The sequence below is a fragment of the Lepus europaeus genome, chromosome 16 (assembly GCF_033115175.1).
Source record: "Lepus europaeus isolate LE1 chromosome 16, mLepTim1.pri, whole genome shotgun sequence".
Lineage (NCBI taxonomy): Eukaryota > Metazoa > Chordata > Mammalia > Lagomorpha > Leporidae > Lepus > Lepus europaeus.
In genome coordinates, this window is record NC_084842.1 from 54,146,083 (window position 1) to 54,290,261 (window position 144,179).

Sequence of the window (144,179 nt, forward strand, 5' to 3'; positions counted from 1 at the left end):
CAGACAGAAAATCAATAAAGACATATCAGAGTTGAAACATACTATCCAGCAAATGGACCTAACAAGCATCTCACTCAGCAGCTATATAACATACATTATTGTCATCAGCACATGAAACATTTTGTAGGATAGACCATACATTAGGCCAAAAATCAAGTTTCAGAAAGTTTTAAAAACATTGAAATCACACCACGTATCTTCTCAGACTATAAAGGAATAAAACTAAAATCAATAAGAAGAACAATAGAACATTCAGAAATACTGGAAATTAAATAACATGCTAATGAATGATCACTGGGTCGTTGAATGGGTCAATGAATGGGTCATTAAAGAAACTAAAAAGGAAATCAAAAACTTTCCAGAAATAAATGAAAATGAAAACACAACATATCAGAACCTGTGGGATAGAGAAAAAGCAGCATCAAGAGGGAAGTTAATAATACTAAGTACTTAGATTTTAAAAAAGAGAAATGTTTCAAACTAAAGATCTAATGATACAATCATGAAGACTTACAAAGACAAGAACAAACAAATCCAAAATCAGCAGGAGGCAAGAAATAATAAAGATTAGAGCCTAAATAAATGAAACTGAAATTTAAAAAAATACAAAAGGTCAACAAAACAAAAACTGGTGTCTTGAGAAGATAAACAAAATAGATAAACTTCTAGCCAGACTAACAAAGAACAAAAGAGAAAAAAACTCAAAGAAAATTTGAGATGTAAAAGGAGACCTTACAACTGATATCACTGAAATATAAATGAGTGTAAGATACTATTAGGAGAAACTATATGATAATAAACTGGAAAACCTCAAAGAAATGGATAAATTACTGGATTCACACAACCTATCAAGATTATATCAAGAAAATACAGACAATCTAAACAGACCCATATCAAGCAATGATATTGAAGTAGTAATCAAAAGTCTTCCATCAAGGAAAAGTCTGACAACTGATGGCTTTACTGCTGAATTCTACAAAACATTCAAAAAGGAAGTAACTCCAATACTCTTCAAATTATTCCAAAATATTGAACAGGATAGAATACTGACATTCTTTTTATAAGCCCAGCATTACTTTGATATGAAAACCAAAGACATAACATGAAAAGAAAACCACAGACCTATATCCTTAATGAATACAGATGCAAAGATTCTCAACAGCAAATATTTTTTATGTGGTTTTGGGTTCAGTTTCCCCTCAGATCTGGAACAAGACAAGGCTATCCACTTTCACCACTCTTATTCACTACAGTACTAGAAGTTTTAGCAAGAGAAACTAGGAAGGAGAAAAAATATAAGGGTATCAAAACTGGAAAAGAGGAAGTAAAATTATCCATGTTTGCTGATGACATGATGTTATACATGGAAAAACCTAAACACATAAATAAAAAGCTGTTATAATTGATAAACCAACTTCGTAAACTTTCAGGCTACAAAATAAACATACAAAAAAAGAGTAGTTTTATGTATGCTAACAATGAACACACAGAAAATGAAATCCCATTCACAGTAGCCAAAAAGAAGGAAGTATTTAGTAATAAATTTAACCAAAGAAGTAAAATATCACCACAATGAAAAGTTATCAAACATACATTTAAGAAATCATTAAGGAGGGCCAGCGCCGTGGCTCACTTGGTTAATCCTCTGCCTGTGGCGTTGGCATCCCATATGGGCACTGGTTCTAGTCCTGGCTTCTCCTCTTTCAGTCCAGCTCTCTGCTGTGGCCCGGGAAGGCAGTGGAGGATGGCCCAAGTGCTTGGGCCCCTGTATCGGCATGGGAGACCGGGAGGAAGCACCTGGCTCCTGGCTTCTGACCAGCTCAGTTCCAGCCGTAGCGGCCATTTGGGGAGTGAATCAATGGAAGGAAGACCTTTCTCTCTGTCTCTCTCTCACTGTCCGTAATTCTACCTGTCAAATAAATTATAAAAAAAAAAAAAGAAAAGAAAAGAAAGAAAGCCTAAACCAATACACATGGTGTTAGAACATTGAAGGAGATATCTGGACCTTAAAAAAAAAAAAGAAAGAAATCATTAAGGACACACAATAAAATGGAAAGCTATTCCTTGCTCAAAGATCAGAAGGACCAAAACCATCAAAATATCTATACTACCTAAAGCAATTTACAGATTCACCGTAATCCCTATCAAAATGCCAATGGCATTCTTTACAGAGTTAGAAAAAGCAATCCTAAAATTCATATGGAATTACAAAAGACTCTAAATAGCCAAAGTGATGCTGAGCAAGAAAAAGGAAGCTGAGGGTATCACAATACCTGAGTTCAAAGCATACTAAAATGCTGTAGTAATTAAAACAGTTCGGTATTACCATAAAAATAGATACATAAATCAATGGAACAGAATAGACAGCCCAGAAATTAATCCATGTACATATAGCCAATTAATTTTTCACAAAATGTTCAGACCATACAATGGAGTAAGTATAAATACTTTAACCAATGGTACTGATAAAACTGGTTGTATATATGTAGAAGAAAGAAATTAGATCTATACATCTTATCATATACAAAATTCAGGGGCTGGCACTATGGCATAACGGGTAAAGCCGTTGCTTGCAGTGCCGGCATCCCATATGGGTGCAGGTTCGAGTACAAGCTGCTCAACTTCTAATCCAGCTCTCTTATGGCCTGGGAAAGCAGTGGAAGATGGCCCAAGTCCTTGGGATCCTGCACCCATGTGGGAGACACAGAAGAAGCTCCTGGTTTCAGATATGCGCACTTGGGCTGTTTCGGCCATCTAGGGAGTGAACCCGCAGATAAAAGAAAAAGACTGGAAAACTGTATCAAATTCAACTTTTTAAGAAAAGTAGCTAGATACCAATAGGAACCGTGATTGTGTGTGTGTTTTAGCTTCTTCTACCTATCCCAAACACACATACACACAAAACCGAAAAGCCCACATTCCCATAACCTTTTAAAGCACATAATGGGGTTAGAGCTTTTTCAAAGCCTCATTCCCAAAAGACAGAAGATTCCTGGAAGAACCTACTGGAAGATCTGTCCTATTTTGTCCAACTTAGAACTTAACCTAGTGCAAAGCAACTAAGTAAGAAAATGTTTGTAAAATACAATTGCATGTATACACTGCTGCTGGCTGGGCTGATAAGTAAAAGTTGGGGAAATAACAGGCTAACTAAAAGCTTGGAAAGGCTGAGGAATGGGATGTGACTGGGGATTTGGACAACTCCAACATTTATCCATAAGCTAGAATGTCACATACACATATAACTATGCACATTTTCAGAAAAACATAAGAATGCCTTAAGATCTCACTTATGGGTGACCTTGAGGCTCTAGGCAAGCAGAATGTGAGGGCTTAAGTAGAACTGTAAACCCCTCCCAGGGGATTCCAATACAATCCCATCAAGGTGGCATGTACCAATGCCATCTAACTAGTCCAAGTGATCAACTTCAGTTCACAACTGATCACTCTGATAGGCCTAAGAGTCAAAGGGATCACACAAACAAGACTAGTGTCTGCTAATACTAACTGATATAATCAAAAAGGGAGAGAACGATCCAACATGGGAAGTGGGAGACACAGCAGACTCATAGAAGGGCAGATGTCCTAAATAAACTCTGGCCTCAGAACCAGCCCTTAAGGCATTCGAATCTGGCTCAAGAGCCCATGAGAGTATTTTAGACATGGAAAGCCAAGACACTCTGGAAAAAAAAAAAAAGAAGAAGAAGAAGACCTAAATGAAAGATCTCAGTGAGTGAGATCCCAGTGGAAAGAACGGGGCCATCAAAGAAGGAGGTACCTATCTCTGAAGGGAGGAAAGAACTTTCACTTTGACTATGACCCTGTCGGAATAAGATCAAAGTTGGCAAACACAAAAGGCTTCCATAGCCTTAGCAACTCATGACTAGAGCCTAGGGAGATTACTGACGCCACAAACAAGAGTGTCAAATTGTTAAGTCAACAACAGGAGTCACTGTGTACTTACTTCTCATGTGGGATCTGTCCTTAATGTGTTGTCCAATGTGAAGTAATGCTATAACTAGTACTCAAACAGTATTTTTACACCTTGTGTTTCTGTGTGGGGGCAAACTGATGAAATCTTTACTTAATATATACTGAATCAATCTTCTACATATAAAGATAATTGAAAATGAAAAAAAACTTGGTTTTAAATTGGAAATTGCATAGAAAATTAATCAATTTTTTAAAAATATCATGTAGGATCTCTGTCTTTAATGTGCTGTACATTGTGATTTAATGCTATAACTAGTACTCCATCAGTATTTTTCACTTTGTGTTGCTATGTGGGGGCAAACTGTTGAAATCTTTACTTAATATATACTAAACTGATCTTCTGTACATAAAGAGAATTAAAAATGAATCTTGATGTGAATGGAAGGGGAGAGGGAGCGGGAAAGGGGAGGGTTGTGGGTGGGAGGGAAGTTATGGGGGGGGGGAAGCCATTGTAATCCATAAGCTGTACTTTGGAATTTTATAGTCATTAAATAAAAGTTTAAAAAAAAAGAATTGCGAACTCCATGGCTCAGGGTTGTAAGTGTGTCCCAACACACACACACATACACACCCCATAGAATTCCTCAGAAAAGAATGAGGGATTTTAAAAAAAATCAAGTATTTAAGAATATCTCTCTCCAATAATTAGCCAACCATTAAGCCAACAGATAAAAGCTTCCATGACCACCAAGCCAAAATAATTTCCAAACAATTGTTAACAAAAAGTAACAGTGGCTCACAAATGCCTATAATATGAGTCTAATTTCCATGCATAACATATCAGCTACTTCTTATTCACTTCCAGACTAAACTTCTATTACTTTTCAAACTACATTCTACTCTTAGCACAAAGGAACAATTCAGAATTCCATGTATATGTCTTTACTTTCCTACCTGCACACCTCTGTGCAATCTATTTGCTGGATTTTGAGGGCCCTTCTTTGTATTCTCTTTCTGGCAACACACAGTTTAATTTTGACTCAACTTACTCTATTCCATACAACCTTATAGGGTAGTTTTGTTTTATATACAAATCTAATCATGATATACCAAGTTAAAACATTTTGTAGCATATGAAAATTTAATGGGTCATACATGCTATTGTGCCATTTCTTACTTTTCTCTAATAAATCTATCAAATATATACATATATATATATATAAACTTGATATAATTTCACTTAAATCTTTCCTTCATGTGCCCACAAAAGGAAGAAAAAAAACAAGTTATTTTCAGAATAATTTGTTTTTGGTGTTTTGTTAGTCATTTGAAGTTACATTACATCAATTCCAAGTGCTCAAGAGGGCACGTAAGGTGGAAAGGCTACCATAATGTCTAAACAGTCCACAGCTTCTGTTCTGAAGTGATTCTCTCTGTGACATCCACTGTAATGGACAGGTATCTTATCCTGTGTGTTTTTGGTTTTCAGTGTATAACCCCACAAGTATCTGATGAAGCATCTTTTGTCCAGTGGCCTCCATTAGCAGGTGCAGACTGACTAAACAACCATTTCAGACTCTACCTCAGATAACTGTAGACTCCTCGTTAGCTTCTCAGAGTAACAGAACATGACTGTTCACTGATGTTTCTCTCTTGTCATACAAATAGACACCTTTATTCTTATTATTTCTATGCCACTGCAGTTCTGTTACTTCCCTGGATCAACTGTTACTTCCCTGTTAAAACTTTTTTCTTTTTCTTTTTTTAAAACAAACTTCAGCCAAAAGGTCAGGGGTCATTTATGCTATGATTTCTATTTTTTGAGGCTTTATCGGGAGGATAAGACACAGGTGTTTTTTTTTTTTTCCTATGCTCACTTCATCTCCAAACATAAAGATATATATCTTTATACACAGAGATATGAATACACAGAGATATGAATACACAGAGATATGAACATTTATAAACAACCTTCTCGTTGATAATATTGAATGCAGGAATGAATGACTCATCTTATATGTTCCCATCCTGTCAAAAATAATTTTTCTAACTAGTATTAAAGATTTTGCTTTTGGCTGCAGTAACTTCTTAGTTTAACGCTGCTACAAAGAACATGGCAGTTGGGCTGCAAGAGGTTAGAAGCACTACCTCGAGAAAAGGATAGACAGGACATGATATAATGCAGTCCAGGCAGAAGTAACCATGTGCAGCACTCACACCCTGGGCAGAACTTGCTTTTCTAGTAACATATGAAGAAGTAAAACCACTGAGAAAGAATACATTTTGCAAATGTCCTGTTTTGCTCAGTAATATTCCTTGCCAAGCTTTTAAAAAAATATATTATTACTTGCAAAGCTTTTTGTCCAGGGTAGATATACATTTGTTAGATGACAAATGTTATCCCTTAAAAGGTGGCAAAAATTGCTTTTGTAAAGTAAAGGCTATCATGCGAAGACAAACAAAACCAAGCCAAAAACCCGCCTTGTTTTCTATCAGTGTATGAAAAACGTTTCCCTATCAGGAAGAAAGGAGCATCCCATTCTTGTCTAAAGGGGTCATTCGACCCAGAGAAGCTTCCTGGATTTACAACCCAGGTGCAGGTATCTGAGGACATCCCATTCGTGTTGATCTTAAGCTTGTCGTTTCCAGGGGAACAGGATCTGGGGTGTGCCCTCACCTCAGGCTGGCAGTCAACGTGCTTTGTTTCTAACGGAATGCTAAACGGTGCTTCTAAGGAGACGCGGTGAGGACAACCTCTGCATCTTAACAACTCACCCTCACCCCAAAGACCTGTGAAACCCGGTCCAAAGCTGACTCCTGTTCCCTCACCCCTTCCTCGAGCCAGTGCCCGGCTAGCGCCTCCTCGGTTCTGACACCCTCCCGCGTCCCCGCGGTGCAGAGGTCGCTTTTTCGTGAACTTAACTGTGAGGAACGCTGCTGACACAAAGCGCTTAGCGGTCACTGTGATGTGCGAAGCAGACATTGCATACCTCCAGGGGGAAAGAAACGAACTTACAGCTGCACTATGAGCGATAACTAAAGTGACACTTATTTGTGAGTACCGGGGTCCTAAAAACATTTCATAAACCTAAAGAACCTTTTGCAATTCACCTCTGAGAGACATGGGGCAGGGAGCAGCAGCAGCAAGCGGACAACCCAGGAACTGGAGACTCGGAGGCACAACTGCGCGCCGAGCCTGGGAACTCAGGCGGATCTCTCAGCAGCCCCCGGCCTCTCAGACGCAGTGCGCACGCGCAGCGCCAATCAACCGCGCCGCCGACCCTTGCTGCGCCTGGGTCTGCATCCGGGTCCTTGTGTTTCCCGCTCCAGGCGCCGGGCGGGGTCGTTTTCGGGTTCCTGAAGGTTGGTTGTTCTCGCTGTTCCAGCGTCGGAAGAGCCTTGTGGGTACGCTGGTGAGCTCCGGGGGGAGGCCCAAGAAGGAGACTTGGCGCCTGCTCCATCTAGGGACTTTGTGCCGAGTGGGGGACGCAAGGCCAGGGGAGGAGTGGGGTCCCCGGCCTTGCGTGTCTTACACCTGCCCGATCGTGTCCCCGGAATTGGAGGCTTCCCTGCCCCTCGTCCCTCGCGGCTTTCTGCTGACATCTCTCCCCGCACTTGCTAAAAACTCCTAACAGTCATCCTCGTTTGCCTTCGCTATAGTTTGCCAAGTGCCGGGGTTCCAGCGCCCGCCTTCCGGGTGGGAACCACATCTCTTTCAGCTGCTTCTCTCCCCTCTCGGCATCGGTCACCCTCACGCGTCGCCGGGTCATCCTCTATTGGGTCCGAGCTTCAGAGACCTTTCCAGGTCAGGTGTCCCGGCATGCAGGGAACACCTGGGGGCGAGGATTCTGGCAGTCTGCATTTTGGTCCTTGCCCTCTAGATACCTATAGGTGACCTCAAAGTGATGTGGAAGTTCATCCCGGTGGGAAGTTTTGAGATTTGTACCCGGGAGCCCTTTCCCCAAGTCCGAAATGAATCAGCACCGAAGGAAGATGAAGGGCGGGCAGGTGCTGTGTCGTTGTTTTTGAATGCTGTGTGGTCATGATGCCAGACAGTTGCATTGGGCCACAGCAGGTTGTATCTCCGAGGACTGGCAAAAACTGGAAAAGGCAAATCACAAAAAATCTATGGTGAAGACTTTTTTTTTTTTTTTTTTTTTTTTTTTTTACTTTTTTTGCTTTGGATGGAGAGACTCATCTGGGGCTCTTGGAGGTGAACTGTGTGCCCTACAAAGTTTAAAACGAGAGCAAACAAAAATTTGCCTGGGCCTTAAGAATCTCTTTGCAATGGTGTTATTTTCTGAATTTGACCTAATTATAAGAATCTCTCTGGTATTTATTAGATTACAGTTTCTCCAGACGCCATTTCATATTTTGAAACATCATGTCCAGGAGAGGGCCCTGAGAATCTGTATTTTTAAGAAGCATCCTAAGTGATTGTCAACTGATAAGGATGTATTTGGACCATAAGTCTTTTTGAGTCAGGTACACTTAGTTTTAAACCCAGCTTCCTCCATCACTTCATAGCTTTATAACTTCAGCAGTAAACTTCTCAGAAATTAAATTTTTTGCATCTGAGAAACAAGGAGGAAAATTACAGTTTCAGAGAATACTAAGTGATTCTAAGTCCATTCGTAATGGATCCTTAATCATTTTTGTCTCTGGGGAACCTGGCTTAGGACTTAGCATATATATAGCAGTATGTAGAACTAAGGAAAAAATATGCCCAAGACACAGAAGACACTTGGAAAGACCTAATGCCCTTTCTCCTCAGTTTTTATTAGTTTTCTGAATAGTCTTCTTATAAGTAATGTGTATTTCGATGGTCATAACAGCCAAGAATCGTTGTTCATTCTTTGGTGTAACTCTGAAATTGTTTTTGACATTAGGTTATTGATATATTTAAATGGAAAATGAGTCTGTTCATTGTATTGAATTTATGACTGTGTAATTTATTATCTGTTAAATGATCTTTATCTCTTTTTAGTTCGCTATTATGTCAGAATTGAAATCATTACATTCTTAAGGACATCATTTTGATTCCATGTATTCATTGCAATAAGACCTTCTACTCCCATTCAAAAATTTAACTTATGACTCCATGTAAAATGTGTGGGTACAGAACTTAGATTCTGAAGCCATGTCATAAAAATATCGGGGTGGTGACTGCTCCATTTAAATATAAAGCTAAGAATGAAAATCTGAGAATTATGGTTGTGTAATTCAGTTAAAGTATTATAAATCTTGACGGAATGAAAAAGTAACACCTTACAGATATTATATTAGGAGGTGCATGTTAGTGTCATGAACACTAATGTTGGGGTGGTTTGGCCTGATGTTTAAGACACTGGTTAGGATGCCATAGTCTTACGTTGGAGTGCCTCTGTTTGCTGGCCTGGGCTCCTGATTCCATCTTCCTGATAATGCATCTTTTCTTGACACAGTGCTGATGATTGAGATGTTGGGTTTCTGCCACCCAGATGGGAGATCGGGAATGAGTTCTCAGCTTTTGGGCTTCAGTCCCCTGACCACTGGGGCATTTGGGATGTGAACCAAAACATAGGAGCTCTAATTTTCTGACTCTCAAATAAATAAAAATTTTAAACAAAGAATGTGAATGTCTGTATCTTTCATAGTAGATCAGTCTACAACTCTGAATTCCTACTGTTTGTATAATTTTTCTTAACCTTAATGTTTTAGGAGCTACACCGATCCAAAGCCCGGAGCCAGGTGCTTCCTCCTGGTCTCCCGTGTGGGTGTAGGGCCCAAGCAATTGGGCCATCCTCCACTGCCTTCCCAGGCCACAGCAGAGAGCTGGACTGAAAGAGGGGCAACCAGGACAGAATCTGGCACCCCGACTGGGGCTAGAACCTGGGATGCTGGTGCCGCAGGCAGAGGATTAGCCTAGTGAGCCACAGCGCCATCCTAAAGCTACTTTTTATGAAGAAGTTTCCCCCAGTGATTAGCAGTTTTTCTTTTTCTTTTCTTTCTTTTTTTTTTTTGTTAAATTCACTTTTTATTCAAAATAGTATGTATAGTATGGTCCCAGTATTAAAAATTGCTTCTGTGCATGCCAACTATATGCATAGATATCTGGAATGATGTATATTTAGTAATGATTAGAATTAGTTTTGAGTAGTGGCGTTCTAGTTTAATAGAAGAAAGATTTGGTTATTACCATTGACTTGGTAATCAACAAATGAGTATTACTTCATTTCCCTTTAGGGTTCTTTTATTAATACTTTAGTAAGAGTAGATATTATACTGTAGTGTGCAATATTGTCTTTGTAGTAACAGTCCCTTAATTTTATTTTCTCACTATTTGTGAAACCTAATTTAAATTGTGCATTCATCTCTTCCTTTAAAATTAGGTGTTTGGTTTATTTCACAAGATTGTTGTTAAGAATTAATATATGTATTTAAATGACATAACCCATTGCCTAAAATCCAGCCAATGTCTGCTCAAAAGAGAACAGCCATGATTACTGTTTTAAAACTTCATTTTTATTTTTATAAGTGTGTATCCTTTTAAAGTAATGTTCTTTTTTAAAATCATCATTCTATTACACTTCTGTTGGAATGTCTGTAAAGTATCTAAAATGTTTTCCAACGTGATTTTCTCAGGTTTGAATTTCTTGTCCTGGAAGCTGTGCGTCACTACCATGAGGCTTGTAATTCTTGAAAATTATGACTTGGCTAGTGAATGGGCAGCCAAATACATCTGTAATCGGATCATTCAGTTCAAACCTGGGCAGGACAGATACTTTACACTGGGTTTACCAACAGGTAATCAACCACTTTTTCTATTTTAGAAATTCATCTTATCTAAGGTTATAGAATTATTAAGTTTCTCTTAGTAAAATATTTTCTGTATTCATTTCTGGCCTTAGCATTGATCAAACATATCAGTATTTGAAACCAGATTTGAATATATATGTGTGTACACAGGTATAGAAAAATCTACATTTTATTACAATTTATTTTGTTAAAATTCTATTTTATCTACTAATTCCAAACAGGAAATATCCTAACTTAAGTGATGGTTACAGAATTTTGTACCTTTTTCTAATGGTCTTTGTTTTAAGGGGCATTGCTTTCACTATTATATAATTTCTTAGATTTTTTTCTAATTAATCATTAAATGGTATCTATAGTTTTTACTGTTGTCTCTTAATTTCTCCTTACCTGTTATATATTCTCTTATTTGCCCTTCACTCTTTGTTTATTTTCTTCCTGTTACAGAAATATAACAAGTGAAAAATTTGAAGATTGGTATAAACCTAAGCATTAATTACATATATATTTAAGTAACATATATGTAATATATATTATATAAATATATATATATATTTGGATTTAATTTTATTTTGAGAGTTCTCTTAGAAAAGTATCACATAGTGTCATTTGGTCTTTTTTTATTAAATATATTTTATTTATTTATTTGAGAGGTAGAGTTACAGACAGTGAGAGGGAGAGACACAGAGAAAGGTCTCCTTCCTCTGGTTCACTCTCCAAATGGCCGCAACGGCTGGAGCAGTGCCGATCTGAAGCCAGGAGCCAGGTGCTTCTTCCCAGTCTCCCACGTGGGTGCTGGGGCCTAAGGATCTGGGCCATCTTCTACTGCTTTCCCAGCCCATAGCAGAGAGCTGGATTGGAAGAGGAGCAGCTGGGACTAGAAATGGCGCCCATATGGGATAACAGCGCCACAGGCGGAGGATTAACCTACTGCACCACAGTGCAGGCTCTGTCATTTGGTCTTACAGCACTTTATTTGATATTGTTAATCATGACATCCATGAGTCTTAGACCTAGAATCAGAGCTGCTACTTGGTGGGTGATTGCAAAGCATTGATTCTACATATGTGACCCTACGTTTGTGAACCCGTGCCTGTAAGGGTTATAATAGCTTAAGATGCTTTTTTGAGGCTCAGTTAAGATAGTGTGTATATAAGTCCCTTGTACACTATAAATGCTGTATAAATTTAATTTTCCTGTGTTTATATGAACAGACTTTTTTCTCCTGCTCCTCTCCCCATTCATTCCAAAATTCCAAAATAGCTGTGTGAAAGCTAGTCATATTTTCTTTTCTGCTTGGATGATTCCATGAATGATGTAATTCCATGTGAATTGATGCTTTTTTTTGGCCCAGGGCCGTAGATCTTGGTAAGAATGGCAAAAGAGGATTTTGAGGGCTTTTTTGTTTGTTTTACTTAGATACTCTGTCATCACTCTCAGTCCTGCTATGTGAACCCTGGTGGTTGAACATTGCTTCTATATCAGTTTGCACAGGCTTTACCTGGGAAACATTCAGCCTCCCTGCCTTAGTCACTTTGTCTTAATTATGACATAGAAATAAGCAGTAAGTTGAATATAGGGACAGAAAGGCTTAAGAGTCCTAAATGCCAGCTGTGCTAAGCCTGTTTTTTATTTATAGCTACAACTTTATTTTGAGTAGTATAACTGCCTAGCAATGTATCTACCAAGAGTGTATCTGGAAAACCTTGTTGGCATTTCCTACTACTATCATTCATTGACTATTGACAAGTTAATTATGTCCTCTTCTCTCAAATGCTTTTGAAACTTGAACATCCATAACATTGCAGGTAACATGCTATGTTGCAATTACTCTACCATCAAGCACAATTTCTAGGAAACATCTGTTCAACAGGAACATATTTACTGAAGTGACCTTAATGAGCTTCACATTTAAGGGCTTGCATACTATCACCATGACCTGCCTCCCAATCCTATACCTTCCATTCGCCTGCACTGAATTGAGTGAGGCAAATCAGACTGCTGGAAGTTCAAAAACTGAGTTTAGAAGCCACTTTGCTTTTGCTCATGTTGCCAGCATGTTATAGAATGAAATCCTAGTGAGTTTTGTAGCCAGATACCTAGATTTCAATGCCTGGCTTCACTGATAATTTGGCAAATTCTTTGTTCCAACTCAGTTCTTCCATCTTCAAAATGAGAAATAGAGGTTTCCCAGGGTTTTGAGATTCATATGAGGTGATTATAAAAACAGCAGCATAGCACTTAGCTACATGGTAGGCATACGCATGTCATTTTTGAATTCTGTCCTACCACCCGGTCTTTTTTTGTTCTCAGTTGCAACTTGTCTTAGAATTGCAGTACTTCAAGACTCAGTTAAAGTGCTATCTTCTCTGATCCTCTAATAAGCAAGAATATAGTCTTTTTTTTAATTGATTCACTATATATATAGTATTCCAGATTTCTTTTAAGTGATTTATAATGCTTTTTGTTGTGTCATAGTTATTTTATCCCTTTACTGTGAGTTTCTGTTGATGAGAAATATTATCAATAACGTTTATTTTATTTGTATCATAGTGGGCACTTGCTAAATGTTGTGTTAGTAAATGACTTATTTTTGTTTTTAAGATTTATTTGTTTGTTTGGAAGTCAGAGTTACGGAGAGAGAGAAAGAAAGAGATTTTCCATCTCTTTCTGGTTCACTCCCCAAATGACTGCAACGGCCAACTCTTGGGGAAGCTGAACCAGCAGCTTCACCTGCATCTCCCATGTGGGTAGCAGGGGCCCAAACATGTGGGCCATCCTCCACTGCTTTCTCCAGGCCATCGGCAGGGAGCTGGATTGGAAGTATGGCAGCAGGGGCATGAACTGGTATCCATATGGGATGCTGATCTTGCAGGCTCCAGTGAATGATTTATTAAATAGCACATATTAAAATGAAATATTTTTAACCTGTTGATTGTGAACCACCATTCTTTCTTTTTCTTTTCTTTAGCCTTATTAATTTAAAAATAGAAGATGACTCCAGATTGTAGCAGCTTCTCAGTTTTATTCATATGTACTTAAGTGAGGGAAATCCCAAAATTCTCCTCTTGGCACTGAAAGAAATAAGATCTGTTTCTGCTTCTACAAAGGAAGGAAAGCGTATTTATCCATTTTTAAAACAATTTTCTTGTTAGATGACTATAGTTCTTTGAGAAAGAATTATAAAATTTGATCACATTAATTTTTAAATGGTTAGTCATGATTTTAAAACAACTTATATATGCCTCACTTTAAGAAAATCTATTACAATGCTGTTCTCTGAACTTATATATGATGATTGTTATTTATAGCTACTTTTAGTCCATCCTCTCAAATGAGAGGCAGTCTTTTAAAGTTTTCCTTCATATAAATTTGTGCTTTGTGTGTGTGTGTGAGAGAGAGAGTGCTTTTACCAGTGACTATTTCTGTCAGATTTATATGAGTGATATTCTTAAATTTCATATGTTCTGTGAAAAATGGTATATGGATTTCAAAAGTTTTTGCACCAAAATAAATTCATTTACTTCCATTTTCCATGACCTTTTTGAAGCAACTGCTTTTATTCTACATGAGTAAATATTTTGTGTGCAGGTTTTTCCTTTTCCTTCCTTTCTTTTGAGATTATTTATTTATGTGAAAGACATTGGGAAAGACCTTCCATCTTCTGGTTCACTACCCAAATGGCTACAATACCCAATACTGGGCCAAGCTTGAAGCCAGGAGCCAGGAGTTCCATCCAGTTCTCCCAAGTGGATGGCAGGAACTCAAGTAGTTAGACTGCCTTTTACTGCCTCCCAGGTGCATTAGCAGGAAGCTAGATTGGAAGTAGAAGCTGGATTTGATCCCAGGCACTACAATATCGTGTGGGGGCATCCCAAGTGGTGGCTTAACCAACTGTACCGTAACACCTGCCCCTGTGTGCAGTTTTTTATTCTGTATTCGTTCTGTATTCGTTTGTGATATGACTGGCTATCAGTACTCCAACCAGGATTATTAGGGCCATGTCACTTGTAAGAATACAGAGAATGTAGCCTTTCAGTTTGGAATTAAAATTGAAAACAACTACAGCAAATTTAGAAAATGGACAGGCCATCCTCAAGTGACTAAATTCATTTGTTTCTGTTGTATCACTTAATGAAGCACCATCGAATCTCTTTCAAATATCAACCTTTTAAAAGAATCACATTCTAGGAGCCGGCACTGTGGTCTAGTGGGTAAAGTTGCCGCCTGCAAGTGCTACCATCACTTATGGCTACCTGTTCAGGACCCAGCTGCTTCATTTCCAATTGAGTTAGCTGCTAATGTGCCTTGGAAAGCAGCAGGAAATGGCCCAAGGCCTTGGGCTCCTGCTCTCAAGTGGGAGATCTGGAAGAAGCTCCAGTCTCCTGGCTTCAGATTGGCTCAATTTGGCTGTTGTCGACATCTGGGGAGTGAACCAGCAGGTAGAAGATCTCTCTCTCTCTCTCTCTCTCTCTCTCTGCCTCTGCCTCTTTGAAACTCTGCCTTTCAAGTAAATAAATAAATCTTAAAGCAAAAATAAAAAAGCATATTCTAAAACAATAAACTCAAGGACTCAGATGAAGAATTTCCTAAAAGTCCTCCATTTTCTTTAAATTTTTAAATTTAAATTTTTAATAGTTTTTAACAGATTCAGTGTGATTTGTAGATACAGTTCTAAGAACATGATACTCCTTTCTTCTGTCCCTCCCCCTCTCTTTCCCATCCTCTTTCTTTTACCCTATTTTAGTTTTTGAGATAACATTTTAAATTTAAATTACAGTAAAAAGGCCAAATACTTCATCAAGTAAGAAGTTTGACAAGTGAAAAAGCAAAAAGGCCCTTGGTTAGTGGGAATATAGACTGCCTATAATCAGGATTTGAATGGAAAAATGACCATTTCACCCATATGCAGTATATTTTAAAGTGATCATAGATCATTTAAATGATAGTAGTATAGCATTCATGACTATTGACTTGACAAAGGTATAAAATAACATTTTACAATACTCTATTTGCAGCAAAACTTACTAACACAGACATTTTTTTTTTTTTCTTAAATTTTAGCTTCCACATATAAGGGAAAATATGCAGTATTTGTCTTTCTAGGGCCAGCTCATTTTGCTCAATATGATGTCCTCCAGTTGCATCCATTTTGCTGCAAGTGGTAGAATTTCATCTTTTTTTATAGCTGAATAATACTCCATTGGTATATATACCACATTTAAAAAAAATTTATTCATGTTATACAAGTTTCCTGTATTTCACATATACAGCTTCAGGAACATAGTGACATAGTGTTACTTCCCACCCTACCCTCCCTCCCGCCCACACTTCAACTCTTCCTCCTCCCTCTCTTATTTCCACCTTTAATTTTTACAAAGATTTATTTTCAGTTTACTTAATACATCTCCACTCTGTGCTTCCACAGTGGTTGCACTAATTTACATTACCACCAACAGTGTATAAGTGTTTCCCTTTGGCCACATTCTCACCAGCATTAGGTACTCTGTTTTGGATTTTAATTGTTCTAAAAAGAGTGAGGTGATATTTTCATTTCCTTGATAGCTAGTGATGTTGAGCATTTTTTTCATATATTTGATGGCCATTTGTATTTTGAAAACTGTCTGTTGAAGTCCTTTGTCCATCTGGACTATTGTGTTTTTTTGTTTTGTTTTGTTTTTTGCTGTCGAGTTGTTTTGTTTTTGTTTTTAAGATTTATTTATTTGAAAGGCAGAGTTACAGAGAAGCAGAGGCAGAGAGAGAGGAGTCAGGAGACTTTCGGGTCTCCCACGTGGGTACAGGGGCCCAAGGGCTTGAGCCATCCTGCACTGCCTTCCCAGGCCACAGCAGAGAGCTGGATCAGAAGTGTAACAGCTGGGACTTGAACCAGCGCCCATATGGGATGCTGGCACTGCAGGCAGGGTGGCTCCACCCGCTACGCCACAGTGCTGGACCCTGTTATTGAGTTTTTTTAAGTTGCTGATAAAATTGGGATATTAATCCTTTGTCAGACAGATGATGTGCAAATATTATTTTTTCCATTTTGTTGGATGTCTCTTTACTCCTTTGCTGTGCTAAAGCTTCTTAGTTTGATATAGTCCCATTTATTTAGTTCTGCTTTTGTTATCTGTTCTATGGGGGTTTTATCCAAGAAATCATCCCCTACACCAATTTCTTGAAGTGTTTCCCCTGTGTTTTCTTCCAGCAATTTCATAGTGTCAGGAGACCTCCCTATATTAAACAAATCTTTTTTCACAGTGCATTTTATTTTTGCTGATAACCTACTAAGGCAACACCAAATGGCAAACTGAAAATTAAGACCAAAATTCTTCACACAATCCTTGTCAGTTTCAGTCTGCAGAATTTATATTAGCTCTAGCTTCTCTTTTGATCTCAGAAATGAGTAATATGACCTATTTATGTGTCATTTGTGCTAGAACATTTCTTTCAGAAAGTGGGATGTTTATTTTTATTTTAATTCAAATGTCTTCCCTAGAAGTTTTTTCTTAAAATGCAATAGCAGTTCCAAAAACTCAACAATACAGGAATAATTTTCCAAACTTTTAATTTTTATTGACAGACTTCCAGCTTAATTAGGCAACTTCTGGTTGACTAAGGTTTCAAACTATTGTAAAGACATCAATTCAATGTTTATTTGTAATTTCAAATGTATTTAAATTAACATTTACCTAGTAAGTTAAAGATTAATAAATGAAGTAAGTATAAATGTTTTTAAAATGGTTTTTATTTGATGTTAGAAAATGGAATCTTTATCTGTTTTAGGGAGTACACCTTTAGGATGCTATAAAAAACTAATAGAATATCACAAGAATGGAGATCTTTCTTTTAAATATGTGAAGACCTTTAACATGGATGAATATGTAGGTAAGCTATATTTGAATCTATTGTATATGCAGTATATTTGATTTTGAGTAAAATGAATATATTTTCAGAATATTTTTAATTTATATCTTGGATATTAGAGTATATCTGTAGAATAAAATGTCCTACTGTGTGATAAGATTGGGAGTTTATGTAAAAATCTGTATTTTTGTGATGACTGCTCAGTGTAATGGGAAGAATCCGGGACTAGAAATCATTCATCTTGGACTCTCGTCAGTTATCCATCGTGTAACTTTGTTCTTGATCTTAGCCAAAAGGCCGAGAAGCGATCGTCCTGTAACTTTGAGCCAGTCTTTTTCATTTCTTAATCCCTTTTTTTTTAATTCTTAAAACAGAGTTAAAAATCATTGTTGTGGGAAAAATTTAAGTAATTTTATATAAAAATATTAGTAAAATAAAGACTTTTTAAATGAAAGACTGTATTTTAACTGTGTAGTTTTTATAACATATTTAACATTTATTTTACTTACCTGGGAAGTTCTGCATTATGTAGAAACTGTATTAAAAGATAAATATAGGAATGTTTTTAATGGTAATGTAATAGTCAAAAAAACTGTGATTCAATATATTTTGCATATGCGTAAGAAAAATAGGGGATGAACATGGCTAACATTTCAATTGAATTAGCTAATTAATTTATTTTGAGCTTAAAGTCTGTTCCATTAATTAAAATTTCGTGTTTTTGAGATGTGGAGTATGGTGGTTACTCGTACATGAACTAGACTTCTTGTGTTTGAATCCTGGCCCCTCTGTAGGACTCTGTGACTTGAGAAAAGTTCTTTCATTTATCTATAATGTGAGAATGATAATAATGTTTCCATAGATGTTTTATAAGTTAATTGCATTATACATATATGTAAAGTGATAAGATGCTGGGCCTTTAATAAGCACATATTGCACAGAAAGTGCTTTTAAATAGAATATGGCATAGAAAGGTTCTATTTCAAGTGGCATTTGTTACAGACAAAAAGTTTAGATTTATTTCTGGAATGAGTTAAATTTTATTTATTAATTTCATATTTAGGACTTCCAAGAAACCATCCTGAAAGCTACCATTCATACATGTGGAATAACTTTTTTAAGCATATTGATATCGATCCTAATAATGCTCATATCCTTGATGGGAATGCTACGGATTTACAAGCAGAATGTGATGCATTTGAAATGAAAATTAAAGAAGCTGGAGGAATAGATCTTTTTGTTGGAGGTATATGAAAATATCCTGTCTATAAGCATTTACCTACTAATGTTTTAATTCAGTGTCTTCCAATTTTAATTTAAATAAAAATTATCCTACTCATCGTGCAATATGAACACCAGTGACTGTCTATAATACCCACCTATTCAGCTGGTTGTTTCTAATTTATTTTCATCAGAATTATCTGAAGATTCTAAGAGTTAACAATCAGAATTACTTAAATTGTTCCTTGAGAGGTTGGTACCAATTGCTATTAAAATCTTGTAATTACCTCTTTAAGGTTAACAGTTTATCATATTTTAAGAGAGGAGTGATCTGTTCCTTTTCTTAAATGATAAGTTTCTCTCTTTAGCACTTCTTTAGAAGTCCAGTCAAGCCTACTATTATATTACAGAATTGAATATAAAAGTTTTCATGAGGAACAAGTGGGCAGATCATTTAAATGGCTTCATATCTTGAGAAAGTCATTTAAGAATGATGTAAGACTTTATCATCAGCCTTTAATTAATATGAGTTAAGCTGCATAATTGGCTTAATTAATTCCAAAGTGAAAATGTTTAATTAACCAAATACCAAATATAGGTAATATACATATATAACCAAATACTGTTTGAAATATTATATATGTATACACACATGCACGTGTGCACACACACGTGGGCATAATCTACAATAGGAGGAACAGTTTCTTTAACAACATGGTTTTCTGTTATCAGTATGAAACATCTGAAACAGATTAGCTAATTGCCATCAGAATATTACAATAGCAACTAAGAAATTTTTTTGTCAGATTCTTTAATGTTCAACTAAAAATACTAATGTTCAAAATTAACAAAATTATATATGTATGTTTGTAATTTGTTGGAAAACTGCTCAAAATTACATAAACTAAAGCTGTATTTAGTATAATTTATGGCTGAAGTGGCCAAGTATGGTTGAGGTAGTTGGTTGTCAGTATAATTAAATCACTTATAAAACAGGATTAACTATTATAAAATATGTGAGAGTTAATCACACTTTTACATGTCTAAAACCACACATATATATTGATGTATATTTGGCACTCTGTATTACTACAGTCTTCTCTTTTCTCCGAAATGAAGATGCTGATATAGTTGTCTCTCAGTTTATAGAATTTGAGGTTTTTAACCAAATTACTTCTGTGGACATCCAGGTTTCTATATAAATAACAGAGCCAATGCCAATGCCATATTTTTTTGTGTAAATAGACTGGTTCTGTTTTTTTTTTTTTTCTTTTATCTTAGTAAGTGTCCAAGGTTTGCTTTTTAAAATAGAAAATTAGCTATGTTTTGAATAAAATTTACTAATATTACATTAGTAATATTATATATTCCAAATTTTTTCATGTGGTTCAATTTTGAGGTAATGACCATTTGTACCTGCTAATATCAAGGCTAACACAAAATCTAGTAAGAATGTTTGAGAGTGTACTGAATACCCACTCTTTAGATTTGGTAAATTCCATACTAAAATGAAATAGAATTAATGTAATATAATATAACTGAACTCTTTATCTTAGTTGTACCAAGAATGTTTTCATTCTTTTGCTTTATGCCTTAAAAGTATATTAGTTGTTAGAGGTTCATTGAAAATGACTGAAGGATGTCTTAATTAGTAGCCTTTTTTTCCCTATTAATTTATTAACTCTCACATGCATCCATGTCACAAATCCCTTGCAGACTCAGTACAAGGAAATTTATTGGGGATAAAAATCTGATAAGAACTGTTTTAACTCTGTTTTGTACTTTTGGCCTGCTTTCCAGAAAGCATTCTTAGCTTAATGTGTTGTTTAAGGCAGCAACTCTTATCCAATATTTGTGGTAGAAATCACTCCTTTACACATAGCTTTAAGTCATTTCTTGTTTGCTAATTTTCTTGGTATGTTTTCTCACTGTAAACCATCTCCTTTCTCTCTTTAAACTAGATGGGGCCTAAATTATAATTATTTATGTCTATCACTCTTACTAAAAATAACTTTATTTTTAACCATTTTAACCAGTTAGGCTTCCAGTAGTAGTCTACTTCCCTCCTTAACTCAGCCTCCCCCTCACTCCCTTCAACTGTAGTCATGTGAAGGCCCCAGGGTCTGACATTGTGTGTGTACCATTTGAAGGATGCAATTACTCTGTCCATAAGGAGAGAAGGGTTAGCTTACTGCATTTTCTTTGAATTTTTTCCTCTTTGGGATACTTTCTTACTCATTGAATGTGTACTCCTAAAAGAATCTCATTTGATTCTTTGCATTTATAGAGCTGGGTTAATTATCATTGGATTTTCAAGATGAGGCTTGGTATCTGGGTCTTACCACTTGCCCTTCTTTTGTTCCAGGGTTTGGTTAATAAAAACTCTAAGAACTGTGCCAAATGGGATCAAAATATCAGCTTTATTAAAGGTAAAGTTGGAATAGAGATTGCAGGTTGGGCTTGAAGCCACATGGGGTTTTCTACTCCTCTGCATTGGAAACAGAATGAAAAGAGCTCAAGAATGTTAATCTACTATTATTCACTCCAGGGCATTAATGCAGGAATTCTAACACCTTGGTAGAGAAGTTTAAAGAGAAAATATATATTCTAAAAGTTCTTAGATTTTTTTCTGATGGCAAAAGTGTTAAGAGACGGAGTAATCTTGAATTCCTGCCTGCCCCAACAATAAGATAAAACTTGGACTTTTATAAACAAGACCTAAATATATTAACTTTTAAAATACCATTTTTTTCTTTGTTTTTTAAAAAAGAAAAAAAAATGGAGATCTTTAACCTTCTGTTTTTGTTACTTGATTGGAAAATTTGGTTTGCCAATAACTGCAGCTGACTAATTTAATTAAAAGTAAATGAACTGGAATGATATTGGGGTAGCACAAAATTGAAGGAAGAGTTAAAACAACCAATTCTTTGGAACCTGAGATCTTAGAATTAGGCTCTGATCACCCTTGTCCCTGCAGTGCTACCGTCCAGTGCTTCAGTTCTAGATGCCTTCTTTCTAGATCCATAGTCAAAATTCTAATTGGGAAAGAGATTCTGATTGGTTCAACTTGGGACAAGTGCTTATTTAGAACACAAACACTCTGTGTAAGAACTGTAATTGTTTAGCTTCTGTAGTGAGAAGAAGAGCAGAAGAGAAATTGAGAGATTATACTACAAGACCAAAGAATAGCAACCGTCATTCATTTACTCAACTATTATTTATTGAGTGCCACCCATGCATATGTTATTTTAAATGATAAAGATACAGTAATGAAGAAGAAGTCCTGACTTTCATGAAATTTATATTCTGCCTGCAGGAGTTGGGAATATTGGGGAGACATATAATTTATACGCTGAGCTTTTGAGCTGTTTCATAGTGGTACTAATGTCTTAATGTAGACCTAAAGGTCAAATACAAATTGGCCACATTTGAGACAGGCGCTTGGCCTAGCCTTTAAGACACTGCTTGGGATGCCCACATCCGTACTTGAGTGCCTGGGTTCAAGTCCTGATTCCGCTTTCAATTCTAGCTCATACACACACTGGTATGCAGTAGGTGATGACTTAAGTGGCTAAGTCCCTGCCACCCATTTGGGAGACACAGATTGAGACCCTGGCTCCTGGTTTTGGTCTGCCTGGGCTCTGGCCATTGTAGACATTTTGGGAATAAACCAGAAGATGAAAACTGTCTCACTCAGTGCCTTTCAAATTAATGAATATATAATTTTTTAAAGAATTCACTGCATTAAAAATAATTTTTACCAGGAAACTCACTTTTTTAATTAACCATGGCAATAAGTGAATGTATACCTTCTCCCTTATCAATCTTTGCTTATAATTTCAGCTTACCTGTATACGTATGTGTGCCCAAAGTCATCTGAGAGTATTAATCTTAGTAAACTTCTTATTTTTTTCTGAAGCTTTTATTTTCCTGATTTCTTCCTTTCTTTTCACATATATAGAGAAATATAAATATTTGTACATATGTATACCTAAGAGGAGAAACAGAACACTTACAAATGTAGAGAGAAATATGCATCAATAATTATAATTTATAAACAGATGTAATAGTGGAAGTAATCTACTGTTGTAACCACATCTAGGACCTCACATTCAAAATGTATGTTCCCACATTAACAGTTCTTAGATTGTTGTGCTTTTAGAAACTATATCTGTTTTATAGAATATTTTATTCCTTCATTCTTCAAAACCAGGTTACTCTGTCATATACCTGGTTGTGGCTTTGGGAAATTTTGCTGGAGTTACATGTTGTATGTTGTATGTCTGTAAAATATGCCTGTCTTTGCATCAAAGTAAATGTACAGAATATAAATGTAAAAGCTATTTTAATGACTCGAGAACTTGAAGGTTTAGTTTTTTATTGAATTTGCCAAAAATTTGACTAGTTACTATGGCATGTGCTCATAAAACTTGACTTATTTCATGGAAAGATTGTTGATTTCATGAAAAGAATTGTTTCCCATTTCTTCCAAATAAGGAGTACTACATTCTTATCTGTATTTTAGAGGCAATCTTAGAATATTAGAGCTGGCAGTAGGTCTCTGTAAAGCAGTGTTTTTGAAACTGATTGTCACCCATCATTATCAGTTTGTTTCATCAGTAGTCAGTTACATCTAGAATTTCCTTTTTGTTTGTTTTGTTAATGAAACAGAATGTAATAGAAAATAGCTTGAATGACTTCTAAGGGTAAGTATGAGTTCATGCAATTCTTATATATCTGTGTGTGTCTGCAGGTACAGTAAATAATAGATTAGAGTGTCAAGTGTTATTAAAATAGTCAAAATTTTGAAAAAATTGCTGCTATAGATATTATTTTGTCTACTCTATACATTTTTGAAAGTAAGGAAACTAGAAATAGGTTCACTGTTTAGTTGCCACTTCTGGAGTAGAAGCAATTAGAGTGAAATATGAATTTAAAGGCCACTGAGTTGGGAATCACAGACTTAGATTTGATTCTTGTCTTAGTATTTGCTAAATTGTAACCTAAATAAGTAACTTGTTTTCCTTAAGCTTCCAAGTTTCCTTTTGTCTTAAAAAAAAGTGAATATGCATATGAAAGTGCTTTATAAATTGTAAAGTGTACTAAAATAAGCTAATGCTTAATTTTACTGCTATCATTTGAATCATGGTAGCTCAATGCTAAGCATTATAGAAAACATGGAAATATCTATTGAATCAAATATAGAAAACAAATATTTTAATGCAGTATTAGGAATCCAGCTATAAAATGAAACAAGGTAAGTGTGTTTCCTTCCTCTTTCCTTCTCTTAAACCACATAAGACTTTGAGCAAATGCTTTTATATCTGTGAGAAACCCTGTTTACTTTATATGTACATTTGTGTGTTTGTGTATTTCTTTTGAAAGGAATTGGTCCAGATGGTCATATTGCTTTCAATGAGCCAGGATCCAGTTTAGTATCAAGGACAAGATTAAAGACTTTAGCAATGGATACTATTTTGGCAAATGCTAAATATTTTGATGGAGATTTATCAAAAGTGCCAACTATGGCTCTAACTGTTGGTGTGGGGACAGTGATGGATGCTAGAGAAGTAAGAATTAAATGTTCTTTGATCTTTTTACTTTGATGTTTATCTATTTTGGAGGGATTATGATGTGGAATAAGTGACATTTTAGTTGTGTTGTATTTGCAATATAAATTGTTTCCTAGTTTTTAGTTTAGTAACTTTTGTTAGTATCATTACCGTATTTAGGAACCAAATAAATTAAGTTTTTCAGAACTGTAATTTAAGACATAAGTACCACATCTTTTTAGTTACTGCTTCACTTGCGTATTCTTGCTTTACAGTTTGGGGTCTTAAAATCTCACTGATGAGATGTGTGTATGTGTGTGTGTTTTATTGCAATGGTCTTGTGAAAGGACTATTGGAACAAAGATTCAGTGGTAGTCATTCTACCCTACTTTTGGACCCTCAGGATGATTTACCATAAAGTGCTTCTTGACTAAATATAGGAAATATAACCCAATTGGTTTCTAGCAAAAAGAAACCTTATTGAGAGTTAGATCAAATTTGGTGTATTTATAAATGCAAGAGCTCTGAGCAGTAGAATCTGCCTAATTTTAAGTTTTTAATTGGGCTGCTATTTCCTTCCTTGAAAACAACAGATTCTATCAGGTCTTGATTATAAGTGATTAAATTATATGAAAACCCAAAACTGTTCTGGCAGCAGGACTTGACAGGTTCAGAGGAAAAACTGAGATTTTGGATCATGATATCAAATAGTTAACACTGCCTGACCCATGGTAGATATTTAGTACTTGTTGGGAATAGTTTCTATATAGTTATATTGTAGAACTATAGTAACTTTAACATTTATTTTTAACAACTATAAGGAAAAAATCACATTTGAGAATTTATATCATATAATTTGTATTGTTTGAATTTTAAAATTCAGATTCACTGCTAAAGATGATGATTCACTTTGACACATGTACCCACATTTTCATGTATTCTTTGAATTATTTCATAAGCAGTTACGGATTTACGATAAAGAGTTTGGATTTTCTGTAGTTTGTGTACATATGGGTTAGACTGTAGCTCCTTTGAGTAAAACCCTAATCCTTTAAATCTAGTTTTTGTTCCAAAGACAACTTTAGATAGCACATGTTCAATAAAACAATCTTCAGATTTCTCTAGATTACTCTTTCAATCTTTTGTTTTTCTGAAATGATTTCTTACTTTTAATGGATGTGACCAGGTTATATAATTCTTTAAAGGCTTGTCATTCTGCGTTTTCAAATGAGCCCTTTTGTTTCTTTTTCATAAGTTTGCCCAGGTCTCTTATGTATCAGTATGTACTAAACTAATAATCATATATACTATAGTATATTTATTTACAACCCTAGGCAAGATACTATTTTGCTTGTTAAATGAGAAGCACTTTGTGTTTACCTGTTACCTTAACAAGAAGAAATAAGGAGTTTGAACTATGAAGAAATCGGGGAGCTGTTATTTTTGTATCAGAGGAATATCGTTAAAAATCTGCTTCTAAACAAATAGTTTTTAGTCATTTGTCATATTTTTAACTACTAATTAAAAGTGATGTTCATGATTTTCCAGGTAATGATCCTCATAACAGGCGCACACAAGGCATTTGCCCTGTACAAAGCAATAGAAGAAGGAGTCAATCATATGTGGACTGTTTCAGCTTTTCAGCAACATCCTCGAACTATTTTTGTATGTGATGAAGATGCCACATTAGAATTAAGAGTTAAAACTGTGAAATACTTTAAAGGTGAGCACTGAATTTCAAAAGTAGACTGTGAGATTTTTCTGTTGTAGATGACAGTTAAAACTTAGTATGACTGTTGAGTTAAATTCTACACTGTTGCCTGTTAAAAACCATTGTGCTGACCATAGATAGCTCTTCCAAAAATAGAAACTTTTCACCTCAGATAATTGTAGCTGCTAGGATAGTTTCCTACTTTTGTTTCAAGAAAAGAGTATCTTCAATCTGTATTTTCAGTAAAGGTATTTTTTCTTGAGACTCAGAATTTATTTAAATAGTTTACTTTCATATTGTATGTAGAAATCACCCAAAAAGGAAATGCGTCTATATCCTTTCTGATTTTCCTTTCGTATTTACCAGAAGTACCTCAACTCCACTTCCTCGCAATGTTTAGAACCTAATCACAGTTTTTATTTTCATAATTTCAAACAAATGTATTCCCAAATATTAAAATTATGATGGGGGCAAGTATTAGGGTATAGAAGGTTATGATGCCACATGGGAAGCCCACATCCCGTATCATATTCCCTGATCCCGATCTCAGGTGCTCCATATTTCCAATCCAACTTCCTGCTAATACACAAATGAAGGACCAAGTGCTTGGATTCTTGACATCTACATAAGAGACGCAGATGGAACTCCTGGCTCCTGGCTTCAGCCTGTACTTAGCCCAACTGTTGCAGGCATTTTTGGAGAATGAACCAGCAGATAAAACATTTCTGTCTCTCTGTCACTCTCCCTTTCAAATAAATAAATAAAGTGATAGTGGCTAAATGTTGAAATAGGATAGAATAAACTCTACAGGGAAACAGGAGTTTGCACAGACGTTTACATGTTGATTTTCCTTTAACCTTTTCCTGTTCAGTAATTCTCAGCCTTACTGTGCCAGGTTGAGAATAAAAAAAATTACATATGCTTGATGTAATTGGTGCTTTACAGGAATCACCTCATTACCTCAATGATGAGTTATGAATAGGGCAGAGCTCCTGGATAGTTTTTTTTTGTTTGTTCTTTTGTTTTGTTTTGTTTGACAGGCAGAGTGGACAGTGAGAGACAGAGAGAGACAGAAAGGTCTTTTGCCGTTGGTTCACCCTCCAATGGCCGCCACACTGCGCTGATCCAAAGGCGGGAGCCAGGTGCTTATCCTGGTCTCCCATGGGGTGCAGGGCCCAAGCACCTGGGCCATCCTCCACTGCACTCCTGGGCCATAGCAGAGAGCTGGCCTGGAAGAGGGGCAACTGGGACAGAATCCGGCACCCCAACCGGGACTAGAACCTGTTGTGCCGGCACTGCTAGGCGGAGGATTAGCCTGTTGAGCCTCGGCGCTGGCCTTTTTTTTTTTTTTTTTTTTTGACAGGCAGAGTGGATAGTGAGAGAGACAGAGAGAGAAAGGTCTTCCTTCTGCCGTTGGTTCACCTTCTAATGGCCGCCGCGGCAGGTGCGCTGCGGCCAGCTCACTGAATAGTTTTACTCATGTATTTCCAGGTAGTCCTTCAGATTTATTACAAATATTAGATTCCTTTTTAGTTAATAAAAAAAGAATCCTCTTCCACAAATGAAATTAAAGTGCCAGTTTTAAGAAGATTGATCTAACATGGTCTTTTTCTAGTATTAATATGTTAAATCTCTGTATTAGTCTGATTTTGTGCAATTTTTTTTTTTAAGATTTATTTATTTATTTGAAAGGCAGAGTTAGAGAGATCCAGAGGGGTCTTCCATCCGCTGGCTGACTCCCCAAATGGCTGCAATGGTCAGAGCTAGGCTGATACAAAGCCAGGAGCTTCTTCTAAGTCTCCCATGTAGGTGCAGGGGCCCAAGGACTTGGACCATCTTCTGCTGCTTTCCCAGGTGCATTAGCAGGGAGCTGGATCAATAGTGGAGCAGCTGGGACACAGCATGCATATGGGATTCCAGCACTGCAGGCAGCGGCTTTACCTGCTAAGTCACAGCACTGACCCCCACAATTTGTTTTTTATCAGAAAATTTTTACATTATAATGAGTATTTAATAACAGCCATACTTCTATGACCAGGCACTGTTCTAATGCATACTTATTTACTTTATTCTCACAACAGTAATTTAATGAGAGCACTATTTTACTTCCATTTTTAAGTGAACTAACACTATTTATTTTAAGATTTATTTATTTGAAAGAGTGATGGAGAGGGAAGAAGAGACAGAGAGAGAACATGATCTTCCATCACTGGTTCACTCCTCACATGACTGAAATGGCCAGAGGCTGGGTCAGGCTGAAGCCAGGAGCCAGGAACTTCATCCTGGTCTCCCACATAATATATTAAGTATGAAAATTATCCTTACAGGGTGATTCCCTAGAAAATTAGATATCTTCAAAATAACATGGCTGAAATTACGTTTAATCTTTGTTATCCTTTGTGATTAGACCCTACAGTATGCTATGGAGAAGGTAGCCTTCTCTCACTTCCCTTTGCCAGAGGAATGGAGTGCTTCTCTCCCTTCCCTCCTCTGAAGAGGCTTCTCATTGTTTGCCTTCTGGGGAACACATCAGTGCTCTTTGCATATCCCCTAAAGTTGGTCTCCCTCACAGACTTGATTTTTGAGTGCTTTTTTGCATCCTTCCTAACAAGAAACATTTACTTTTCTAACAAGTTTCCTATATTCTCAGTCTAATAATACCATTTTCTGACAAAACTGATAATTAACCTCCAAGATACAAGCTCTTTGTTAATTAGGTCACAGTATTTTCCAAAATTTTTCAAAAGAAATATAGTACTCATTCATTAGGATATGAGTAACTAGAAAATAAGTTAATTCTCAGGAAGCTTTAATAAGTCAAAAACATACATAGTAATTATAAAATGAAATTTTAAATCTACTTAAATTTAAAATTAAATTTCTACTCTAAATTATTATGTAATACAGATTATTTTTTGTATATTAGTAAACCTCAGTGTGGAATGGGTTAATCTGATCAACCTTTGTCATCAGTACACATGCGCCAAACTAGTGGAAGAACAATTTGCCAGGTGAACAGATAGGATTACGTTGGAGAACTAAAGCTACCCTAGTATGACAGCCATTTTGAGCCCCTCCCTGGAGTGTAGTAGAGGAACTCCCAGAAGATCAAATCAATGTAAACTCTTAGATGTAATTAAAATGCATTTACCAAGTCAGTAATCACATTTATCTTGTCACACTGAAGCTCTCTGAATAACTGTTACTAATTTTGTACCTGCACAATTCTGTATCTACACTGTTTTGTAAATAATTGTAAATTAGTATTTACTAGGTAGTTTAAACATTCTGAAATGTTTCTCTTGGCATTTTTTCAATAAACTTAACGATTTCTTTAAGATGGAAACCAGATATATTTACTATAACTTATAAATCTTGTACTTTAAAGTAAATGAAATAGTTCAAAATTAACAAAACCACAACTAGGACTGTGCTTTTTTTCTTTAAGGTCTAATGCATGTGCACAATAAACTTGTGGATCCACTATACAGTATGAAAGAAGGAAATTGAAGGAGATTGAAGCAAAAGTCTGCTTGAATGAACAGAACACTTTAAGTAGTAGATGAATTTTCAGCTATGCAATATGATAAAGCATGGGGAATTCAGAAAATTGCCTTTTTAAATAAGTCCAACACAACACGTATGTTAAACATTCCATATTTAGAATTAGTGTCTGTTTTACACTAGGGTTTAGGAGTAGTTGGCTTACAGAATTGATTGATAATTATGAAGTACTACTGAAGCCACATAACCACCTATAAAACAGCATAAAAATGAAATGTCTGCCTGTTTAAAATCATTTTAAAGGTAAAGATGTGCACATAAGATACCAATTGTGACAGGACTCCAGTGGCAATCACAGATTTTTAATTACAAGATTACACTCCAAGCCTTTCAAGTATCAACCATCACCACAAATCTTTCCTTTTGGAATGCTATCCTTGTATTTCCTGTGCATTATATACAAGCTTTTCTGCACGTGGTTGCCTTACACATCTTCCTGCAGTAGCATTTGGACATCAACCGTCCTCCTGTTATTTGTAAAGGAAATAAGAAGAGATGACAGTGCCTAAAAGTACAGTTTACATCCTTTTTGAACATATGTGTAAGTGCATGTCTTTGTGCACCTTCTTCTATAGCACTTTTTTATAAATATGCTGTTATTTTTATTTAATGGCTTGGGTTCATGCCCTTTAAGAATCTTGGCAGTTAAGAGCTTTATACCTAGATAGCAACATATGTAAGAAAACTCTTTTAAAAAGACTATTTTCTGATTATTGTTATACTTCATAAATGATTAGCTTTATTTCTTATATATATATATGTATCAAATGTCTAAAAGGATAATATGAAAAAATTGTAAACTATTTTAGATTACCATAACTTGCATAATTAAATTGCAAATAAAATTATATTGTTTTCTATCTTTATCTCAAATAAAGCTTATAGTAAGCAAATAAGTTATCTAAATTTTATTTCCAGAAGTGAAATTAACACTTGCATTTGAAAGAATTCAAAAATTAGTACCTATGAGCCTGCATTTACTTGTGGTTTGCCATTAGGAACAGTATCTCTGCCTGTCATTTGTCAGTGTTAATTCTATGGCAAGTAAAAGCAATGCACTCTTGCCTTTGCATTTTTTTATTTTGTATTTATAAGCCTGCCTGGTAAAAGAACCATTATATATAATCTAAATATTTTATTGTGATTATAATGTACTTACAGTTAAGCTTAAAATATTAATAAAAAGTGAAATACAAATAAAACCAGGGTAAATATGCTTTAATTCTAGATGATAACATTTTAATAGCCTTATAAATAGTTTTTAAATTCCTTAGGAGTGTCAGGCCTTTAACCATTTGGACACTTGCATCCTAAATCCAAGTGCCTGGGTTCAGTTCCAGGCTTGACTTTGGATTCCAGCTTCCTATTAATGTGCACCATTACTGGTGCAGCAGGTATGGCTTAGTTGGGCCTCTGCTATCCATGTGGGAGACTCCAATTCAGTTCCCAACTCTTGGATTGGCCTGGTGCCATCTCAGCTGTTATGGGCATTTGAGAAATGGACCAGCAGATGGGATGATGATTGTCTGCCTTTCATATAAATAAGATAAAATACATGAGTAATGAATTGGTAGCAGCTTCTTCTCCCACTTCTGGTAATAGTAACAAATTGTTACATCATATTACCCTACCTTAGAAGATCTTATGTATGGCATAATAGTGAAAAAGTTAAAAATACATGTTTTAGTGCATAGTTCACCAATTGTTTTGTGATTTAAAGGCACCGGTTCAAGTCCTGGCTGTTCCACTTTGATCCCACCCCATACTAATGTATTTGGGGAAGCAGCGGAAGATGGCCCAAGTACCTGGGACCCTGCACCCACATGGAAGAACTGTAAAAAGCTCCTGAGCCAAGCTCCCACTGTTAGGGCCATTTGGGGAGTGAACCAGTGGATAGAAGATCTCTCTGTAAACTCTGCCTTTCAAATAAATACATATTTTCCAAAAAGAAGCTATTGTTTGAATCCCAGCTGTCAATAACTGTGAACTTATGCAGTAAGTCAGTGTTGTTATTAACAGTAAATAAGGGAAGCCAGTAGCTCTGGTGGCTACTTTATCATTGCTTAAACATGTTTTTAAAAAAAATGGGTACATTTTTAAATGCTTTTTAAAAATTATAGTTTAGGGGCCAGCGCTGTGACATAGCGGGTAAAGCCGCCACCTGCAGTACCGGCATCCCATATGGGCACTGGTTCAAGTCCCGGCTGCTCCACTTCTGATCCAGCACTCTGCTATGGCCTGGGAAAGCAGTAAAAGATGGCCCAAGTCCTTGGACCCTTGCACCCATGTGGGAAGACCCTAAGAAAGCTCCCGGCTTCAGATACACACAGCTCTGGCTGTTGAGGCCAATCGGAGAGTGAGTGGAACCAGTGGGTGGAAGACCTCTCTCTCTGTGTAACTTTGTGTGTCAAATCAATCAATCAATCCCAAAAAACAGTATTGTTTTTAAAATGAAATTCAAGAGCTCACATCCACTGGTTCACTCCCCAAATGCCTGAAATGGGTGGAGGGGAGGTGACTGAAGCTGGGAACTGGGAACTGAGTCCCTGTTTCCCATGTATGTGGCAGTAACTCAATCACTTGAGCCATTACCCAATGCCTCCCATGGTCTATAAGCGAAACGCTGGAGTCTGGAATGGAGCAGGGTTTCAGACCCAGATATTTCAACATGGGACACAGGCATCCTAAGACATGTACTACACCAAAAGGTTGCCCTTAAACATTTTCATGTTTGTTAAAATTTTACTAATGATTAGGTTTTCTGGGGGAAAACATTTAGAAGACACACAACTCTAAACTGAAATCATCTGATTGGGAAAGTGGCCCAGAGAGGAAAGTTAAGTTTATGCTAAGATCTGGAAAATGGTTTTTTGTACTATTGGTACATGTAATACTTTTTTTTCTAAAGAGTCATAGACTAAAGGATAAAATTTGTCTGAACTTAAAATACACAAAGACTAAGTAGCATATAGCTATTCCATATTATGTGACAGGTACCAAACTGAAACTTTCCCTGGTCAGAAATTTTGTCTAGGGATTTACACTGCCATTATTTAAAATACTATTGTCATAGAGTTCCATATTTGTGTTCTCCAAGCTACAAGGAAGAAGGTACATGAACTGATTTAACTTACACAATTAGACTAAATTAAAGAATAACCTCTACATATAATTTTAGGTAAATCTCCACTGTCTTAACATTTTAAAATCTTTTAACAATCTTAGTATTTCATCACTGCTATTCTTAATCCTAAAAGATTCAATGTAGAAGCCAAAAAAATTAATAGCTAAATTATTTTATCTTGTTACAATACAGTCTGTACTCTGGTTTGTGCACTGAGTAAACATGGGATTTAAGAGCTTAGAAGTTAATAGAGGCCAGCGCCGTGGCTTAACAGGCTAATCCTCCGCCTTGCGGCACCGGCACACTGGGTTCTAGTCCTGGTTGCCCCTCTTCCAGGCCAGCTCTCTGCTATGGCCCGGGAAGGCAGTGGAGGATGGCCCAAGTGCTTGGGCCCTGCACCCACATAGGAGACCAGGAGAAGCACCTGGCTCCTGGCTTCGGATCAGCGAGATGCGCCGGCCGCAGCGGCCATTGGAGGGTGAACCAACAGCAAAAAGGAAGACCTTTCTCTCTGTCATTAGTTACAGCTGTTGTTAGTACCAACCACTTTAACTAGATGGACTAATTAAGTATGAGACCTTTCAGTATCAATAATAAAAAAATACATGAAGACAAAAAGTTATAATTCACTGAGTGCTTAATATGCGCCATGTACCCTTCTGAATCATTTAAAATGTATTGTCTCACCAAACCTTCATTAACAACCTATGGAAGTAGCAGTGGTAGAATCCCAATTTTACTAAAGAAACAAAAGTAAGTTATGTGGCCAAGGTCACCTTATTAGTGAGTTAATGAACACAAATTTGAGACTACACAATACGGCTTCAGGAACCTAGCTCTTATCCACTCACCATTCCCTTTCAAAGAAATGCACTTAAGTTATTTAAACCTGGAAACTCTGAAAGTAACAAGAAAGTTTTACAGTTTTCATTATTACATTATCAAAATAAGTTGCAATAAAAAGGAAAGTTTTTAATTTATGAAAATTCTTTATTTTTTTCCACCAATTACTTATCAGGTTGTGTTTTCAGAACTTTTATAAAAGCATCTTTTGGAACTTCAATGTTGCCAATTTTCCTCAATTTCTTCTTTCCTTCTGCTTGTCTCCTCAAAAGTTTCATTTTTCTGGTAATATCACCACCATACTGAAAAATATTTTTAAAAATTAAAGTCTAAATCACTCCAGAAATACATAATTACACAATCCTAACCACCGACATGAGATAGCATCTACCAAGTTACTATCTAATTTTCCTTGTTAATCCTAATTACACTACTTTCTCAATGATAATGGCTGTAATTATTTTAGGGAGTGGAAATAAAAATCTGCAAAGAAATACAGTATTACAAAATGCATATCCAGTTAAGAACTGCCAATCTCATTGAGTCAAGGCTTGGAATTTTGGATATAAAGCTAAATTTTCATGGAGAAAACTCTTAATCACAGAGGGACAGAAATTACACACATATTAAGTATTTGGAAAAAATTTATCATTCAATTCTCATAATAACAGAGTCAAGAATAACTTTTCATAATTGAAGCAGCAAACTTTGGCAAAGCAACATAGGAGGTAGATTTCACATAATCTTCAAAACAGAAGACATAGCCTTTTATCTTCAAAATCTTTATGTATTACATCAACAAAACATGTTACCCAGATCATAGAAGTAACTAGTATAACAATATTTAAGACTGCGCTGACACTGTGGCATAGTGGGCTAAGCCTCCGCCTGCAGTGCTGGAATCCCATATGGGTACCGGTTCATATCCTAGCTGATACTCTTCTGATCCAAATCTCTGCTATGGCCTGGGAAAGCAGTGGAAGATGGCACAACTGTTTGGGTCCCTGCACCCACATGGGACACCAGAAGCTCCTGGTTCTTGACTTCAGGTCGGCTCAGCTCCAGCTGGGAATGAACCAGCAGATGGAAGACCTTTCTCTGTAACTCTACCTCTCAAATAAATAAGTAAATTCTTTAAAAAAAATATTTAAGACTATAGTAAAAATGAACAAGTAATCATGGTCAAGCTGAAATTTACCTTTGTATAAAGGGTGTATAAAAACCAATGAAAACCAATATACACATCTTTACACATAAAATAGACAACACTAAAAGGTAGAATATACAGAACTTGATACATACACATTTCGCCAAAACGTTTTTTCTGTAGGCTTTCACACTGTAACAGAAAAGATTCTGTTTAAGTACATAATTGCATTATGCTGCTTAAAAGTGCTTTATGTCCAAAAAGAATCCCTTTTACTAAAGGATTTTAATTACAGTATCTTCACTGATATAAAATTGCTGTAAGCAAATAATTAAGATAGCTCAAATGTTGTATTTTATTCCATGTACTTAGCATAAAAAAACAATTCAACATATTATCAGCATATATTTGTTAAGAAAAAAGTCAACGCTTGGAGTAATCAGGCTTGATTAGGCCAAAAATGAGTATGTTGTGACCTTGAGTATAAGAATTATATAAGCCTGTTTTAGGCTCAACCTAAAAATACTACTACTACTTCAAAAACATTAAAAATGATTATCTACTCAGTACCAAATTTGGGAAGAATGGCTGAAATATAGATAAAGAATATATTGTGAGACTTAGATTTTCATGAAATCCATCGCAGGGTAAATTAATTTTAATATATCCATCTCAACACTTAGAAACTAATCACTCTCTAAATCTGGATAAATTTCTAAATTTTTCTAATTCTGAAAATAGCTCCATTTTAATTTTTTTAAATATAAAAAAATGTTTCCCCTAAACGGATTCTCTACCTTATCACACTTAATTGTTTGGTAAGTTTTAAATTATACTTTCTAGAATATTCTCTGGTTATCAGCCACATTCTGCCTAACCTCTGGGTATTAATGAAACACAAAATAACCAAAGTGTTAAGAAATGAAATTGATTGCCACCAATGGTTCTAGATTTATCTCATTTATATAAAAAATGCTGGTCGTATCTTACCACTACTGAATAAGCTAGAATTTAATAGCAATTTCTAACTTTTCATAACTGAGTTCCCAGATGCCTTAATATCTTGAAGGAAATAAGCACTGCAATATACTTTTTGCATTTGCTGTTATTAACAGTAGAGCACCTTATTTAGTGTTGTGATTTATACATTTCACATAGTAACAGTAATTAGCCTATCTTCCTTCCAGTAATACTGGAATCTATATGAGGTCCCTAAGCTAGAATGCAAAGCCTAATGGTATAAGCATTCCTGTTTGATTGAAGGCCTCCTTCCCTGGGGAAGTGATATCAAATACTTCAGGTAAAAAAAAAATCTTAATTTTGTCTTTTGGGAGATAAAACCATTTAATTTCAGTTTCTGTTAGCTATTATCTAACTGAAGGGATAAAACCACACAGATACCTTACTTAGGAAATTCAATTCAGTCATTTAATAAAATGGGAAATAAATGCTTTGCTTCCAACTCAAATACATTATATTAACTATAATGAACATCACCCAGGGGTATTATATAATATTGTCATTACTTAAATCAATGGAATTGACAGCTCTATCATACTGTTTCTACAAGTTAACTTAAAAGCTTACACTGATATTAAGTTAAATCTTTTGGTACTCTAGTATTCTAGGTATATCATTTCTCAAACTTGCCCAAGAACAAAAATGAATTTCAACTCACGTTTCTCTTGCAATGATTTTACTTCCAATTGCAGCTTGAACTGCTATCTCAAACAGCTGCCTAGGAAGAGAATCCTTTAGACGTTCACATATGGCTTTGCCGACAGAGTACGCTTTGTCTCTGAGACAGAAGAAAAATTTTCATGTTCTAATGCACATACATAGTCAATGTATTAAGGAGGTTTAAATGGAACTTAAAAACATTTTATACTCTGAATCATGAATGCCTTTCTAAAAATTATACTCTATAACAGAAAGTTTAGAAAGATATACTAAGAAAATAAATAGCACTCTTCATGCCCTCACCCATTTAAAACCAGTTAATAAACATTTAAAAATTTTTAAAAGTATATCTTTTTAGTCATTTTTCTGCATTCACAATTTTCTTAGTTAAATCAATATGCAGATAGTTTATCTTCATATTTAAATATTCTTGTCACTAGTCCATAATCTAGTTTTAATGACTTAATAATTGGTGCCCCATAATTTTTCTTAACAACCTGCCAGTTCTTGAATATGTGGATGTTATTAGTTTTTATGAACATAAAAATTATTTTTGTTCTCAATCCTAAATCTTATTTTAAAGCTTAGAATACTTATTTTATCTGGTAAGAGCAATACTTTTTTTTACATGACACTGTTCTTTCTGAATACCATAATTCTATCCTCCCTGAAAAGAGAAGTGTGGGTGGGGTAAAAAATAGAAAGAAAAACTAGTAGAATGAAATATATTTTTAAAAATCTAACTACTCAAATAAAATTGGACAACCCATAATTACAGAGAGAGTATCAAATTGATTAGTTTCAAAGTCCATGATTAGCATGCATTCAGCTTACTTGTGTACAATCGTTACCAGCTCCTCCACAATATTTCCATTCAATAGAATATCCATTTTGACAAGTTCTGCAGCCTGGTAGCCGGCATCTTCATAATCGAAACTAACAATGGGGAAAAAGGAGTCCATGTAATAAACATTAGACTTCCCAGATGATTACATTTTTGCTTTGCAAAACGTTTTCTTTCTACTCCTTTCAAAACCACTCACCAAAAACGATCTAAGTGTTCATCAAAATACGACATAGTTTCATGTGAATGGATCTAAACATCCACATCAAGGAATTAACTTCCTTAACCTATTACATTATTAGATTAATCAAATAAAGGGCAAAAGCAATGGTAATACATCTAAAAGGGGAAGGGAAAGAAAGTGGTAAGACTAGGGAAAGGGATTACTGAAGACAAATGGCCCCTCTTTCACAATGTTGCCAGCACAGGTGGGCTACAGATGATGTCCTGTGTTAACTGGGGCATTCTCAGATTCATAAGTTGGGTTTCTATTTAGTTTCTGTGTTTAAATAAATGCTATATCACTGATAGACAGGCACTAGTGAGACCTGAATATCCTATATTGTTTTTCGGTTTGAACCTTCACAGTACTTCTATGACAAGTAAATAATATACGTAAAGCACTCTGAGCAATAGTTAGTAAACTAAATATTAAAACAGCCTAGCCTGGCACATAGAAGCACTTAGTTTCAACTCAATGTCTTGTCTGAAAGGAAACAAAGTTATTGGGTAACAAGTTCTGAGAAAGGAATTCTCAATTCAGACAGATAAACCAAGATTCTTTTGTATGAAGAGTTATTATGTGCTAACTTTCTTCACCAAAAAGTACATTTCATAAAATTAAACTTCTGGGTCACTATAGTATGCTCCTTAAGCACTAGAATTTTTCTTTGAATGTTATTTTTAATCTGTATGCCACTGTGTGTGTTTGACAGATGTGAATGTTCATGTCTCCCTCTAATTGCCCAGTGCATTTCACATTTCTTTGCCACTCCACTATACAACATCCTGGAATACAAGACTTTGGAATACTGAGGGCATCCGAGAAGGCCATGCACAGAGTTCCTTATTCACTGTTTAATATAAACTCTTCTTTCACTTTTATCTAGCTGTTCTCCACATACCCCTTTGATATAGATAATGGTTTTCATGATATGGCCACTTACTGCTAGGAAGACCCAAGTTATTAAAGAGTTCACAAATACAGGAACACACTTAGCACTTTTTATAGATTGAATATGTAATTCTGTTGTTCAAGTGTAAATAGATGCTCCTGAGATCATATAATACAAACATATTATAAAACTACCACTGAGGTCACAGTAGCTGTTATGTAAAATTATATGTAACTTTTCTTTAAAACTGTTTGAGAGGCATAAAAATAGAGCTATCCCCTGGTCTACTTGTCAAATACCTACACACAGAGGGCTGAGCCAAACTGAATCCAGATTTGGGTCTTCCACATGTGAGTGGCAGGGACCTAACTACTTGAGCACTACCTGCTACTTCCCAGATTATGCACTGTCAAAAACTAACCCAGAGCACAGCCAGGACTTGCACCCAGACTTGCACCTAGTTATAAAGTGTGGATCTCTTAACTGCTAGGTTAAACATCTAGCTCTATGTATAATTCTTGATCCTACAGACAGAAAGAAGGAATATAGCTCTTTTCATGAAAAGGGCACTACATGTTTTTCAATAAAGGCAAATAATAATTTGATAATGAACTGAAACAATGTTTTTCTCCTATAAGCAAACTACAAGTATAAGGTTGTTCCAGGCCTTTAGAGTGTTATTCTCAACTACTTTCAAAAGGGTTGAGATTACTAAATAAGAGAATAGTATCTTCTTGATACTTGATATAATTTCTTACCTAGCATATCCAGAAGACAGAGACTTCAAAGAGTCATAAAAATCAACCACAATTTCATTCAAAGGAAAGAGATATTTAAGCATAACTCTATTTTGATCAATAAATATCATATTCTTCTGAACAGCTCTTCGAGCCTAAGAACAGAAAGGGAAAATTTATTTAATGATAACCAACTCAAATACTGATTTACAAAGTAATTTATACAGATGTATATCACCAAGTAATAAATCCTAAAAGATTACACAAAGTAAACTTGAGCAATAGCTATACTACAGCAAGAACCATTTTGTATTTCAATTACATTATGCTTGCCATCAAAGCTTTAATCTGTATTTATCTGTTTTATCTTTTTTGATTTATAGTATTTTATCTAAAAGTAAGTCAAATATAACTACAGATAAAGTTCAAGTCCTAATTTCTAAAGAATTTTTTCAAACTTTTCTAAAGAAATTAGGTTCAGAGAAACTGACCAAAAAATTAATAAATTAACAAAATAAAGTTTGTAATAAAAGAAAGAAAACTGAAGTTCGCTAATCATCATTTGACATACTTCCCAGTATGTGTCAGAGTATTTCAAATAGGCATTTCTTGAGAAATATGGCAAGAAGCCATTGTAGATTAAATCATTTACTGAAATGTGTCAAGAACTAAAGAAAAGTAGCAACTACCTCACAACCTAAGATTCCCAAATATTATAACTATCTTTACAACTATATTCAAGCACTCAAAAGGGCTAAAAACAAACAAAAACCAAAACTAAACTAACAAAAAAACCAGTTCCTTTTCCTACTTCAGGTAAATAAGCATAAATTTTCCTTTAGGCTATATCAATTTATTAGATTAGCAGATGATCAAAACTACTGATTATATCTTTTTTTAAAATAAAAATAGTTTAGTGCCAGTGCTGTGACACTGTTGATTAAAATCATGCCTACTCTGTTTCCAATCCAGCTCTTTGATAATATGCTACCACCTGTGCGGGAGACATGGCTCTAATTCTTGTCTCTTGGTTTTGGCCTGGCCCAGCCCTGGCTGTTGCAGCCATCTGGGGAGTGATTCAGCAGATAGAAGATTCTCTCTCTCCCCCTGTCTCTGTCTCTCCCTGTCACTCTTTCAAAGAAATACATAAATCTTTAAATAAGACATAATTAACTTAAAAAGCACAGATATCTATGAAGGTAGTTCAAAAAGTTTATGGGAAATGGAATTGAAAGTTTATTTTTGGTGCAAAAAATTTTGAAATCTATGCAGACAAGGGGTCTTCAAAAACTTCATGAAAATGCATATTGTGAAAAAAAAACTGTGCAAAGATTTTGAAATTTTTGCATGAAAATAAACATCTTTTAATCCCACTTTTCACAAACTTTGTGAAGTACCCCTATAATTGACTTAGAAAGATTTATAGAAAAATCTCATAAAATTCACTGTGGTTAGCAGAGCAAAACCTTTCAAAACCTGAGATGGGAACCACTGTTTCAAAGGAATAAAACTACTATTATATTAAATTGCATTATATTTCTACCTGGCAAAGCATCATTATTTCTCTAGTGTATTCATCTGGTGTGATGATAGTACCCAAAACAACTGGCTCCAAATATTCTGTTACTTTTGATTTGTCAGGGAATTGTGCAGGGTTGATGATTGTTATCTCTTTTCCTCTATATTCCTGAAAAGTAGAGAAACACTAGTTAAAAAGAAACTTCATGGTTTTTTTGAAATTTGCTATTAATGTGCAGTATATTCTGGAATATATTGTTATTTAATTCATTGGAATAAAAACATAAAAGAATCTCCACAGTTTATATTTTTAAAAATCTCATTGTAAGTAAACATTACTGCATAATATATCCTGCTTATTAACATTTACTAAACACATTTCTTGGGCCATTTAGATAAGTATGACATAATTATAGAATTTAACCTGACCCTTTTAAAGCACTATGATTAGTTTAGTAGGTTAATCTTCCTGGAAAATATTTTAAAATAACAAAGTTAATAGTGTTTAAAGCGAACAGATTGCCAGTTAGATGGCATGCAACATGGTTTCTATCATTAACTTGAAATCTAAAATTCCCTACAGCCACAGGAATAAATATTTCACTTTTTATAAGAAATTACTGATGAGCAAAGTTAAACTTTTTATCTTTGTGCTGGATTTAGAAAATAATATTTTCTTTACTAATTCAACTTCTTACTACCAATAATATAGTACTGAAATGTGGCAATTACATCAGGTTAAGAAAAATTTTTCACAAATTTTTTTTTTTTTTTTTTTTGACAGGCAGAGTGGACAGTGAGAGAGAGACAGAGAGAAAGGTCTTCCTTTTGCCGTTGGTTCACCCTCCAATGGCCGCCGCGGTAGCGCGCTGCAGCCGGCGCACCGCGCTGATCCGATGGCAGGAGCCAGGGGCTTATCCTGGTCTCCCATGGGGTGCAGTGCCCAAGGACTTGGGCCATCCTCCACTGCACTCCCTGGCCACAGCAGAGAGCTGGCCTGGAAGAGGGGCAACCGGGACAGGATCGGTGCCCCGACTAGGACAAGAACCCGGTGTGCCGGCGCCACAAGGCAGAGGATTAGCCTAGTGAGCCGCAGCGCCGGCCTTTTTTTTTTTATTTTTGACAGGCAGAGTGGACAGTGAGAGAGAGACAGAGAGAAAGGTCTTCCTTTTGCCGTTGGTTCACCCTCCAATGGCCGCCGCGGTTGGCGTGCTGCGGCCAGTGCACCGCGCTGATCTGATGGCAGGAGCCAGGGGCTTATCCTGGTCTCCCATGGGGTGCAGAGCCCAAGCACTTGGGCCATCCTCCACTGCACTCCCTGGCCACAGCAGAGAGCTGGCCTGGAAGAGGGGCAACCGGGACAGGATCGGTGCCCCGACCGGGACTAGAACCCGGTGTGCCGGCGCCGCAAGGCGGAGGATTAGCCTAGTGAGCCACGGCGCCGGCCCACAAATGAGTTTTAAAATAGGTTCTCCATCATTAGCCATAAAGTAATTCAACATTTATTAGTATTAGTCAATAATCAGCTTCCATAGGTAGTCAGCTGCCATGATTCTAAGTTTCCCCTACATTCCATACATACACATTTATTTAGTTTTCCCTTTTATGCTGATGTAAAACAGTACTAAATATTATAGTACCTTTATCAATTTTATGCTGATGTAAAACAGTACTGAATATTATAATACCTTTATCAACTTTGCTGAAGAAAGAACGGCTTTATATGGTACAGTAGGGGTTGTCATAATAACGGAAGCATTATATTCTTGCTCTAGTCGCTGGTTGAAAACTTCCATATGTAAAAGTCCAAGAAAGCCCAACCTGGATGAGAAAATCAAACTCTAGAATGATTAGGTCCCAGGGGCTCTATTTCCTTTGGTAAACATTGTTACTTTGTGAGGGAGTGGTGAAACCAAGAGTCACTGAGGAAATTTTCCTAATTAAATGCTAGCATAATTTTATTAAATTGGATTCAAATCTTCCATGGAAAATCTATTTCCAAACACTAGAAAACAAAATGTGATTCCACAGTGCAAAAGGCAAATATAAAGTGCTTCAGTTCACTTTACAGTAATATGAATGTGTAACAGAAACATGCATGAGCAATTCACCATTTAAACTTTATTTTTCAATAAAAATGTTACTATACAGTATGAATGAATCTTACCTCCAGCCCGCACCCAGGGCAAGACTACTGTCTCGATGAACTGTTACACTAGAGTCATTCAAAGTCAATTTTTCTACTGCACTCTTCAGGTTATTATAGTCAGATTGGTCTACAGGATACATTCCTACAAACACAATGATTTCTAATTATCACATGTGATAAGCTGCCTCCAGAAAAAACCTAAAATGTAGTACTGCCAAGTTCAAAATTAATCATGTAGCTTTTGAATTACTTGCCTATATTTTGTTGACTAAAATACGGGCTTGCTAAAAAAATATATTAATATTATGTTAAATAGGTTTTCAATTGTCATGCAAACCACTAGCCTTAACAAATATACAACTGGGTTCATGCTCTAATTAAAGTTCCTATGCTTTTGCAAAAATATAGGGGAGGGATAAACAAGAACAACCAAGGGAACCAGGCCTATTAAGAAATTATATTGTATTTATTTCAAGAAACAAAAGCACAAGTACTTTATAATCAAAGATGAAACCATAGTAGATAAAAAAACAGGAAAAGAAATGAAAACTATACTTAACTCTTAATTCTCTAGGGTGGACTATATATTAAAACCAAAATAAATTTTACTTATTGCAATTCACTGACATAAAATTGAGTTACTTGGGGCCAGCACTGTTGCATAATGGATGCCTGCAAGGCCAGCATCTCATATAGGAGCAGGTTCAAGTCCCAGATGCTCAACTTCTGATCCACCTTTCTGCTGATGTGCCTGGGAAAGCAGAGGAAGATGGCCCAAGACCTTGGGCCCCTGCACCAATGTGGGAGACCTGGATGAATCTTCTGGCTTCAGCATGTCCCTTCCCTGGCTATTACAGCCATTTGGGAAGTGAATCAATGGATGGAAGATCTCTTCATCTGTAGCTCTTTCTCTCTGTAACTCTGCCTTTCAAATAAATTAAATAAATCTTCAAAGGTAAATGAATAAAATAAGTTACTACTGATCCATCAGATTCTCTTTCATCTGTTATCTCTGAACTTCTCATGTCCTTCTAAATTCAAATAACTGACTTTGGCAAATGGTGGTAAACAAAATTCTTAATTCCCATGAAACTGTCTTGTAGGGAGAAAACCAAGGGCTTGATATCCATCCAGCACAGAGTAACCTGGTAAACTTCAGTTAGATCTTCTTTTTGTAACTATCTATAATACAATATTAAAGTTCAGTTACAAGAAAGGTACTCAGTCCAAGTCTATGGATAATGAGTAAATAAAGACATTCTAATAAGAAAATGTTTCAAATATAATAATGGACTAATTCCCTAGAGAAAGAAGAAAATTCTTATTACTGTGCTCACCTATATTTTAGAGACTGTTTTTTTTAAAAGATTTATTTATTTATTTATTTGAAAGTCAGAGTTGCACAGAGAGAAGAGAGGCAGAGAGCAAGAGGGTTCTTCCATTCGCTGGTTCGCTCCCCAATTGGCCATAACAGCTGGAGCTGCACCAATCCGAAGCCAGGAGCCAGGAACTTCTTCCAGATCTCCCATGCAGGTGCAGGGGCCCAAGGACTTGGGCCATCTTCTATTGCTTTCCCAGGCCATAGCAGAGAGCTGGATTAGAAGTGGGGCAGCCGGGACTCAAACCAGCGCCAATATGGGATGCCAGCACTGCAAGTGGTGGCTTTACCCTCCGTGCCACAGCACCAGCCCCAGAGACTGTTTAAGAAACAATCTTAAGAGTTTATTTCTTGGGGCTAGTGTTGTGGCGCAGTGAGTTAAGCCACCCCCTATGACTCCAGCATCTCATACGGGCACTGTTTGAAATCCAGCTGCTCCACTTTTGATCCAGGTCCCTGCTAATGGGCCTGAGAAAGCAGAGGAGGATGACCCAAGTGCATGGCCCTCTCCACCCATATAGGAGATCTGGAAGAAGCTCCGGGCTTCAGACTTCAGCCTGGCACGGCCACTGTGGCCAACTGGGGAGTAAACCAGCAGATGGAAGATCTCTCTTGTGCTGTCTTCTCTCCCTCTTTCTAACTCTCCCTTTCAAGTGAATAAAACGTAAATCTTTTAAAAAAATAAAAGAGCTTATTTATTAAGGGCTGTTACATGATCTCTCATATGAAATCATAAACTGCTATATGATATACATAGCACATACAAAAAACAACTAAATGAAACAGTACAGTGGCATTAGCGGTTAAAGTAAAAAGACGAAGGTGTATTTATCAGCCAATAATTTTTGTTTCATTATTGGGACAGACTTTTAGTTTAAAAGTATTTTCACCCTCAACCTTTGAATTTGTGAGCTCCTCACCTGCAAATACCATTGGTTTCGCTGATTTAAACCCAGGCAAGGGCTCCACTGGTTGTCTATGTAAATATAATGTATCTCCTACTTGCGCTTCAGTGATATTTTTCATCCCAGCAATCAGATAGCCCACCTGTCCTGCATATCTAAATAAAATTATTATATGCAAATATTTACTGCTTTAATGTTTCATGTACAAAATCATAATTATTACTACCTTTCCATGAAACTATCACACACTTTAGAAGCAAAACCTCATCAGACTAAAAGTAAGTGCTACACATGGGTTCTCAAACTCTAAGGCTTATCCATAAAAGAACACGCATCTTATATTCCATTACCGAAAGACTTCTACACCATAAGCATAAGGCCTTCTTATTGATTCTGCTCACTTTTGCAAATTAAACATCTTCTAGTGTGTAACTGATAAGCACAGCACAGCACACCATTCATAAGTCTGTTTTATTCATCAATTATGCTACATATGCTAATGAAGAAAAAAAATAAGCATGTCATCAAGCAGAAAAATGTGAACTCTCAACAAACTTGGTACCTACTGATGTTCATCTTGTTGGGAAAGAGGAAATTCCAAGATTTCAGTTTTGGCTTTGTTTCAAAAAAATTTCCTTACACAGAACAAACTAATTTACTATTAGAATGAGGTACAAGAACCTTAAATATGTGGTAATATTCATAACACATGGCAGAATATAAACAAACTTTAGCAATAGTTCAGTAAAATTAAAAATAATTTGACTCAAATAAAATAGATTAACATAATGCTGTTTTTAAGACATATACTACACCCTCAAATGTAGTTAATATAGTCATCTAGTTCAATACCTTAATTTTTATAGATGAGGAACAGGACTTAGAAAGCTCAAACCATATGCCCAACATCATCTAATCAGTACCTAACAAGGAGTAGATACTCAAAAATAGCTGTTTTAAAAGTGTTGAGGAAACTCTTTCATTGTCTTATCAAATACATCAATATAGGACCCAATCTGTGCTGGTTCATAAAATTATAACTAGTCATGAAGGGTAAATACCTATTATATATTATAGCCACCAAAATTTCCATTCTTCACATAAGAGATTCCTTTTGAAAAAGGATTTTCAGTTTCATTAGATAATCAAGTATTTTTTGTTTTCAGTTACCAAATTAGGATCATGCTAAGCACACCAAGTTGAGAAAGCAGCAGAAATGGAAACACATACAAATGTACTTTAAATTACCATTGTAGATTACTCACAATTTATTTGTTGACTGCTCATTAGGATTCAAAACTCCTACTTCATTAACTTCATATGTCTTTTGATTGTGTGCAGACACAATTTTATCTCCTTTGGAAACCACTCCATCAAATAATGCTATATTGGCTATCACACCTCTGTACCGGTCAAAGGTGGAATCAAAGACCAAAGCTCTCAGAGGATTTTTGCGATGTACTTTAGGGCTATTAAATACAAGTAATATACTAAATTTAGTAGCATACTAAATTAAAATAATACAATGCCTATTTTCCAACTTAGATATTAAGCTCAGCTTATTCTACTTTTTAGAAAGGTTGATACCCAACAATCAAAATAAAAGGACCATTTAATAAATTCAGTATATTTTGGATTTAATTCAACCTCCACTTTTAGAAAAGTAAGCATTTTAAATTAATTATGAATATATTTGTTCAGTACAAAGCTAAAAACACTAACTGCTAATGTACTGAATTCTGTTTATTGACTTCAAGATGAGCTCACTATCATTCTTGCAGCTTTCTTTACTGTACTATATTTGCCTTTGACAAATAACTAAAAACAAGTAAAATATTTATTCTCACTGCTAGATTATTTGCCATATAGATTAGTAACAGATCAAACAGATGGCCTTTGAATGGTTAAATATATAAATGAATAATATAAAAACAGCAAGACACTTACGGAGGTATTCTTTCAATAACTGCCTGAAGAATACTTTCAACATTTGTTCCAAGTTTAGCAGAAATCTAAAAATACACACGTGAAAAAAACAAGCAATTAGAGACTATACTTTTCATCCTGATGACTTACGATTTATAATCTAAAAAAAGTAAATTCTAATAGTTATCAACTTGAAGAACACAGGAAAAGTATAAAGGCAACCATCTATTGATAAATACCTCTTTCTGTTTATGGTACTGAACATGCAATGAACTCAGAAGTCCAAAAAATCTGCATAAGAATCATATCTCTGCATGTATTGTGCAAGTCGACCAATACCTATCTCTGTGAGCTCCAATGTCCTCATCTGAGAAATGATTATTCATATTCTGCCTAAATCTCAAATGTTGTTTTATAGACAGAATATACAATATATGTGGATGGCATGCAATAAAAGGCTTATTACTACTTTATTGTTCTCACACTAAAAAAGCAAACTAAGACAAACTACATCTGTAATTATGACTGAACTGTCATCAGTAATAAATGAATGTCTGAATTCTTGATTTTAAAGACTATTTCCCCTGAATACTATCTCTAACCCTACAAACTCAAGTTTACACTAGGATTTTTCAACCTCAGCATTGTCAACATTTTGAGGCAGATAATTCCTTGGAAAGGCTAGCCTGTGCATTAAAGGATGTTTAACAGCAACCAGAACATCTCATTTACCCACAAAGTGCCAGCAACACTCTCCTCAATGTGACAACTACAACTGTCTCCAGGTGTCGTCTGTTTAATATCCTGGCATGAGGTGGGGGTGGTAAGAGCACCACTGAGAACTCAAACTCTAGACTCTAGTACTTTGATTGTACTACTTTCTTTCTGTTACCTAGTGTACCAACCCTGCCTCCCAATACCAACTCCTTTTCCATCCTTTCCCTTCTGTGACTCTAAGGTCCACTATTTACAATCACTCTGCACAATTACTTTCTACTCTCCCTATCATAGACAGCTGGCAAAACCTCAACCTTGACTGCATCCTGTTATATGCCTTTTCTATACATATATATGGAGCAGCTTAATATTATTAGAGAAAAATCATATAACTGGTCTAGTCCATATCTTATATATTCATCACAAGATACAATATACAGCTAACAATTCCTCACAATCCCAGGACCTGACAACTGGTAAATGCAACAATACCTCTCAGTAAGGAGGCTATTCACCACCTTCCTTTTCAACCCACATATTTTGCACTCTAGCCGGTTCACTCTCAGTTGATGACTTGCCTTCTTACACCTCTGTTCCGAAACCTTAACTCCAGATGATGTTCTTATAATGGGATCCCTCTTTGTAATAAAAAGTAAATTCTATGTATTTATCCAAGTAAAAAATATTATACATTTGCGTCCCTTGATCTTAGCCAAAAAGCTGAGAAGTGATTATATATTCACTTATTACTAGGTTGTATATAATCATCTTGTTTAAGTTAAAGAAACAAAAATATAACCACCTGAAAGTTCTTTTCAAAAGTAGATGAGAGGAAAACATGGTACTATTACACTACTATGTATTTCAGCAATTTGGCCATGGCCATTTAGTAAATAAACAATTTGAAAGACAAATAAAAATTCAGATTTAAAATGTTTCCAATTTTTTTAAAGAAATTTACTGTCTCCTACCATTACTATAGCTAGCAATTTTATGAAATACTTTCAAATTCCAAGAATAGTATATCCAAACAACTTGGAATTAGTTTGAAACTGCTCTTCAAAGACTGTATTTTCAATGAGATAAAATGGTTAGAAATAACACTTTAATGAGTTTCAGAAGGCCTGTTTTTAGTCCTGGAACACTGGCTAACTAAACCCATGCTTTTATTCAAGTGATGAAATCTATAGGTTTTGGGTAAGGATCAAAGAAATACTAGTAAAGATCTTTTAACTCTATAAAAACATTATACAATGATGGTCTATAATATAAAGAGTTCACATAAGCCAATTACCTAATACTTTTGGAAATATAATTAATAGTCTTCCAAAGATTTTATTTTACCTTAACACATTCATTTCTTGGAATATCAAACACTTTTTCAATTTGTTTTTCAACTCTTTCAGGATCAGCACTCTTCAGATCTATCTTTAAAAAAAAAAAAGAAAGAAAGAAAATCCATCATGTGTTAGTATAATCAAGATTAAACGTATTATATCTTAACAGTAATTGGAGATATCTAAAAGCTTACCTGCTTTAACTTGACCTCTCCATGCCTTTTTCAAAAAGTTTATATTTATATATTTAATAAATAGCTATAGATTTATTTGTAATATATACTTAATAAATAGCTAAAGATCCCTCATAATGAAAAACAGTACACATAACATTAATACTGGACATATTTGTATAAGGTGTAACAATAAACACATAATTTTGCCATTCTAATTACCTTATTTATAACCGGGATTATTGACAGCTGTGCTTCAAAAGCAAGAAAGAAGTTTGCCACAGTTTGGGCTTGAATACCCTGCAAATACAAAGATATAAAATACTCAGATTATCATTCTAAGTAATCCAAGACTATTCCATACTTCTTCATCAAAAGTGCTGTTTTGTGCCATTCTAATGATAAAATTAAATAAAGTGCCAAATCAAATAGCTGCTTTTCCTACTTTTCATTCCAGCTAGTGTCTTGGGAGTCAAAATGAAGATCATTGATGGTAAAGTAATAAACACACCAAGGGGAAAACCAACAGACACTCTACTAAGTCTGAGATGGGAGACTTGAAGGAAATAGAGGACAAACTAGAGTATCTATTCTTCTGCTTTATTCCCTGCGATAATTCTTTTCAGTGCCGGAAGTATTTTCAGAGGCCCTACTCTGCCAGAAACGGTATCATGTATCAGAGACACAAGATGAAACATGGACCTCCAAGGACGTTGAAGCCTACTGAAGTCAGGGTCATGCAACACAGATTATAAAGCCCACTACTATGAGAGAGACAGTAAGCTTCCCTAACAGGACCAGTAAAGGCTTGGCACAACACTATTTCTGGATTTTTAATGGTTTGTGAAAAACCAAGACATTTCAAAAGCTTACTTTAGCACATCATAGCTTTCTATGGTCATATGTTGCCTATGTTTTCATGGATTATGCTCATACCACAAAGTAACTTGGTGATATGATTTTTTTAAACTGCACACTTTTCAAATTAATGTCTAAAATCACCTAAAATGATCTGGAAACCAAAAAACTTATATTCCTGCATTGCTAAAATCTGAAACAAAGGGGTCAGAATTGTGGCATGGCAGATAAAGCCTCCACCTGCAGTGCCAGCATGCCATATGGGTGCCAGTTTGAGTCCCAGCTTCTCCACTTCAATCCAGTTCCCTGTTAATGGACCTGGGAAAGCAGCAAAAGATGGCCCAAGGGCTTGGGCCCCTGCCACCCACTTGGGAGACCCAGAAGAAGCTCGTGGCTCAGTCTCAGCCATTGCAGCCATCAGGGTAGTGAACCAGCAGATGGAAGATCTCTTGCTCTGTCTCTCCCTCTCTCTCTGCAACTCTTTCAAATGAGTAAATAAATCTTTAAAAAACCAAAAAGAAAAGAAAAGAAAAGAAAAAACTGACATGAAAACTTCAGATTAAGAAGACTAAGAACTGCTAAAATTGTTTTGCTTTTTTTTGGTAGGATATACTGGTAACATTCCATACTTCAACAACAACAAAAATCTTGCAAACAATTCCTTTGATTACTTTAAAAAAAATTAAAAGATGAGTTAGGTTTATTCCATAAAATGCTTTAATGTAATAATTATTAATATGGCAAAAACACAACATGACTTTGGATTATACATAAATACAATAAATTTATTGTAGATAAGTAACATTTTTATTCAAACACAAAAATTCTTCTCCAAAATATAACATTTTAAGAAAGCCTCTTGAGACAGACAAATAAGCATGTCACAGCACATGTCACATCATAAAAAAATGAAGAAATACTTACCTCATTTGCATCAACCACCAGTAAAACACCCTGGCAAGCAGAAAGAGACCTGGATACTTCATAATTAAAATCAACATGGCCCTGAGAAACAAAAATATTGATATTTGTAAATATTAGATGTGATTTTTTTTGTCATTGGAGGGCCATTATAAGTTTATTCACTCTACCAGATAAAACATTAAATACATGGTTTCCTTTTTAGCTTGCACTTGTGAAACAATTTACACTAACACAAGAATATTCAGAAAACAGCAAAATTTTATGTTTAATGGTCAGTTCAAAAATTAAACAAAGGTTTGTTTGCACTATTAACACCAGGTTCAATTTAGCAATACATGCAAAAGTAGTATTAAACTTACTGGTGTATCGATGAGATTTAAAAGGTACTGCTTTCCTTCAAAATCATAAAAAAGAGACGCCGTCTGTGCTTTAACAGTGATTCCTCTTTCTCGTTCCACTTGCAATTTATCAAGAACCTGCTTATTATTTTTTGTTTTATCAATTGTCCCTATAAACAGAAAGACAATGATACTTCTTAGTTTTATAAAATAACACAACATATAAAACTAAAGCCAGAATCCAAGAAAGCATGGTAAAGCAATCCCCAATTTTTCACTGCCATCAAGTATGTATATAATATAAAATGAAAATACCTGTTAGTTCCAGGAGCCTGTCAGCTAAAGTACTTTTTCCATGATCCACATGTGCAATGATACTGAAATTTCTAATATTTTCAACAGGAAATCTAGACATGTCAAACTTTTCCTATAAAGGGGATAGAACACATTTAGGAATGTAATGTAAAATAACATGAGACAAATATATGGACTCAAAGAATACTCTTTAAGTCTTGGAACCATTTCATTTGTTATTTGTATTATTTTTCTGACAGTAAGATGTATAGCACAGCTCATGTTAAAAGGAACACATTACAACAGCACTCATCACATTCATTAATTTCACAGCTGAGGGTGATCATATAGCTACATAAAAATCCCTCCTTTAGTCTTTCCATCACTTACAGGACCATCAGGAACTGACTTTATTTTCATTCATGGAAAACCTAGATCCCTACAAATTTTAGACAGATTGAAAATGTTTTGTCCAGCAAAATTTCTTGAGATAAAGGGGCTATAAAAATACTAAATGAATGAAAAGAATTCTCTACTCTCATCACATATTTAAGACTCCTAACAGAGATCCAAAGTTATTTTTTTTTAAGATTTTATTTATTTATTTGAGAGGCAGAGTTACAGACAGAGAGAAAGGTCTTCTGTCCATTGGTTCACTCTCCATCGGCTGGAGCTGCGCCGATATGAAGCCAGGAGCCAGGTGCTTCTTCCTGGTTTCCCATGTGGGTGCAGGGGTTCAAGGATTTGGGCCATCTTCTACTGTTTTCCCAGGCCATAGCAGAGAGCTGGATCAGAAGAGGGGCAGCCAGGACTAGAACCGGTGCTTTTATAGGATGGCAGCGCCACAGGCAAAGGATTAACCTACTGTACCTCGGCTGGCCCCCTCAAAGTTTTAATTTATATCTTTTGCTACTTTGTAACTTCTAAAGAGAGGGAAAAAGTGTATAACAGCACAAATTAAAGGTGCTCAGTTAGCACTTGAAATTTTTATGTATTTTTCAACAAAACTGCATTTTAGTGCATGTAATTTAGTATTTTACCAAGATGCATCACAAATTGCTGAAAATTGGTATTCAAGTAAAACAACAGTTTTTTGGACTTTAAACATCATTTTTTCAATCAAATCTATATTTTATAGAAAAAAAAATGAAATGACAATAGAACACAATTCAAATAAAAGTACAATCATGGCTCATATATGTGAATAAAATTTTGCAAAAAAAAAAAAAAAAAAGCCACTATCCCTAATGTTTGCCCTGTAGATCCTGCTACCATTCATATCAAAAGGTATACAGAACTTCACCATTTTAAAAACTGTGAACTGCAATGTAAACCAAGAGCATTTTAGAAAAAGCTGATGTTGATTAATTACACAAAGTCTTAGTTTTCCACTTATCCATAACTTGCAGTAAATCACATTTCTGCCCAAACCACTACAGTTATGTTTTTAGAACTGCTGAACTCCCACTCTTTCCAACAAGAACACAGTCAAAATTACACAATTTTTTTTCTGATATAAAAATAAATAAGACAGACGTTAAGACACTCGCCCAGCACTTCTTACGCACCAGGTATTGGACTAAAAAGTCACCTCTCCCTAAAAAGTCACTGAATATTTGATTAGTATCTTTTTCAACGAATGAGGAAGCAGAGTCACCGAAAGGTCCATTACGCTGCTCAGGTCACAAAGCAAATAAATTTCAGGGAAATGGGGATTACACCATCAGCTTCCTCAGTAAGCTTTTAGGGGAATTAAGCAATAATACGTGCAGAGCTTAGACCAGCGCCTGGCAGTTGATATGTCTGATCAGCACACCCAGGTTAAATGACTTGTCCAAGGTCGTACTGGCGAGGCCTGGGCGCACTTCAGACACCTAAACGGGGCCCGCGGCTCCCTGCTCCGCTTCCCTTTACGAAATCGCAAGCTGGCTCCACACCTACACCCAGGAAGCCCTGCACACTTGCAAGATCACAGGCAGAATCCCACAACGCTTTAATCGGAAGTTAGGGGACGGGCACCTCCACGTCTGCAGAACCGTACAGCCTGCTGGCAGCCCAGGACTCCGCATCGGCGCTGCGAGTCGGCGCGGGCCGGGGGCGACGCGCAGCCCCGCTGACCCACGGCACCAGCACGCGTCCGCGCCACCCTCTGCGACCCGCGAGGGTCCACATGCTCCGCGCGGCGGCGGCGTCAGGAGCCGATCTCCGGGCGCGACGAAGCCATGGCCCGAAAGGTCACTGTCTAGAGGACGCCTCCACCAGGAGCCCAGGACGAAAACGACGTTAGAAGCGGACGCCGCGGACGCCAACACCGCAGCACCCGACCCGCGGCGCAGCGTGGGTACCAGGGACGCGGCGCCGCTTATTGACGTCTGCAGGTCTTAAGACGACCTGACGTCACTGCGTCGTCAGCGAGGTACTGAGGCGGTCGCGTGAGCGGAAGTGTTACGACACTCCCTATATACGGAGTGTGAGCTTTGCACGGCCTTTGAGGTTGATGTTTATCGTGTGTCGAGTGTTTTTCGCGCTGGTTTGTACTGCTTCCCTTCACACTACTGCCCCTGGTGTGTGTACTGTCAGTTCCTCCGAGCCACCTCAGGAAATCCAGACGGAGCGCCTTGGCGGAGAGCTAGGCAGTGGTGCAGCCCAGTGTGCATCCCAAGGAGACCGATTTCTGTACCTGCAGTGCCCGTCCCTTCCCCACACCCTAAAGGGAGATTTGGAGAGGAGTCCAGGTTTAAGTCCTGGGACGTAAGGATGCCATAATTAGCACAACGTTAGGGTTTAGCCTCCTAATGAATTTCAAAATGACAATGGGACTTTAAATCTGAAAAGCAAAATGTATTCTTCATGTCAGTCATTAACACTAATATTGAAGTGTGTCTGAGAGGAAAGGGCCATAACCTGGATTGCATTAGCGAATCCAGGATAGTTTTGGCAAGAAGTGAAGTTGGAACAAGGTTCCATCCTAAATGCCTAATAACTCCATCACCTTCAAGTTACCGCTTAAGCAGATGTTTCCCTTGCAGAGCACAGAGCTCTGGGAAGTGAGAACTAAGGGTAAGAAAAAGACACTTTAATGGCATCCAGTGCCTGTCTCCTAATTCCGCTTGGGCTTTTATGGAATACCCCGAGTTTGGTGCAATGGAAGGGAGAGGACAGCTGTGTTTAGCTCTGTATCGTAGCTGAAAACAGAATCCTTAGCATTGTTTCCAAAGCCTTTGAAAAGTTTCTTCATTTTGGAAATTTTTAATATAAAAAGTTGTCACAAAATCAGTTCTTGTAACTAAAAATTATGAATTAAAAACAATACTCGATACAACAGTAAGTCACATTTGTTAGAGAATGGACTAGCTTGAAATGCAGTGAATAGAATAGTTTTTATGTCAGTGTTGCCTGATTTGCATATTTTTGGAGTTTCTCTCCATATCCTACCAAAGATAAAGCCAGACACCAAAGTGGTAAGGAAAGATGTTAAATATTGATACATCATTGTAATGAGGAACAACATGAATTAAACTAGACTCTGATGTGTGTTGAGGTAACTGTTTTTTTAAGAGAGTGAAGGAGTAGGCAGGGAGAACAACTTGGGGCAGGGAGTAGATTTATACAAAGGGTGGGAGGTTGGTCTTTGGGAAACCCAGCTGAGTTTTTTAATGGGTCCTTATAAAAGTTAGGCCACTACTTTCCCACCAATGCTGAGAAAAGGTTTATTTTATTCTTCTTTGAAAGACAGAGTGACAGAGAGACTTTCCATCAACTAGTTCACTTCCCAAATGGCACCAACTACCAGGACTGGACCAAGCCTAAGCCAGGAGCCTGGAACTCCATCAGGTCACCCAGGTGAGTGGCAGGGGCCCAAGTACTTGGGCCGTCTTACACTGCTTCCTCGGGTGCATTAACAGGGAGCTGGATCCCTAGCAGAGCAGAGGGACGCTGGCACTGGGCACAGAAACAGTAAATTCTTCCGGCAGCCTTGAATATCCTCAAACAGCAACTTATGGCCAATGGACTCATGACCTCAGAGATTCTGCCTTTTAGCTGTTAAAAGCCATCTCCATATTGTTAACAACGTATGTTGTGGGAAAGAAGAGAAACTTGTGTTGAATGTCTGTGTAGTTTTGTATTTTTATGATTTGCATCCAAAAAAGTATTTGAAAGGCAGAGATCTCCCACCTGATGGTTCTCTCTGCAAATGCCCACAACAGCTGGGATTGGGCCAGGCTGAAGCTAGAAGCCAGGAATTCAATTCAAGTCTCTCAGATGCTCACAAGGACCCAAGTACTTGAGCCAAAAGTTTAAGTTAATTATCTTTTTAAAGACTTTGTGTCCAAATACAGTCACATTCTGAGAAACTGAGGGTTTCAATTTATGAGTGAGGTGTGTGTTGGTGGGGGGGGGGTGGCTTATAGACACAACTCAGCCATGATAAATAAAGGAAATAATAAATGACAACATGCCTGGGTTTGATTGCCCACTCTGGCTCCTGACTCCAGCTTCCTAGTAATCTAGACCCTGGGAGGCAACAGTGGTGGCTCAGCTAATTAGGTTCTTGTCACCCATGTGGAATAACATGATTGAGCCCAGCTCCAGGCGTCACCCTGTCGAGTTCCAGATGTTTAGGGCATTTGGGGAGTGATCTAGCAGATGGCAGTGTGCCCTTGGACACCCACTCTTTATATTGTAGATATGTATCTCTCAAGTAAATAAATTAAATATTTCAAAAAAATAGCATCGCAATATTCATTAAAAGTATATGCAAAATTTTATAATATATTCTTGCTATGTTACCCAAAAAATCTCTAGCATTGCTCTTAGGCAGCTAAAATGATGCCACCAGGTGACTACAGTGTGAACTACAACTTAAGATTCATTTTCTAAACTAGTTTTTTAAGTTCTATTATGATTTTTTTAGATTTTTATATTTTTCAAGTTTTGAACATACATTGGAGCTTTATAAATATTTTAATATCACAAAGTAGAAAGTACCTCAGTGACAGGAGGAGAAAATTTGCACAAGTTATATATGGAAAGAATAGTCTGAGTTGCTTGAGGATGCCTTCAAAAGAGTTTTTCTAGTAGGTATTTCACCCATTGTCCTGTGCAAAACGACATTGTGTGGAGTGAAAATAACCCAATAGGCTTTTTGCTTTCAGAAACTTACTCTGATAATGATGTGTAAAATGTATTAGAAAATAAAATGAATGAGATGAGAGAAAGAAAGAAGCAATTATTTTAATTATCTGGGGACACACAGTAGATTCCAGAATAAATCAGTGGCAGAGAATAGAAGTGAAAGAGTGATATGGGAAATAGAATTAGGGTTATTTTAATGCACAGCAAAAGGGAGGAGTATGGAACTCCAAAATTTCTACCTTTGGGAGAATGGAAAAATAGTACTGCTGATTAACACAGTGGGGAACTTAGATATTCAGTATCCAATAAGGCAGTTATGAATGAAGCTTGGCAGGGGATAGTTCAGGAGTCTAGTTTTGGAGATTATCTATTAAAAGATAATAATGGGAGCCAGCAATAGTTCTTGTCTAACATGCTCTTTCCAGAACCTGAGCACCAGGTTCTGTAGCCTCTAAAAAAACCCACACATTTATTAGTTCACGGTTAATGTAGAGCAAAATTCTATCATGAATTAGTTGTCTTCTCTGCTTAGTATTTTATAAGACTGAAATCCATGATCCTATGGAACAGAGATTTTACCTGGAGCCTCTAGAGTAATATCTACTTCCAAGTTCATTCAACTTGCTAGCAGAGTTCCACTCTCTGTGGGGCTGAGATTCCTATCTCTTGCTGTCAGCTGGGGGTCACTCTCATTTCCTAATGGCTACTTACATTTCTTGGCACATGGTCTTCCATCTTCAAAGAAGCCACAGTAAATCAAGTCCCCTTTGTGCTTCAAACCTTTGATTTCCTCTGCCAACCATCAAAGAAAAATCTTCTTTTAAAAGGCTCTTGTGATTAGACTGTGATCAGATTAGGCCACTCAGATCATCTCCCTATCTTAGTCAACAGACTAGTGGCTTTAATTACATCCCCACCATCAGACATCAGACACCAGACATATGGAGTGATCAGGTCTTGAGATGATTCCAGTCCTCAGCTTTGATGCTACTGCAGACTTTCATCAGAGTAGGGAAGAGCTCTCCCCATCAGCATGGCTCAAATTGCAGATTTGTGGGGAGAAAATCTTATTAAAATTCAGTACATTCAGTACAGCAATGGGTATCTGCAACAACTTAGATACAAATATTTATTTTAGTATGACAGAATTCCATTCATTATTAATCAGCAAATATTTGATGAATGTTTACTGTGTGTCAGACACTGTATTAAGCTATGCAGATGCAAAACTGAAGTAGACCAGGTTGTACTGCAAGAATTCACAAGCAAGTCAAGAAATACATTGCACTCCTCCACCCGCTGCAGGGTTAATAATTAATATTTATGTAACACAGAGGAAAAAGATGTCAATCCATAAACAGCATCATCTTGGTCATGGCTATTGTCTTCGTCTTACTGGTATTGCACTATAACTTCTCAGCCTGAACAGTTTGCTAAGGATTGAGGTTTCAGATTAAGGAATTCTGGGACTTCAACCCATAGACTTTGTTTCAAATGCTGCCCAGAGTGATGGAGATGAGAGACAAGAGGAGATTCCTGTGGTCATTGCTGCATCTGAAGACAGGCTTGGAGGGGTCATCGCAGCCATAACCAGCATTCAGCAGAATACTCACTCCAATGTGATTTTCAACACTGCTATGCTCAGTCACATTCCTGACCATCTTTGGTCCTGGCTCAACAGTGGGTCCTTGCAAACAAGGTACAAAATTGTGAATTTTGACACTGCACTCTTGGAAGGGAAAGTAAAGGAGGATCATGACCAGGGGCAATCCATAAAACCCTTAACCTTTGCAAGTTCTATTTGCCAATTCTGGTTCCCAGTGCAAAGAAGGCCATTTATACAAAATATATAACTAGCTAGCTGGAAAAATGGGTGAGGCTCAATGCAGAATAGGGATTGTACAGCAGAACACTGGCTGGCAGCATCACAACACCTCCTCTGCTCATCATGTTTTATCAACCGCACCCCACCATTGACTCTATGTGGAATGTCCACGACCTCAGTTCCAGTGCTGGGAAATTATATTCACCACAGTTTATAAAGGCTGCCAAATTACTCCACTGGAATGGACATATTAAGCCATGGGGAAGAACTGCTCTATACATCGATTTTTAAGAAAAATGGTATGTTCCAGATCCAACAGGCATATTCAGCCTAATCTGAAGACATACTGAGATCTAAAACACAAAGTAAAAAGAATGGAAACTAGAAGCATCTCTCAGGTAATCCTAGAAGACTATATGTATATGTGGAAAGTTATCAGTCGCTAGGCTTCAATGCTATATTTTGCTATAGGAATACAAATAATTGAATATGAATGCAAATGTATTCTGCCCCAGATCAATCCACAGCTGGAGCTGACTCCAAAGTATAGGCAATGAAGTTTGCATAGTGGAGTACTCCAAACCACAAACTATCCTGAGATGGGAGTGGGCTGGGATACCAGAGAAAGGATCGCTAAGGATCAGGATGACTTGCACAGTGCTGCAGCTTTCCCTTGGGTAGCCAGCAAGAGAAAGGTGCTCTATCTGGGTATGTTTGCATCCATTTTTGTGGAGCTTTAAGGAATTTTACTCAGCATCAGAGGTGGTTTCTCTTTTTTTTTTTTGGGGGGGGGGTGTGCAACATTTTAAACGCCTTTACCACTGCCTGGTAATGTTAAAGCCTCTAGTTGAAGTCTGTAGGGTGAAATGTAGCTGGCCAGGTCACAGCGTGGTCAAAGCACTCTGTGTTTCTCAGTCAAGAAAAGAGAAAGAGCTGGATACCTGGAGGACCATGTGATATTTGTTCTGGTAATCTCTTGGCTCTGCCTTCTTCCATATCTCGAGTTAAACCCATATTGATGTCCTTAAAAATGAATGTCAGGGCAAGCATTTGGCATATTGGTTAAGACACCCTTGGGACACCCACATCCCACAACAGGTCCACTCCAGCTTCCTGCTAATGTGCACCTTGTGAGGCAGCAGGTAATGTCTCAAGTCCTTGGGTTCCTGCCACTCAAGACCTGGATTGAGTTCTGGGCTCCTGATTTTGGGTTGGCCCAGCCTCTGCTGTTGTGGGGATTTAAAGAGTGAAGCAGAAGATGGCAGATCTGCCTTTCTCTCTATTTTCCTTCTTCCCCTCCTTTCTACCTTTCAAATAATAATAATAATAATAATAAATAATTTTAAATGGTGTCCTGAATAACTGAAATGCTCTGCTTTCATATTCAAATATGAGGAGAAAGCATCCATTCTGTCAGTCAATGGATACAAACCTTGAGATGAGGATTTAGATGGACCTACTACTAGTAGTACTACAGAAGTCATTTCTGATCCGAGCTGCAAGGCTCTCACAATGAAAGCAGGGCATTCTCTGAAAGAAAAACTGGATACCAAAAGGAAATAAGGAGACAGGTTGAACACTGAGTAGCAATAATAGTCATTACAAGGATCCTGTAACTGATTCATAAACAGGAGAGTGCATTTCTAAGTGCACAAATGCCAAGGAAAATAGATATTTGTTTTGCTTTTTATTTTTATTTTAGAAGCAGAGAAATACAGGAAGATATAAAGACAGACAAAAGGAACAAAAGTTCTCACACTCTCATCATTTGCTCCAATCTCTGGGGCTGAGTTGGGGCCAAAGCTAGGGGCCAGGAACACAATATAGATCTCCCTGATTGGTGACAGGAACAAAATTATTTGAATGATCACCAGCTGCCTTCCAGAATCCACATTAACAGAACACTGGAGTCTGGAACCAGAGCTGGCTATTGAACTCAGGCACTCCACAATGGGATGTAGATGTCTTAACCAGTGTCTTTAATGACTAGGCCAAACACCTACCTCATGGCTTCCTTTTAATGTGATATTATTATCTTTATTTCTTTCTCTTATGTTTTGTTCGAGTCAGTTGTCTTTGCATTTACTTTTTCTCTGACTGCAACTTTGATGTCATGTGTGCATTCTGCTAGAGCAAGCTTAAGTTAAAAAATATAACTCATAACCCCCTCTCCTAGACACCCATAAGCCACAATATTCTGTGGTCTTTTAAAAAGGAAAGGAAGAAGCGGCATCACTGTCAATTTCTCCAAGTGGCAGACTTGGACCCTCTTCCTCATAATCCACACTAACCCTGCAGATGAACCAAGACAAGTAGAAAGATTACAGTGCAATCTAGTTTAGATAACAGTAAACCTTGGGGCCAGCGCTGTGGCGCAGCAGGTTAACGCCCTGGCCTGAAGAGCCGGCATCCCATATGGGTGCCAGTTCAAGACCCAGCTGCTCCACTTCCAGTCCAGCTCTCTGTGATGGCCTGGGAAAGCAGTAGAAGATGGCCCAAGTGCTTGGGCCCCTGCACCCGCGTGGGAGATCCGGAGGAAGCTCCTGGCTCCTGGCTTCGGATTGGCGCAGCTCCAGTGGTTGCAGCCAACTGGGCAGTGAACCAGCAGATGGAAGACCTCTCTGCCTCTCCTTCTCTCTGTATAACTCTTTCAAATAAATAAATAAATCTTTCAAAAAAAAAAAAACAGTAAACCTCAAAATCTTTCACATTAAGGTACAGAATAGTAGTCCTATTCTGGATCATTTTGCACAGATTTCACATCAGATGTCCTGTGAAAGTCACATGGTGCATGAGAAGCTGTATTTCCCCAATACACAGTTACTAGGTATCTCTCGTGTCTGACTCTACCAACAATAGGGTAGTAGACAGACTGTTTCTAGGACACTTAGAACCATTATTAGTGTCTTTGTATATTCAAGCTTCTATAACAAAGTATCATAGACTAAATGTCTTATCAACAATGGAAATTTATTTCTCACAGTTGTGCATGTTGGAAGTCCAACATAAGGGTGCCATCATAAGCATGTTCTTGTGAGGGCCTTCTTCCAATTGCAGACTTGGACTCCTCATTGTATCCTCTTGTGGAAGAATACTATTCATGAGTGTTTCACCCTCATTACCTAGTAACATCCCCAAACCTGGTCTCCAAATACAGCTGGATTGGATTTCAATGTGTGGGTTTGAGGAGTACATACACATTTAGTCCATAACAATTAATAAGAACCTCTACTTCAGTCTTAGAAAGCTGTAATCCCCCCCCCCCCCACTGTATTCCCTGAAGCCAGTCTTGCCTTACTCCTAAGAGTGGTTTTCTCTAAATATTTGTCAGAACATCAGCGCATGTGGCAGGATTATTTCTCTGGGACTGGGAAAATCACATCATTACAGTGGAGCGATGGCTTCTCTTCAACTTAGTAGAAAACTGAGTCTCAGAAGATTTCAGGAATCTTCTTCACTTCATATGAGTGGGCTATTTCTGTGCATGAGGGAAAATAATTTTTCTCACATTAACTCATGAACTTTATCATAGATGGCTTTGCCAAGATTCCGGCACTAGGTTGACTCTCAGCATTAGTTTCTTCTTTGCATTGTAGCATATTTTTCTTAACCCTCACAGGCTGTTTTTCTGGAACATGTGAAATGACTGTTTACCTAGTAACATTTTAAAGCACATACCCCAAAATTGTTCCAGGAAGAAAATTAACTGTCCTTAAACTATAATTTTTTTCTATGTAGACTACTTTTCTTATCTCAGGTTTATGAAAGAAAATATAAATACTGCAAGCAGAGAGTTTGCCTTTAAAAAGTTCCTCTAGATCGAAGCAATGGTTTAGTAAATGTCCAAAATTAGGTTAAAGTGCTAAGTGGTAAGCAGTTGCATTTGTAGGACCTAGATGATAGAGATGTTGTTTTATGAAACTGAATTTGCATAATGATAATTACATTTAAATTTGTAAAATATCTAGTCATTTTCCTCAAACCATCATAACTACTTTTACCCACTGATCACAGCAAAATATTCAAATTAAAATTGGGATGCCCTGAAAAAAAAATCTTAATAATGGTGCAGTTCCAGAGACCATGAAACAGTGATACTGTCATAAAAAGACACAATTCTGGAGCCTGGCACTGTGGCACAGTAGGTTAATCGACTGCCTGCAGTGCTGGCATTTGATATGGGCACCAATTTGAGTCCCAGCTGCTCCACTTCCAGTCAAGCTCCCTACTAATGTGCCCGGCAAAGTAGAAGAAGATGGCCCAAGTGCTTGGCCCCTGTACCCATGTGGGAGACCTGGATAAACCACCTGGATCCTGGCTTTGTTCTGGTCCATCCCTGGCCATTGAGGCTATTTGGAGAGTGAACCAGCGGATGGAATATTTCCCTCTCTCTGCCTCTGCCTCTCTCCCTCTCTGTAACTCTGCCTTTCAAACAAAATTAAGAAATCTTCAAAAAAAAAAAGAAAAGGTGCAATTGTGACAGAGCATTGACAAGAACTTTTGCCTTTCATTGCAGAAATTGTGGAAATATAGTCATTCATCTTTACCAAGGGATTTTTAAAATCCCTTTACCTAAGGGATTTTAGTCAAAATAGTGATATCACAATATTGAAGACCATTCTCAACCTTTCTTCTTATTAGAAAACTGATTTTGGCCAATGCTTTGGCTAACTTGGCTAATCCTCCGCCTGCGGCGCCAGCACCCTGGGTTCTAGTCCTGGTTGGGGTGCCGGATTCTGTCCCAGTTGCCCCTCTTCCAGTCCAGCTCTCTGCTGTGGCCCAGGAGTGCAGTGGAGGATGGCCCAGGTGCTTGGGCCCTGCACCCACATGGAGACCAGGGTGGGGGAGGCACCTGGCTCCTGGCTTCGGATCAGTGCAGCGCGCTGGCCGTAATGGCCATTTTGGGGGTGAACCAACGGAAGGAAGACCTTTCTCTTTGTCTCTCTCTCTCTCACTGTCTAACTCTGCCTGTCCAAAAAAAAAAAAAAAAAAAAAGAAAGAAAGAAAGAGAGAAAATTGATTTCTGTACCATAAAATAAGAGATGAGGAAAACTTTGTTGCAGCATTCAATATTCCACTTGGGACACCCATATGCCATTTCAGAGTGCCTAGTTTGAAGTCCTGGCTGTGGCATGGATTCCCAGCTTCCTTCTAATTGACACCCTGAGAGGTGGCTGATGATAGCTCAGATAGCTGGATCCCTGCCACCCACATGGGCACCTGGAATGACTTGCCACTTCTGGCTTTGACTGGACCCAGATCCAGCTGTTATGCATTTGGGTGGGAAGGATGAGCAAGCAGATGAGAGACCTCTCTGTCTTCTTGTTCCCCCTTTCCTCTGCCTTTCAAATTAGTAAACTAAATAAGCTTGCAAAAAGATGAATGCTTAAGAAATACTTAATCTAACTACAACCTGTCTATTACACAGTGCATTTGCAAACGCTATTACCCCCACATACCACCACCACTTTCTTTCAGTGAAATGTATTCTTCATGTTTATTTATTTTATTTCAAAATAGAATTCAGTAAAATAAATTGTTATAGGTGAATAATAATAGATACAAGAGTAAATATAGATAGTAAATACAGATGTTATTGATCCAGCTTAATTTTGTACCTAGATATGTAATCATGACACCTAGAAATATAATCATAGCACTAACTGAGCACTTAACTACTTGCTGACCACTGTAGTAATTGCTGTTTTGCAAAATCATGTCTAGTCTACATTTCATACACAAGTTTATTTATACAGAGATATACACATATAAAAGTAAGGCATACATAATGATTAATGATTTAGATATATTATGAAATATACATAAAATAAAATTAAATAGATGAGGTAAGGATGAACTAAACAGTATAGAAAATATGGGTATAAACTTGAATCGTTTTTACCCACAAAGGAGAAAAGTATCCATGTGGGTATATAACTTAGGAATTTATATAATTTATAGAAAAGACTTCCTATAAAATTAATTATATGTTTGCTAAATGCATGCAAATTTGATTTATTATTGCATTTTTATTTATTTACGTGAGTTACAGAGAGAAAGAGATGCAGAAAGAATGCTCCCATCCACTGGCTCACATCCACAGTGTCCAACAGGGTTAGGTCAGGCTGAAGCCAGGAGCTAGGAAATCAATCCGAGTCTTGCATCTGAGTGTCAGGGTCTAATCACTTGAGCCATAACCTCTGCCTCCAAGCATAAGCATTAGCAAGAACCTAGAATCAGAGCAGGGCCAGGACTCCCAGGATCTCCAAAATGGTATGTAGATATCAAAATTAGTGGTTTTTTTTTTTTCAGCTCCTAACCAGATCAGATAAGCAATTTTTAATAACAAATCACTTGTTCAAAACCACTCTTCCCATTTTCCACAAAATATGTACAATTCTTTCTTTTGTTGTAAATATTTACAAATAGAAAATGCCTATCTTTGAAAGGAAAGACATTTTTCTGAGTCTTTATAAAGTGCAGCTAATTTAAGGCAAATTTATGTGAAATATAAAAGGTGGCTTATTTTCTCTACACATTTCCCAGTTTTAAAAAGTAAAGTTTCTTCCTCTTAAAAAAAGGAAAGAGAAAAAAATGAAGGTTCTATTTCTTTTTTCTTGAAAATTCAAAAATGTAAGACCTGGCTTTAGGAAATCATAGATTTCTGAACATCTTTGTGTAAGTAAAATGATCCTTTTTTTTTTTTTTAAATAACTTTGATATAGCTTCTTCAAACAAGTTACAAGGAGGCAATGTGTCTGCTACAGTAGTCTGTAGGACTGATGGGTAAGTAAAAGGGTTATTTTGTGAGGTGAGTAGACTTTAGGAAGTCGGGGGTGTATCTCCATTTCTGAAACATGCCTGATGAAGCTAGACATCTATAGCGACTCTCAGCTCCAGAAGCAAGTATCTCCCATCTCCATCAGAATCAAATGTTCTCAAGCACTCTGGTTCTGGCATGGCAGAACCTAGGGCCTGTGGGATTTCCTGGAAGGTCACCTTCCCATCCATGTCCTGGCCAATCTTGTGGAATAAATCCTGAAAATCTTCAATGTTAGAAATTCCTGGCAGGGAGATAGGTCTTGGTTGGGTAGCTTTCTTAAATTGGTCACCAAAAGACTGTGAAAATTTTGGCAATGCTATTGGCTTTGATGTAGAACTCTGAACTTGCTCTTTATCACTGTTCTCTGGAGGCCTGTTGCTCTCAGGTTTGTTTGTGAGGGCACTGATCAGCTGCAGTTTCTCTTAGCTTGGATACCTGAGAATTTGAGCTATCTGCTTTCTTTACACTCTGAGTTTTTAATGGTTCTGTTCTGTTGGTCACTTGATTCAAAGATTCTCTTTTCAGAGTGGCAGCTCTATCATCCATCGTGGTGAAGGACAGGTTTGCTCTCTTTTTCTACCTTGCTCATGGCCACATTGCTTTCTATCAGGTTGACTCTCTGGGTGAGATTACTGACTGTCTCTTTCATCCGCTCGAGTTTAAGATCATTCTGTCATTCTGTCTTTGGTATCCCACCAGGGCACTGTTTACCTCCTCTAAAGAATTGTGAAGGTACAGGATATCCTGTTTCAGATTCTCACTGTGGATTTTTTTTTTTTTTTTTGACAGGCAGTGTTAGACAGTGAGAGAGAGAGAGAGAGAGAAAGGTCTTCCTTTTCCATTGGCTCACCCCCCAAATGGTCACTATGGCCGTCGTGCTGCGCTGATCCAAAGCCAGGAGCCAGGTGCCTCCCCCACCCTGGCCTCCCACGCGGGTGCAGGGCCCAAGCACTTGGGCCATCCTCCACTGCACTCTCGGGCCACAGCAGAGAGCTGGACTGGAAGAGGAGCAACCGGGACAGAATCTGGAGCCCCAACCGTGACTAGAACCTGGGGTGCTGGTGCCACAGGCAGAGGATTAGCATAGTGAGCTGCGGCGCCAGCCATCACTGTGGATCTTATTGTCCAGTAGTGATGTAACTGAAGGTGATGGAATGATCTGGTTGCTTCCACTGGTCTCCGCTGAGAAGTGTTGGTTCATATCATTCTGCAGTAGCTCCCTGGTTTTCTTATGCTCATTCACAGCAAGATGGACACTGTTTAAACTATTGCCAATGGAAGCTACACTCTTCTGAAGTCCCTCCACAGTGGCAGGCAGGCTAATCAGGAATGCAGCTGACTTAACATTGGCTTTGAGGTGGTTTACTGCAGAGGTCAACAGAGAAATCTGTTTATTCATTTCTGTGATGTTCCTCACAACCAGTGTTTTAACCACTAGGTTAAATGTCCACCCGTTACTACATTTTTAATGCCCACTTTAATAATATGCTCACTAAGAATATACAACTGTATTTGTGCATATCAATTTTCATAATTTCAGGTGAAAGTTTTGTTTTTGCTAAAAATTATGTATTACCAAACTAAAAATTTAAGAGTTCAGTAATATCTACTACATTCCAAATTTTTTCTAGGAAGACAAAAGTGGAATCTAACAACAAGTAGCCAAATTAAAAGTCAAAGATAGTCATGGGCCGGCGCCACAGCTCACTAGGCTAATCCTCTGCCTATGGTGCCGGCACCCCAGGTTCTAGTCCCAGTCTGGGTGCCGGATTCTGTCCCAGTTGCTCCTCTTCCAGTCCAGCTCTCTGCTGTGGGGCGGGAAGGCAGTGGAGGATGGCCCAAGTGCTTGGGCTCTGCACCTGCTTGGGAGACCAGGACAAAGCACCTGGCTCCTGGCTTCGGATTGGCGTGTTGCACCGGCTGCAGTGGCCATTTTGGGGGTGAACCAACAGAAGGAAGACTTTTCTCTCTGTCTGTCTCTCTCTCTTTCACTGTCTAACTCTGCCTGTCAAAAAAAAAAAAAAAAAGATAGTCATGATAGTGTTAGTGATGCAAAACCCTCTAGTTTACTTTTTTTTCCTTGCCATAGAGCATATCGGGCTCCTTAAAATTAATGCATCAGAACAGGACTTTATGCCCATTTTTATGAGACTATATATTACATATATACATATATACACAAACATATAGTATAATATTCAGCACTGCACTTTCTGTCTTATAAAAAGAAGCATTATGATCTTTAAAGGACAGATGATCAGAAACAAATCTTATGTGGTACTAACAAGAAGAACATGTTCAGAATGCTGATCAAAATACATTAAATATAATGGAAAACAGAAGCCATTGTATTTTTCTCTGCATTAGTATGAATACTAATTTTTAGATAAAATGGAATCATTGTGCATTAAATTGCAGTAATTTTCCAAAATAATTACTTGATAAATCCCGGTAGATAATAACAGCATATGTTTCTCTAGGTTCGTTGGCAACTCTATTCAGCTGAAAAATATTTTGGGAGGTTGCAAATAAATATCAGTTAGTGTTTTCAAACAAGTACATTGATGATACCAGAGTTGTTTTTAAAAGATTTATTTATTTATTTTAAAGTCAGAGAGGAAGAGAGAGAGAGAGAGAGAGAGAGAGAGATCCTCCACCTACTGGTTCATTCCCCATACAGCTGCAATGGTCTGCAATAGGCCAGGCTGAAGCCAGGAGCTTCATCTGGGTCTCCCACATGAGTGCAGGGTCCTTACAGACTTGAGTCATCTTCTGCTCCTTTCCAGGTGCTTGAGCAGGAAACTGGCTCAGAAGTGCAACAGCCAGGACATGAACCAGCATGCATGTGGGATGCCAGAGTGTAAGGCTTTACCTGCTTCACCACAATGCTGGCCACTACTAGAATTCTGACAGCTACAGATATTCTTCAGGAAAAAATAAATAAAACAGTAATGGAAGGAAACTGGTTTCAGTGAGAGAGCTGATGTTCCAGACTAGGTCCTATCACAGGCTAGGTGCTTGGCTTTGCACAGTCACTTAGCCTTTTTATATAAGCAGATTGCAGTGATGAATGCCATTTTTATTTCAATTAAGTTGATAGACTTCAATTGAAATATTGGATTGCGAGTATGCAGAATTTACCAAAATGAAATAAAATCAGCATATGAAAGAGTTATCTGTACCCCCATGTTTATTGCAGCTCAATTCATAATAGCTAAGCTATGGAATCAACCCAAATGTCCATCAACCAATGACTGAATAACTAAAATGTGCTATATATACACTCAGCTGTAAAAAAGAATGAAATCCTATCTTTTGCAACAAAATGGATGCAAGTGGAAACCATAATACTTAGTGAAGTAAGCCAGTCCCAAAAAGATAAATATGTTTTCTCTGATATGTGATAACTGAGTACAAAAAAGATGTAATATATATGAAAGAAATTGACATTTTGAGATTTGATCATTACAGCTCTTGTCTCTACTGTTGAGGAACAGTGTTTTTTGATTTTTTTCCCCCTCTTACTATTTGTTGAATTTTTTACTGAGTGGAGTGCTAGGTTTATGATTATACAGTAAACCGAACAGATGGCATTGTAAAAATTAAAAGAAAGAATAAAAAAGGAAGGAGGAGGGAGGGTTAGAGCATGGTCTCCTAGATCTGTCTGTCTATCTATCTATCTATCTATCTATATGAAATACATGAAATTTGTTTATCTTATATAAATAAGAATTATTTTTTAAAATAATCAAAAACAAGTAGTGACCATTCATCCACCCATCTAACCAGTCATCCTTTATTTAACACAGGACAGTTTGTGTAGGTGCAGATGTTGAGCAGCTCACAGTCTCTTCAACACTTGATAGATCACCCAAGAGATATTAAGAAATTGTGGATGGAAATGGTTCTCCTTGATTCCCACCGCTAATTGCAGCTAGCTAATGCAGAGAAATATTTCCTGATTTTGACAAGTCACTGTACCATTAAAAGTACAATTTCTGCAGTCTTTTTTATAAGCTTCATTACTTCCTACCAATCTGTTACTTTACAAGTGGTATTTTACTTTGTTGAATAATTTCAAATAGATATGTAAGTGGGTGAACATGGTGGCTTCAATGAGGCTGATAGCAGTGGAGATGGAGGGACTTGGTTGCAGATATACTAAGAATTCTGTTCTTATATATATAATTGATTGAATCATTAAAAGATTAGATTATTTTTGATTTTTATGAGTGGTTTTTTTAAAATATTTATTTATTTTCATCTTATTTGAAAAGGAAAAAGAGAAATCTCCAAACCACTGGTTCATTGCCTAAATGTCCTCAACATTAGCAGGAAGCCAGAATTAGAAGCAGAGCCAGGATTAAATCCCTAGCACCCAGTATAGGACATGAGTGTCCCATGCTGCACTTTTTTTTTTTTTTTTGACAGGCAGAGTGGACAGAGAGAGAGACAGAAAGAAAGGTCTTCCTTTTGCCGTTGGTTCACCCTCCAATGGCCGCTGCGGCTGGCGTGCTGCGGCTGGCCCACCATGCTGATCCAAAGGCAGGAGCCAGGTGCTTCTCCTGGTCTCCCATGGGGTGCAGGGCCCAAGCACTTGGGCCATCCTCCACTGCACTCCCAGGCCTTAGCAGAGAGCTGGACTGGAAGAGGAGCAACCGGGACAGAATCCAGCACCCCGACAGGGACTAGAACCCTGTGTGCTGATGCCGCAGGCAGAAAATTAGCCTATTGAGCCGTAGTGGCGGTCCCATGCTACATCTTAACCACTACACCAACACCTGCCACAAATGGATGCCATTCCTTGAAATCAAGAAGAGAATGTTGGGATGGAGAAATTAGAAGTAAATATTCCTCCATTTGCTTTATGACAAGCTTGAGGTGTTAACCAAATAGGCAGTCTAGAGCTGAGAAGTAAGGTCAGGACTACATATATATACTTTGGGATTGTCTATATATTGATGTTATATAAAGCCTGGGAAATAGGAAAGATCACCTTAGGACAGAGTTCAGAGAGATAGCATAGTGAAAGGAGGGAAGGAGAGAGCAGCATCAGGAAATGAATGAAAGGAAAGTGTTTGTGAGTAGGATATAATGCTCTTGGGGCCAGTGCTGTGGCATAGCAGGTGCCAGCATCCCATATGGGCACCGATTTGAGTCCCGGTGCTCCACTTCTGATACAGCTCTCTGCTGTGGCCTGGGAAAGCAGTGGAAGATGGCCTAAGTCCTTGGGTACCTGCACCCACATGGGAGACCCAAAAGAAGCTCCTGGCTCCTGGCTTCAGATCAGCACAGCTCTGGCCATTCTGGTCAATTGGGGAGTGAACCAGCAGATGGAAGACCTCTCTCTCTCCGCCACTCCTTCTCTCTGTAACTCTGACTTTCATATAAATAAATGAATCTTTAAAAAAAAAGAATATAGTGCTCTTTAGATATGGTGAAGATCTTTATTCTTATGTAGTGTTTTTGATCACTCAGAACCTGGAAATAAGCATTCAAATAAATAAAGTAAAATAATTAATGACACTGTAACTATATATCATATTGATCTAAACTCTGTCTTTCAACATACACCAGAACAATCAGATTATTCATTAATAGAAAAACATTTAAATATATGTTTTATACATGTGCAGTGTTAGATTTGTAAGAGTGCCTTTAACATACTCTATTGTATGTACTAATGGTCCATGAATGCATTTCTCAGGAAATTTAAGTAATTTAACCTTCAATGTTTCATGGATTATAAACCACTTAGTGTTTAATTTCATTTCTACATGACATTTTTGCTACATGTGTTCCTGCAATTCATTTATCACAAAATAAGTTTAAAATTTACCTAAATGGACTAAAATTGAAAATATCATCTTTGGTAAGCTTTTCAGTAAATTTGTATGTTGATAAAAATAATATACTCTGAGTCTCTGCCATTACAGGAAGGAGGTCTATGGTCTTCCATAAAGCATTTTGAAAGAAGGAACAGTAGGATTGTTACCGGAGAAGCAAAGTGTCCTTGTCTTTGTGCAAGAAAGAATTCAGGCGCGAGACAGAGAGAAGTGGAAAGCAAATACAAGGTTTATTAGGGTAGGGACATCTGTAAGGACAGATGGGCACCTCTCCAGACAGAAGCTGAGAGAGAGTGCATAGTGCACATTTAGACTGGGGTTTTTAAGGGGATGGGTCTAGCCTTCCTGCCTTTTCTCTCCCCCTCTCCTACTTCTCCTCCTGAACAAAGGCCTTGTTGGATGTAAATACAAAAAATTCCTTTCTGAGATTTTCCCCTTGAAGTTATCAGACAGGGGAAGCCTGGCCAGCATCACCCGGCCTTAGAGGAAGGATTTCTATCAGGCCAGGGAGAAGTGGCAGGACCCCCTGGAAGGTCATCAGAATCTGGGCGGGACTTTGAAGTGCAGATACTAGGCTGTACCTGGAAGGTTATGGGGTGATTTTGAGATACGGATGCTGGACTGCTGCAGATGTCAATTCCTTAGGCCCTGTCATACACACATAAGCTCATTTCTGACTTCCTACCTAACAGGATGGTGATCTAAATTTGACTACTACACTTCATCCTTCTCCTGCGTTCTAGCAATCATCTTCATTAATTACATTTTTCTCCTTCTTTCCATGAATCTTCTTTACCTATGTAGGCCTATCACCATTGGACCTTCCTCAGTTTGAATAATTCATCATCATTTTCCTTGCCTACATTTTCATTTACTGCTCCAGTGTTTGCTTTTTCAATTCATCCTTCCCCTGGCTCTCACATGATTTTGTACTAGTTCTCCTACATCTACTTCTACCCTATTCCAAACTACCTGCATCTCATGCCTCTGTTATTGCAATAACCTCCTCCTAATCAGTTTTTACTTTTCATTTCTGCGAAAAATTGATCATATAGTCCACTTGTTTAAAATCCACCAAAGGCATCTCATTTGAATTATAACAACATCTAGCCTCCTGTGGCCCACAAGCACCTTCATGATCTGGCCTTTGACAATGTCTATGACCCCATTTTCTTCAACTTTTCCCAGGATCAGAATAACAAGCCATACTGGCTTTCTTTTCAAAACACAAACCAGGAAATTCATTGCCATCTTAAAGCATTTGCTTGAAATGCTTTTCACATGTTCTTTCAAATGAATTCTTGCTCATCAATCACAATGACCCTTTCAAGAGGCCTTCTCTTTCTTTCTCCCTTGGCACTCTCCATCTTAATTCTGCTTGGTTAATTCCCAAATGTTCTTGGACAATAATGAGCTCTGAACTCAGTCTTCTAGGTTTTTTTTTCTTTAAAAATATCTTCCATCCATTAGTTCACTCCCCAAATGGCCACAAAGGCCAGAGCAGGGCCAATCCAAAGCCAGGAGCTTCTTCCAAGTCTCACACATAGGTGCAGGGGCCCAAGTACTCTAGGCCATCTTCTGCTGCTTTCCAAGCACATTAGCAGGGAGCTGGATTGGAAGTGGAGCAGCAGGAACTCAAACTGGTGCCAATTTGAGATGCTGGCACACAATAGGTTGCAACTTTACCCACTGCACCACAGCTCCAGCCTCAGTCTGCCAGGTTTTACATAGTGACTTCACCTACTAGATGATGACCTCAGACAGATTATTGAGTCTCTATTTCTTCTGTGAAACAGCGCAATAAAACTTCAGAGTGTTGTTATAAAAAATAAATGATTTAAACATAAAGTTCATGGACAATGCCTAGCTAGTCATCATTATTGTAGATGTAATATAATCCAAACCAAATGTCTCTCTTTAAGTGCAAGTCTGTTTAGTCCATCCATTTCTGTAACCACAGCATCTAGAACAGGTGGGTAATCAATGTTAGGTCCTCAATAAATATGTGGCCCACAGTTACTTTTTTAGTGACCATAAAAGAGTGGTTCTGGCTGGCGCCACAGCTCACTAGGCTAATCCTCCGCCTTGCGGCGCCGGCACACCGGGTTCTAGTCCCGGTCGGGGCACCGATCCTGTCCCAGTTGCCCCTCTTCCAGGCCAGCTCTCTGCTGTGGCCAGGGAGTGCAGTGGAGGATGGCCCAGGTCCTTGGGCCCTGCACCCCATGGGAGACCAGGAGAAGCACCTGGCTCCTGCCATCGGATCAGCGCGGTGCGCCGGCCACAGCGTGCCTACCGCGGCGGCCATTGGAGGGTGAACCAACGGCAAAAGGAAGACCTTTCTCTCTGTCTCTCTCTCACTGTCCACTCTGCCTGTTAAAAATTAAAAAAAAAAAAAAAAAGAGTGGTTCTGATTAAAGAAATGCAAATTCCAAATCTTGCAAAATAACATGCTTGGGGGACAGGGGGAGTTACTCTGGCAGTCTGCCTTGGCTCCTAAATGCCAAACAATCTGCCTGTGAACAGCACATTGCAGTTGGTGAGGTTTGAATATATGGGAAGTTTCAAGTCTGAGAAAGGATGATCAGCATAAAACAAACCACAAGGAAACCTCCAGCCTTGAAGTGAGTATTAGGGACAGAAACACTAGATCCAGTTAGAAATGTGAGTACTAATGTTAGCTGGGTCCAAAATAGACAGCAGGCCCTTGGCTGTAACCCAGTGATGTAGAGAGAACCAACTCAGGCATCTTCATGTGGTGTAGATGGGTTTGACCCTTTCTGTTGGTCAGGGTTGGATGAAAATGGGATAAAATATGTCTGGCAAGTGGGAAGCAGTAGATCACTTAGTTCTACTAAAAAAGTCAGTGGGGGGAAATGCAGAGGCAGACTGCAGTTAGTCTTCTTAAATACTGTTCATGTAAATTGAGTATTTCAGATTTGGATAAAATTGACACAAGACGCCATTTTTACTTCAGTGCCAAGATCTTCATGTTAGGATCATGCACCATATATTAAATGTTACCAGATAGTAACAAGAAATTTTGTATTGGTTGACTATATTCTTTTTAGGTTATGAAGTGGAAAGCATTGAGGCCTCTTGCTTTCTAATGCTTGCCTCAAATAAATGATCTTATCTCAGAGTTAGTGGACATGCTCACAAGGACACTGAATCTATCTTTCCACATTACAAGTTATGTGTACACTGTTCACTGTTTGTAAACCATAACAAATCATAAGGCTGGGCTTGACTTTTGGTAGGCTTTTTTCCCCCTCTTCAGCTGTGGCATCTGTTCAGAGTGTCAGAGTACAAATTTAGAAATTTATATATAGCCAGCATGTCATCTTTCACCAACTGATTTGCTTTGCAGTTTTCCAGTAAAGCTACATTTCTCAGAGGATTTCATCAAGTAAAATACACAGAGGTATGAGCTAGTCCTTCTGAAAGACTTAGCATTTAAACAAAATACTACACTGGGTTATGTAATGACTTTACTGATAGTTGTATTACATAAGACATTGCATGTTATGAAAACTTAGTGACGTCTCAGGTGAAATTATTCTTTACTCTTTGTGATAATGCATTGTAACATGTTTTCATAAACTGAAAAGGTTATACTATTGATTTTTAAGTTTTTTTAAATTGTAAATTATTAAAAGATTTATCACCAGTTCTTGATTTTAGCTTACATAATTCATAGTTACTTTTATACACTTTACTAATGAAAAATCTTGATTCATTAAATCAGATGTGTGAATTGCTGTATCTGATTTTAGAAAAACTCTCTGTCTTTTTAATGAACTGAGCAAATTTGATAGAATTAACAATTGTTATTTGAATATTCTGATTAATGAGGCTCTTAGAGCTAAGACTATGAAATTTTATTTGAAATTTATTGAGTAGTTTTTCATAGTTTATTGTAATTATGTTGATTACTCCCAGTAATTTTTCAACTCACTCTTTTAAAACAGTTTTTGAGGCCAGTGTTATGGTTCAGTAGGGTAAACGGTTGCTTATGACATCAGCATTCATAACAGAGCCTGGTGCAAAACCCAGCTACCTGCTTCCAATCCAGCTCCCTACTAATGCGCTGTGATGACAGTGGGAGATGGCCCAAATGCTTCAGTCTCTGCCACCCTTGTGGGAGTCTCCTATGTAGTTCCTAACTTCAGTCTAGCCCAACTCTTGCTACTTCAGCAGTTTAGGAAATAAAACCTTAGATAAAGAGTGTGTGAGACACACACAGAGTGTGTGTGACTCTCAAATAAATAAATAAATATTTTGAAAAATCAATTTAGTCAAAATAATTCTGCAGCTGTAAAGCTTCAGAAAAAGTAGTTGAAGGTAACACATTTGTAAATGACTTTCTGGCCTATATTTCCATATCCTTCCCCCAGTACTTAATTTAATCCTCTAAATAATGCTTTGTTCTGTAATGGGCATCAAAGCATTATCACATCATGAATTAATCATTGTAAATATCCCAAAAGAAGTCTTATTGACTCACAAACTTAGTATAAAACATTCTTATTTTTCAGGATGTCAAACTTGGAACAATTTGACCCTGATTTTTACCAATCTAATTATACCATTGATAACCAGGAGCAGAGCTCTAATGATTCTGAGACCTATGGATTCAGAAAGTAAGTATTTTGTATTGCGATAATAAGCTTTCATTTTAAGGAATCTTAATCTAATTGTAAGGATTTCCAAGGAGGGAGGGTTCCTAAGTGGAAGTCAAAGTTTTCTTCCACATATCTTGGTAAAACACTTCAGAATAAATGTCAGGAAAGGGCACAGAAATGAATTCAGTTCTCCGTGATTTCCCTTGATCATGTCAGGCCCAAGCCAGGTGTATGTCTTGTTTACTGTTTCCAAAATAGCACTTAACAAGGAGCCTAAATTCAGGTACTCCGTGAACAGGAAACATTCTTCTTTTACTAACGTTTTTAAGGGCACTGCTTGAGAAATAAATTACATGTATTTAATAACATTTATTTAGTGTCTGCTTGTGTGTCAGAAATTAAGGACACTACAGACTTAGAGATAAGGACACCACAAACTCACCAGAAACTCAGAGGTTATATCCATAGTTTTTTTCTTTACAAAATTAAGATTTTGTGTTGAAGGAGTTGAACAATTAATTATGCAATTATAGTGTGAGAAGTACATGAAAGAAGGAACATGAGTATATTTTTAAAATGTATTACTTATTTGAGTTGAAATTCCAACTTGAGTTATGGAATTTAGAGTGACAAGAATTTGGTTCAAGTTCTGACTCCAGTGTTTGCTGTCTTTGACACTGAGAAGACTTATCTTTTCTGTCTTGATTTGTGAAATAAGTTCATTGATAATACTTTACAAAGTTGTCATGAAAAATGATTCTGCTAATGTGTAGGAAAGTATATATTAAACGTATATCACTACAGACATGTTATTTACTCATATAAACTTTAGTAGAAAAGCAATTAATACTTTGTTGCCTAAGATAACTTAAACTTTATTTGGTTCTAGAGTTGGTTTTGTGATGTTACTTTCTTCTGTGGGTCTAGGTTAATGGACTTGGAGAAAGGTCAGATTCTTCAACTTTCACAGTGTTTATTGGCAGTTACTATATGTTTGGAGCCATTCTGAGCTTTAAGAGTATATAAATCAACTCAATGCATCTTCAAACAACCCTATGAAGCAGGTATAATGTTATCTCTGTTTTGCACTTGAGACATCAGACACACGTGGAAATTAAGGAACTTTCTCAAGTCACACATTTAGTTAAGAAAAGAGGTTACAATTTTAGCCCAAAGCTGATTAGGCCCACAACTAGGGTGATCATGTGGTTTACTGTAAATCAGGATATTTATTAGCATAAAATACTGTTATTAATGATGTCACTGAGACAAAAGGAATAAATTGGACCATTTCAGACAAACTAGGGTTGTGTGGTGAATTTACCACCCCTGTAAGTCTTGGCCAAAACACCTCATAATAAATATTTCAAATATATTAATTCTTAAAGTTTTTTTTAAACGCAAAAATGTACCTTAAAATCTCCAAATGGAAAGGGGAATGACAGAATAAATGCAACAGACAATTGGTAGGTCTTCTGTTCCAACTCTTTACAGGAAAATTGACCATTGTTCCCACTGACTGATCACTCCTACAGATACAAGTGAATATATGCTGTTCTCACAAGCTTCTTCCTGGATGCTGTTTCTAAATTACATCTCAAAAGACTAGAGAAAGGTATTGGTGTTTAATGTCTTTAAAATTGGAAAGTTAAATATCTGGAATTTGATGTCATTCACATTCCAATTCTATCTTGTTTAAATCAGTCAATCTACCTTTTATGATTACACTTCTGAATAAGAAAAGAAATAGGAAGTATTTGAAGAAAGGAATAATTTGAGCATTAACATGTTACAAGACTGTCCCTCAAAATATACAGTCTACAGTGAATGCTATCTAATAGGCCATTTCAGCCCTGTACTCCTGTTTGATAGAAAGGAACCAATTTGCCCTGAATGTCCCATTCCTTTTCTACACTTATTTTTCTAGATTGAATGGGCATTTGAGTAGCATATATGTTTTTAGGCTGAAGTAAACTAAAAAGTCCAACAAGAGAAGTACAAAGCTTTTTCCTTAGGCAATGGCTCATGGAACGCAGTTTTCTTCTCCCATCCCCAAACCCCAGGTTTTTTTTTATCTATTTGATTTCATTTCCCAGGAATCAAGATGATAAAAAATGGAAATTAGTATAACCAAATGAGGAAATTCATGATTATAATGCATCAGGTTAATGGCCTTGCCTGTTTCAGATGGTTAACATTCAAGTCCAAGTCCTGATTTGGATGAGGTAACATTTAAATTCTAATCCAGGCTGGCGCCTTGGCTCACTAGGCTAATCCTCCACCTTGCGGCGCCGGCACACCGGGTTCTAGTCCCGGTCGGGGCACCGATCCTGTCCCGGTTGCCCCACTTCCAGGCCAGCTCTCTGCTGTGGCCAGGGAGTGCAGTGGAGGATGGCCCAGGTCCTTGGGCCCTGCACCCCATGGGAGACCAGGATAAGCACCTGGCTCCTGCCATCGGATCAGCGCGGTGCGCCGGCCGCAGCGCACTACCGCGGCGGCCATTGGAGGGTGAACCAACGGCAAAAGGAAGACCTTTCTCTATGTCTCTCTCTCACTGTCCACTCTGCCTGTCAAAAATTAAAAAAAAAAAAAAAAATTCTAATCCACACTGCAAATCTCAGGAATTAGGGAAGAGCATCTAAACTGGACTAGTTTTAAGAAGTACATTAAACGTGGAGTCAGGTCAGTAATTTACTGATATACGTGAAAGGAACTTTAAAAAACTGTAGTTTATTCGTATCATGAATAGTTCAATAAAATATACTTAAACTCAGCATACAATTTGCTGATCTCCATGGCAAAAATATAGGAATCCAGAGGACAGTTATGAACAATTAATCAGTTGCCTTGTCTCTCTCTCTCTCTCTGTCTCATATACACACACAGACACACACCCCTTTCCTTTCTATCTTAAACCTTTCTCCCACAGTATATGGGAGACTGTTTTAAACAGCCTATTTGGATCAATGATAAACTGACCAGAAACCTGGTTGCCCATGCTTACTAGGATGATGAAGATATTTGCATTTAAATGAAAGCCTTCTAATTTTGGAATGAACAAAGAGGAACTTTCTCATTTAAAAAAAGTAACTATTCAGTACTTCATTTAGGAGTGATTTCCAATGACCTATAGCTAGGCTGTATTTATATATTGGATTTTTCCAGTTTTTTTAAAACGAGGGGTCTACTCATATTACTTGGAAAAAGGAGAAAGAAAGAAATATTGCTGCTGAAAGGTGACAGCAACCAGCAAATTCCTTTTGAACGCTTTGAAAGAATTTTAACAGACCAGCATTGAATCATCATCATTTCTGAATCCCTAGACCCCTGGTATAAACCAACCCTGGTATTTCAAACAGTTAATGGCATCATTGAGCACCCAGTTGGACCAAGTTGGACCTATAAATTTTGTATAAGTCAACCACCTTAGCCACCATCCCCTAACCCAAATACCATTGAATTGATTCCATACAATACAGTCTTGCAAAGGGCACTTAAGATTACTGGTTTTACTGTCTTAACTGAAGATCAACATAGATAAAATTTTTCTGGGAGTCCAGACTAAACATTTTTCTTTTTAGCCAACAGGGCATTTTTGTTGTTTTTGTGTTATTTTGTTTCAGGTGATGTAAATTCTGAAAACTTTTGTAGCCTAATGTTTCTGGAGAGGCATAAGGTTTCCTGATAAAATGTACAAGGGATGGTGCTGTGGCATAGTGGATAAAGCCACTGCATGTGATGCCAGCATCCCATAAGGGTGCTGGTTCTTGTGTCCCTGCTGCTCCATTTCCCATCCTGCTCCTGCTAATGTGCCTGGAAAAGCAGCATTATATGGTCCAAGTGCTTGGTCCCCTGCCACTCACATGGGAGACCTGGAAGGAGCTCCTGGCTTTGGCCTAATTCAGCCCCAGCTGTTGTGGCCATCCAGGGAGTGATCCAGTAGATGGAAGATCTCTATCTTTGTCTCTCTCTCTCTCTCTTTCTCTGTAACTCTTTCAAATAAATAAATCTTAAAAAAAAATGTGCACACACTTGAATATGAGTTCAAATGTGGAGACAGACTTAATATGAATTATACTTATATTATGGTATGTGCCTCCCACCTGAACTGCAGTCCATACAATACTCTCCATGCAACACTGGGAGTGAATTCCCTGCCTGTGTTCACCCAGTGTCAGACTACAAAAGGAAAGCAGCACCACTTGATGAAAGTCTAAACCTATAGCTTTTTAAAAAATCAAACTCTAATAGAACATGTTACTAATGATTATATGATTGGGTACAGAATGGACTATATATGTCCAACTATAGACATTATCATAAGTATTCTGATTTTCTATATTTTCATTACCGTTTAAATATTAAGTTATACTGACTTAGAAACCTGTAACAAATTTCCCCAGACTATGACTTATCTCAACATAATAGCATGTAAGTAAAGACAAGCCTCTGCAGGCTAGTTGGAACTTTATTACCCAGGTATGGAGTGTGAAAAGGGTAATATTGAAGAAACAGTGAACACACACAGTATTTTTTACATGAATCATATGTGTGGCCATCGCTTAGAGACAGCAATCCTGACATGGGTATAGTGGAGATTCAGGACTGCTAAGATATTGCAGAAATCAACTTAAGTGTTCAAGACAAACAGAAAAAATCTAAATGCAGTCAACACAGAAGGCACAAATTCTTAGTTTCCCATTGATGTTCATTTTCTTTGAGTAAGAGACAGAGTGGGAGATGACTATTATAAACACAGAAGATGCACTTCTTAGATGTAAAGAATATGTTTAGAATGCATGACTATTAAGTCTCACGAAGAGGAGAGTATGCAATACTTAGCTAAATGTGTCTTGATCACTTCTCATGATGCTATTCCAAGTCCTTATTTTATGCAATTCACAACAACCTTGTGAGTTACAGTATTAGCCTCATTTTACAAAAGAAAAAACGGTGGCACAGGACATGAGGGAACGTGCCTGAGATAACATATCAGGGATTTGAACAGGGATTTGATTCCAAAGGTCATGTTGTTATAGGATAGGTCCTACCGCTGGGTAGACACTCAAGGCCCAGATGTACATATACAGTGTTGGAACATGAAGAAAGGGAAATATGACCAAGAATGCTGCTGACTCTTCTACATTTGATTTGAGCCAAAAGGCCAAGAAGTGATTTGCTGACTGTTCTTTTTTTTTTTTTTTTTTTTTTTTTTTTGTATCCGTGATATTCTCTGCCTTTCTTTTTTTTTTAACTTTTATTTAATGAATATAAATTTCCAAAGTACAGCTTTTGGATCACAGTGGCTTTCCCCCCCATAACTTCCCTCCCACCTGGAACTCTCCCCTTTCCTGCTCCCTCTCCCATTCCATTCACATCAAGATTCCTTTTCAATTCTCTTTATATACAGAAGATCAGTTTAGTATATATTAAGTAAAGATTTCAACAGTTTGCACCCACATAGAAACACAAAGTGAAACATACTGTTTGAGTACTAGTTATAGCATTAAATCACAATGTACAGCACATTAAGGACAGAGATCCTACATGAGGAGTAAGTGCACAGTGACTCCTATTGTTAACTTTACAATTTGACACTCTTTTTTATGGCATCAGTAATCTCCCTAGGCTCCAGTCATGAGTTGCCAAGGCTATGGAAGCCTCTTGAGTTCGCTGACTTTGATCTTATTTCGACAAGGTTATAGTCAAAGTGGAAGTCCTCTCCTCTCTTCAGAGAAGGGTACCTCCTTCTTTGATGGCCTGTTCTTTCCACTGGGATCTCACTCACGGAGATCTTTCATCTAGGTCATTTTTTTTTTTGACAGAGTGTCTTGGCTTTCCATGCCTGAAATACTCTCATGGGCTTTTCAGCCGGATCCAAATGCCTTTAGGGCTGATTCTGAGGCCAGAGTGCTGTTTAGGACATCTGCCATTCTATGAGTCTGCTGTGTATCCCGCTTCCCATGTTGGATCGTTCTCTCCCTTTTTTGTTCTATCTGTTAGTATTTTCAGACACTAGTCTTGATTATGTGATCTCTTTGATTCTTAGTCCTATCATTATGATCAATTGTGAACTGAAGTTGATCACTTGGACTAGTGAGATGGCATTGGTAGATGCCACCTTGATGGGATTGAATTGGAATCCCCTGGTATGTTTCTAACTCTACCGTGTGGGGCAAGTCAGCTTGAGCATGTCTCAAATTGTACATCCCTTCCCTCTCTTATTCCCACTCTTATATTTAACAGGGATCACTTTTCAGTTAAGTTTCAACACTTAAGAATAACTGTGTATTAATTACAGAATTAAACCAATAATATTAAGTAGAACAGACAAAAAAAATACTAAGAGGGATAACGTATTAAGTTGTTCATCAACAGTCAGGGCAAGGGCTGATCAAGTCACCATTTCTCATAGTGTCCATTTCACTTTGACAGGTTTCCTTTTTGGTGCTTGGTTAGTTGTCACCAATCAGGGAGAACATATGATATTTGTCCCTTTGGGACTGGCTTATTTCACTCAGCATGATGTGTTCCAGATTCCTCCATTTTGTTGCAAATGACCGGATTTCATTGTTTTTTACTTCTGGATAGTATTCTATAGGGAATATATCCCATAATTTCTTTATCCAGTCTACTGTTGATGGTGCTGACTGTTCTAAAGGAGTCTTTTTAGTCACCTCACAGTTGCTTGACATGATTTTTACAAAATAGGAAGCATTTACTAACAAAGCTAATCTTTTTTTTTTTTTTTTTTTTGACAGGCAGAGTGGACAGTAGAGAGAGAGACAGAGAGAAAGGCCTTCCTTTTTGCCGTTGGTTCACCCTCCAATGGCCGCCGCGGTAGCGCGCTGCGGCCGGCGCACCGCGCTGATCCGATGGCAGGAGCCAGGGGCTTATCCTGGTCTCCCATGGGGTGCAGGGCCCAAGCACTTGGGCCATCCTCCACTGCACTCCCTGGCCACAGCAGAGAGCTGGCCTGGAAGAGGGGCAACTGGGACAGGATCGGTGCCCCGACCGGGACTAGAACCCGGTGTGCCGGCGCCGCAAGGTGGAGGATTAGCCTAGTGAGCCGCGGCGCCGGCAACAAAGCTAATCTTAATATGCCACCTTCCAGAGTTTAGTACTTTTAGGCCTAATTCAGTTGGCCATCTATTTAATATGGAATAATTTGCCAAATTATAGATAATTACACTTTAGTATTTTCCTATTCATAGAACTAATTAAGATGCTTTATGATTCAAGACAAAGGAATATTGTTTTGTATACTACACAAAACTCCATGACTCTGTGGAGTATAGATATAATTTTAACATCTTAAATATTTAGTATATTAATCTGCCTCAGTAATCGCACTAATAGATTAAATATTCAGGGCTACAGGCTTAATAGAGCAAGTAATAAAATGCCCAGTCCCCTACCCCTGAATTTTGTTTTTAATGAATATATAGTGCATTGCATAGAAGGTGTTACTAAGACTGTAGGAAAACTTATTACATAACCAGAGTTGGCTCCATATGGTAAAAAACGAGAAGAAAAGACATACTATTAAGTGTAGATTCACAATATGAGAAGCTAGATGGGAAAATGTATAAAACATGAGAACTGGGTTATTTGTAGTGTTCTGTGTGGGACTGTGAGCTATCAGTATGATTATTTTAATATTGCTTGGATTTTTTTCATTGAAATATAACATTAAACATTATAGTCAGGTATACAAAGTTATAAGATAGAGAACTTTAACCTGGACAGTTATCAAAGATGAACATGTTAGTTTTTACAAAGGATTTTGAAGTTTCTTTGATATTTTAAATTTTAACTTTTTTTTGGTTGGGTGTTGTGGCATAACAGGTTAAGCTACCACTTGGGAGGCCCGTTTCCTAAACTGGAGTGCCTGGGATGGAGCCCACCTCTGCTTCCCATCCAGCTTCCTGCTAATGTGCCTGCCAGTCAACAGATGTTGGCCCGAGTACTTGAATTCCTGCTACCTACTTGGGAGACTTGTTGGAGCAGCTTGGCCCGGCTGTGGCATTATGGATACTTGGGGATTGAATAAGTGGATGAAAGATCTTTCTCTCTTTGTCTGTCTGTCTCTCTCTCTTTATCTCTCTCTCTCTCTCTCTCTCTGTGTTTCACTTTGCCTTTCAACTAAATAAATCTTAGAAATTTACTTCCTAAAATAAGTAGTAGGAGAATTTTAATGTTGCACTCCATTACAATAAGAACAAACTACTGATGGAGCAGTGTTGCTGGATGGAGGAGTAGAAGAGGGATGGAGATAACAGCTAAGTACCTAAAGATAATTTAGTCAGCAATATTTGTGAATGGCCAGAACTACAAAGTGTATTTCTTTGTGGATGCTCATTAGTTTACAGATTTGTATTATTTTTCTGTGAGTTGACTATGCTATTACAATTATAAACTTTACCTGTGGGTTCTGCAGATTCTGTAGGGGCATTGTGTTGCTGATTGACCCGGAAGATAAGTGACAAAGGAGCATTGTGCAGGGTGCAGGTCACTGCTGAGCAAACTTCAATTCAAATTCCAGCACCTGCAGTGTTATTGTATAGTACTGGGCACATCATTGAGACAGTATTTCTTTTCCTGTAAAATGGGATTAAAAACACAGTTTTTACCTTATGAGGTTAAACTGAGGAAATATGTGGGGAAGCACATTGTATGTGCTCAATTGTTACTTGTTGATATTGAACATTTTTCTAGAAGTCTCTTCATGCCCAGTTATCAGTTATTTTACTTTTTTGGACAGAAAACTTTCAAACAAGCTATATCTTCATGGGAAAACAGTCATAAAGATAGATGAATTCATAAAAGGAAAACTATGATTTTCTTCCTTGATTTGTTATGATATCCCTTTTACAGATACATAAATATCTGTGTTTTTCTTTTTCTAGCCAACAAGTGAGTGAACAACCCCAACCTGCCTCATTTGTTCCCTCTGAGATGCTCATGCCATCAGGTTATGGAGGGCAGTTTTTTCAGCCAGCATCCAACTCCGATTACTATTCACAGTCTCCTTACATTGACAGTTTTGATGAAGAGCCTCCTTTGCTAGAAGGTAAATTAAGGAAGTTTATTAATGTGTGCACAGCTCGAAGAATAATAGCAATAATTGGCTGTAATGTGTGCTGCCAGCTTGCTGTCTGTGTTTTATATATGATTGTTCCACATATAACAAGTATACTAAACCAAGACTCTTAAAACACTGGAAGTTTCTTGTATGTTGGTGCGGGGAAAGTCGGAAGCACTTGTGTGCCACTGCTGTGACATTGTGGCAGTTAATAAATGTTTCTTCACTAATCTTAAATTTAGATTCTCTTGGCATCTCTAGACAACAGCAAAGACATCTTTTGCAGAGTGATTCTTTTAAAACAACCACCCCTGGAGCCCCGGTTAATGAAGAACTTCCTAACAGTGTCTATTTATTTTCTGCTATGTCTGCCCAGGAACAGAGTTCTTCAGATTAATATTGTGAGTTGTTGACATGGAGATAAGTCAGTTTTTCTCTCCCCTGGCTCATATAGTCCCTCTCATCTTTGCTTGGCATGACAGGGAGAGGAAGAATAGCATTCTAGGAGATCACACTGCTGGTACAAAGGAGACCTGGGACATCCTTCCTGTGGAGTCTCCTTGGGGATTTCAGAGATGTTCAGATTTTTTTTTTTTTTTTCTGTGTCCCGGTACCCCGTATCTGCTGCTTTTCCTCTTAAACAATGCCATCATTAAGCTACAACTATAGGTGTTCAAAAACAAAAATGCAAGTTAGTTTAAATTTGAGGGCCAAGCAGAAATATTCAGCGTAATTGCTCCAAGTCTTTTATATGTAGTCAAATGAAAAGGAATATGTTGAAATTCCCAGTCTTATATCAGAGACCCTTGTTTGCCTCATATGAACACAACCACTCAAAGTCCAATCATTATTTTTCTTTTGCCTTAAAAATATAAAAGATGTGTGGCCGGCGCCGTAGCTTAATAGGCTAATCCTCCGCCTTGCGGCGCCGGCACACCGGGTTCTAGTCCCGGTTGGGGCGCCGGATTCTATCCCGGTTGCCCCTCTTCCAGGCCAGCTCTCTGCTATGGCCCGGGAAGGCAGTGGAGGACGGCCCAAGTGCTTGGGCCCTGCACCCGCAAGGGAGACCAGGAGAAGCACCTGGCTCCTGGCTTCAGATCAGCACGATGCGCTGGCCGCAGCGGCCATTGGAGGGTGAACCAACGGCAAAAAGGAAGACCTTTCTCTCTATCTCTCTCCCTCACTATCCACTCTGCCTGTCAAAATAAATAAATAAATAAATAAATAAAAAGAAGAGGAAGAAATCCATATGACCAGGAGGGAAATTTAAAAATATATATATATATAAAAGATGTGAAACCACTAAGGAGAGTAAAGAAAATTTTATAGTAGATATTTTTGATCAGTTTGGCTTAACCAATTCATTCTGTATTGCCTATTTAATTAACAAATATCTGAAAGTTGCCAGCTATTCTTGTTAAACCTTTTTCTTGATTCCAACAGCATCTGTGCTTTTAAAAAAAAGCACTATCAGTTGTCTACCATTTGTTACAGAGCTTAGAAGATATATAAACCTACAAATAAAGATACAAAAATAACTTCAAATCTTGTCTCCAAGATAAGACCAACATTAATAATTTAATATATTTCTTTCTAGCTTTATTATATTCCTATGAATATGTGTATATTATGGTTATACATACATACATCAAATCAAATACTATTTTTCAACGAATGTATATGTATTTATGAGTAGTCAAAAATGAAAGTTGGATCATACTACAAATATAAAGTTTTTTCTAAAGATATAAAAAAAGCCATAAGCATCATTTCTGAGAGAGATGATAATTGACATTTGTTAGTTTTTATTAGCACACACAAAAATGGCCTACACAATTATGAAGCTATAATAAGGATCATTTGTTTCACAAAATCATGTAATAGGGATTATTCCTTTCACAAAATGTTCTTATTTATCCCTTAAGTGCTTTGTAGTCTAAAATTCTTGTTTGGTTTTATGTAAGATTGATAACTTTTGCTATTTGATAATGTGCAATTTTTATGTTAAGTCAGAGCAAGTCTGTCAGACCAGAAGAAAGTTACTTATATTTGTAGCATAATTTGATGTTTATATATAGAAGGCCAATGCCACAATTTGGATAGAAAATAAAGTTCTTAACTCATTTTTATAGCATATGTGTCGTATACTTTACTACCACTAGATGACAGCAAAACAATAAATTTTGCATGCAAATTTCACTGCAGTTTCATCTTTTTTATTTGCATAATAAGGTGTTATATTAGGCTATCTACAATTAGCAAATACTTACAATCTCATTCACATACTTTATAATAAATTTGAATACAAAATACTTCTGTATAAAGCACATAAAATCTTTTGTTCCTATAAAATATTTAGATTTTATGTTCACTATTTCATGACTTAATGTTGAAACATGTGCAGAAGTTAATTAAGCCATCAAACAAATGGGTGAAATCACTAATAGTGTTGCATAAAGAATTTTTCATTGGGGTTTTTTCAGAAATGATTTTTTTAAGACAAAGATGTTTGGAATAAAATGCTATTTTATTGTGGAAAATATTGATAATACAATATGATCATGATGTCAAAATTTAAGTTTGTGCCGGTGCCGCGACTCACTTGGCTAATCCTCTGCCTACGGCACCGGCACCCTGAGTTCTAGTCCCGGTTGGGGTGCCGGATTCTGTCCCAGTTGCCCCTCTTCCAGTCCAGCTCTCTGCTGTGGCCTGGGAAGGCAGTGGAGGATGGCTCAAGTGCTTGGGCCCTGCACCCACGTGGGAGACCAGGAGGAAGCACCTGGCTCCAGGCTTCAGATGGGCGCAGCGCACCAACCACAGCGCACCAGCTGTGGCGGCCATTTGGGGGGTGAACCAACGGAAAATGGAAGACCTTTCTCTCTGTCTCTCTCTCTCTCACTGTCTAACTCTGCCTGTCAAAAAAAAAATTTAAGTTTGAAAATAATATAAGCCTCCAGTGAAATTAATGTAAGTCACATCATTTCTCAATTTTTAAAGTTCCTCTTTTAAAAATTATATTAGATGATCTAACCTCATTATAAGCTTAGTAAACTGAGTACGTTGTCAAGTGTGTGCCCAGTAAGACATATATAAATGCACTTTGTACAATGGATGATATAGAGAATTTGAAATATAAGTCATTCTCTTACTTTTATTAATTTAATCAAATTCTTTTTAAGCTGAGAATAATACATACCAACCTGAGCATTAAATGAGTAAAGGAATACTCTTTCCCAGTTAATAAAGTATCTGGTTGACCCTCTGAAATTTCTACGTTGTTCAGGAAAGGTCCCTCCATGTCATGTAGATCATTAAAAGTCCACCTTGTATTCTATATATGCAATGGCAGCTTTGCAAGATACTTTAGTGATACATGCCATTGTAAAAGAAGTTGAACTGACCAAAGAGGGTTGCTGAATCCTGAGAAGGAAAATTGAATGCCAAACACAAATGAATTTAGGAAGACAGTCCTTCCCATGGGAGAATTGGGCTCAACCAAAAAAATAATAGGGCCTGGAATTGTGGTGCAGTAGGTTAAACCCCTACCTGTGACACCAGCATTGGGTGCTGGTTCAAGCAACATCTGCTCCACTTACATCCAGCTCCTGGCTAATGCATCTGAGAAAAGCAGCAGAAGATGGCCCAAGTGCCTGGGCTCCTCTTCCCACGTGGGAGACCTGGAAGAAGCTCCTGGCCCCTGGCTTTGGCCTAGCCTACCCTGGCCATTGCAACCAGTTGGGGAGGAAACCAGCAGATCTCTCCATCCCCCCTCTTCCCCCATCCCTCCCTCTCCTTCTCTGATAACTGTGTCTTTCAATTAAATAAATCTATATAAAAAACTTTAATAAAATAAAAACAACAACAAAACACCATTATGAGGTTAGGTGTACATTGACCCCCACCACAATTATAAGGTTAAAAACATGTGGTCTCAAGTCAGATTGTTCAGTGTTGAAACCTATATTTTTATATTATTGGCTCTGTGACTTTGGACATGTTAATCTCTTGAGAACATAGCCATCTAATATATAAAATGGAAATAAAATAATAGTACCATCTTCATTGAATGTCACTAAGATCAGTGCATGTAAATTTGGTGGGGTCCAAAGTAGTTCATTTTAGTTGAAATGTATGCACTTACAGCAGGTTAGTGTCTGTTCTTCTAGCATCTTCTTCTTCTTTATTGAATTATTTAAATTGTTGAAGCAAGGCAACTAGTTTGATTGCTGGTTCCTAAATAATCAAATTGCACTGTCTCCCTTAGATGTTGTCCTTTTTTACCATGACAGTTTATCTTTATAGGAATGGCAAGAAAAGAAACTGATGTGATGTCGATATTTGTTTTTATGTTCAGTGGATGTCATATGGCTCAATATCTTTCTCTATAAAAATGTTACAAGAGAAGCAGAATCTAGCAGAGGGGTATGGGGGGAGGCAGCCAGAATTCTTTGGAAAGTAAGCATTGGAAAATAATAACAATTTATAAATGAGGTTGGATTCATAAACACTGACCTATTGATTTTGGATATTTTATTCTAACACTATCACTCAAAAAGGCAAGGTTAACTTGTCTCCAGAACGAAATCTTTGAATACATTGACTTAACCTTATAGTGCATTAACCTTATGAAAAGGTGCTTGCACATCATGATTACTTTTACTTACAGAAAAATCTCTTCTCCTTCCTCCTCTGCAGAGTATCAGGCATTTAGTGTAAAACCACTCTTCTCATTAAGCAAGTAGAAATTAAATCCCAGACCTGAGCTCAATCTCTTTAGTCTAGCTAGTACTTCAATTTGAAAACTGATGCCATTCTTGATGTGACCACATTTTAGAAGTGCTAATAAGTGAAAATACAGGAAAAGGAAACATCTCAATGGCAACATGATGAGACTTCTGATCTGTTAACTTCTATATTATTTTTTACTACATAGTGTCAACTTCCCAATTTTTAACTAGGTATTTGCAGCATTAATTAGGAAAATTTTTCCTTTTTGAAATTCTTTCTTTAAAATACTTCTTTTAGCTCATTGTTTGGAAACAACTTTTTTTAGTTTGTTTTTATACTTTTTTTTTTTAATTTATTTTACAGGTAGAGTTATAGACAGTGAGAGAGAGAGAGAGACAGAGAGAAAGGTCTTCCTTCCGTTGGTTCACTCCCCAAATAGCCGCTATGGCTGGTGCTGCGCTGATCCGAAGCCAGAAGCCAGGTGCTTCTTCCTGGTCTCCCATGCAGGTTCAGGGGCCCAAGCACCTGGGCCATCCTCCACTGCCCTCCTGGGCCACAGCAGAGAGCTGGACTGGAAGAGGAGCAAACAGGACTAGAACCCAGCGCCCATATGGGGATGCCAGCGCCACAGGCGGAGGATCAACCAAGTGAGCCATGGCGCTGGCCCCAGAAGTTTTAATATATTAGCAGTTTAATCGCTTCTTGGCCTTTTGGCTAAGATCAAGTGTAGGAGTTTAGTTTATGAAGTTGTAATAAAACATGAAAATACTAAGTAAATGAATAATATAAATTAATATTTTATTAAAGAATAAACTCATTTTTAATATTTGTTTAATTATTTTTCTTTTTGCAGAACTTGGAATCAATTTTGATCACATTTGGCAAAAAACCTTGACGGTGTTAAACCCACTGAAGCCAGCAGATGGCAGCATCATGAATGAAACAGACCTCACTGGGCCCATCCTTTTTTGCATAGCCCTGGGAGCCACACTGCTTCTGGTAATGTGTTAACAGCAAATACTCAGTGCTAATGCTTGGCCTTTCCAGTGTCAGACTTGAAGCTGTCTTTGTAAACTCAGAAGAAAGTATGTTGCTTTTTAAGAATATAGAGAAAAATTTTAAGTTTGTGTTTCCATCTTTTTCAGTGAGACATATTTAATTGAATCATAGGGACAAAAAAAGCTACTATTATGTATTACACCAGATTAAAAACATTTAAACATAATTGCAAGAGTCAAACCACTAAGTAAAATTTTCAACAAAACTAGGGAGCACTTATATGTTTCTTGTTTTTAAGACATCTGTCCGAGGCAGGCATTTGGTCTAAAGTTAGGATGACAAGAAGGATGCCTACATCCTCTGTGGTACTTGGGTTGGAACACTGCCTCTTTACTCCCATTTCCCACAGTACACAACAGGGAATATAGCAGGGAAAAGCTCAGGGAATTTGGGTCCCTGCCAACCACATTAGAAATCTGGATTGCAGACATTTGGAGAGTGAAACAGAGGATGGGAGCTCTAACTTCTCTACCTCTCAAATACATAAAAAGTTAATTAACTATTAAGTGAATACATAAATAAAAAGATCGTCAGCCTGGAATATTTGAAGGAAAACATGGGTTAGGAAAACATGAGACCCACAGGTCATATCCTGTTTTATGTTAAATGTCCCTTGTGGCACTAGACACCTGACTTCTCTTTGGTCACTGCTGTCTGTGATGACAGAAATACTTGACAGTATTTTTAACATCTTGTGAGGCATGAATTGTGTCTCCTTGTGTCTGAAGAGGCTACTAAGAATTAAATTTCTTTGCAACAATGATTTATTTACTCAACCTATATTTTTTTCTCTTACATTTTTATATTTCTGCTTTTTAATGAAGGCTTTCCCCTGATTTTATCAATATGCCTCATGTGTAGGCCCCTTTCATTCTTTATATCTGGAAGTTATAATAGCAAGTCACCAAAATGGTAAAGAAAACATATTTCCACATAAATAAAATTAAGAATGCCTTCTAGCTCATGGTTTAATGCAACATTTTAATTGTTTTGGAGGAAAACATGGAAAAAAAAAGTCTATGATTTATATACAAGAAGGGGATGACAATGCACTAAAAACAGGATGAGAAAAAGTTCCAGTTGTCCTGAAAAGTACAGTTTCATTAATTACAATGAGATCAACCTGGCAGGATAAATAATGTAGGAAATTACAGATTCTACAAAAAGCTCTTAAAATGTCTGTTCAGTCCGTTTTCTATTCTTTCTCATGAGAATAATTTATATTTCAACATAACCACAGTTTTTAAAAAGTAGTTTAAGATGTATTTCAACTAAATAAATTTTCACTTTTCATTGATTAATTATATAACATCAATCAAAATACTGATAGCAATATAGTTTCTGTTTGGTAATATGGCCAGTAATAACATCATCTTTATCCAATACAATGGCATCTAATGATAACATTTTTGTCTTTGTTCTACAGCACATACTAATACTCTGTAAATCAAACACTATATCTACTAGAGTTTTAATTTAGTCTTTAGCTTCCCTTCTTCTGTCTTTGTCACAGTATTTGATAATCTTAGATTATGCTGCTAAGTAAGGCCATGTCAATTAATCAAGTAGTCAGAAACAATCAATTTAATATATTAACTCATCTTTCTTTTTCAAATCATTTGTAATACATCAGCTGTTTGATTTTCCATAGAAAATATTACTGTTACTGTGCCTTAAAAAATACATTAATCCCATTAAGATCACTCTTGGATGTGTTAGTTGGAGCCATTTAAATATTCTCTCTGATATTTTAAGTACAAAACAATATAAATAAAGAAGTGAGAAAATTGGATCTTCCCCTAACTCTGCCACCAGCTGGGATCTTGCTTTGGCTTCCTATTTTGATGCCTTAATTTCTTTCTTTTTTTTTTTTCAAAACAAAAGGCATTTCTTTGAATAGTTCTTAAGCTTTATTTTGGTTCTAAAATTTTGAGAAATAAAAGAAAAATGTATTTTCTGAAATTTTGTATGCAATTTTAGAATTAGATGTGGTAACTTCAGAATTCATTCTGATAAATACAACATAAGACCCTCCAAAATCTCCTACTGGATTTTAATTGAAGTAGCATTTAACTCAGAATCCATTAAATATAGGTTAACTCTGCCCTGGATGTTTACAACTAAAATGTAAGTGGTGATTTATAGGCTGGTACCCGCATTTCACTAGAGAAAGTAAAAATTCAGAACCTGTATCTAATCTGTTCATTATCTACAGAGGTGTAAGATTCATAGTCACATAGTCATCATCTTTATGATTTAGGTTGTCATAAAACACAATGCATTTTAGTGGACTTTCTTCAGGCTTCAGGAAGCAAATCAGAAAAGTCAGGTATAAGCCCTCATCAATTTAGTTTCACTTATTTTTTTTTCCCCCAAATTATTTTCAACCCCAACACCAAGAATATAAGTGGTTTAAAGCTATTACTCCATTTAATTTTTGATAGGACTATGTTTATGATCTGAAAAAGCAACATACATAGCCAATATAAAAGTATAATCAGAGAAATACTAATTATTTTGAGTCAAGATATGGCCATGATGGTGGTATAGGGAGGATATTGAAAAATTCAGAGATTAACAAAATGACATATTTGTTTTCTATTTCAATCATAGTCAAATTTGAAATAATTTCTAAATGGTGGTGATTTCTGCAAATGAAATTGCAACTTAAATTGGACAAATTAACAACAGAAAGACATAAAGAAACAGGCCAATAACTGGTGGGGATAGGCATAATTTTACTACAAAATTAGTTTCATGGCTCCCTATTTACTCCACCTCATTCATAAAACTGCCTTTTAGGGCCAGGAAAATCCAGTTATGTGCCCGTTAGGTATAAGTTTCCCTTTACATTACAGTTAGCCCTACCTCAGAATTATCCCATCCAAGTAAAATATTAAGTAGAATATATGTCTAATACATGAAAGTGTTTGGAAATCGTTGGTACTTTCCAAGTGAAGCAAACCCACCCAATAGAACAATGCATAACGACATCCATGATCAGCATTATTTCATAAAATGGACATAAGAATGCAAAAGATGAGGCCAGCATTTTGGTATAGCAAGTAAAGCTGCTGCCTGCAAGGCCGGCATCCAACATGGGTGCTGGTTCAAGTCCCTGCTGTTGCACTTCTGATCCAGCTTCTCGCTAATGTGCCAGAGAAGGAAGTGGAAGATGGTCCAAGAAGTTGGGCCCCTGCATCCATGTGGGTGACCTGGAAGAAGCTCCTGGATGTTGACTTTGGTCTGGCCCAGCCCTGGCTGTTGCAGTCATTTGGGGAGTGAGCCATAAATGAAAGAACTCTCTGTCTCTTTCTTTGCAACTCTGCCTTTCCAATAAATAAAATGAATCTTTTAAAAATAAAGAATGCAAGTGACATTCAATGAGAACCTATCAATGATCATGCTGGAGAAAATCCTGCTGGGGTAACTCAGGAATATTTTGTGAAAGAACTTAGAAGTGACCAATCTCTCCAACTCAAGAAGTCAAAGTAGGTGGACAATTTTGAATGTTAGCATGGTCATGACATTCATTATCCTTAATTGGTTGCTGAATAAATATCTCTTTTAAATGGATAACAGCTGTGGAGAAGGAAAAAAAATGACAGACACAATGCTTTCTCCTTCTCTCTCATTCTAAATTTATCAGATCTTTCATTGTTTTCCCACAATTCCCTTGGAAACCAGAGTCAGCCTATTCAGTCTCTAAGTTTTAGTCATCTTTGTGTAAATATAAAAGACAAATGTATTCCTTGCTGGAACTTTGGCATTCTTGGGCAGCAAATATTAAAATATCCCATGTTGAATTAATAGCAGGATGTGACTAATTTATTAGGGTTCGTGGTCACCCAGTGAATACCTTGTTGGTAATTATTTTTATAAATTCTCCTTGGAAGATTAGTGGTGTACCTTGAACACTAGTTTTAGCTATGCTTTTTTTTTATGTTGCCAAGTGGTTTACAAAAACCAGCATTTCATAAAGTATGATCAGTTAACTTGGTAATAAGCATTATCAAAAAGAAAAATATTCTGTAGCCAAATAAATTTGGGATACGCTGAGTTAAATATAATTTAGTAAGTCTCGTTATTTTAGGACTTGTTTTATCTCCTATCGTGTTTAAGGACCTAAATTTTAGAGACAGGATTGAAATCCAGTCTACACTGCTTAGCATTTTATTATCTTGAGGAAGTCACTTTACCCCTCTGCACCTTAGTTTCTTCATGTTTGAAGTTGATAAAATAATGGTACCTATTTCATAGGGTTTTTATGTGGATTAAATGAGCACATGTAGGACAATTAGAATAGGACCTGACAGTAAATCTCATAGATGCTTACTAATCTTAGTAATATATTTTGTAAATCTCTGACTAACTTGGAGTTTGAGTCATTATTTCATTCATTCAGTGATTCATCAAATACACTCTGCTTTATACCTTGTACTCTTGATAGACAATCTATGATTAAATAGTATAAATCTGGCAATAATTCCTCTTCTCTGTGGCATGCTTGTACCATCACAAAGTCAGGGGTGTTTGCTTTCAGGATCTGATCCCCCAGCTTTCTGATGATGATAGTCCAAACATAAGGAACAGCACTCAGTAGACTATAAATGTTCTCTTTTATTCTGATGTCTTTTTAATATTTGGTGTCCATTAAATCTGTTTTCTTTGCATTGTTTCAGGCAGGAAAAGTTCAATTTGGTTACGTATATGGTATGAGTGCCATTGGCTGCCTTGGGATTCACGCCTTATTGAACCTGATGAGCTCTTCAGGAGTGTCATATGGCTGTGTGGCGAGTGTTCTGGGTTACTGTCTGCTGCCCATGGTCATCCTTTCCAGCTGTGCCATCTTCTTTTCGCTGCAGTAAGTGCATGAGCTGATTGACCCCCCATGCATAGTCATCACTAAGGCTTGCCACACCTGTGCAAAAGTTAAGCTTTTTCTGATCGTTTCAGCAGTGGAATTGGGGAAACCATTACTATTAAAAGCTGCACAGATTCAGAAAAGTAGGTCAGTTCTGGCTCAGGTGCTCTTCCTATTCCAATGATTTAAAAAATAAATTAAGGCAAGTTATCTGTAAAACTGGCACTTCTTAAGTTGTCACATTCTTCAATGTGAACTATTATGATGGGTAATATAACAACCACAGAAAATTCACTTATTTAATTTTGGAAGAGTAAGTGCCTGCTGAACACTGACAAATTGCTTCAGCTCCCAGGCACTCTACCTTCTAGGCTAGAAGCCACTGTTCTTTCTCAGCTGGGCTCCTTGCAGCACAGAATTCCCAGGAATCCTGATGAGGATATGAATGCTCAAGAATTTTATAGCATATATGCTCAGTCAATACAGATTTAAAAATTTTTTTTTCTTGCTTCACTTAGGCAGTTCCTATGTATAACTGGAAACCATTAAAGATACAGCAGATTTAAGTTTCCGTTGGGTACTTTCCCAGGGCATGTGTGTCACTACCACATTGGTTAGGGACACTGAATAAATATATAGCCCTCTGTCAACTGCCATGCTCTCTAAACCCACTTGGAAATAAACATTTACTTTCTGTGTTAATTCTTCTAAATATAGAGTCACCCTTAGCATTTTCTCCTCAGATGATCCAAGTCTTAGGTTTTTAAAGCTACATTGGATAGGATATCATATAGAGAATTTACCAATTCCAGTGATAAATATCGTGGAAAAGCCTTTATTGTTTTTGTATAATTATAAATAATTTTTTCGGGAGACCGGGAGGAAGCACCTGGCTCCTGGCTTCAGATTGGCATAACTCCAGCCGTGGCAGCCATTTTGGGGGTGGGCCAGCAGAGGGAGGACCTTTCTCTCTGTCTCTCTCTCTCTCTCTCTCTCTCTCTCTCTCTCTCTATGTCTAGCTCTATCTGTCAAATAAAAAAAAATTAAAAATTAAGAAGATTTAGTTAGAAATAGTTCTTTGTTTTAAAATGGCCTCATATTTTAAGGTAGAATTTTGGAGAGTAACTTAGAGTTACTCTAAGTTAAATTCTTTATTAGCAAGTACTCAACATTTTAAAATGAAAAACATGATAAGAAATGGATGCTCAGGATATATAAATATAATTTGAATTATATTTATACTATTTTCCCATGGAAAAATTCCATATTCTTCATATTGTATGCTACAGCAAGCTGGTCCATTTTCTCTGTTGTTTAGCACAGAATCTGACATATTACCACAGAGTCTACTTTGTCAGATGCTTTCACAGAAGACTATTATCATGATCCATTGTTTAAAAATTCTAATTGTTAAACATTATTTTCAATAAAATTGACATCTGTGGCATCTTAAGTGTCTTCATAATATTAGTGAAGAAAATAGCAACTAAAACTCTAGGATTTGAAGAATCAGCATAAATCTGAAATTTTTCCCTGGCTTTTCTCATTCTGAAATTAGAAAGGATAATTTAGAGATATTTTAAGTTATATTAAAAGAGAATAAGTTATCTGACCTCTATGATCATTAACTTGTTACTGTCTCATTCAAATTAAATATAATTTAAAATATAATTTTATATTTTGTTGAAAAATCATGTAAATTAAATAATTCTACATTATTCCTAATAGAAATTAATTAAACAAATGAATATATTATTTTTTTAATATTCTGGGGTTATTACAATGTAAGACATTGTATGAATTTTTTTTGCTTTGGTTCAGTTGTTAACAGCAAACATTTGTGTCATTCTCACAAACAATAAACACAGTTCTCAACTTCAGAATCAAGCCATGGTGGAGGCAGGCAGCTCAGTTGGTGCTGGAAACAACCATGGTCCAGGGGTTGGGAGATCTTCACCTGATACCCACTTTGATAGGCAGTTTGTTGTCACAGCACCGTGGTAAAGCTGGGTGCTAGATATCTCCTGAGACATCCTCTAGCTCTTATGTCTTGTTTTTCTAAATAATGCACTGCAATTTGCGCACTTGAGAAGAAATGCATTCTTTATCACTCATACTCCCCTTTTTTTATTCCCAAGGGGCTAGACTTAACTACCTCATCGACTATTGGTTCTCAAAGAGCTGATTGTTTCCATATATTACTTATTGAAGCTACAACAGATTTGAACAAATTTGTTCTGTTTTTATTACAATGTTACAACAGATTTGTTCAGATCTGTTGTAACATTGTAACAAAAACAGGACAAACCAAGAAAACAAAAAAATACAAAACACATATACCATAAAACACACAAAAATGGCTCTGAAGGGATGAGGTGAGAAGGCACACACAAATGTGCTTTCCACTCTACTGGAGCAGTTTTAGGCTTTCCCATCTCAGATAAAGTCTTGGGACATGGACTTGGGAATAGATATTAGCCACTGTGATAGGTTTCTCTGCCTTTTCTTATTTTGTGGGTCCATTCATAAAGAAGGTCGGGGAAAGGAAATTGTTCACTATAAAAGAAGGCCCTATTTACGGTGACAGATAGGAATGTCAGAAGTCGGGATATGAACATTGACAGAGGACAGTGAATGCACATGATTATTTCTGTTTTTATTAATCCTAGTTTTACTGGAGTCTACAGTATTTCTCTTCTATGGTGTTTTGACACAAAAAATTTCTAACTGGCTGTGGCCTTTTGAATTCATATGATTCATTTTACAAATGGATAAAATGGTTATAAATATTGTACCAAGCACATTTCAGAGGCAGTTCTGAATCAATGATTTCCTTTCTTTTCACCTATATAAGGCAACCACTTTTTTTGTGTTTGCTATAGGGGCATCTTTGGAACCGTGTCAGCATTGGTCATCATTGGCTGGTGTAGTCTTTCAGCCTCTAAGATCTTCATTTCGGCCTTAGATATGGAAGGACAGCAGCTTCTCATTGCCTACCCTTGTGCCTTACTTTATGGACTTTTTGCTCTCCTAACAGTTTTCTGAAGAGTGTTGAAAAGGTGTTGAAATTTTCTATTTGTTTAATGTTCAGATTATCCTGGAAATGAATCAGCATTCGAATTTGGTGATAGAGTTTCTGTATCTGCTGTTGCAAGAATAAGCAGAGAGACAAAATAGCACTTAAGGGTGGTGCTCTAATGGCTTGTTCAGTGTGAAGGATGTTTTGTTTTTCATTTTGGTGTGGTAAAACTTTTTAAAATAATTACAAATAAAAGGTATGTAGTTGCTGTACTAATGGACACTACTTTCTGAGAAATTAGAAATAAAGAAAACCATATGCTTGCTGTTTAAATTAAATCTATACTAAGCCTTTTGAAAAATATTCATGATGGCTCAAGGTGTATGTACATGGGTTAAAAAGGTATATTTATGGGGTTTTATTTACCCAAAGAATCAAAGAACCTCCTGTATTTTGATTAACTTACTTTAGTGACTGCTCTTTGGTTCCATTTGGATAATGCACTGACTCACCACTTCCCCACTTACTTGGTCTAGATGCCATCATCCATTACTATAATTTCTCCCTTGCATATATCTTCCACAGCCTTAGCATTTTCTCCACAAGTAAATGCATCTTACTAGTGAGAACCCACTGTTTGCCTTGAATTGTATTATTGTATTTTTGTTCTTAATATTTGTTGATTGATTTACTTGAGAGAGGGGGACAGAGGACCCTCTACTGGTTCACTCATCTACTGGTTCACCCCTCAAATGCCTTCAACAGTTGGGAACCAAGAATACAATTCAGGTATCCCATATGGGTGGTAGGAACTCAATCACCACTGCCACCCACAGTCTGCATTGGCAGGAAGCTGGAGTCACAAGCTGGAGCTGGGGACCAAACTCAGGCATTTGCACGTGGGACATGGGTGTCTTTCAATGGGTAGCTTAAATGCCCCCCCCCCTTCATGTTACTATATCTTGAATAGCTTCTAATTACTACACTTAAATCCTAATTGTAAATTCTTTTTTAAAAAGACATTTATTTCAAAGGTAGAGTTACACACACACAAGCACACATACAGAGAGAGAGAGAGAGAGAGAGAGAGAGAGAGGTGTCTTCCATCCACTGGTCCACACTCCAAATAGCCACAATGGCCAAGGCTGGTCCAGGCCAAAGCCTGAAGCCAGGAGCTTCCTCCAGGTATCCCATTTCCTTACAAAGTCTGAAGGACTAGAGCTTTTTTCTGCTGCTTTTTCAGGCACACTAGCAGGGAGCTGGATTAGAAATGGATCAGCAAGGACTTGAACTACAGCCCATATAGGATCTAGCACTGCAAGCAGTGGCTTAACCTACACTCAACACCAGCCCCTAATTGTATATTCTTTACTAAATTATCTCTCATATTGTCTTATATGGCTACATTACACTAGTTCTTCACTGCTCAAACCCCCAACATTCTTTTCTTCTTCATTTCCCAGTGTTAACTGATTCTTATTTTATTGAAAACCATTGTGGTGTAGCAGCTAAAGCTACATAAGGGCACTGGTTCAAGTCCTGGCTGCTCCACTTCTGATCCAGCTCTCTGCTATGGCCTGGGAAGGCAGTAGAAAATGGCCCAAGTCCTTGAGCCCCTGCACCCACGTGAGAGACCTGGAAGAATCTCCTGGCTCCTAGCTTCAGGTCAGCGCAGCTCCTACCATTGCAGCCATCTGGGGAGTGAACCATCCAATGGAAGATCTCTCTCTCTGCCTCTCTTTCTCTGTGTAATTCTATCAAATAAATAAATAAATCTTAAAAAAAGAAAGAAAACCAGAAACATCTAGAAGAAAAGTACTTCATTTCATTTCCCCACCATCTACCAACCTACTTCCATCTTTACCTACATACATACTCTGCCTTATCTCTTGTCATTCCTTTCCCTTCTCAATAGTCACCTCCTCTCTGACATAATGAATATTTTCTCTAGTCCTATTATCCATGTCAGCACATAAACATATTTCCATATCTCCTATCTTAAAAATATTTCAATTTAACATCATTCTCCAGCTATGGCTCATTTCTATGTTCCTCTTATAGCGAAAAAATGCTTGAAAAAGTTGTCTGTTGCCTCTGCCTCCATGTTATCACTTTCTAGTCTCTCTTTCTTACAGTCCATCAATATTTCATCACCCTGTTGATCAAGGCCACCTTGGTCAAAGAAACAACAACACATCTTGCTATATCCACAGTTTAATTCTCAGTTTCATTTTACTTCAACTCTCAGAGGTATTTATTTGATTAGCCTCTTCATTAGCCTCCCTCCACTAGCCGGGAGGTAAGTGAGGTACTAACTTCTTCATTTGATTTCTGGAGTGTCACAAGCTCTCAGATGTTTCTGTTACCTCACTGACAGCTCTTTCTCAGTCTGTCTGGCTGGACTTCTTTCCTTTTTTCGATATCCAATCTCTTCTGCAATACTTATCACTAAATGAGGTCACTTGATTACATACATGGCTTTAAAAATCTATAACTTCGGCTTGTGCCGCAGCTCACTAGGCTAATCCTCCACCTGTGGCACCGGCACCCTGGGTCCTAGTATCGGTTGGGGCACTAGATTCTGTCCCGGTTGCTCCTCTTCCAGTCCAGCTCTCTGAAATAGCCCAGGAAGGCAGTGGAGGATGGCCCAGGTCCTTAGGCCCTGCACCCGCATGGGAGACCAGGAGAAGCACCTGGCTCCTGGCTTCGGATCGGCGCAGCACCGGCCGTAGTGGCCAGTTGGGGGGTGAACCAACGGAAAAAGGAAGATCTTTCTCTCTCTCTCACTGTCTAACTCTGCCCATCCAAAAAAAAAAAATCTACAACTCCATATTTTCATCTTCATGTAACACTTTCCCATGAGCTTCTACCATACACATCTCATTTATACTTAATATCTCCATTTATTTATTTCATGATAGTTGCAAAAATAGCTTTCTGAAACTAAACCCTTGCCTTCCACACTGTCCCACTTGCTCCTCTGTGCCTCTTCCAAATTTCCTCATCTTTTTAATGAAAAACACAAGTCACCCAGTAACTCCATCTACAAGCTGGTAGCAAGTCTTTGTTATTCTTACTTTGACAGCCCACATCTAGTTAATCAATTATTTTGGCTCTACCATCAAAATATTCCCAAATGTGACCATGTCTCATGAACCCCTTCTTTGCCAATGCTACTCCAAGCCACTCTCCTCTTTTGCCTGACTGAAGCAGTCACATAACTGGTTTCTTGCCCCCATACCTTCTTCCCAGCAGCCTTTTCTATATGCAGCAGCTTGTGTGATTTTTTAAAAGTGTAAATCACTTACATCATCCCAGAGGCTTTCAAAGATTAAAACTGAAAGATAGGCAAATGTATACATGTGAAAACTTGGAAACAATTAAAAAATCATAATAATCAGGAATGAGGTAAATAAATAGTTCATTTGGATGATTGAGTGCTAGATAACTATAACATATTTTGGAAGAATCATGACATAAGACAAAACATGTTTAAGTTTTTGCCATTTTGATATTTACTGAGGACTTCCTATGGTTTGGGCTAGGACTTTTGTGTATATTAACTCACTGAATCCTCACAAAAATTTCAAGAAAAGCAGTTAGCATCATCTCCATTTCACAGCTACTGAGTTATAGAGAAGCTCAACCACTTTCCCAGGATTATTCAGTCAATAACTAGGATTTGGACAAGGGAAGCTTGATTCCAGATCTAATAATCAGTACCTAATGCTGTTTGGTACCTAATAACAACATGACTACTGTTTATTCTGCTTAGAGTATTTAGGGTAATGTGCTTCACCTTCTTATAAAACAGTAAAAATATAAAAGAATTCAGAATGCTAACAGGTTAAAGTGGTACCTATACATCTTCTGAGTCCATTTCTGAACTCTAGTTGAAATAAATTATGCAGTTTCAGATCTAGTTACCACTTGGATAGAAAAAATTCACAAAATATAGTTCATTTTCCCCATTCCAAGAAGTTTCAGCATTACAAGAATTTGTATAAAATGGAGGGCTTTTTTTCAAAATTTTAAACAAATTGTGTAATGTGTTTGTGGTCAGTAGATTATGTTACAGTGTAAATGATAAAGCAGATGGGAACACATTCAGTGTACACAAGTAGAAACATATCTTTTTGCTTTAATAGACCCCAGAAAACTTTTTCCTTTTCCCTTTTCCTCAAAATGCTTTCAAAATTGTTTGTATGGGAATAAAACATTTTGTTTTTCACTTTTCCGTCTTCTTCTGGGTGGATGAAAGTTACAGATTATGTGCTAAGGGTAAATGGCACATTTGGAGTCCAGAGATGGCCTTCATTTCTACAGGAATGATTGGGGACATGTGCTGAAAATAAAAGTCCTGAATTGCTGAGACTCAAGTGCCCCAGTTCACAACAATTTAACTAGGGCAGTGGCCTTTGCAACATCGATGACAGATGCTTTCCTACTCCATCCTGGCTCCAGATGAATAACGCCAACAGTAAAACCACATTGACAATCTGCTGCTCCTCTTTTTTTTTTTTTTTTTTTTTTAAGACTATGGTAGTTCTGTGCTATTTCTGTGATACAATCAAGGGTCTACAGTTTCAAATCAGTTTTCATTTTTAAGTTGAAATCTGGAATTGTTATTATTAAATTTTTTTTTTCAAAAAGAAAACCAACCATGTTGAGTCACAAGCAACTCATGAAGGTGCTGACCAAAATATATATTTTCAGATAAAATAATGAAAATAATAGTTTTCATAAAGGTAAGATTTGTGGGCTTCTATACTGTTGATGTGTCATGCAGAGTCTTGAAAATATCTTGAACCCAGACTTTGACACAGAAAGAGGAGGAAAAAATCAGTCCATCCTAGGTTCTGATACTGCTTTGCATGTAAACAGCTGGGTGACATTGAGATCCTTTTACATAGCTTTTTGAATCTCATTTTCTTCACATAGAAAATGAACTGAATGAGTCAGAGTTTGCAAGGTCCTTATCAGGACTAAAGAACATGCTGCATATAAATTACTCAGCCCAGTGCCCTGGCATATAGTAATTACTCAGTAAATGGGAACTTAGCACAGCTGTAATAGATCCTCTGGAATGGGATTTTAGGGAAGGCTATTTACTTTTCCATAATGTCATGAATAAATTATGGGTAAAAGATGATGACTTTAATTGAAATGCACACTTAATGGAAAACAATTATTTTGGTATAATAGTACAATTGGTGAAGAAGATCATGTCAAGGCCAGCCAAACTCTTTTAGAGTTTTGCTAGAAATATTAACCCAATTTATGAGTTTAAAAGAAGGGCCTCTTTTGAAGTTTCATTATTTAGTCACCAAGCATCTGAACGTCTTTCTTATGTTGAAGTTATTTACCATATCCTAAAGCAGACAGTGATACCCTCTCTCTGATCCCTAGCAGCTAGTGACCCATGAACTAGGAATAGCCAATAAGATTATTTTGTTTAGGCCTTGAAATTCTTGTTAAATGGATCCAAAAGCAGTAGGGCAGTTAGAAATAATTGTGAAAGCAAAAACCATATTCTAGCAGTGGTAGAAGCTGAGCAGATGTACAGGGCTTCATATCAGTGTATGCAGCACTCACATACAGAAAATTTAGTCCCTATACTTTCATTGTAGAGGTTTTAATGAACAGAGCAGCACATCAAAATAGTACTTGAGGAGAAGGCATTTGGTCTAGCGGTTAATATATTGATTTGAGTTTCCTACCTATAACAATGGTGTCCTTGGAATCAAACCCCAGCTCTGCTACTGATTCCAGTTTCCTGCTAATGAACACCATGGGAGGCGGAAGTGGATGGCTCAAACTATTAATTTCTGCTACCTACATGGAAGACTGGGATTGAGTTTACTGCTTCTGGCATTAGGCTGGCCCAGTCCTGGCTATCGTAGGCATTTGGGGAGTAAACTACTGGGTGGGAGCTCTGTCTGTCTCTCAAAGAAGTAAACAAAAATTAAGAAAAACAATACTCGAAACAGTATAATTTGGGAGGTTTTTTGTATCTAATATATAATTCCCAGGTTCTGGGTTTAGCTAAAGAACTTGGGTTTTATCTGTCCCAGCAGCAAAACTCTTGAGACTAACTGAAGGCTGTATTTGATGATGTACAATGTTGTATAAAGAGACGACTCCTACATGAAAAACAGCATTCAAAAAACAGAATGTTGAATATTTCTGAGAGGTAGAATCTAGGGCAAGGGCGAAGAGAGTGGTAAAGAATGCCAGTCATGGCAGAGCTATCTGAAGGTCCTCCCACTGACGGAGCCAAAGGGCACCCAGCACCTCAGCCACAGCCTGCAAGGAGATCATCGTCTGCAGGTGATTCAATCTGCCTTGACTTTTAAAATGGCAAATGAGGAATTCATTCTCACTTAATAAAACATGTGAGCCTTGTCGATTAACAGCCATTCTGAACTTCTATTGGAGGAGTCATTTATTGAGCAGACAGGGGTGAGAGAAGCCAGTACAACAATTATAAACAAGGATATTCTTTTATCAAATGTTTATTAGGGAAACTTTCATAGGATGCTTTCACAACTCTAGGATATGTTTAGAATGTGTTTGTAGATACCCGAGAATGCCACTGAGTGTTTCTATATTTGATATTCTTCATTTGCCTAGGATGTTTGCTGGAATGAGTCCAAACAGCATATAGAATAAGCGAGAGTATTCCTATTGCTGGCATTATTTTTGTAAACACAGGCAACAAATGCATTTATTTTATATCTATTTGGATATGACCCTGGGCTTGTTTGCAACAAATCATAGAGCCTGGTATAATGTTTTGCATCCCCTTAACCTATACCCCATCGTTCTGCCCTGGATCCTGACTGCTATTACAAAACATTGCTTAATTAAAATAATAAATCAGAAATTAAACAACTCCTCCCTGATGAATGATATGCATTAATGCTAACTTGATCTTATTAGAAACCCACTTCCAGAAAGATTTCCCAAGTTAATTCCCTCCAGCACCAAGTCTTTTCAATAAACCTCTCATCCTTTAAGGACTTGGATAAAATAGACCCTTTAAATAGCCATTAGTATTTGCTTGAACATTATATTTTCATAGATTACTATTTTAAAATAATGAGAAATTCTACTTTACTAATCTTTGCTTTCAATCATAGCTTCAACTAATTGAGAAAATTCCTCTTAACTTGAGCAGAATGAACTCATCCAGACTATTTTACCATTGGCATCAGAGCCATCCTGGGTCACACACACAGCTTCAGAACAGCAGCCCTTTGGGTGTAAAACACTGCTCCCATGTGGCCCATAGCTGCCAAAGCCAGACCTCCACCTTTATTTCTGGATGTGAATATATTCCTCTTGACCAGTGTGGTTGTGTGTTGTTGCTGTTGTTGCTTTCAGATTCATCCACTCTTATTTTCTTTCATGAGTAGAGGGAGAAATATAATATATATTATAATGTAATATATATTATATAATAGATATGAAGGAGGGTTTAAAGAGTGGGTATATGGAGGGGATCCATTGTTTTAGTGCTTTATATAGAATATGTCATTTCACCATAAAAATAAATCAGTCCAGGGTAGACTTTGGTTTGTCAGTTAAGATGCCACTTGGGAACACCCACATCCCTTATCATAGTCTTGAGTTTGAGTGCTGATCCATGTTTCTGATGCCAGCTTCCTGCTAATGTGCACCCAGTCAGCAGGTGATTGTATATTGACACTCACATGGCAGACCTTTCTGCCCAGCCTTATCTGTTGCAAGCATTTGGGGAGTGAAACAGAGGGTAGGAGATTCTCTCTCTCTCTCTGACTTTCAAAGAATAAATATTTTTTTAAAATGAGGCATTGAACTAATGAGGAATTTAAACTAAGAACATAATGCCTTTTTTGGAATGCCCTCCTAGCACCTACCCTGTTGGAGGTATTACTACATGGTATTGAAATCCCTACTTACTTGGCAACAACTTCAATGGAATTTAAGAGTCAAAGTACTGACAGTATCAGTTTGCTAGGGCTGCCACAACAAAGTACCACAGAATGGGGGACTTAAATAATAGCAATGCATTGCCTCACAGTTCTGGAGGATGAAATTCTAAGATCAGGGTGGGTGTGAGCAGGTTTGGTTTCTTCTGCAGTCTTTCTCCTTAGCTTGCAGATGGCCACCTTCTCACTGAATCTTCACATGGTCTTTCCTCAGTCTGTGTGTCTGTATCCCAATCTCCTCTTCTTTTAAGAACATCAGTCAGATTGGATTAGAATCTACCCATTTGATGTCATATTACATTATTTACATCTTTGAAGACCCTATGCCCAAATGCAGTCAGTCATATTCTGAGTTAATCTATACATTCTGAGTCAGAGGACACACAATCCAGATCATAATGCTGTCCTTGTGTAATCATTTTTATATCCTCATCATCAGGCATGGAAAATGATATGTATTAGATAGCCAGTGAAAGAAGACTGATGTCAGGGCGGGCACCGTGGCTCACTTGGTTAATCCTCCATCTGCGGCGCCAGCATCCCATCAGTTCTAGTCCTGGTTGCTCCTCTTCCAGTCCAGCTCTCTGCTGTGGCCCGGGAGTGCAGTGGAGGATGGCCCAAGTGCTTGGGCCCCTGAACCCATATGGGAGACCAGGAAGAAGCATCTGGCTCCTGGCTTCGGATCAGCGCAGCGCCAGCCATAGCAGCCATTTGGGGAGTGAACCAATGGAAGAAAGACTTTTCTCTCTCTCCTCTCTGTCTCTCTCTCTCTGTAACTCTACCTGTCAAATAATAAATAAAAAACCTACATAAAAGAAGACTGATGTCAAGTTTATATGCTTGTTCCTATTGTATCACTTGCTTATCCAAGTAATTTTCTAATCTCTTTCTCATTCTGCTACAAACAATTTTTTTCCATATGTTAAATGAAGAAGCAATGTCTACCCCACTCCCATTGGCCTTTCATGAAATATGACCACCACCATCAATTCCCTTTCCATACCAAGTATCATTCTCCTTCCTGTACCTAAGCTGCCATGACTGCTTTGACCAACAAGCAGGTGAAAATGACACTGAGGAGACACTGCAAGATGGCTGAATAGGGAGTGAGCTTACTGCTCTAGTCTAGGGGAAGATAGTTAAAAAGAAGTGGAGAGAGTGGTATCTCAGGGAAGAGATAGGGAGAAAACTACAGGGGAAACTCCTTGCAAATTAGTGGGACTGTAGATCTCCTGTGAAGAGTGTGGGACAGTAAACTGTGGATGTAAATGGAGGGTTTGGACATGTACAATGCAGTACCCCAGCAGCCAAGGGCCTCAGCACCTGTGTTGGAGAGTGAGGTGAGACCAGACTGCAGCAGCCCAAGCCACTGATGACAAAACTGTGGGAAGAGCCTGATATAAGTCCGGTTTGGAGCCCAGTGGGGTACAGTGTACCTCCCAACCTAGAGGGAAAAAGGGGGGTAGGCACGTTTCTCTCTCTCCAACCACCCAGCACTGGTGTCCTGTAACTATCTGAGAGAGAGCAGATGCCATTTTGGACACATTTAACAGTTGCTTCAGCTTGTGTCCACGTACCCAGCAACCAGCTGAGAGGAGATGCCTGAGTCTGTCTGGGAGGGGGTGGGCATTAGTGACTGTGGGAGCCCTGTGCACTGGGACAGACTGTGAAAAGACTGGCTGCATGAGAGGGTGCAGGGCGTGGCTGGGTCTCTGGAAAGTTATTGTGGATGGTTCCAAACACTCAGGGCTCCCTGATTGCCTGGTGAGTCATTGCTGCAAGATCCCTGCTTACACTGAGATCTGCATGGATCCTTTGTGTGGTTCTTGTGGCAACGTGGATGAATATTGCACCCACTGGGGCTAGTGCCCATGCATTGGTCTCCTTGGTGGAGAGGAGGTGAGCATGAGACTACTCCAACAGAGCTGGTCAAACCCTCCCCTCTGATTAAAATAAAAGAGAGAGAGAGATTTACCTTGCCTAACATGAGTGTCACCTTGGATACTGCCCTCACCTGGAGTACTGAATAGAGCTTCAGGGCCACACCCAGCAAATGCCTCTGGGTATTTACTGAAAGAGCAGATACTCCACTAGCTACAGAAGCATAATCTAAAGAAAAAAGAAGAAAATCAACAAGTACCTCCCCAAATGCCTAAAAATAAACACAGAGATTCAAAAAACAAAAATAAGGAAGACAACATGATGCCCCCAAAGGAACACAATAAAATTTCATATTGAATGTGAAGGTGAAGAGATTGAAGAAATGCTGGAAACAGAATTCAAAAAATTGATCATATGATTATTTAGAAGTAATCAGAAGCAAATCCATGAATTAAAGAAATCCATACATGCCATGAATGAAAAATTTCCCATGAAATAGAGGTTTTAAAGGGAAATAAAAATGAAATATTAAAAATGAAGAATTTAATTATCAATTAAAAATGCCATGGAAAGTCTTAATAAAGGACTCAATGATTGAGAAGAAATAATATCTGATTAGAAGACAAATCTCTGGAAGTTTTACAGTCATACAAAAAAAAAAAAGAAGAAGAAATTAGAAAACTAAATAACAATGTCAGATATTTATGGGATACTATCAAATGACCCAACATGCAGGTCTTAGGAGTTCCTGAAGGCATGATATGTAGAATGATGGAATGGATTAGAAGGTCTTTTTAGTGAAATAATAATAGAAAACTTTTCTAATTTGGAGAAAGAAAGGAATGTCCAGGTACAGGAAGCACACAGAACTCCTAATAGATGTGACCAGAAAAGATCTTAACCATGACACACTGTAGTCAAACTCTCCATAGTAAAACATAAAGAACAGGCTTTAAAATGTGCACAGAAGAAATGAAAGGTTACTTCCAGAGGATCTCCAATTAGAATCACAGCTGACTTCTCATGAGAATCTCCATAGGCAAGGAGAGAATGGCAAGATATATTCCAAGTCTTAAGAGAAAAAAACCTCCAACCCAGAATACTGTACTCTGCTAAGCTCTCATTTGTGAATGAAGGTGAAACATTTTGTATTTTGTATACAAGCCAATTGAATCCAACAACACATCAGAAAGATTATTCACCCAGACCATGTGGAATTAACCCTGGTATTCAGGATGTTTCAACATCTGCAAATCAATCAATGTGATACATCACATTAACAAATTGAGGAACAAAAAACATATGTATCAATAGATGCAAAGAAAGCATTTGATAAAATACAACATCCTTTGATGATGAAATTTTTAAGCAACTTGGGTATAGAAAGAATATTCCTAAACACAATGAAAGCAATTTATGAAAAACCCAAGGCCAGCACCCCATTGAATGGGGAAAAGTTGGAAGCATCCCACTAAGATTCAGATCCAGACAAGAATGCCCACTGTCACCATTGCTATCCAACATAGTCCTGGAAGTTTTAGCCAGAGCCATTAAAAAGGATACAAATTGTGAAGGAGAAAGTCAAACTATCCCTATTTGCAGATGACTTAATTTTATATATAGGGGAATCCAAAAGACTCCAGGAAGAGACTATTGGAATTCATAAAAGAGTTTGGTAAAATGGCAGGATATAAAATCAACATACATAAATCAATACCCTTTGTATATGTATACACAGTTCATGCCATGGCAGAGAAAGAACTTCTAAGATCAATCCCATTCACAATAGTTGCAAAAAAATTAAATACCTGGGAATAAATTTTTTTTTTTTTTTTTTTGACAGGCAGAGTGGACAGTGAGAGAGAGAGACAGAGAGAAAGGTCTTCCTTTTGCCGTTGGTTCACCCTCCAATGGCCGCCGCGGTAGGTGCGCTGCGGCCAGCGCACCGCGCTGATCCGATGGCAGGAGCCAGGTGCTTCTCCTGGTCTCCCATGGGGTGCAGGACCCAAGCACTTGGGCCATCCTCCACTGCACTCCCTGGCCACAGCAGAGAGCTGGCCTGGAAGAGGGGCAACCGGGACAGGATCGGTGCCCCAACCGGGACTAGAACCCGGTGTGCTGGCGCCGCAAGGCGGAGGATTAGCCTAGTGAGCCGCGGCGCCGGCCTAAATACCTGGGAATAAATTTAATAAAGGACATCAAAGATCTCAGTGATGAGAATTACAAAACATCAAAGAAAGAAAAAGAAGAATGCACTAAAAAGTGGAAAAGTCTTCCATGCTCATGGATTGGAAGAATCAATATCATCAAAATGTCAACACTATTGAAAGCAATTTATAGATCCAAGGTGATACAAAACTACCAAGGTCATTCTCAGATATAGAAAAAATGATGCTGAAATATATATGGAACCACAGAGGATCCTGAATAGCTAACACAATCTTATACAACAAAAACAACCTGCACCCCATGGGAGACCAGGATAAGTACCTGGCTCCTGCCTTCAGATCAGCACGGTGCGCCAGCCGCAGCACGCCGGCCGTGGCGGCCATTGGAGGGTGAACCAACGGCAAAGGAAGACCTTTCTCTCTGTCTCTCTCTCTCTCACTATCCCCTCTGCCTGTCAAAAAAATAAATAAATAAATAAAAATTAAAAAATTATAAAAAAAAAGAAATGGGCAAAGGACTTAAAAAGACATTTTTCAAAAAATGAAGTCCAAATGGCCAACTGACACATGAAAAAATGCTCAGAGACACTAGTTATCAGGAAATGTAAATCAAAACCACAATGAGGTTTTTACATCAGCCCAGTTAGAATGGCTTTCATACAGAAATCAACAAACAACAAATGCTGGCAAGGGTGTGGGGAAAAAGGCACCCTAATCCACTGTTGGTGGGAATGTAAACTGGTACAGCCACTGTGGAAGATGGCTTGGAGATGCCTCTGAAATCTGAATATAGGCCCAGCGATCTGAATATGATGCAGCCATCCCGCTCCTGGGTATTTACCCAAGGGGAATGAAATTAGCATATTAAATATTTATCTGTACCCCTATTTATCATAGTTCAATTCACAATAGCAAAGATATGGAATCAACCCAAATGTCTATTATCTGAATATGGGAAAAATAAATTATAGGAGATGTACACCATAGAATACTACACAGTGGTAAAACAAAATGAAATCTTGTCATTTGAAACAAAATGGATGCAACTGGAAAACAATGTACTTAGTGAAATAACCCAGTCCCAAAAGGACAAATATCATAAGTTCTCCTTGATCTTTGATAATTAATAGAGCGCTTAAAATGTAATCTATAGAAGTGAAGTTGACACTTGACATGTGATGATTTTGAACAGCCATTGTCTTGACTGTTGAGGAACAGTTTTTGTTTTCATAATATTTGTTGAACACTTTATTTTGTATAGACTTAATTGTATGTGAATAAAGTTAATTGAATATAGATCTTAGTAAAATATAAGACTAGGAATAGGAGAAGGAGGAGGAAGAAGGGTGGGAGTGTGGGTGTGATGGGAAGAATCATTAAGTTCCTAAAGTTGTATTTATGAAATACATGGCATTTGTATACCTTGAATAAAAGGCTTCTGGGAAAAATAAATGGAATAGTTCAGAACTATACTATTATAAAAATGTAATATATTAAAATAAAATTTATAATAATCAGTGAAGGTGAAGGTAGAAATACTGAGTAGTGTTGATTTTGCTAATTAACATTATGGAAGAATGATTTTAGACTTATGTTATAATAATAAATAAACTTTACATACATTTCAAAAAAGAAAACAACACTGTACTAGTTATTAGTGCAACCTTTGAGAGAACTGACTGCTTCTGCTTTCAGACTCTTAAAGCCTTCAGCCACTATGTAAGAAGTTCAAGCTACTCCACTGGAATACAAGGATGCCTGGAAAAGCCCTGAGGTGCTAGAAATGTCCATGACAAAGACATACTAGACAGATAGCTTCTAATATGAAAATACTCTGATGGGAATTGCAATCTGAAGTCCTATCCCTCTAGCTGGCTCTATGGTGTACTGGGTAAAGCTGCTGCCTACTGCTTCGGCATCCCACATGGGGGCTGGTATGAGTCCTGGCTGCTCTGCTTCAGATTCAGCCCACTGTCCATGGGCCTGGAAAAGCAGTGGAAGATGGTCTATGTGTTTGGGCCCCTGCACCTGTGTGGGAGACCCAAAGGAAGCTCTGCATTTCAGGCATGGAAAGCCAAGCCGCTGAGGCAAAAAATGTCCTACATGAAGGATCTCGGTGGGTGAGACCCCAGTGGAAAGAAGTGGTCATCAAAGAAGGAGGTACTTTTATCTGAAGCAAGGAGAGAACTTCCATTTTGCTTATGGCCTTGTCTAAATACTGGCAGAGTTTGTGGATTCAAAAGACTTCCATAGCCCAGGCAGCTCATGCCAAGAGACTTGATCACTGATGTCATACATAAGAGTGTCAGTTGTTAAATTAACAACAAGAATCACTGTGCACTAACTTCCCATTCAGCACCTCTGTCCCCAAAGAGTTGTATTCTTACTATGTCTAAGTGCTTGCAAAACATATATCATTCTTGCTTCTTTAATGTTAATTAAGTTTCTAAAAAAAAAAAAGGAGTGAAATTAACTTCAAGAGTGAAATTAACTTCTAGATTGTTGAGGAACAGTTATTTTTGTTTGTTTTATTTTTTGTTTTTTCAGTTTTTTTGTGCAAATTGCTGAACTCTTTACTTAATATAGATTGGTTTTCTGTGTATAAAGTCAATGGAAAATGGATCCTAGTGGAGAATGCGACTGGGAATGGGAGAGAGAGAAGGAGGATAGGTGGGAGAGTGGGTGGGAGGGAAGGTAAGGTGGGAAGAATCACTACATTCCTAAAGTTGTACTTATGAAATGCAGTAAGTCTGTATTCCTTAAATAAAAGGTTTCTTTGGTGGGGGGGGGGGGGACAAAACAAAAACATATGAACCTCTGGGCTCCTGGATTTGGGTGGGCCCAACTCTGGCTGTTGCAGCCACTTGGGGAGTGAACCAGTGAATGGATGATCTCTCTCCTTCTATCAACTCTACCTTTCAAATAAATAAATCTTAAAAAAAGAAGTCCTATTTCTCCTTAGCCCCTCCCCTGATACCACAGCTATTTCCATGTTTAGTGACATCACCAAATCCCCACCTCCATTTGAAAGCCTTGGGGATAGCTAGAGTACCATGATCTCACAGAATTATTTTGTCCAGAAAAGGCAGTGATGGCAATCTTGTCTTCTATCTTCAACCAAGAGGTTAGCTGGCTCTGTCCAAAGGGAACTCCAAGTCTCTAAGCAATTTAACAAAAAAAAAAAAAAATTTAGGACAAACTTGTACTTTTAACATAAAACCAATTTCAACATAATGTGAAATCTATTCACTGGAGCAACTATCCACAGAATGGCTCTCAAATATTATTGAACCTGAAATGCTTGTTAAAGTGCAATTGGTACTGTCAACATTTCTTGTATTATTTTAATGAGAAAAAAAAATTAAAAGCAGACTTCTCTGTATGGCCAGTCATTAATCACTGTAATGATAGCTAGGAAGTAAATTAACTGATGATACAACCTCTTCCCCTTTGGAAGCTAAGTAATCATAAAGGAACTGAAGAAAAATGGGTTACTGAACACATATTTTTAAAGAGTCATGATAATTAAAAATCAAAGGTTTTTTTTATAGTTAAATAATGAACCAGCTTGGAGGTAGTACTATGATTCTCACCACTTCTTGTTACCTCCTGTATTTTGCTCAGGCCTAGTTGTTACACCCTCTTTCTTGCGACTCCTGCTCCTGGGCACCCCTCTGCAACCACTGAAGACTTAAGACGCCCTACTGTGTCCTGTTCTTTCCTGGATCATGAATCCTCCCAGGAGACCTGCATAGTCATGTGGGAAGTGTGTCCCCCCACCCCCCGCAGCTGCTAAACTCCCCCCTGACTGCAGTAGCCTTTGTGTGTCCTTCATTTAGTATCGGCTACCGCAGGCACACTCTGGGCTTTGCTTTTTCCACCTGAAAAGAAAAATCTCCTTTGGATTCTCAATCCCTCACCCCTCTCGCCAGTTCTCCCCATGACTTTTTGTGTTTTTCTCTCATCCTAACATGTTGAATGTTTGTTTCTCTGCAAACCAGGCATTGTGGTGTCTCACCTGCTCACACCCTCAACTCTCCAAGTCCCTTGCCTTTCTGCCAATGTGCTATGCTAAGCAACACAAATATTAAATCAGTGTCAACTCCTAGTTTCCTGATGTCACACTCAATCTGACAGGTGCTGCTGGGAAACTGGAGAATCACACAGCTATGTAGAAAAGTTTGAATTCAAATTTATAAACTAAAATATCAAATGGATTCTAAAAGCAATTCAGTAGTTAGAAAAGCAGTGCATATGAAGTTACTTCGAAAAAGTTGTGGCAAATATAATTAAAAGATGATTTGAGTGCAACATATGTTTGAAATCCATGTATGCAAAGGGTCTTCGAAATTAATAAAAATTCATATTATGAAAAAAACTGCATAGGTTTTAAATCTTTTTGCACCAAGATGAGCATCTTTTCATTAATTTCCACAAACTTTCTGAGGTGCCCTCATATTGATTATAGTACTAATGAAAGCAAACAAACAGAAAAGACAAAGTATTGGGAGAAAAGGTACCAATAATGCCTTCATACAGGAAAAACTACTATTAACATTGTGGTATTTCTTTGCAATCTTATTTCTATCTATACAGCAGAAATAATGTATACGTTATTTTACAAATTGCACTTTAATATTATGAATTGTACTTAGTCACTCTCAGAAAATATATTCCCAGGGGCCAGCATTGTGGTATAGCAGATAAAGCCACTGCCTGTGACACTGGCATCTCATATTGATGCTGGTTCAAGACTCAGCTGCTCCACTTCTTGTTCAGTTCCCTGATAAGTGACTGGGAAAACAGTGGATAATGGCCCAAGTGTTTGGGCTTCTGCACCCATGTGGGAGACCTCAAAGAAGCTTCTGGCTCCTGGCATTAGCACGGCCTAGCCCCTGGCCACTGCAGCCATTTAGGGAGTGAATTAACAGACCGAATATCTCTCTCTTCCTCTCTCTGTAACTCTGACTTTCAAAGAAAGTAAATAAATGTTTGGGGGTGGGGGAGAAAGAGAAAGAGAGAGAGAGAGAGAGAGAGAGAGAGAGAGAGAGAGAGAGAATCTTCCATCTGCTGGTTCACTTTTCAAACGGCCACATCAACTAGGACTGGGTGGGTCTGGGTCAGACCAAAGCTAGGAGCCAAGAGCTTCATCCAGGTCTCTCACATGGGTGCAGGAGCTCAGGGTCTTGGGCCATCTTCTACTGCTTTCCCAGGTGCATTAGCAGGGAGCTGGATCAGAAGTGGAGCAGCCAGAACTTGAAGCAGTGCCCATACGGGATGCTGGTGCTGCAGGCAGTGGCTTAACTCTATTCCACCACATCCACCCCACAGTGTCTATATTTTAATAACTATATCTTTCTTTTTTTGGAGATGTTAAAGTTTATTTTTAATACTCTCTTGCAGGTGGATATTTAGATTGTCACTGACCAACACTTCTTTCTTTTAATTTTGAATGAATTCTTAGTGATAGGACTGGGGAGCTAAAGAAAATAACAGTTTAAGGTTCTTGATGTACTTTGACAAATAAAATTTGTGGAGAGTGGGAACAACTGATTTTGATAACAGGGCAGGTAAGAACAATGGTTTTGTTTTAGAGTTGGCACATTAAGTAACTTAGTGAAAGTAGCACTGGTAGTATTTATAAGTCTTTAACAAAAATGACATGTGTGTGTGTATTATTTCTGATTAGTAGAAGATTAAAATTTCCAGTTCATAGGATCCTTACAATCTATTATTTTATGAATTACCTGTTCACATTATCAAAGTTATCATTTTAATTACTCCTGGCTATCTCAATCCACTTTTACACCTTCTCAATTTTGTTTTTCATGTATTTAATTATATGTGTCTTCTTGTGAAAATATTCCTTCTCTTCCATCTCTGTACTCTTATGACCATGATCATTTATTTATTGACAATGCAAGAATCCTTTTTTTCTATCTTTGTGTTAATTTGTATCACAATAACTGGCTCTGTGGGGATTACTTTAAACAAATTCCATCAAGATTCCAGGTAAGATTACAATGTTATTCATGCAAGATTTATAAATTAGGGGCTGGCACTGTGGCACAGCAGGGTAAGCCATGGCTTGCAAGGCTGGCATCCCTTACTGGGATGCTATTTCAAATCCTGGCTGCTGGGCTTCTGATCCAGCTTCCTGCTAATCTCCCTGGAGAGCAGAGGAGGATGGTCCAATTACTTGGGCCTCTGTCACCAGAACAGTAAACCTGAATAGGGTTGCTGGCTCCTAGTTTTGGCCTGGCCCAGCTCTGGACATTGCAGGCATTTGGGGAATGAACCAGAGGATGGAAGGTGTCTTTCTCTTTCTTTCTCTTCCTCTCTCTTTGTCACTCCCTGCCTTTCAAAAGAATAAAATAAATGTTCTTTTTTTTTTTTTAAAGATGTGAGTACTTGTCAATTTTGTGTCATTACAATGAAATATCTGAGACAACTGAATCTCAAGACAAGAGTTTACTTAGCTTACAGTTTTGGAATGTGAAAGCCCAAGAAGTGTGATGCAGTTCCTGGCAAAGACCTCATAGCAGATAGCAGAGACTGGGCAGGAAGGATCACATGGTGAGTTGAGAAGTGGAGTCAGTGGGCTCAGTCTTAGGCTTTTGTATCAACTCTTCCATGAGAACTCAAGATGTCACATGACGGGTGAGCATTCAGCCTAATGGTTAAGAAATCTATATCCGTATCAGAGTTCCTGATTTGTGTCTTGCTGTAGTTCCCAATTTCAGCTTCCTGCCAGTGCAGACCCTGATAAACAACAGGTGACGATTCCAGTATCTGGTCCTTTGTCACCCACATGTGATGCTTGGATTGAGTTCCCAGCTCCCAGTTTCAACCTGGCCTACTTGGCTATTTCAAGCATTGGGGAGAATACTAGCAGATGGGAACTCTCTCTCTCTCTCTCTCTCCTCCCAACCCCCATCCTGAATAAAAAAATTACAAAATCAGTCACTGGAGAGCCACCTTCTGCACTCATACCCCTGATAACATAAGGACCTCCCACTAGGTCCCACCTCCTCAATGTCCCAACTCCTCCCAGTGGTGCCATCCTGCGGACCAAGCCTTCAGTGCATGGGCCTTTGGAGCATGTTTGTAAGAATGTCACAGGCTAAAAAGAAACAGAAATCTCCTCTACAGCAGTGCTGGCCAAACATGGTATTTTTCAGAGGCCTAATATGAGGCATTTCCACTTTTTGGGTTTTCTCTTATCCTTTATCCAATTTGGTGTCATAGACACTTCAAAATATTCCTTCCATTTTCCTACAATCCCCACATACATTAGACTCTTGAATATTAGAGGGTTGAATGTGAGAAGTTCCATTTGGTGCCCAGATCCTGTGTGGGATCTTCCAAGCTGGTCCACAGGCAATCATAAGAGGTTGAGAACAGAGAAGGCCTCTTGGGATAAAACCCTGAGTGCAAAGTTTAGCTGCCTAATATACAGCTCAATATAGTATTTTGCCTACCTGCTGCATAGTAACTTGCTGTCTTACAATTATCTTTGCTAAAAAAATGTGCTGAGCTATTTTTAGGGTCTCTGATAAAACTGGAGAGACCTGGTTGCAGACAACATTATAATTCGAGTCTGTGTAGATTGACTCACGCTGACCAGCGTTATCCTAAAGTTCACTATAATGTTAAATGACACACCTCCTCGCAATCATCTTTGAACTTGCCATGTATGCAAAGGCAGGATTGGTCATGGTGTGTACTCAGAGGAATTTCCCTATTCCTCTCCTCTGCACCTGTCAGGTTCCATTGTTTATTTGCACCTATTTGTGCCCATTTTATCCTAATTCCATAAATTCCCAAACCCCTTTGTGAAAAAGGAGATTGAATTGGGCTTTGATAGTATTTGTCCTTACAGGCTAAAACTATAATAAATATTCTCCTTCACAGAAGATGAATCCAGTTCTTTTTTATAATAATAGTAGAGTGCATACAAGTAGACTGACTTGTTGTCTGAAGACCAGGAAGATGCCCTTCCCACCTCTCATTACCCTAGACTTGGTGCACAGATCATGCCCTGTGGTTTTCTGTAGGGAGCTGCAGCCAAGGAGTCAGCCTCCTCTGGGCCTTCTGTGCTCTTATGTGTATCAGGGGCCTCTTTAGCTGGCCCAGGGTCACCTTAGCACTTCCCAGGAAATCCCCTCTGAGACCTTATTAGAGGATTTGCCTATGGTGATTTTCACTATTGTGACTCAATATCTTTCCACTCCTAGTTCTTTTCCCATCCCTCTTTCTGGCTCATGGATCCTCAAAGAATCAGAGACTTTTACATGTGGACTCTCCAATAGTGACACAATCCTTGCTAACTGCACTGCACTGACCTGGAACTTACCCACTGCTTTTTTCGAAAGGGATAAAGGAACACTATGGAGCCAGTGTCTCCTTCTGTCCATTACTTGCACCACAGCAGGGGTCCATGGACTTGGGCCATCTTCTACTGCTTTTCCCAGTTGTGGTAGCAGGGAGCTGGATCAGAGATGGAGCAGCTGGGACTAGAACCAGTGCCCATATGGGATGCTGGTGTTGCAGCAGTGGCTTAACCCACCATGTCACAATGCCAGCCCCTTTATTTTCTAATATTCTAATACATTCTGTGTGGTTGACTAGTAATAAGCTGAATAAAATTCAATGTAGGGTTTAGGTAGTATGTGAATACATTCCTTCTGTGATACTTGGTCTGCTTTTCTAGAAAGATTTTTTTTCTTTTATTGATTTTTAAATATTGATATTGAAAACAACTTAGGTTTTCTTTTCTTTTTTTCTTTTCTTTTTTTTTTTTTACAGGCAGAGTTAGACAGTGAGAGAGAGAGAGAGAGAGACAGAGAGAAAGGTCTTCCTTCCATTGGTTCACTCCCCAAATAGCTGCCACAGCTGGCGCACAGCGCCAATCCGAAGCCAGGAACCAGGCGCTTCTTCCTGGTCTCCCATGCAGGTGCAGGGTCTAAGCACTTGGGCCATCCTCCACTGCCTTCCCGGGCCACAGCAGAGAGCTGGACTGGAAGAGGGGCAACCGGGACGGAATCTGGCGCCCTAACAGGGACTAGAACCCGGGGTGCCGGCGCCTCAGGTGGAGCATTAGCCTAGTGAGCTTCGGCGTCGGCCAATAACTTAGTTTTTAATTTAAAAAGTTTTCTTAATCTATTATTTACTTTTAAAACATAAGCAGTATTTTGTGACATACTTTAGTTTTAAATTTTCATTTGTTGAATCTATCCAACTCTTCTTCCTATATTTTGCTTTTGCTAAGAAAAGCAATGGTATCTTCATTCTAGCATTATGTGATCAGTCCTATTCTATCAATGTTCTTAGTGTTCTTTAGACTACCTGTTAGGAAACTGGTGCAGTTTTATCTATGGTGCAATCTACACCCTGATTTACATCCTATGCCCTGGCTACCCCCCTTCATTGCTGAAAGCCAGGTGGCCACATGGCCCAACCACCAGTGTCAAGCTTCCACCCCCATCCTAATGGGATTTGCTGCTCCTGCTTCCCTGCTCGCCCTCCGGCAAAGTTTTAAAAGGGCCTGTTCCTGAACACATGGCTCTCTTGGCTCTTCTCTCCTGCTCTCTTGGCTCCTCTCCTCCTCTTGTCTCTCTTGGCTTCTCTCTTCTCTCCTGCTCTCTCTCTCTAGCCTTCTCTCCTCTCTCACTCCCCTCTCTCCTCTCCTCTCTCCTCTTTCTCTCTTACTCTCCTTCTCCCTCTTCGCCCCTTCCCTCCGGTCTGCTGGGTTTTCCCCAATAAACCCTTTCCCTTACTCCGGTGTTTGGTGTGTTTTGTGACGGCCTAACAGAAATACATAACACTACCTCCAGTGGAATCTTGATGCTATACCTAAGACTTGTCATATTAGATTTCTCTTCAAATGAGCCTGAAATAACTTGCATTTTTAACCAAGAAATATACTTTATCCTTTTAATGCATTGTGACAATTTCCTAGAACTTCATGAAGACTATGGAATACTTTTAAATAGTTACTAAAAGAGATTTTTTTAAGGTTTTACTTATTACTTGAAAGACAGTTACAGTGAAAGGGAAAGGGAGAGACAGAGAGAGAAAGAGAAAGAGAGAGAGAGAAAGAGAAAGAGAGAGAGATTTTCCATCTGCTGGTTCACTCCCCACATGGCTGCAAAGGACAGAGCTGGGCCAATCTGAAGTCAGGAGCCAGGAGTTTCCTCCTGGTCCCCTATGTGGGTGCAGGGGCCAAATAGTTGGGCCACTCTTTGCTGCTTTCCTGGGCACATTAGCAGGGTGCTATGCCACAGAGCTAGCCCCAAGAGAAATTATCTTTTAAAAATGTCCTGCCAGGCTGGCGCTGTGGCTCACTTGGCTAATCCTCCACTTGCGGCGCTGGCACCCTGGGTTCTAGTCTTAGTTGGGGTGCCTGATTCTGTCCCGGTTGCTCCTCTTCCAGTCCAGCTGTCTGCTGTGGCCCAGGAAGGCAGTGGAGGATGGCCCAAGTGCTTGGGTCCTGCACCTGCATGGGAGACCAGGAGGAAGTACCTGCCTCCTGGTTTTGGATTGGCACAGCGCCGGCCGTAGAGGCCATTTGGGGGGGGTGAACCAACGGAAAAAGCAAAACCTTTCTCTCTGTCTCTCTCTCTCTCACTGTCTTAACTCTGCCTGTCAAAAAAAAAAAATGTCCTGCAAAGCAAAATTTTATAAATTGCAGGTGGAAGTTATTTTCCAGTCCTTTCTGGGGCTGTAAATATTGTTGCCATTTAGTTTGCTTTGAATTCTTCAGAACATGTTTTCTTTCATACTGAAATTTTGACTTTATTTTAAGATTGGGAATGCTAATCCTGTAGACAATGATTTTGTGTGTAAACATATAATTAAGAATTCCTCTAGATCCATAATTTTACAGATTATGCATCATCATGTTCTCAAGCTAATAGTAAAGACATTTAGATTTACTTATATAAAAAATTTAATGAAGGTTACCTTAAATTATTTAGAATTTCCAAAGAACATATTGCAAATTATTCATTATAACATGAGCTGAACATAGTAGTAAGCTATTCATATTTTATTTTCTGTCATACCAAGTTCTTTGCAAATTGTTTTAAGGCATACACTACTTTTAAAATTCTAGTCTTGTGCAGTTTCATCTTGTTGATAAAATTTTCAAAAGACATTCAATGTCCTCAGAAGTGGCAGCTTTAGCTCAAGTGCAAAAATACGTTAATCATAGGTGACAGTTTGTCTTATATCATGGTTTTCCATATATTATTGAACCTGACTTTGAGGATGAGCAGGCTGTCTGATTCCATTGTTTGACCAGGAAAGATTTTACAGTCATTAGGTACAGAGCAATGAATTCTTTCTTTAAAGTGGAATATAGGCTTTGTTTAATGCATTTAGTACTATTTTAATTGGATTCTCTGACATTGATTTTCCCGTGATGTATTAACCCATTGAAATACTTCCTCTTAAAAATATTGGCTGGCGCTGCGGCTCACTAGGCTAATCCTCCGCCTTGCGGCGCCGGCACACCGGGTTCTAGTCCTGGTCGGGGCACCGGATTCTGTCCCAGTTGCCCCTCTTCCAGGCCAGCTCTCTGCTGTGGCCAGGGAGTGCAGTGGAGGATGGCCCAAGTCCTTGGGCCCTGCACCCCATGGGAGACCAGGAGAAGCACCTGGCTCCTGCCATTGGATCAGCGTGGTGCGCCGGCCACAGCGCGCCAACCGTGGCGGCCATTGGAGGGTGAACCAACGGCAAAGGAAGACCTTTCTCTCTGTCTCTCTCTCTCTCACTATCCACTCAGCCTGTCAAAAATATATATATATATATATATATATATATATATATATATATATATATATTATCTTGGGCCTAAACTTGAAATATGTTAGAATACATGAACTTTTCAGGGCATAGCCTTTCTGGCAATTTACAGAGCTGTGGGATTTATGGGAAGGAAAACTGATCACAATTGTCCTATACCACTTATGTACTTACAAGTCTACTGAGACCCAAGGGTCACTCTTTGTACTCTTTTCTTTTGCATCAATGCTTAAGTATCCCAGGTAATTCAGGCTTGAGTAATCAATGCCATATCTCCCTAGGTAAAAGTCCCAAGTGAGACCATTCACAGAGAGAATTTGTGAAAAGGCAGAAACTTCAAATGATGGTTTCTAAATGAGAGGTAACCCCGGAACTTCTAGGGACTTTTTGCCATGTTGTGGGAAGAAAGGACTGTGAGTGACGCCAACACAGGAAATATCTTTGCTGAGAGGTGGGGATAATAATGGATTTTCAATTAATTCATCTGAGCACATGAGCCCCAACAAGCTTACCCCTGGTCTTTTCAGTAAACTTTTTATTCATATAGGCTAAAATGTTTAATCTACTTTTAATTGGGTTTCAGTTCCTTGCAAATCAATCAGTAACATGGAAATACTTAAGTAATAATAGCAAATGGTAAAAGCCACCCACTTTATTTCTGGTATTAACTCAGATATTAAAAACATGCAAATAAAGTTTAAATGAAAACATAAAAATGTAATTCTCTTTGAAATGTAGAGTTTTAATTTAGTGACGTTTTTGTAATCATCACAGTTTCTCTAAGTATCTTTTATGTTTATAATAGGAAAACTCTAAATCTAATTTTATAAAAACCAGCTTTTCCATTTCTACTCATTGCTATTCTTCATATTTACATATGGGTTTGCTTTTAAAAACTCAATCTGTTGGATTTATTTTTATTGAATGCATGATTTGATTTCATTTTAAATGAGGAACACAAACCTGGCTAATATTTTCCTCCTAGCATTAGAATTTATTATTTCCTATTCTACTTATGAACTATTTTTTTAAATTCTCATTATAAAATTCTAAATTTTCTTTTATTTTAATTGCTTATAGACTGTCTCCCTAATGCTTATTTTGTGATGTTCTTAAAACACACTTTTCTATTTTTCTATTCCTCTTTATCTTTCACAATATGATAACATGAATATAATTTCTTTTTTATGAATATAATCTCTTATAGCTATTGCTTTAAGTGCATAGAAAGCAATAACTTGTAAATATCCACATGAGTAGTTGTGATGGAAGTGGACAGTAATTGCTATTTTAAGTGCTGCTGTTATTATCTATTTTAAAAAATTGGAGTTTTAAGCCTTTGTATTTAAAAATTTTGGAGAACATGGGAGCATCATGTGTGCTAGCTCCTTTTATAGGTGACATCTACAGTTTACTCACATTTATCATATTAAAGTAAAACCCAATATATAATAAATTACATTAGAAATTGTGTGACTTACTGAAAGTGAGTTTTTTACACTATGTGGGTAATGGGAATTTCATAGCTAATATAGAAAAGCACAAGTGATACTATAAGCCTGGGACATTTGGGTGTTACAATGGTATGTACTAACAGATTTTTTACTTTCTAATATTGGGGGACGTTTCATTTAGTTTAGGAACTATTTTCTTCTACCAAATACCAGAGTGATCTTCAGCAATAAAAAAAGAAACTACTATGGTTTTTTTCAGGTTGCTGTTCAGGAATATTTGGAAGAGGTGGAATTGGAAAAGGATTGCATGTATGGAAAATTTAGTGGCCTACAAATCTGTGTTAGAGTTATAGGAAGGTCAAAGGGATCACACAAACAAGACTAGTGTCTGCTAATACTCAAACAAGACAAGTATCTGCTAATACTAACTGATAGAATCAAAAAGGGAGAGAAAGATCCAACATGGGAAGTGGGATACACAGCAGACTCATAGGATGGCAGATGTCCTAAACAACACTCCGGCCTCAGAATCAGCCCTCAAGGCATTCAGATCTGGCTGAAGAGCCCATGAGAGTATAGCAGGCATGGAAAGCCAAGATATCATGGAAAAAAAAAAAAAGACCTAAATGAATGATCTCTGTGAGTGAGATCCCAGTGGAAAGAACGGGGCCATCAAAGAAGGAGATACCCTTCTCCGAAGGGAGGAGAGAACCTCCACTTTGACTATGACCCTATCGGAATAAGACCAAAGTCAGCGAACTCTAAAGGCTTCCATAGCCCTGGCAACTCATGACTAGAGCCTAGGGAGATTACTGACGCCATGAACAGGAGTGTCAAATTGTTAAGTCAGCAACAGGAGTCACTGTGTACTTACACCCCATGCGGGATCTGTCCCTAATGTGTCGTCTAAAGCCAAGTGATGCTATGACTGGTACTGAAACAGTATTTTTATACTTTGCGTTTCTGTGTGGGCGCAGACTGATGAGGTCTTTGCTAATTATATACTGAAGTGATCTTCTGTATATAAAGAGAATTGGAAATGAAAAAAAAAAAAAACAACCTGGTGTTAAAATGGAAATGGCATAGAAAATTAATTATTTTGAAAAAAAAAAATTATGTAGGATCTCTGTCTTTAATGTGCTGTACATTGCTATTTAATGCTATAATTAGTAATCCAATGGTAGTTTTTTCACTCGATGTTGCTATATGGGCAAAATGTTGAAACCTTTACCTAATATATACTAAATGGATCTTCTGTATACAAAGAGAATTGAAAATGAATCTTTACATGAATGGAAGGGGAAAGGGAACGGGAGGGGGGAGGGTTGCGGGCGGGAGGGAAGTTATGGGAGGGGGGAAGCCATTGTAACCCACAAGCTATACTTTGGAAATTTATATTCATTAAATAAAAGTTTAATTAAAAAAAAAAAGACTAGTGTCTGCTAATACTAATTGATAGAATCAAAAAGGGAGAGAACGATCCAACATGGGAAGCGGGATACACAGCAGACTCATAGAATGGCAGATGTCCTAAACAGCACTCTGGCCTCAGAATCAGCCCTTAAGGCATTCGGATCTGGCTCAAGAGCCCATGAGAGTATTTTAGACATGGAAAGCCAAGACACTCTGGGAAAAAAAAAAAAAAAAAGAAGACCTAAATGAAAGGTCTCTGTGAGTGAGATCCCAGTGGAAAGAATGGGGCCATCAAAGAAGGAGATACCTTTCTCTGAAGGGAGGAGAGAACTTCCACTTTGACTATGACCCTGTCGGAATAAGATCGAAGTCAGCGAACTCAAAAGGCTTCCATAGCCTTGGCAACTCATGACTAGAGCCTAGGGAGATTACTGACGTCATAAACAAGAGTGTCAAATTGTTAAGTCAACAACAGGAGTCACTGTGTACTTACTTCTCATGTGGGATCTGTCCTTAATGTGTTGTCCAATGTGAAGTAATGCTATAACTAGTACTGAAACAGTATTTTTACACTTTGTGTTTCTGTGTGGGTGCAAACTGATGCAATCTTTACTTAATATATACTAAATCAATCTTCTGTATATAAAGATAATTGAAAATGAATCTTGATGTGAATGGAATGGGAGGGGGAGTGGGAGATGGGAGGGGTATGAGTGGGAGGGAAATTATGGGGGGAGGAAGCCATTGTAATCCATAAACAGTACTTTGGAAATCTATATTTACTAAATAAAATAAAATAAAAAATAAAAAAAATAAAAGTTAATGCTAAAAAAAGAGTTATAGGAAGGTAATTAAGAAAGTTTTTACATTAAAGTTAGTTTGAATCAATTGAAGAAGAAACTGAAAATTCTCTGAGTTTTACATAAGAAGTTTTTATAACAAGAAGTAATTAGCCTGACTTGAGCCAATTTTAGAAAAGAACAAGGTCAGTGGGTAGATTAGACTTTTAGAAAGGGAGGGGGGCACATTCAAATAGGAGATCTGGACAAGACCTGGGACAGATGTGCTCCCTTGCACCAGGTCTGAGAAGGGACAAGTGGGGCACACTGATCCTTTACATGAGAGCCTTAATTGCTTTTGTATTATTTCTTGTTTAAGACCATTTACTTCATTCTGTAAAATTTGTTCAATCTTTACTCTCTCTCCCTCTCTCCTATTCTTTGCCTATTAATAAGGTTTCAGGTATTGTTAAAATGACCAGGAAGAACTTAAATTTCATTCAGTTTAGAAGAAAGATAACGTATTTAAGGGCTTAGTAAATGTCAAGCACAGTACTAAGAAATAAATAAGATAGCACATCTCACCTGGGTGCACCTAGAATAAAGTACTAGTTAGGGATATGAGGCAATAAATGGTCACTTTAACCACCTTTCAGTCCTGCAGGGGCCAAGGGCTAGGATACAGTGAGGCTTCCTCAGGAGGCTATGCTAGAGCTGAAAGTTGAAGAAGAGTCAGAGTTTTTCAGGCAAATGATGGAGGTGAAAGTGGTAGGGCCTACAGCATGGATGAGAGGATGGAGAAATATTCCAGATTCAAAAGAACTAGCACATGTCCCAAGCATGCTATTGTTCATGAATAGCTCAGATAAGAAGTGTGGCTGCTATGATTGTTTACTAATGTTTAACAATGAAAAGTATTTATTGATCATGTTTAACTCTATTAATCGTTTATTTTTAGAAGCTTGCCTTTTCTTTATTTTAAATTATATGATTGAGAGAGAGAAAGAAGAGAGCAATAGACAGACGGAGAGGTAGAGACAGCACTCTCATCTGCTCATTTACTCCCCAAAAGCCCATAGTTGGGATTGGCTGGGGTCAAAATTGGGAGCCAGGAACTCAGCTCAGGTCTTTCACATGGATGACAGGGACCAGTCACTTGAGCTACCTCATCGGTTTCCCTCTATGGTCTGCATTAGTAGGAAGCTGGAATCAAGAGCCAGGGTGGGGAATCAAACTCAGGTACTTCATTATGGCATGCAGACATCTTGAGTCATAACTACTACTTAAATGCCTGTCCATGGAAGTTTTTTTCAAGCCATGACATTTCTTATACACTGGAAGCCTGGACTTGGTCTAATATCAATGGTTTGGAATGATCTGCTTAGATAATCACCTAAAGTTTGAGATTCCTGGCTATTAAGCTTTTCTTCACTTTCTTAAAGCACATTTGTGTGTTGTTACTTTTGTAGTCTTGTGTGGTTTTTTTTTTGTTTGTTTGTTTGTTTTTTTTTTTTTTTTTTAGCTAAACTTCAACACGTACTTCAGTCCACTTTACTGTAAGGCCTAGAAATCTTTGTATATCAACATGTGTGTGTTTTTAAATCTATTACCTCTCTTTCTGCAATTAAAAATGTCTCTTTGGAAATAGACACACTTGCAAAATTAGAAGCTGAACACAGAAACCAGTTGCTCAATAAGTTATCAATGTTTCCCTCTTTATTTATTTATTTATTTATTTGAGAGGTAGAGTTACAGACAGAGAGAGGGAGAGACAGAGAGAAAGGTCTACCATCTACTGGTTCACTCCCCAAATGGTCACAACTGTCAGAGCTGAGCTAATCTGAAGCCAGGAACTTCTTTCAGGTCTCCCACATGGATGCAGGGGCCCAAGCACTTGGGCCATCTTCCACTTCCTTCCCAGGCCATAAGAAGGGAGCTGGATCAGAAGAGGAGCAGCAGGGACACAAATCAGCACACATATGGGATACTGGCACCACAGGTAGAGGTTTAGCCTACTACACCATAGCACTGGCCTGTTTCCCTCTTTTTGATGGTACTGTGTCTTCAAAAATTTGAAAATGTACTTTTGATACAATAATGTATTTGCAAGGCAAGTAGAACTCACTCCTTACAACAGGGTTAACAGAAAAATAAAGGAAAACTGAATATATTCTATAACTTGGATATTTTTATAATGCTAGTGAGCCAGAAATGTCAAAAAGAATTACATCCTTCTAAGCTTGCCCAAAGCAACAACTCTCTCCATCCTGTTTGCCTTTTGCCAGGCTCTGTCTCTTCTATTCTTTGCTTTCTTTTTCTTGTAGCCAGTGTATGGGGGATAGACCCTTAGAAGCTTTACAATTTCAAAGATGTCTGTAGGTCTCTCTAGAGATAAAATAATTTTCTTCGAGTAACTTTATGGAAGAAGAAATCCTCCACAGTACTTAAAAAATAAGAATTCATGAGAATGTTGGCTAGGACCTTTATTTATAATCATTTATCTTAATTCCTCAGATGTTATTTCTTAAGGTTCTATAACTTAAATATTTTGTTACCATAAGGGCTTCCTTTGGTTAGCATTTGGTGTGTGATTGCTATAATATTTTGGAAGTACATTGGACTTAATAAAAATACATAAGTAAGTAAACTTCTTTTTTTTGTAATACATTATCATTGGGACTTTCTGTCTTCAGTGACAAAGATTTACGCTGAATGATTCTGTATAAAAGTGCCTGGATCTATATCTTTCTTCTTTTCTTCCTATCTGCAGATATGCAGGCAAAAAATTAGTACATTTTTATTGTTTCTCATCTTTATAAGATTAGATTTGTTCTCTTCTTGAACCACTTAACACTCACTCGGGTAGCTTCATTTATCTCTGCAGCTAGAGACAAAAGCTCTGAGCATTGTATTTCCTTATTAAATGGATTGAGAGGTTTTCAGTGACAATAGGTTATCTTTATCGACTCTATTGTCTGAATTATGATAATTCCCCCTTTGCCTCCTCTGTGGACTAGCCGTTGTTGTGCACAAAGGGAAATAGTAATTGTATTTACTTCCAAAAGAAGAAAGACTGTTTTGAACCTCTTATTATGCATTCTTCTTTCAGAATTTTATGTGATTGCTTTACTCTTCTAGAATTATTTAACTTTGAGTTTTGCAAAAACTAAAGAGTCTTGCAATGAAATTTTAACTCAGAGTGTTTCAACTCAGTTATTAAATTTCCAGCTGGCATTGTGGCACAGGTGGGTTAAGCCACCACCTGCAACACTGGAATACCTTATCACAGCTCCAATTCAAGACCTGGTGACTATGAGAAGGCAGTGGATGATGGTCCAAGTACGTGGGCCCCTACCTGCTATGTGACAGACCCGGATGGGGTTTCTGGCTACTGGCTTCCACCTGACCCAGCTCTGGCTGTTGTGGCCATTTGGAAAGTAAAGCTGCAGCGATCTCTCTGTCCCTCTTTATCTATTGCTCTGCCTTTCAAATAATTAACTACTTACATAAATACACAAACAACCTGGACTGAATGAAAAGAAAAAAATTATGTTGATAGGATTTGGAGTTTGTTTCATGTAGCAAATTTTTTATAGTCTTTATTTTGAAAGAAAAAGCAGTTGAGTATAGCTTTGAGTTAATGGAAGAAGGAGTCAGAAACATGGGAACAGGGAGGATGATGGGAAACTGAGAAGAGTACAGGAGTGTGCTGGATGGGAGGTTTAGACAGTTCCTGAGCCAGAGAAGGAAGCCAGTTGTCCCCAAAGGGTCAAATCTAGCACCAAGGCTTGGAGAAATACAGTTGATCAAGCTGTTGATCTTTTGAAGTACATTGTCCCGGCTACCTCTTAATCTTTCATTCACTCTCCTACTGTTGATTTAAGTTCTCTAAAACCAAACTTTGGGCTGCCTCATCTGTACACCAGGCATTTCAGTTGCCTACCTTGTTTACCATTGTATTCCCACTGCCACTCCTATTGCATTAAACCACACGGGTATTTTATAAATACCCATTAAATGAAAGTATGAATAAATACAGGATGATAGAGGATACTTGAAAGGTGGGAGAAAGCAGAAAATTTCCTACTTATATATTGGGGCCATAATGGAAAACATTTGTAGTCTCCAAAATGAGTATGAAAATCAATGGTTATTGGCCGGCGCCACGGTTCAATAGGCTAGTCCTCCGCCTGAGGTGCCGGCACCCCGGGTTCTAGTCCTGGTTGGGGCGCCGGATTCTGTTCCGGTTGCTCCTCTTCCAGTGCAGCTCTCTTCTGTGGCCCGGGAGTGCAGTGGAGGATGGCCCAAGTGCTTGGGCCTTGCACCTGCGTGGGAGACCAGGAGGAGCACTCGGCTCCTGGTTTTGGATCAGCATGGTGCACCGGCCGCAGTGGCCATTGTGGGGTGAACCAATGGAAAAGGAAGACCTTTCTCTCTGTCTCTCTCTTTCACTGTCCACTCTGCCTGTCCAAAAAAAAAAAAAAAAAAATCAACTGTTATCTTTGTGATAATTAAATTTGGGCTCTTCCTTTTCCCACAGATACACACATCCAATCTCATTCCTCTTTCTCAGGTACAGGTTGGTTAAGTGTCCGTCTGCACTTTCATTCCTGGACCTTCTCAGAATGACCTTTAGTTTATACTACTATCTCTCCTACTGTCCTTTTAATTAAAATTTGAAAAATACCATCACTTAAAGTCCTCTAAAGCAATTTACTCTATAATAAAGAGAGTTTAATGTGCTATTTTGTCTAATAGAGGTTAAATTCCAGGCCAAAAATATTGAATCTCAGCACACATATTTGAGGGCACTAAGAAAAATCTTGAGCAGAAAGTACCCTCTAGAATCCTTGAAATATGTCGCTTTTTGGATTTATAAGAGTATCTTTCAGTTTAGTATAAAAATGCACCCAAAATACATGGATTATAATAAAACGTTACCATCATTTCTCCCAATTCTGGGATCAGCTGGGCAGTTCACACATAGGGTCTCTCACATGACAGGGCTGAAGACTTGACTGACCAGAATGTGGAATGGCTCTCACAAGGCAGGTATTGATGCTGACTCTCAGCTAGGAGCTCAAGACCAGAGGTGCCACACACGGGTTCTTCTTGTAATTTTGGGTTCTCACAAACATACCATTTTACAAGAATGAAGATCCCAAAAGTGAATATTCCAAAAGGCTCATGAGGAAAATTAGTGGAGTTTGAGACATGCCACTCCAAAATATATGCCATGTTGATATGCCGATTATTTTGAATTGAAAATTCTTTTTTTTTCTTAAAGGTTTATTTGTTTGCAAGTCAGAGTTACAGTAAGAGAGGCAGAGACATAGGGAGAGAGGGAGGTCTTCCATCCACTGATTCATTCCCCAAATAGCCTCAATGACCAGAGCTGGGTCAAGCCAAAGTCAGGAGCCAGGAGCTTCATTCAGGTCTCCCAGTGAGTGCAGGAGGCCAAGCACTTGGACCTTCTGTTGCTAATTTCCCAGGCCATTAGCAGGGAGCTGGACAGGAAGTGCAGCAGGGGCCCACATATGATACTGGCATCACAGAAGGTGGCTTTACCCACTATACCACAATGTCAGCCCACGAACTGAAGATTCTTGTAAAATAGCAAATGCAGAGAGAGGCTTACTCTGAACCCCTTATCATTCCTGGTATATTTTGGAGAGCATTCTCCCAGATCTAGGTAACATGATGTTTTGGTTTCTGTGTTAATAAATATGTCCACATAATTTATTTATATAATTATATAATTTTACATCAATGGTCATGTTACATTAATATTTATATACACTAATATTAACTGATGTAATTTATAGTATAAATATGGTATTTTATAATTTTTAAAGAAATTACGTATTACAGACTGTATTTCCATATAAATCTACAGCAATAGTTCACAGTGGGTATTCTTGGGCTCACTGGTGGTTCATCAGCAAGTTAACATTTGGAAAAGAAAAATAAATACAGTGAATTTGTTAGCATGTGTATTACAAATCTAAACTCTTAAGATTGATTATGATTTTCAAAGAAACCTTATTATGTTCTTAATGAAAATTAATGTTCTCAAGGTATGTGGATTTACTTAAGAACTGTCCTGGTTACTTATTTCAGTTTATATTAAATTAATAGCCTATAATTCCTAGCAAAAATGTTTTAATAGCATTTGAATGCTAATGTTTAGGTTTATTAAATTTGCATGCTTCATCATTTCTGTTGTAATGTAATAGATTACTGGTGCATTGATGGGTAAAAGTGATGGAAATAGGAACAACAAATTACAATTTATAATAATAAACACAATTTTAAGTTCATTAATTCAATGTATTACTGTTTTCCAAAATGTTTGGTCAGTCTATAGTTATACTTGAGCAAGAAGTTGAGGAAACTCAAAAGAATTGTTTGGAGGGTTCAGTGTAAGCGATTGAGATTTGGAGTGGTTCCATTTCTGGTGCCTCAAAAATTCTGGAGGAGTGAACAAAAAGGTCACTCTGCATGAGGAGAATGATGATATTACTGAGAATGGTGACAGAAATTTGAATGGAGAGAAAAATTCAGAGTTGAGATCTGAAATTCAAAATTGCTTTGAATAGTTTTCCCACAACAATATTAAATGATATTGATAGAAAGGGAAAGACATGGCCGGAGCCGTGGCTCAATAGGCTAATCCTCCTCCTGCGGCACCGGCACCCAGGGTTCTAGTCCTGGTCGGGGCGCCGGACTCTGTTCAGGTTGCCTCTCTTCCAGGCCATCTCTCTGCTGTGGCCCAGGAGTGCAGTGGAGGATGGCCCAAGTGCTTGGGCCCTGCACCTGCATGAGAGACCAGGAGAAGCGCTTGGCTCCTGGCTTCAGATCGGCGCAGTGCGCCAGCCGTGGAGGCCATTGGAGGGTGAACCAACGGCAAAGGAAGACCTTTCTCTCTGTCTCTCTCTCTCACTGTCCACTCTGCCTGTCAATTAAAAAAAAATTTTTTAAAAAAGGGAAAAACATGTTTTATTCCTAACTTTAGTAGACACTCTGCTCTTGTAAACCTTAAAAAAGATGCTATTTACTTAAGATACACCTTCTAAAATATTTTAAGAGAATATCTTCTTTCTTATTTTTGTTAAAATCAGAAGTTGTTGCTCAACCACTATCTATACATTTTTGTATCTACTTATAAGATCATACTTTTCCTCTCTTGATCTTCCCATATTCATTAAAATTTGAAATATATTCTGTCAACACTCATTTCTATATTCCAATTTTCTTTTTCCCTTCCCCCAAACCATTTCATCAAAAAGTTTGTTTTTAGTCTTCAAATTTATTAAAGTTTTGTCATTTGAATTCTTCTCTTACACTTCCTAGGGTTTATTGTGTTTTTTTTTTTTTTTTTTTTGACTTTCAATAGATCGCAGCGAGGGAGCTGCTCTGCTACATACGAAACCCCGACCCAGAAGCAGGTCGTCTACGAATGGTTTAGCGTCAGGTTCCCCACGAACGTGCGGTGTGTGACGGGTGAGAGGGTGGCTTTTAATGATAAATAAGTTCTATATTTTATATATATATATATATATATATATATATATTGTTGAGGGTACTAAGAAGTTTCCTTTTTTATTATTTTTTAAAGGAGATAAAGAGAAAAATAGAAAGAAAGAGAGGGGAAGAGAGAGAGAGAGAGAGCAATCTTCCATCTGCTGGTTCACTCCTCAAATGGCTACAAAAACCAGGGCTGGGCCAGGTCCAAGTCAGGAGTCCAGAACTCAATTTGAGTTTCCCATATTGGGTGGCAGTGGCCCAAGCACTCGGCCATCTTCGACTGCTTCCCCAGGTGCATCAGCAAGGAAGAATGAAAGTGTAGCAGCCAGAATTCCAGCCAGTGCTCATATGCGATGTCAGTGTTGCTGGCGGTGGTCTACCCCACAATGCCACCAGGTTGGCTTCCTTTGCTATTGTTGTTAATTCTTTTTCAAAAGGAAAATCATGATGTATGGTAGCTAAATCTAAAAATTTTAAATTTTGCTATTAAAAATATTTTGAAAACATTTTATATTAAATGGAGATGAATCTCTTTTCTCTCTCAAACATTTTTGACTGATTAATCAGCCTTTTTATTAATTTCTGTTTCTTCATTAACTTAAAGCAAAGTTTCCTATATCACAAAAACAAAGACAAATTATCCATTGATCCAGGGTAAGAATATTTGCTTTATTTGTTTCTTTTTCTTTAAAAAAAAAACATTTATTTATTTATTTGAAAGTCAGAGTTACACAAAGAGAAGAGAGGCAGAGGGAGAGAGAGAGGTCTTTCATCCATTGATTCACTCCCCAGTTGGCCACAATGGCCGGAGCTGTGCCGATCTGAAACCAGAAGCCAGGAGCTTCTTCCAGGTTTCCCTGGAAGATGTTAACCTCTTGCCAGTCTCCTACGTGGGTGCAGGGGCCCAAGGACTTGGGCCATCCTCTGCTGCCTTCCCAGGAACACTAGCAGGGATCTGGATCAGAACCAGAGCCAACATGGCACCCATGTGGGATGCCAGTGTGGCAGCTGGAGGCTTAAGCTGCTACATCACAATGCTGGTCCCACAGTTGTTACTCATATATTTCAATTACAAAGCAATTTCAACCATGTTGGTTTCTAAGTTTTCTTCATTCTAGTATAAAAGTATAACTATTTCCACTCCAGTAACATGAATACTTCTAGGAGAGAAATGGCCTTAGTTACCTTTCAACTCCAATAACATCATGTCTGAACAACAATAGATAAGAGAAGCTTCAACACTCAGGGAATAGCAATATTCTAGGAAATGCAGTTGCCTGGGGTGAAAATCTCTGTCTCCTGGCGTTTACACGTTAAGGAAGAGGTGAGACACAGAGCATGTTTGCTAGGTGATTTCTTCTTACATGTAGTACCAGATTCAGGTTATAAATATATTACTTTGTTCATCTTTTCTAGAATTGTCCTTTTAAAACAATGCACATGAAAGTCTATAATTACTGTATGTAGACTTATTGCAAAGTAGACTTACATAAGTAAAGTCAGCAAAATTTCCAATTTAAAAAGTAAGAAACATTGGTTACTGAAATAGAAGGATGTTCTATTTGAGGAGCTATATCATCAGGAACTATAATTTATCCTGTTTATTTTTATCTATAGTATAAACTGTTCTTTTGGAAATTGTTTAAAGCCCTTAATATATTGCCATCATTGTAATCATTATTCAATATTTACTGACCATGTGCCAGGATCTGTTTAAAAATATTTATGTCTTGAGCTTATTAAATAGAGAAAACAGCAATACTCAGCTAAATGTTAACTTCTATTTCCCTTTGCTTGGAATTTTACCAAGACTTTGGGAAAAGTCATAATTTATTGTTAACAATATATCCATACTGTTTAAATAAATTGTGACTAAGTTATCCTGTGAAGTAGAATCAATAAGTTAGATTCTCCTTGGTGATGAATAATGAAAGTTTAAAACTGGATAAATATAACGTACCATGAACATTTTGGGCATGAGGTCTACGAAAGCTTTCCCACACATCTTTTTCATGGTAATGGCAAGACTGACACAACTGCGGGGAGTCATTTCTGTTACCCAAGATGGTAACTAGTACATAGAATGGAAGTTTGTTTTTTGCAGGGGACAAGGAGTCCAGAGGTGAGAATTTTGTATGTGTGAAGTGTCTCCTTTATAATGCCGTTGATGTCCTGGATCTTGTGTCTTGCTGGTGCGCCTTCCTTACTGAGAGGATGTTTTTTCTTCATACTGTCCTCTACTCACAAAATGGCTGAGGCATTCTCAGCATACTGTTAGCTTTGCAAACAAGAAGGTTAAGCAAGGAAGTAGGAGGGACTGCCAGCTACACCAGAAAGAGCAAAGCATTGCTAGAAAGCTTCAGCTTATGTCCATGGTCAAAATCGTCCAGCACATCTACTCCTAGGTGCATGGCAGTCTGAAGAGAATCACTGTTTTAAAAGGACTTATTTATTTATTTTGATTGCTTCTCGTCCTTTTGGCTAAGATCAAGTGTATTTATTTTGAAAGTCAGAGTTACACACACATACACAGAGGGAGAGAGAGAGTGCACTTCCTTCCTCTTGTTCACTCCCCAGATGGCCACAATGGCCAATACTGGGCAGGCTGAAGCCAGGGGCCAGGAGCTTCATCTGAGGCTCCCATGTGGGTGGCAGGGGCCCAGGTTCTTGGGCCATCATCTACTGCTTTTCCCAGGCCATTATCAGGATCTCAATTGGAAGTGGAACTGACAGGACACTAACCTGTGCCCATATGGGACGCTGGCATTGCAGGCAGAAGCTTTACATGCTGTGCCACAACACCAGCCCCAAGCTGATTGCTTGTAATGAAGTACATTGTCATCATAAACGATGCTGGGTTTTCTTATGGAGAATAATAAAAGGGGCTGTATATTAATCATTAGTAGTTTGCCAGAGATCTTTCTTCTCATATGAGATAGAGCATTACTAGCAATAAGTAAATTTTTGTATCTATGTCCTGATAGAAACAGACAGCAAAGCTGCTGTGAACCCATTGGATATCTCTGTGAGAATTTAAGAGATGGACATGCTGAGTGAATACAGTTGTATATTCATCCTAGAGCTCATAGCTTGAAAAATATAGCATGACTTAGTTTTCAGCCCCCACTTACCTCTTCAACAAGGTATTGTTTTACAGTGAAAAATTTATACAGCTATATAACAAAGCACTAGGGACAGAAAGGGGGTGAAGAGATGATTATTGGTTGCTTTTGGTTTGTTTTTGAAATTACTAATTCAATTCTTAATAAATTCATTTTACTTATTTAAAGGTGGAAAAAGAGAAAAAGAGACAGGTAGGTAGGCAGATAATGACAGAAAGCGTAAGCTCCTACTGCTGGCTCACTCCACAAATACTCACTATAAGCGGGGGCTGGTCCAAGCTTACCCCAGGAGTCAGGAATTGAATCCAGGTCTCTCACAAGGGTGGTAGTGACCCACATACAGAGTCTTCACTTACTGCCTCCCAGGGGTCACATTAACAGCAAGCTGGAATTGGGGGCAGAACATCAACTGGAATCCTAGCACTCAAATATGGAATGCAGGCATACCAAGTGGCTTCTTAGCTGTTGTACAAAACACTACATTGGCTCCTGTGACATATAGCTGATTAGTTCTAACTCCCCTGCTCTTGTTCTTTTGAAACCAAAGAAAACTATGCTTAGCAATCACTATGTGTTAGAGTGTGAAACAAGTGTGTTAAGTATTTAGAGTTCTCAATGTAATTTTCCTGAAGCAAAGTAAATTTTTGATAGTTCATAAGTTTCAGAAAAAAAACTATTCCCTAGGAATGAGTAAATAAAACATCAGGTTATCAAAAAGAGTTGTCAATGAATATGTTATTAAACTATACAAGGAGTTATAATTATTCTAGGTGTATGGGGCAGATATATCCAAAGAAGACAATACCCTTCTATGCAACTAGAAGGAGGCACTGTAGTCAACACTGCTTAACAGAACACTGAAGCTATTATCATTCATCCTTCACTGTGCTTCTTCCTCAGTGCAGAACAATTTAACAATCTCAGAAGGAAGCACATGTGATATCTCTGGCTGTGATTGTATTTACTCCATCTCTCCTGTCTCATCTTGATAAAGATTCTGTCTCCATCATTCTAAATGTGATGGTGTTTGTGTAAGATATGACCCCTCTTTAAATAGAATACTTGCCAATCATCCTTAACTGTTTTCTTTAAAGGCACTTTGTCTTTTCAGCAGTGTTATCAGGAGCAAGCTCAGCTCTTTCTTTGAAGGTGCCAGATCTTATGCCACCTATTTATTCTTTGCCCCCTCCCTAGTTTAACAACTGCAATAGATTCTGAATAAGGAAATAGCCTTCAACATGCATACCTTATTAAAATACTATCCCAGAGCATCACAGAAAAGGATTTTAAGTCAATTGGCTCAGCTCTTATCTATTTTGATCATTTCTCAAATCGTTAAAAAAATGACAGCCACCAAATGGATCAGGAAGCTAAATGTAAGACCTTAAACAACCAAATTAGTAGAGGAAAACACAGTGAAACACTGCAAGACATTGGCATAGGCAAAGACTTCTTGGATAAGATCCCAAAATCACAGGCAATTAAAGCAAAATTAGACAAATGGGATTACATCAAGCTAAGAAACTTCTATACCAAAAAGGAAGCACTCAACAAAGTAGAGGCAACCGACAGAATTGTAGAAAATATTGCAAACAATACATCTGATAAAAGATTCATACCCAGAATATATGAGGACCCCAAGGAACTCAGAAACAACAAAACAAACAATCCAGTAAAGACATGAGCTAAGGATATGAACAGACATTTTTCAAAGGATGAAATAACGAGTGACTAACAGACACATGAAAAGATGCTAAGGATCACCAGCCACCAGGGAAACACAAATAAAATCCATCCAATCCCAGGCTTGTCTTTATTTGGAGAATCTTTATTACTGATTTAATCTCTATTTTGGTTATGGTCTGTTTAGGTTTGCTATGTCTTCATGACTTAATTTTGGTAGATTGTATATGTCTGGAAAACTATCTGTTTCTTCAAGATTTTCCAATTTGTTGGCATGCAGCTGTTTGTAGAAATTCCTGATGATTCTGTTTATTTCTGTGGTATCCACTGCTAAATCTCCTTTTTTCATCTCTGATTTTATTGATATGGGTCTTCTCCCTCTTTTTTTTTTTTTTTTTTTTGCTAATTGGACCAAAGCTGTATCAATTTTGTTTATTTTTCAAAAACAATTCTTCATTTCACTAATATTTTGTATAAGTTTTTGGTTTTAATTTTATTTCTTCTCTAATTTAAATTATTTATTCCCCCCCCACTAATTTTGGGTTTAGTTTGTTCCTGTTTCTCTTGGTCTCTGAGATGCATTGATAGATCATTTATTTGATGCCTTTCAATTTCTTGATATAGACATTAATTGCTATAAACTTCCATCTTAACCCTGCTTTTGCTTTACCCCATAAGTTTTGCTATGTTGTGTTGTCACCTTGATTTTTTCCAGGAATTTTTGTTATTTCCCTTTTGATTTCTTCTGTGACCTGCTGTTCATTTAAAAGCATGTTGTTCAGTCTCCAGTGTTTATGCATTTTTTAGAGTTTCTTCGATTGTCAATTTTCAGTTTCATTTCATTGTGTTTCAAAAAAGATACAAGGCATGATTTCAATTTTTTAAAAATTTACTGAGACTTGTTTTATGGTCTAGCATATAGTCTATCCTAGAGAAAGCTCCATGCAATGATGAAAAAAAAATGTGTATTCTGAAACTGTGGGATGAAAGGTTTTGAAGATACAAATTAGTCCATTTGATCCATAGTGTAGATTAGTTCTGTTGTTTCTTTGTTGACTTTCTATCAGTTTATCTGTCCTTTAATGAAAGTGGGATGTTGAAGTCCCCCATTATTATTGTTTTAAATAGTCAGGTGCCAAGGCATTGGGTACATGTTCATTTACTGTAGTCACATCTTCCTATTAAATTGATCTGTTAATCATTACATAATGCACTTTTTTGTTTCTTTTAACAGTTTTTGTGTTAAAGTCTATTTTGTCTGATATTATGATGGCTACACCTGCCAATTTTAGTTTCCCATCAGCAATGAATATCATATTCAATCCTTTATTTTCAGTCTGTGTTTCTTTGTTGGAGAGGTGTGTTTCTTGTAGGCAGCAAATAGATGGGCCTTTTTATTTTTTAATCTACTCAGCCAGTCTGAATCTTTTAATTAGAGAATTTAGGCCATAAACATTAAAGGCTAAATAATGACTTGGTCCTACCATTTTTCGATAAATATTCCTATTGTTTGCTTTTGATTTCCTTTGTACTTTTACTAAGAGATTTTCTGCCTTCACATTCTGACATAATGATGACTATAATCCTCTATTTCTTTTTTTTTTAAGATTTATTAAATTACTTACGAGACAGAGTTACAGATAGAGAGAGGGAGAGACAGGTAGAGAGGTCTTCCATTTACTGGTTCACTCCCCAAATAGATGCAATGGCTGGACTGAACCAAACCAAAATCAGGAGCTTCTTCCATGTGGGTGCAGGGGCCCAAGCACTTGAGCCCTTCTACTGCTTTCCCAGACCATCAGCAAGGAGCTGGATCAGAAGAGGAGCAGCTGGTACTCAAACTGATGCCTATGTGGGATTCTGGCACACAGGTGGATGCTTAACTTAGTATGCCACAGTGCAAGCCCCATATAATCCTCTGTTTTTGTGTGTAGCACATCCTTAAGCATCATGTGTAAGGCTGGACAAGTGGTGACAAATTCTTTCAATTTCTGTTTCTCTTGGAAGATTTTTATTTCACCTTAATTTATAAATGAGAGCTTTGCTGGATATAGTATTTTCAGTTGGCAGGTTTTTGTTGTTGTTGTTGTTTAGGTTTTGGGCTATATCTCTCCATTCTTTCCTAGCCAGTAGGGATTCTGATGAGAAATCTGTTAGTCTCTTTGGGGATCCTCTGAAGGTAATTTGGCAGCTCTCTCATGCACATTTTAAAACATTTTCTGGCCGGCGCCGTGGCTTAACAGGCTAATCCTCCGCCTTGCGGCGCTGGCACACCGGGTTCTAGTCCCGGTTGGGGCACCGGATTCTATCCTGGTTGCCCCACTTCCAGGCCAGCTCTCTGCTATGTCCCGGGAAGGCAGTGGAGGATGGCCCAAGTGCTTGGGCCCTGCACCCCACGGGAGACCAGGAGAAGCACCTGGCTCCTGTCATCGGATCAGTGCAGTACGCCAGCCGCGGCGGCCATTGAGGGGTGAACCAATGGCAAAAAGGAAGACTTTTCTCTCTGTCTCTCTCTCTATCCACTCTGCCTGTCAAAAAAAAATTTAAAAAAAAAATATTTTCTTTATGTTTTACTGCTGAAAGTTTGACTAAAATTTATCATGGTGAAAATCTTTTCTGGTCATCTCTACTAGGAGTCCTATATGTTTCCTGTACTTGGATGTCCCTTTCTTCCTCCAAATTAGGAAACTTTTTGCTGTTACTTCACTTAATAGGCCTTATAATCTATTCTCCTTTTCACACCTTCAGAAATTCCTAAGATACATGTTTTTGATCATTTGATAGTATCCCATAAATTTCTATTTTCATTTTTCCAGTTTCATCTTCCTTTTTTGTCTAAGGTTTGTCTTGAGGCATTGTAAAATTTCCCTTATTGCTTCTTTCATCTCTTACCACACAATTTTCAGAGTATCTGTTGCTTCCTTTTTTTGCCTTGTCTCTCCAAGAAGTATCTCCTAAGCAAGAATGACTCCTGAAAATATGTGTACTTTGAAATCTATTTCCTGCGGTTCGTGTTCTGTTGCCATAGGACTTATTATCAGGAAAACTTTCTTTTTTGGGAGGTGATTTCATTTTAATCTTTTGTTCTCTATTTAGCATAATATTTTGTAGAGCTCCTTACCTCTGCAAAAACTCACATCACCAAGATTTTTATAAATATGTATGTAGAAACTGTTTTTATTTTATCTTGTTTGTACTTTGTTAAGTTACAGCTAATCCAAAATATGTTACATTGAAAGAATGAACGTTGTGTGGTTTGTGTGTGTGCTACATTATCTTTATAGTCTTGGAGGATGGCCAGAGAGACTTGGATTTAAACAATTGCTCTTTTTTTTTTTTTCCAGTTCTTTTTTTTTTTTTTAACTTTTATTTAATGAATATAAATTTCCAGTGTACAGCTTATGGATTACAATGGCTTCCCCCTCCCATAACTTCCCTCCCACCCGCAACCCTCCCCTCTCCCGCTCCCTCTCCCCTTCCATTTGCATCAAGATTCATTTTCAATTCTCTTTATATACAGAAGATCAATTTAGTATAAAGATTTCAACAGTTTGCACCCACATAGAAACACAAAGTGAAACATACTGTTTGAGTACTAGTTATAGCATTAAATCACAATGTACAGCACATTAAGGACAGAGATCCCACATGAGGAGCAAGTGCACAGTGGCTCCTGTTGTTGACCCAACAAATTGACACTCTAGTTTATGGCGCCAGGAACCACCCTAGGCTGTTGTCATGAGTTGCCAAGGATATGGAAGCCTTCCAAGTTTGCCGACTCTGATCATATTTAGACAAGGTCATAAAAGACAGAGTGAGGATAGTAACCAATGATCCTAAGAGTGGCATTTACCAGGTTTGAACAATTATACAGCATTAAGTGGGGAAGAGGACCATCAGTACACACAGGTTGGGAGTAGAGCCATTGGTGGTAGAGTAGAGGTTATGATTACAAAGGAATGAGGCCCAAGTGCACTAGACAGGGCCTAGAACAAAGGACAGAGTCATTATTAGAGGAGCTAAGAAAGGTGCTGTCTAAGCTACAATTAAGTTTTCTGATTGAGAGGCAAATAGAACCTGATAGAAGGGGCTTGATAATAATCTGTTGGGCTTTAGGCCTTGTAAATTCAGAGACCCAGACCTATCTATCTCTTCACATGGGCTATATCCTAAGGGAGGTGTGAACCTCCTAGGGGAAGGCACTCTGTTGACTTTCATTACTTGGCTGGCCTGGGAGGAGAGCTGGCCAGGTAAAGGCAGGGGGCATCTCTAACAAGAAATTTACAGTTCTGCCTGCAATGTTGCTGACCCTACTTGGCTGTCCCCTCAACTGCAGTGGTCACTTTGGAAGTTGGGCTGAGTGAAGGGCTTTTCAGCTTGGAGCCAATAAGATCTGTGGCTCTGACCTGGGCATCCTTCGATTCCAGGGCAGGTCCATTTCCAGTGATCCAACTCTTGGCAGAGCTGCCAGGGCTCTTCACAAGCTGACTTCTGCTGAAGCCCAGGCTTACCACATTGAAAGCCACTGCAGTGGACTGGCCTGTTGGGTCTCCTTGAGGGCAGATCACTGTACAGATCAGCCATTAATAGGCCTGCCACCCTTTGCTTCTGATGCCTAGCTTTCTTTTCCTCCTGGTTTGTGTTAAAGCAGACCAGAGGATGCAAGTCAAGGGAGTGCCCGTGTCCCATCTCTAATCTTCGGTGGCCTGAACTACAAGTCTATAGTCACAGGCATGTTCTGTAGTAGTTTTTCTAAGGTAGACAATGCCCATGAGGAAAATTATATTCTCACTTTAAAACTTTCTTTCCCTTTGGTCTGAAAGGGAGGTTTTTTCTACTTACTGTATACTTCGCTGATGGCGAAGTGAATCTAGCTATGAGATTATTATTTGAGTTCTTATTTTGGCTATGCTATTGCAGAAAAATGTTAGCCATCTCTTTTATAAGGTCTAAAGATTAAATTGTGCATCCTACAGATTCCTTCATAATAGAATTAGTTTCCTACCTTGAAGAGAATAGAGAAATGAAAGAACAAGTTGGGCTTAGAATAGAGAAATGAGGGAGCAAGTCCTAGATCGCTTGCTGACAATAGCAATATCACATGAATACTTAGCAAACCGTTTCAACCATTAGATAACAACTTAAGAAAACATTTACCAGAAGGTCCAATGCCTTCTATACATTTTAAGAATCATGTATTTGAAAACACCTCTTAAATATCTAACATGGTGTAGTTTGTTTAGCCAGTAAACTTAAGCACAACCATCTAAAATGTTTTTAGTTTCTTTCTACCAACAAGTCTAAAACATATGATACACAGATTCAGGTCCCACAAATTAAAATGTATCTTTGATTTATTTTAGCAGCTTAAATTTATGGACAATCTTATCTATAAGCCATTTAAAATAAAACTCTTAATAAAATTTCCCTATGTGGACATACAAAATGTACACACATATAATATAGCATAATAGACCAATATAGCAATTTTAATAATAGCTTTTAAAATCTTTAACTCTTTTTGTAGATTGCCAATTGATTTGAATTGCTTTTTCTTTTTAGTAACCTCAGTTAACCATACTTTCTCTCAGTTGGTGCTGTTAATACATTATTGGCTTCATCTGTTTACAGCAATTGCTCTGTTTTTCAGATGAGAAAACCAACCATTATACTTAGTGAAGTAAGTCAGTTCCAAAAACACAAATACCATATTGTTT

The 144,179-nt window shown here is 37.8% G+C and overlaps 3 protein-coding genes and 2 pseudogenes across 6 annotated transcripts; 3 read left to right on the top strand and 2 right to left on the bottom strand.

The window, feature by feature from the left end:
- The first annotated feature begins 7,220 nt into the window (after nt 1-7,220).
- GNPDA2 (glucosamine-6-phosphate deaminase 2) lies at nt 7,221-30,749 on the top strand. Of its 3 annotated transcripts, none has more exons than XM_062213014.1 (7): nt 7,221-7,296; nt 10,558-10,719; nt 17,512-17,613; nt 18,656-18,838; nt 24,199-24,383; nt 25,914-26,088; nt 29,525-30,749. In XM_062213014.1, exons 2-7 carry the CDS (start codon nt 10,596-10,598, stop codon nt 29,584-29,586), a joined length of 831 nt encoding a protein of 276 aa, XP_062068998.1. In that variant the 5' UTR covers nt 7,221-7,296; nt 10,558-10,595; the 3' UTR covers nt 29,587-30,749. The 3 variants fall into 3 exon arrangements, with proteins under 3 accessions (XP_062068998.1, XP_062068996.1, XP_062068997.1); XM_062213012.1 differs by having other exon boundaries at nt 7,234-7,338; XM_062213013.1 differs by having other exon boundaries at nt 7,241-7,346.
- Nucleotides 30,750-33,768: 3,019 nt separating this feature from the next.
- Nucleotides 33,769-54,003, bottom strand: GUF1 (GTP binding elongation factor GUF1). The gene is made up of 17 exons (XM_062213017.1): nt 53,667-54,003; nt 51,669-51,780; nt 51,375-51,523; nt 51,016-51,096; nt 49,456-49,533; nt 49,068-49,151; nt 47,028-47,092; nt 46,346-46,549; nt 45,096-45,235; nt 42,816-42,939; nt 42,337-42,469; nt 40,674-40,817; nt 39,152-39,285; nt 37,269-37,370; nt 36,433-36,552; nt 34,910-34,946; nt 33,769-33,909 (listed from the first exon to the last, which is right to left on the bottom strand). The coding sequence occupies exons 1-17, from the start codon at nt 53,817-53,819 to the stop codon at nt 33,772-33,774; spliced, it is 1,998 nt and encodes a 665-aa protein (XP_062069001.1). The 5' UTR covers nt 53,820-54,003; the 3' UTR covers nt 33,769-33,771.
- A 114-nt stretch (nt 54,004-54,117) lies between these two features.
- Nucleotides 54,118-99,262, top strand: YIPF7 (Yip1 domain family member 7). Of its 2 annotated transcripts, none has more exons than XM_062213224.1 (7): nt 54,118-54,177; nt 55,384-55,490; nt 75,813-75,917; nt 84,809-84,972; nt 90,566-90,711; nt 95,454-95,635; nt 98,518-99,262. In XM_062213224.1, the coding sequence occupies exons 1-7, from the start codon at nt 54,145-54,147 to the stop codon at nt 98,678-98,680; spliced, it is 900 nt and encodes a 299-aa protein (XP_062069208.1). In that variant the 5' UTR covers nt 54,118-54,144; the 3' UTR covers nt 98,681-99,262. The 2 variants fall into 2 exon arrangements, with proteins under 2 accessions (XP_062069208.1, XP_062069209.1); XM_062213225.1 differs by lacking the exon at nt 54,118-54,177 and adding an exon at nt 74,645-74,698 and having other exon boundaries at nt 55,467-55,490; nt 98,518-99,261.
- On the top strand, nt 57,817-58,644 carry LOC133775450 (glycosyltransferase 8 domain-containing protein 1-like; annotated as a pseudogene).
- LOC133775451 (EF-hand calcium-binding domain-containing protein 14-like) lies at nt 65,479-67,525 on the bottom strand (annotated as a pseudogene).
- Nucleotides 99,263-144,179: the final 44,917 nt, after the last annotated feature.

Bases quoted from the DNA above. Each gene is read 5' to 3' on its own strand.
- GNPDA2 (XM_062213014.1), top strand. From the start codon at position 10,596: ATGAGGCTTGTAATTCTTGAAAATTATGACTTGGCTAGTGAATGGGCA. The intron at 10,720-17,511 runs GTAATCAACCAC...TATCTGTTTTAG, and splicing joins TACACTGGGTTTACCAACAG to GGAGTACACCTTTAGGATGC. The intron at 18,839-24,198 runs GTATATGAAAAT...TTCTTTTGAAAG, and splicing joins AATAGATCTTTTTGTTGGAG to GAATTGGTCCAGATGGTCAT.
- GUF1 (XM_062213017.1), bottom strand. From the start codon at position 53,819: ATGTGGACCCTCGCGGGTCGCAGAGGGTGGCGCGGACGCGTGCTGGTG. The intron at 49,152-49,455 runs GTAATTAGAATG...TTTTTTTTAAAG, and splicing joins TAATCCCGGTTATAAATAAG to ATAGATCTGAAGAGTGCTGA. The intron at 46,550-47,027 runs GTAAGTGTCTTG...TGTATTTAATAG, and splicing joins GTTATTGAAAGAATACCTCC to CCCTAAAGTACATCGCAAAA.
- YIPF7 (XM_062213224.1), top strand. From the start codon at position 54,145: ATGTTTATCGTGTGTCGAGTGTTTTTCGCGCTG. The intron at 55,491-75,812 runs GTGAGTGGCAGG...CTTATTTTTCAG, and splicing joins AACTCCATCAGGTCACCCAG to GATGTCAAACTTGGAACAAT. The intron at 95,636-98,517 runs GTAAGTGCATGA...TGTTTGCTATAG, and splicing joins GCCATCTTCTTTTCGCTGCA to GGGCATCTTTGGAACCGTGT.